This window comes from Sorex araneus, chromosome 10 (assembly GCF_027595985.1).
Source record: "Sorex araneus isolate mSorAra2 chromosome 10, mSorAra2.pri, whole genome shotgun sequence".
In the NCBI taxonomy this organism is placed as follows: Eukaryota; Metazoa; Chordata; class Mammalia; order Eulipotyphla; family Soricidae; genus Sorex; species Sorex araneus.
In genome coordinates, this window is record NC_073311.1 from 47,161,085 (window position 1) to 47,304,839 (window position 143,755).

At 51.4% G+C, this 143,755-nt stretch overlaps 1 protein-coding gene across 1 annotated transcript; it reads right to left on the bottom strand.

The window, feature by feature from the left end:
- Positions 1-23,091: 23,091 nt before the first annotated feature.
- NUAK1 (NUAK family kinase 1) lies at positions 23,092-90,786 on the bottom strand. Its single transcript, XM_012935272.2, has 7 exons — positions 90,473-90,786; positions 64,820-64,940; positions 48,270-48,421; positions 44,447-44,512; positions 33,299-33,418; positions 31,165-31,297; positions 23,092-27,461 (listed from the first exon to the last, which is right to left on the bottom strand). Exons 1-7 carry the CDS (start codon positions 90,746-90,748, stop codon positions 26,305-26,307), a joined length of 2,025 nt encoding a protein of 674 aa, XP_012790726.2. The 5' UTR covers positions 90,749-90,786; the 3' UTR covers positions 23,092-26,304.
- Positions 90,787-143,755: the final 52,969 nt, after the last annotated feature.

Below are 143,755 nucleotides of genomic sequence, written 5' to 3' on the forward strand. Positions count from 1 at the left end.
CTTCATCTGCTGTTCAATGAAAAGAAGTTTGGAATCCCATCACCTCATTGAATGCTAACTCTGTCACTCACTGCTGCTGTGGCAGCTTCTCTAAGCACCTCTGGCACATCATTCTCATTTCTGAGTGGGCATGATGATCATATTACCTACCTTGTAGGATTCTCAAGCTGGAACGTGCAAGATGCTAGAACAGAACCTGCACAAAGAATGTCCTTTATCATTATAAGCTATTACAGTCTGGAGCATCACTTACAGGTTTGTAACTTAGGGGCTAGAGAGATACTACAAGGGTTAGGCTGCTTGCCTTGCAGCCCATCAACCTCAGTTAAAATCCCTGGCACTATATATCATCCCCACCGACAGTCACCAGAGGCCGCTCCTGAGCATAGAGCCAAGAATAGCTCCTGAGCACCTCCAGGTGTGGCCCTTCCAAAAACCAAATGAATAAATAAATAAAACCACATTGCACATATTTATATCTACAGACATGTACCTGCAATATTTTTAATGCCTAAGTAAGTAATGATGGCTAGGTTTAGATGGTGGCATTGCAGAGAATTTCCACTTTCATTCTTTTTGTTTATATTTATTAACTGTTCCATAAGAGGCATGTGTTACAAACAAAACATTTTCACAGATGTTTTCGTTATTTTAGAAATGTTGTGTCTTTGATCTGCCTATTGCAACACAGTGATCTACGAGGAGCTGATGGACAGCCACTTAACAGACGAGTGTGCTGGGTCCCTGGAATCAGGACTTTGGTGTCAGGGAGAGAGAAAATCTGCTCTACGATTGGCAAGGTTGAGCATTTTCTTCTCTTTCAAATCTGTTTCTTAGTGGTCTAATGGGGTGTGGCAAAAAACAGGGGCCACTCAAAGGACCCAGCCAGGAAGAGAGGGAAATGCTAACCCTTGCCAAGGGGAGATCTGCTTTTGATGATGGCTCTTCCACGTAGGATTTGTATTTTCAGGCCAAACTCCCACTTAATTATTCTGTGCCTCATTCAAGAAACATTGATTCAGTATTTCCTAACATACCTGGCCATGGGAATAAACAAAGATAGTTCAGATGTTGCTCTGACCTCAAAAAGCTCACAGTTGAGCATCAGAGATGTGGTTCAAGTGGTAGAACTCTTGCCTTGCAGATGAGAGGTCCAGGGTTCCTTCTAGATAACCCCTCGCACCAGCACAACACCACCATACCAAGAACACCTCCAGGGCCCATGTTAAAGGCAGGTGACAGGCAGACCCTTGGGAAGGCTGAGCAAACAGTCTCTGATCAAGAACTCCTGAGACTGAGTGGTTGATTCTGAGCTTCTGAACCCCATGTCTCATCCCCCATATCTCAATCCCAGGGAGAGAGTGAAAATAGCTCTACACATTTTGTTCTTAGAAGATTATGCAAAAGCTGAGAGAGAGAAGCAATTTCAGTCTTCCCAAAATTCAAGCATTTGGCTTTGGGCACTAAGACCCACTTGCTAGGTCAATAATAGCTGAAAACATTTACATAGCACTCTGCAAATTTGATAATAGGCATTGTCACACATCCAGGCGGTCACTGATAGGTTCATCAAAGTTCCTTAAGAGGAACAATTGCTGGTTAGACTTTTACAAACTCATTCCCGAATCTCCAGCCTCCAGCCAAGAAAGCTCCATGCCATTGTCTCCCGTGGGCCTTGACTTCCCATCTCCTCGGAAAGTTGTATCCCCCATGATCCTCCAGATGCCTGCCAGACTCCGGAAGAGACTGGAAGAAGAGGAAGGGCCTCAAAGACAAGAATGCCTGATACCTGGCAAGGAGCACATTCATGAGTTCCATTCACACCAACGGAATTGCTCACATTACCATCTTCTTTCTCTTTTTCCAGAGTCAGGATAAAGAACCCACTTGCAGCTGAGCCATGCAAGAGGTTCCTGCTCTTGTGGAAAGTCCATCCTCGCGAAGGGGGACAACTACATAGAGCTAAGATGAGAAGAAGGCTTCTTGGGGATAAGCATGAAGCCCCGTGAAAGGCGTTATGCATCAAATGGGCTTTGTGTGTTGGAAGGACTGAAAGGAGATGATTGTGTTTACACCATGTGCAGTAGACTGGAAGAACCAGGAGAAGATAAGAAGGCATGGGACCAAATGGGAAAGATGTCATGCTTGTCAGCCATGAGAGTTTACCATGGAGATGCAGATTCAGTAGGGGGTGGTGAGCTCAGCAACATGGGTAAAAGACAGAAGACTTTCTAAGCGTATTGTCAACACCATCATCTTCATCATCATGATTAACTATCATTTATTATGTTTTGTGAGCACCTGTTATATTCCAGAAGGATCTCTTCGTGCAAGCTTCACATCTTTCGATACTCTTGGTAACCAAACAATTGAGGACATGCCCAGACCCCTTACCCCACACATGAACGAGGAGGGGGATGTCACGTAGCTAAGTTACACTGTTGGCTCTATAGGCCATGGTGAAAGGCCGAGATGGGGTTCCAACCCACTTTGTTTGGCCTCCAAGGCCAACATTCCCAGCCAGCATGTTATGCATGGTTGAAGGACAGGGAAGGTGCCTCTGGATCTCCCGTCTCTTCCCACCTCTTCTCACCCCCAACTGCCTGTCCCTCCTGCTTTCCCGGCCTTCCTTCAAGCATCTGTGAAATGTGAAGAATTTGAAGGGGAGACAAAAACAGTCGCTCTAGAATCTTCCACGAATCTCCTGGACTCCAGCAACAAGCAACCCTGAGTTGGGGAAACTGCCATCTTCCCCCCCCCCTCACTGTTTCTCTTTCAGGACAGCTTCCCAGGGTCATACTCAGCCCTCTCCTCACCTCCTCCAGGGACATGGGCGTGACTTAAGCTGATGTGTGAGTTTGAAAGGAAGTTGCTCCAGTCTGTCTCGTCTTCTTTCCTCCCCTTCCCTTTGCTTTTCTCCTGGGACCATGCTCCCCACCTGGAACCCCCCACTCAGTTTCCTGAGCTGGTATGACCTCGACTCACTGGTGCCAGTGTTCAGAATGACCCAAGCCTGGTGGGTCCATCATCTGTTTCAGAGTTTGTACTAGAATTCACCAAAGTCAGTCAATCTGATCCACAGTTATGCTAATTTCTGCCACTACTGATGATTATTAAGCAGTGGGGGGAACAACTAGAGTCCGAGGGTGTCTGGTCTGAGACACAGGTAACCAAATGTAAAACAGTTCAAATAGGTGGTGAAAACTAGATCAGATCTTCATCCAACCCTACCTGAAGATGTCAACTAAAAGATACAAATAAACTGCCTTTACCTTGCAAAACCCATTTCAAGACGTCACCTCTAACATAGATGTGCATAACAGAACATTTCATTTAACATGCTCCAAATGCTTAGCCTCACCTGGCACACAGTGTCTACTTGCAATCTGAGGCTCATTGCCCCCAAGTTCAGCCTTGGTGGTAAGGCTAAAGCAAAGGTCCTCAGAAGGCCTGTGTTGTGGAAAGCAAAGGTGTCATTTCCTCCTCTGAACTCCCTTACCTGCAAAATATCCGCGAGATGGGAGTCTCTAGGTGCTGGCCAATAACCTGGACCACCATAAAAGTCATGCCATCCTTAAAAAAAAAGGTCTCACCTCTTCTTGTGCCCCAAATCCAAAGACTGCCGTCCCCATGAACTCTAAGTCAGAGTTTCTTCATCCTGGCATATTGGACATTTTGAGCTAGGTCCATCTTCATAGTGGAGGCTTCCCTATGCATTGTGTAAGAGTTAGCATCATCTGCCAGATGCCAGTAGCATTCCCAGAATTATGGTGACCACAAAAATCTCCCAGCCTTGATGAGTGTCTCCTAGGGGAGACAAAAAATCATCCTCATCAAGAAATACTGATCTAGCTCAAAACCATGAATGCTCTGTATGTACTGGGTGAGCTGGGTGGTGAAATGTGCAACAGCCCTGACCACATGAACTGTGTCCATAGGTTATAATAGAAATGCAGGTTCGATGGGACTGGTGAGCTCAGCAATGTGGGTAAAAGACCGAAGATTTTCTAAGGGCATTGTCATTATCCTCATCATCATAATAAATAAGCTACCATTTATTGTGTGCTGCTCATGATATATAATACCCCTATTGTCTTTCTTAATCCTCACATATCCCCACAAGGGGGAAGGCAGAGACAGGTCCACATATGGGTAAACAGAGATGTTACATAGTCTTCTCAAGGATGCACAGCCAGCAAGGAATAAAGAACATGTCTGGTATTCAAACATAGGTAGTGAGGCTGTTAAGTCAAACGTTTTAGCAACACACCCATACTGTAATTTAGTCAGAGTCCATCAATTTACTGATAAATCCATCTGATAAATTTTATGTGATATCATGGGAATTCTTGAGATGAGTATACAGGCAGACAGCACTGTAACACTGTAGCACTGTCGTCCGTTGTTCATCGATTTGCTCAAGCAGGCACCAGTAACGTCTCCATCATGAGACTTGTTGTTACTGTTTTTGGCATATCGAATACGAGACGGGTAGCTTGCCAGGTTCTGCCGAGCGGGCTCGATACTCTCAGTAGCTTGCCGGGCTCTCTGAGAGGGGCAGAGGAATCGAACTCGGGTCCGCTGCATGAAAGGCGAACGCCCAACCGCTGTGCTATCGCTCCAGCCCCAGGTAGATAGGTAAATAGATAAATAAGGATAGAGAGACATATTGATAGATAAGTAAGTAGATAGATAGATAAGCACACGAATCAGAAGTGAGACCAAAAAAAGACTTTTAGTATTAATGAGGTCTGTGAGTTCGTCCAAGGTACCAAAAATGCTTCACTGCCTCCCAGATGCTGATCTGAATCCTTAATTGGCTTTCAGGACCATTATGAAAATACCTATAAAAATTCCTATAAAATCAAGCTGTGACCCACACCATCGCTTGGACTGTGGGCACAGAAGTGGATTGCACAATAGAAAGGGGGAAAAAGAGCTCCTGACATGTGAAATATTTGTGTATGTGAATCACAAGTAGCAGGAAAAGAAAGCTGGCTATTATTTAACAAATGACTTGTTTAAAAGACATCCTCTTTCAAAACCTGGGAAGACAACTGAGAAGGGTCCCAGGCATTGAAAAGTGTGAGACCTTCCCCTCCCACACTGGCTGCTTCTAAGGTGGGCGGGAAATTATGGACAAAACTGAAAGTGGAAAAATTCAATTTCCCCACTCTCCTAGTCCTGAGAGCAATGCCACAGGAAGATAAGCCTGTCCAACTGTATTTTTCTAGCTACACATGGACTGAACTTTCTAACCAAAGAACTTCTTCATATGACAGACTAGTTGGCCATCCTTCCTGGATATGGAACTTCTTAATATGAAGTGATCATATTAAGAAGTAATCAATCGAGGCATCTGAGACAGAAAAGAGTAAATCCATCAGCCTCTGTCATCCCACTCATATTGAGAAAGAATAGGAAGAGAGGCTGCCGTGGCCATTCATAGTTCCCCACCCTATGCCCCCACAAAACCTGCCATGTGACACAGGCACACCGGAAATGGAGGACCTGACTGTGGCCATTTGTTTCTGCCACCCCCTCCCCACCCAATCTCCCCTCCAAGACTCTTACTAGCCCCACTGCGTTGTCAGTGCCCAGTATCTTGCTTGCCATGCATCAACAGTCCATAAATAGTACTGATTTTTTTCCTAAAAATAAGCACTCGTCAACAACAAACGGAGATTAAAAGACCAAGATCCAGACCTGAGTCAATGACAACTTTTGTGACCACATCTAAGACCCCCATTGTCTCACCTGCCAAATGAGTACATTGGAACTCAAAGCTCCTGCCATGATGGTAGCAAGGCAAATGATTAGATGTTTTGAAAGACAGTCTGGCAGCCCTGAACAAAATTAAATGCATTCATGTATATGTGTGTGTGTGTCTGTGTGTGTGCATCTGTGTATCATTCTGGGGAATGTATAAGTATATTAATTCAGTTTTGTAATATTGGTTTGTGATGATGGTTAACACTGGAGGAAATGGCAAAGTTAAATATAATTAATGAGGTAAGTCAGGCAATGCAGGGGGAAAAAAGCGACAAACTATATCCTTACAACAAAGGGGACAGATTCCAAAGGAGTGTGCAAAAATACAGCAAGCAGTAGGAAGCAAATAAAATGACCTAGAAACACGGGAGAAAAATTAAGAAAATAACGCAATTAAATCGATGTTGAGATGCCATTTCTCACCTATAAACTTGCTTAAAATACAAAAGTATGGGCCAGCAAGATAGCACAGGGGTTAAGGGCTTCATGTGGCTGACCCTGATTCAGTCCCCAGAACCAGTTCAATTCCCAGTACCTCATCTGGTCCCCCAAATACCACCAGGAAGAAAGAAAGGAAGGAGGGAAAGAGGAGGGAAAGAAAGGAAGAAGTATGGAAAGAATGGAGGGAGGGAGGGAGGGAGGGAGGGAGGGAGGGAGGGAGGGAGAGAGGGAGGGAGGGAGGGAGGGAGGGAGGGAGGGAGGGAGGGAGGGAGGGAGGGAGGGGTAACTATCTTCTTATACATTGACACTGAAATCTGAAAAAATCTTATTGCATTTGTCCTTTGACCCTCAAAGTCCATTTCTAAGAATCTATACATAAACCGCGTCTCCACAATTTTAGCACATGCCCAGGGTTATTGTCTGTGTCATTGTCTTAGTAAAAAAATGGAAGTCATCAAAATTTCTAACAACAGGAAAATGGTTGAAATCTATTGTCTATTGTTACAGTGGCATGCTATGCAATTAAAAAATGGAAAAAAAAGTCTATGCTGATTTGGGGGCAACTCCAGGATATACTGCTCAATGAATGAAAAACATAGGTTAGAACACCCTTTATAAGTGGGCTAAATTTCATGTAATTTAGGAGAGAAAAATAGGAGTATATATGCCTAAGAGGATATAAAAGTGTTTATTTTTGCCAGAAAAAAATGACCACAAACAAACCCCAGAAACCAATACTAATAGCAATCTCTGGGTATGAGGGTCATGGGAGGTAGAGATGGAAAGGAAATATCTCTTAGTGGAATCCTTAATTCTTGGTTGTGTCTTTTGATCTGTATGTTTTACATATCCCCCCAATAAATTAAACCAAAAATATGAAAGAAAAGACAAATCCAAAATTGAAAACAAACTTTTGAACACAATATCCCAACTATTCAACCTTAGTTGGAAATATCCTAGAAACCACAACAAAAACAAAAGAATTTTTCAGAGAAATCTAAACTTCAATCAGTAGCTTTATAGTTAGCAATAATATTTGTTTTTATAAAAACCTAGTACTGAATGAAAAAATAAGGAAAGAATAAAGTTTATGGTACAATACCATATGTGAATATTGGAAACATGCATCCTGATTTTATTTCACAAGGGCATGCATATTTAAAGATGTATAGCCCACATTTAAATGAGTACCTACTGTAGGGCTAGAGAATGGATATGAGTATTGGGAAAGCAGGACAAATAAATAGCAGGGACTGATAATGACAAAGTGCTCAGAGATGAAAGGTATGACCTACAAAATTATCTCAGAGAGATAGGTAGAATCAATGGATTGAGTTCATCACTTGTTAATTTTCATAGCTCTAACCTAAGTGTTTTTATTTTTATTTGTGGGCCACACACCCAGTCGTGCTCAGGGGTCACTCACTCTGTGTGGTGCCCAGGGGACCATATGGGGTGCTGGAGATTGAACCCAGGTCAGCCGCATGCAAGGAAGGCGCCCTACCCACTGTAGTATTGCTCCAACTCCTCTGACCAAAACTTTAAATAAAGAGAATTCGGGGAGAACTTGAGCTACACGGTGGCATTCTTCTACCTCTAGAGCACAGTATAATGACTGACTTACTAAGCATTTATTGAGCAAATGCATGCCTAGATGTGTTCAGCATCATGAATTGCATTTGACTGTACTAACACTAAACACTGTAAGGAAGAAGCATATTTCTGTCAGCTTGCAAGCTGTCTCCAGTCAGGCAATCCACAAAAACATGGCCAAGCTATGGCCATTAGGACCAAGAGTATCTACCCTGCTGTGTCCACTGTATCCACTGACTTCGTCCTATGGCTTTGATCCTCAAGGTCACTCCATGTACTCAAGGTTCAAGACAGCTGTGAGAATGCCGATCATTTCAGTGACATGCCAGGTCAGATGAAGAGGGATGTGGAAAGGTCAGCTGAAAAGAAGACTGATTTGTGCTCTGCCTTTAAAAGAGACTTTCTAGAGGCACCAAACTCCCGCAAACACATTTCACTGGCCTAAAACAGACCCTTGATCACATCCAGTCAGAAGGGCACAGTGAGGGAGGCTGGAAAACATTATCCCCCGTTCTCAGAGAGCTGCCCAGCTGCCTGTGGGGCTTGGCACGGGAGAGAGAACCAACATAAGTTGTGTAGGCAGCTACTCATCTTCCCTAGGGAAAGAAAGTTCAACTTTTTGAGCATAACATACGTGCTAGGTGTCAAACAGAAATAGACTCCACATGTCACACAGGTCAGATGACGTGGAGCACATGCGAAATTATTTCATGTTTATCTGACATTTACAGTGTATTTTATTGGCAAAATCCATCCATTCTTCTTTCTCAAGACATGCTTAAGGCTAGCAGGGAGTTGGGAGGCATGTATGACCCTGTAGTTTCATGGCAAGTCCCAACCAAGCAGTTTCTCAGTCTCGTTCTATGCTGCAGTTCCTTCGATCACAAGACAAGACCAGCAGTAGCTCTGTTGGGATTTTCGATAGAGCAGAATGAGTTCTGGGGGCAAAGTGCTGAGGACAGAGGATCCGAGAGAAATACAAGAGAACAGGGGTTGGACAAAAGACTCTGGATATCCTCTTGCAACCCAACCTGACCCCACACCCCTACAGGCATGTCCCCCATCACATGGATTCTCGCTAACCCTCTCTATTCCACAGTCTTTGTGGTTATTAGTCGTGATGATCAATTTTTTAAAATTTTATTATTATTGAATCACCATGCAATACAGTTACAAGCTTTCATGTTTGAGTTTCAATCATACAATGATCGAACAACCATCCCTCCACCAGTGCATATCCTCCACTACCAATGTCCCCAGTATACCCCCCTTTTCCAACCCTCCCCCTGCCACCATGGAAGACAGTTTCCCCCATACTCTCTTTCTCTCTCTCTCTCTCTCTCTACTTTTGGGCATTATGGTCTGCAATACAGATACAGAGAGCTCATCATGTTTGGTCCTTTATCTACTTTCAGCACACATCTCTCATCCCGAACTATCCTTCCAACTATCATTGACTTAGTGATCCCTCCTTTATTCCAGCTGCCTTCTTTCCCAGCTCATGAGATAGGCTTCCAACTATGGGGCAATATTCCTGGCCCTTGTATCTACTGACCTTGGGTGTCCGTCTCATATTTATATTCCACAAATGAGTGCAGTCCTTCTATGTCTGTCCCTCTCTTCTTGACTCATTTCACTTAGCATGATACTCTCCATGTCCATCCATTTATAAGCAAATTTCATTACTTTCTCTCTCCTAACAGCTGCATAGTATTCCCCCCCCCAAAAAAAAGCATAGTAGAAATGACATCTGCAACTATATGTTCATTGCAGCACTATTCACAATAGCCAGAATTGGAAACAACCTGAGTGCCTGAGAACAGATGACTGGTTAAAAAGAAACTTTGGTACATCTACACAAGGATGATCAATTCTAGCAGCAGTCGCAGTGGTCCTCTGGCAAGGAGGTGTATGTAGTTCAAACTCTACACAGCACAGTGTATAGAAAAGTTCTCATCTGTGAAACAGCGGCGATGATCCCCAGGAAGTGTTGACAGGACCAGTGGGTGAGTTCAAACACGCTGAGTGCCTGGAACATTGGAGGTGTCAGACCATCCTTGGCCATCGAATGGACTTCATTCCTGGTTGTGCCACAAATGTCAAGCATTTTTATGTAATATCTGGTTTAGAAGCTTGAGTATTGACTTATATTTATATCTATAGTGAACACATCATACATAGTATGTGTATGTAAACATATGCATATATATTAATATTTATTGATGTTTATTATAAATAAATGCCCCGATGAACACATTCTCACCGCTGCAGCTTGTCACCATCATGTACTTATGGGGGCCACTTTAGTTCTATTGGGGGTTTTCTTATCCAAGGTCTACACTTGGCTTTTTTTCTATCTAGCCTGGCTCTTGGGTTTTATAATACGGCCAATGCCTCTTCCTCACTGTGCCTGGAGCTGCTCCAGAAACCCCAGGTCGGGAAGAGGCTCCATATGAGAAGTTCTGTGGTTCTTGCTGCTATTGGCCTGACTCTGTGCTGTGGGAAGATCGTGGGGCAAGAGGAGACAGTGCGGAACAAATTGCAGATGAGCGCTGATTCCGTAGATGGGCCCACGACCCACGGATGCTGTGAGCGGTGGCAGTCCTCCTGAGCTGGACTCCTAGATGCCATCCGAGTCCCCTTGCACGGCATCTGGTGTGGGTGGGCAGGCAGAGGGGAGCATTGCCTGGAGTGGGCCCCCGGAAGAACGTCCACAGTCCCTTCTTGACATTTGAGGTTGATGGGGGAGGCCATGTGTGCCACAGAAGAGTCAACCGAGGGGAACAAGTTCGAGCAGATGTTGGGAAGCGGGTTTCAGGCAGGGTGTGTGACCCACGTGATGGAGCAGATGTCCTGCATGTGTGAGGCACTGGCAGACTCCCCCGCAGCACCAGGCTTCCTGAGGACTGTCAGGCGGGGCACTGAGACACCCAAGGAGCACTCCGAGTAGCCCCCCTGGGCCGTGTCCAGGCCTCACAAGCAGAGGACTCTCCCAGCAGCCTCTCCGTCTCCCTGGAGTCCCCTAGCCTAAAGAGTGTCCACCTGCCCCTGTGTTCCTTGACTTTACTACAAAGGTCCATGTCCTGGGTCCAGTGTGAGCTCTCTCCTGGACACAAGTTCACACCCCCCAGAAAGTAGCTTCCTCTCCTGGCACCTGGGTCACCTCCTCTGTGGGGTTAATAGCAGCCTCCTTTCTGGGTTGTAAATTAACTGAGATGGTGTGGGATGATTTGTCATTCGGGGAATCAGAGCAATGAAATACCCGCCCCAGAATTTCACACCAGCAAGTGAAGGTTTGTAGACAGGGGGGGGGGGGGCGGGAGGAGGTGGAATTTGCAGGCTCGGTCGCGATGCTCGTTGCGGTGATCACTCGAGATGGCACGCGTGGCTCTGACTCCGAGGAGGAACTTCACGAGCAGAGCCACTGGCCTCGTGTGCAGCCTGGGAGGTGGGGCTGGGGGTCGAACTCACAGCCTTGCCGTCTTCACGCTTGCAAGTCTGAAACTCTGCCACCAACAGGCCTCCCGGTCCCTGTTCCACAGATTCGGGGGTTTCCAACAGCTACTTATTATCTCTGGTTCTGAGGCTCGGAAGGTTGGGCTTGCCGTGCTGCGTGACTGTGAAGGTACCCAGGGAACAGTCTCCCCCCAGGGAGCTCGTGGGGAGAACCCACGAGCAGACACTCTCAGGTGCTGCCAGAAGGCCATTCCCTGACGCGGTAGGATGGCATCGTCTTCTCCTCACCTCCGCGGGCCTCCCCATCCTCGCACCCCTCACCCGCTCCCGCCTCGGCTCCTGCCACCTTTCCCTCTGCCTTCCTCTGCCGCTGTGAAGGTGCCACGGCGTCACCCAGACCCTCTGGAGTAAGCCGGATCCTCTCCCAATCTCTAGTCACACCCACTACATCCCGTCAGTGCTGGAGTCTGGTGGTTAGTGTCGACCCCTCAGCCTCTATCCCGAATCTGTCCTCAGAGTCCCCTGCTTCTCTCCTTGCGGTGAGTGTTGCTGTCCCCCAGATGTGTTTTGGAGGCAAGTGTGGTGTGGGGAGAAGAATCTGGTGGCACTAGGGGGGCTGGGGACGAGGGGAATCAGCCGGGTAGGGGAAGTGGGTGACACCCAGGCACTGCTGAGGCTGATGACAGACCAGAGCCAGGTGACGGAGGAGTGACAAAGGAGCAGGAGCAGAGAGGAAGGTGGGCTCTTATCCTCTTCCCCCCCCATTCCATCCTGAGCCTCTGGGGCCTTGAAGCCAAGTGGGAAACCCACCAGGTAAGAGAAGGAAGTTTGCCCCCTTGGGGGAGAAACCCAAGTTCCCTTTGAACCTTGGATTGGAGAGTTGGGCAGAATATCAAAGGGAAAATGCACCCCAGGCCCGGGGAGGAGACTGAGGCCAGTGGGGGGGAAACCAGGAGAGCAAAGGAGGGTGGGGTTCAGGGGGGGCGGGGTGCAGACAAGGGAAGAAAGTCTCAGAAAGTCCCAGACAGGCTGCAAGCACTGTGCCAGGAGCCAGGCCACAACCACGCCCGGATGGCCCCTGGACCTTCGTGCCATCTGCCGCTTACCTTAATCCAACCCCACTTCCAAGTCAGCTGTTCTGCGTCCCTGACAAGTGACAGCCCCACAGAGCCTGCTCCCCCCGGCTGGGGGGGGCGCGGGGGGGATAGAGCCTGCTGTCGGGCCTCAGGGAGCGCCAGATGGCACCTGGGATTCCTGCCCACGTGTCTGGGCTCCCAGCTCAGGGGATCACTGCCAGCTGGCACTTCTCCACCCCTGCCTACCCTCTGCAAAGTCCTTCTCTGATGTTCCCCCCGCCCACATATGTGCTCCCTCCTCAGACCCCGGCCCGGGATGCTCCGGAGCTCTGGAATCCACAGACCGAGGGTGGCACCTGCACCCACTGTGTGACCCCGAGCAACTGGCTGAAGCTCCCTACGGCACAGCTGCGTCACTTAGACCACAGCACCCACCCTGCCTGTCTCCGCCTGTCTGTGGGCAGCTATTGCACAGCCTGGCATGAAGGAGAAGCCCGGGGGCAGGGCCGGAGTGATAGTACAGAGGGGGAAGGGGTTTGACTTGCATGAGGCCAAGCCCGGTTCAATCCCCGAATCCCATGGGGTCCACCAAGGCCCCGGGAGTGATTCCTGAGCACAGAGCCAGGCGTCACCCCTGAGCATCACTGAGTATGGCCCTCTGCCAAACTAACAGACAAAACTCCAAAGTGGCATGCTTTCTCTTTTTTTATTTTTTGGGGGTGGGTAGTGGGGCATTGAGGGTCACACAGGCCTGTGCTCAGGGCTTTCTCCTGGCCCTGCACTCCTGACAGTGCTCAGGAAGCCACAGGGGATGCTGGGGATCAAACTGGGTCGGCTGTGTGCAGCTAGTCCCCTACCTGCTGTTCTAGAGCTCCAGCCCCCATGCCCACCCGCAAATCCCCATGAATCTCTTGTCCTTGACAAGAAGGTGCAGCCATGGCAGTGAAGGACAAGGGCCAGCACAAGCGTGACACCAGGCATGACATCTGCGTCACTGTGTGGCTTGGCCTCCTGCCACTGAGTTCCTCTTGGGCTGAGCCTCAGTTTCCTACAAGACACCAACTGCAGCAGAACGTGTGTGCGTGGAGAGCTAACTTCCCTCCCCCCTCCCCCCCACCAACCACACCCATGGCAATCCCCGCCACGGAGAGGAGCCCAGCAAGGCCACGGCTGTCATCCCTATGTCCCCTGGCCTGCAAGGCTGCTCACCAGCCACCACCAATGCCCAGCGCCTCTCTACACCCTGCACCCGGGTATCCAAGCCACAAAGACGCAACAAGCACAAGTCAAGACAAAAATGACCCTGGACAGAGAAGGAACCAGGCAAGCCCACTGCAGGAGGGAGCCTGTTCCCCTTGCCCAGCCACGGCCACAGGGTCCTGTCCCCTCCCTGCAGAGGACAGATGTCGCACAAGCAGCTGCCACCCTCTGTGCCTGCTTTAGCCCATGCTCCTGAGCCAGGGGAAGGCCCAGGGGGAGACAGCCAAGCCCATGGCGGGGGTTCCAGATCTCTCATGAAAGAAGCCCCCAGAGTCCAGAAGGCCCCGGACATGCTTGGTGGCACCAAGTCACAGGCATGGCTCCTGGTGTACGTCATGCTCCTCATCATGCCAGAAGAAAGATGAGAGAGAAGAGCTCAAGGGCCAGGAGGCGACTCACTGCAAACTCAGGATGACAGGGGGGGGAAAAAGGAAAAGGCACATACCCTTTACACACCCCCCCCCCACACACACACACCTGATCCCCTACAAATGACAATGAAGCATCTGTTTGGGTTTAGAGGTAAACCTGGGATCAGCCATTCGATCTAGAAGTCAGAGCGATCCAGCCCCAGAGGGATAGGAGCTCCCTGCTGCAGTATAGAGACCAGGGCATGGTCACGGGGAATACGTGGCCCTGGAGGAAGAACAGGATGCAGGACCCACACTAGGGCAGGTCCCACGGCAGGCCTGGGACTGGTACAGTGAGTAATCAATGAGCTAAGAGGGAAACTGCAATTTCTCCCATTGTATTGTCTCTCTCTCCCTCCCTCTCTCCTTCCTCCCTCTCTTTTATCTCTCTCTTCCTCTCTCCCTCCCTCTCTCCCTCCCTTTCTCCTCTCTCCTCTCTTCCCTCCCTCTCTCTTCCCTCTCTCTCCCTCTCTCCCTCCCTCTCTCTCTCCCTTCCTTTCTCCTCCCTCCTTCTCTCTTCCCTCCCTCTCTCTTTCCCTCTCTCTCTCCTCCCCACCTGACATGTCCCACCCCATCTGACTTAGAACATAGAAATACACAATCCCTGGGACCCTAGCAGAAGCAAATGGCCAAGAGGATCAACCTTTCCCTCTCAGCATTACCCAAGGGACAGAGTTCAAGTCTCTGGTTTCATGTGGGGTACAGGGGGATGTAGCCCCATAAACTGGAGAATAGACTTGCTCATTCGTAAGGACCGCAATGGATGGTCAGTGGATACCTCATCCTTCTCAAACAGATCATCAGCTTCCAGAATCCACCAATAACGGCCTGGGAGACTGTCATCCATAGAGTTGGGAAGGGACAGGCTGTGAGGAGGCTGTGGAAGAATGAGAAAATAAAAGAGGCTCATGTCTAGTGTCCACCTGCATCTCACTCGCGTCTCACTCAGAACCACCAACATGAGCCAAGTATCAGATTCCCCCCCCCCAATCTGCCAGACATTCCTGTCATTTCATCTTTATTGAATTACTATGCCGCGGAGCCTTCGAAACATAAATCACGGAGAAGCAGGAAATGCGTTTATTTCATTAACCAACCCGTCTTCATTTGGAGCCTGCTGAGGTCTCCCTTGGGAGGAGTTTTGCTCCCTCGCCCTGCAAATACAGTCATGGGTTTTTGTGTGCTGGCAGCAGCCACCGTGTGGCAGGATGGCCCTTGAACGAGGACAGCTGAGCCTCGGAAGTCTTTCCTCTCCTGGTCAAAAAAATAAATAAATAAAACGTTTTGGTTTTTTTTCAACAGAATATTCTGCCTCCTCTCCCATGGTCCCTTACTCTGCTAACCATACTTGCTTCGCTCTCCCATTCCAGCCAGCCAGCCACAAAGAGGAAGCCGCTTGTTCCCAAGGTTGGTGACAAACATCTGGGTGACATCCAAGGACTGACCTTTGGCACAAAGCATGCAAAAAGCTTCAGGAATGGTTCAATGCACAGTTTAGGCTGCCCCAGTGAGCGTCTCTGATGCTTAAGCAACGGAGAAGCATTGGGGTAGAGAGGGGTAGAGGTAAAAGGCTTACGTTCAGATCCAGGTCGTATACTTAACAGCGGGATGGCTGAGGTCTATGGTCTTCCTTTAGTAAGGGGAAGTTCCCTGGACAGGATCAATCTTTCACTGGCTCATACGCTCCTCTTCAGGACTGCATCCCTCCCCCTCGGCCAATCTGGCTGTCCAGGATTTCACCCCTCCCTCCCTCCTTCTGTTTGGAACCACCCTCTTGAGATTCCTGACCAGCATTTGCTCCCAGGTGGATGCAAATATCGGGGTTACCATATACAAAGAAGCCTGATTCTATGCGACTTCTTGTCTAGTGCCTGAAAACAAGGACTCAATGTAGCGGTTTTCAGTCATTGGTCCATGGGCTAGAACAAATCTGCAAGCATAAAAATGGTTGAGCAATAACATTTTTTTCTATACTCCAGTCTGTTTTAACGGTGAAACAGGGGTATCCCATAGAAGTTTCTGCTTCATCAATAGAAGCAAAAGTTGAAATTAATTATTACAGAAGAATGAACCGTGGAACTGGAGCCCATTGTGAGAGTTTAAAGAAACAGTGGAACGGACATCCAATAAAATACACGAGGATGTAAAAGAAATGGTGGAATGGATAGCCAATAAAATAAGGAGGAACTGAGAACAGAAATAACAAAATTACCAAAAAAATGGCATTAATTGAAAACTTGGGACATGAAATGAAAATCTCAATGGGTGCCCTTAACAGTACAGTAATAACAGCTGAAGATAGAATCAGTGAGCTCAGGGATGAGGTGCAGAAGACCTCCAGGGAACAGCAAAAGATGGAGAAAATCCTCAAAATAATTCAAGACCAGACCAGAAAACCATGGGATGCATTCAAGAGGAACAATATGGGAATCACTGGAGTCCCAGAAGGACAGGGAAGAAACCCCCCAATGAGATAGTAATAGTTAGAGACATCATTGCTGAAAAGTTCCCAGAGCTGGAGAATGCAGGCATCCAGATCCAAGAAACCCAAAGGGTACCAGCTAAAACTAATCAGAATGACAAACACCATAGCTAGAGAGACAATACTGAAAGCAGCAAGATCAAAGAAAGAAATTACATACAAAGGAGCATCTCTTAGATTTACAGCAGACCTATCATATGAAACCTTCCAGGCCTGAGAACAATAGTGGGATATGGTTTTTTAAAAAATGTAATGGAGGCGTCACCAAGAATACTCTACCTGGCGAGACTCTCATTCAGATATGAAAGAATGACACACAAATCCTTGGATAAACAACAGCTCAGGAACTTCATAGGCTCAAAAACCAGTCTTTAAAAAAAAAACTCAAAAGGGTACCAGAAGGCAAGACAAACCACACTAACACAACAGTCCTCTAAAGAAAGATAGCACAAAACCCCATGAAAATAATGTCTCTCAATGTCAATGGTCTAAAAGCACCAATTAAAAGGCACAGGGTAGCAAAATGGTTTTAAAAATTGAATCCAATATTTCAACTGTTGGAGCAAACACAGACTCATAGTGAAAGGCTGGAAAACAATTCTTCCAGCAAACAACTCTCTCAAAAAATTTCAGGGTGGCCATATTAGTACCTTGCAACATAGATTTTAGGCCCAAAAAAAGTTACAATAGACAGTGAAGGGCATTTCTTAATAATCAAGGGATATAAAAATCAGGAAGAAATTACACTCTTAAATGTATATGCACCCGCAAAATACTTAAAACAACTGCTAATAGACTGCAAGAAGGAAGGACATTGGCAGCAGCACAATAGTAGTTGGAGACTTCAACACGACCTTGTCACCCCTTGACAGATCAATGAGACTAACACTCAGCAAGGAAATACTGGCTTTGAAGGATGAAATGGAGGCGAGAGGGCTAGTAGATATAGACAGGGCTTTTCATCCTCCAAAAGTCAAATGTACATTCCTCTCCAGTGCACGTGGGAGATCCTCCAAGAGAGACTACATGCTGGGCCACAAAACATACCTCCGTCAAATTAAGAGGATAGAAATTGTACTGACTATCTTTTCAGACCATAAGGCACTGATAATAGAAGTGAATCAAACACAGAAATGAAGAATGAAATCAAACACCTAGATATTAAACAGCTCGCTACTGAACAACCAGTGGGTTAGAGAGGAAATGAAAGAGGAAATCAAAAGATTCCTGAAACAAGTGAGAGTGAGAACATGAGCTACCAGAACTTGTGGAAGACAGCAAAGGCAGTATTATGAGAAATGTTTGTAGCTTTGCAAGCGTACCTCAGGAAGGAAGAAAGGGTCCACAAAAATATTTGACTTCACAGCTTAAGGTCTTAGGAAATGACCAACAAAAGGAGCCCAAACCAGGCAGGAGAAAGGAAATAATAAAATTTAGAGCAGAAATTAATGAGTTGGAATCCCAAGAAACAATACAAATGATTAATAAAACCAAGAGCTGATTCTTTGAAAAAAAAAAATAAGATCAATAAACCACTAGCAAGACTCACCAAAAAAAGAAAGGAGGGGCTGGATTGATAGCACAGTAGGTAGGGCATTTGCCTTGCACGCGGCCAACCCAGGTTCAATTCCCAGCATCTCATATGGTCCCCTGAGCACTGCCAGGAGTGATTCCTGAGTGCATGAGCCAGGAGTAACCCCTGTACATCACCAGGTGTGACCCAAAAAGCAAAAAAATAAAAATCCACAAAAGAAAGAGAGGAGAGAGACAGAGAGAGAGAGAGAGAGAAAGAGAGAGAGAGAGAGAGAGAGTATCTGCCACCAAGGCAGGCAGGGGGCAGGAGCAGGAGGAAAAATGGGGACATTGGTGGTAGGAAATGTAGACTGGTAGAAGGGATGGGTGTTGGAAAATAAATAAATAAAAAGAAAAGCAAAGGAAGAAACCAAGACAAGGGCTGGGGAGGACGGTACAGGCATCCTGGCTAGTACAAGATGCCTTACAGGCGGGCAAACCTGGTCACTCGAGAGCCAGGAATAGCCCTGAGTGTGGCCTCAACCCTCCCCCACCCCCCTAAATTAGGATAAGGCAGAAACAGGCAGAGAAGGTGGGGATGGGTACACAGCAATAAGGGTCGACTCCGATGAAAACAAATGTGCCACTAGTAACAGTGGCAGGATGGAAGAGCCGGAACAGAAGACATAGAGCAGGTCAAACTTTATCAAAGCAATGTGCAGCCACACTCGTGCCTTGGAGGTCCCTTGGCTCCAACTGTCCTTTGCTTTGGAATTCTCTTCTCCATCAAGCACATTCTCAGTGGTCCCAACTCTGACTCACGGTCAGCACGACCCTCCTTTCCTGAATCCCCAAAAGCACTGAGCATGAGTTTGAGTTGCTTCTGTCCAAGGAGAGGCCACTTTCTCCTGACCCCCCGTGTTCCTTCACTCCATCATCTCGGCTCCCAGTCCATGCCTAGCTGAGGAAGCAATCTGAGGCACACCCCTGGCCTGCGACCATCCGCACTCCGCAGGGGTTAAATCCACAACCCTGGCCTCTTTGGAGCTGACCAGCAGGCCGGGTTCTGAGGGCTCCAGCTGTCTCTCTGCTGTGCACAAAGCCTTTTGTCTGGGCTCCAGTGCCTCGCGGCTAGAGTTTTTGGAATGCCTTCGGCACTGCTGAATCAGATGTTTTTCAGCTTCAGTGATTCACAAATTCCGATTTGCAGAACTTCCTCAGGATAGCGCTGCTTTTGAAGCCCCCCCTCCCAGCTGCCTCCAAAATGATCCCTATGGTGGGAGAGGTGACTGGGGAGTACAAACCTGATTTGGGGCTACTTCAGGATGGCAAGACCCGGCAAAGGCTCTCTGCTTTTTGGAGTGAGTGTCGTCGCCGCTGCTCTCCTGACCCCCGGCTGGTCCCTGCCCCACAGCCTGGCATCTGCTTTCCCATATGGCGCCAAGCAGCTGCTTTGAGCTCCGCAGCCGTCTGGAAGCAAGGTCCTCTGAGGCACTCAGCAGAGGAAAATGCTCCTGGAGCCTTACTGGGTCTGTGTATTTTTTTATAAATTACACAGCTTCAGAAGGCACCCAACTACCGAAGGCCAACTGACCCCTCAACTGAGTCTGAGCTGGAGCTCAGGGCATTATTCAGGATGCAGCTCTACCTCCCCTTCCACTTCCGTGGTGCTAAGAACCCCAAATCTACTCTATTCATTCCATCTGTGCAGACTGAGTCTTCTAGAACCTACCATCAAGGAGGCACGGGAGAACAGACATTCTTTTCTCCGTATTTGGAAAGTGTGTTGACTGGGGTTCATGTCTTCCTTCCTGATGTACCTGTGTAGTTTCTATAGGAAAATGTCATTTACATGAACAGGAAGGGGGTAGCAGGATGGGACTTACTATTATAAGGAGTCTGAATTGGAAAAGGATCATCCTAAGGGTACAGCCAAACCATTAAGACACTGGGTCCAGACACTGGTGGACCACCCGGCCACTTAATCCTGCTCCACATCTAATAGCATTGTAAATAGCACTGTCGTTCCATTGTTCATCCATTTGCTCAAGCCGGCACCAGTAATATCTCATTGTGAGACTTGGTGTTACTGTTTTTAGCATATCAAATACGCTACGGTAGCTTGCCAGGCTCTGCTGTGCAGGCGGGATATTCTTGGTAGCTTGCCAGGCTCTCCGAGAGGGACGGAGGAATTGAACCTGGGTCTACCACATGCAAGGCCACCGCCCTACCCATTGCGCTATCATTCCAGCTCCACATCTAACAGCTGATAAATAACCTGGGCAAGTTACTGCACCTATTTAATATTCCATGCCCTCCACAGAGCTTGGAGCACAAGGAGCAGAAAACAGACGATACATGCGAAAGGTAGGTGCACTGTTGGCCACTCTGTCAACAGTTGATCAATATTCATGATTATGATCCTTAATGCTGGGACCTTCCTGTGAAATTCAGACATAAAATGAGACAGTAGAATCATTATGACTTAAACTGATTCCATTTTTAAGTACTTCAGACTTGAGGACTACAAAGGAAGTAGGGTGAAGGTCAGGTGCTCACTAATGAGATACAGGTAAAATAATGTTGACATCCAGGTCTTTTTTATTTGGCTTTGGGGGCCACACTTGATGGTGCTCAGGGATAACTCCTTATTGCAAGGGCCCTATCTGCTCTATCACTCCAGGCTCTACATCCAGGTCTTTAAAAGTCTCTCTCCCTCTCTCTCCTTCTCCCTCTCTCTCTCTCCCTCTCTCTCTCTCTTTCTCTCTCTCTCTTATTCCATCTCTCTTTGTGCCTGTTTGCCTCTCTCATCTGCACAGCTAGAAACAAATGCCCCCAGGATGACAAAAATCACAGAAAGAAGCTCATACTTCAGTGCTGCATTCAGACATAAAGAATAATAGACCTGCCAACCTGATGAGATCATGAAATAATTGTTTATTTTCTTGAGTCACTGACATTGCAGGCTTTGTTACTTTAACATAGCATAGCCTATCCAGACTAATTCATGAAAACGAGTCTGATGGATGGGAGAACCAGATGGCCAGGACATGAAGGTTATTCACAGTCAGATAGAGATGGGCAAAGTAAATTTTTCATCAGTGGGAAAATCATGGTCACAATTTTTTTAATTGCTCTTAAAAAGTGATTGCGAATTTTTCACATGAGCACCTATTGGAACCAGGCAGATGTATGCGTGGGGAAGGGCTTGAAAACATAAACATGCATCCGCCTTTGCTGTTCCTCAGAGTCACCGCTTGCTCCACTTCTGGGCCCCAAACTTTGCATGACTCTGTGAACTAAAACATCCCCTCTCCATAAATTGAAATCCATTGGCAGTGGATTTCTAGGGTGGAAACATATTCTTATTCCAAATTTCACAGGATGGGATGTATCTCGTCTGGGGACCACCTTTCAAAGGAAGCGGCCATTTCTAATTATGGGGGGGGGCGAAAGTCATAAATAATCATAGTCAGTTCACTTTAGAATGTTGCCACACATGTTCAGCAAAACACCATGCACCCAGAACCATTATTGTCCTAGGTCAACAAATCTGAAATTTTTAACCCCGCAAATCTCCTTTGAAAACCACCGGTCCTTTGCAAATGCTCTTTCATCTGTCTGGACTCCTCACTCTTTATACAGATCTTCAGACACAAACTCAAAAACTCAGTCTCACTGGCAAGGCTCTCTTTAACCAGACTCTATCATAGGACTCTCCCCTCCCTGGAATTCTCTCTCTCTCTCTCTCTCTCTCTCTCTCTCTCTCTCTCTCTCTCTCTCTCTCTCTCTCTCTCTCTCTCTCTCTCTCTCTCTCTCTCTCTCTCTCTGTATCGGATCCATTTCCTTTATAGCACTTACTACAATCTGGGCTTCGGGGAAGGGAGAATTATTTACTTGTTTCATATCCATTTCTCCCACAAGACCCAGTAACCATGAAACCTGCTCTATCTGTAAAATTCCACATATGTGAGCTAATAAGGCCCTGCAGTGTTTAAACAAGTTTCAGCTGGATTTTCTGATATTATGGCTGATTTTATAGCTAAAATCTTCCTAACAAACATTATCTCCTCTCTATATAGTATTACATTGTGGTCTTCCCTGATATGATCTGTATAAATTAAAAATCTTCTAAGGCCCCGTACTAGGCACTTTATTTCATCTAATCTTCCCAATAATTTGGAAAGTCCAGGATTATTTAATACTGTTTTGTAGATGAAGAAATTGCATGCCCTCCAAATGTAACTAACACCGTTCACTATTTGTGGACTCTGCATGCCTGCGTGCCTTCCTCTGGAGCCAGCCAGCTCTCTGACTCTCCAATACTGAAGGAACTGCCATTCAAGTATACTGCAAGGATGGGCACACAATCCAGCCTGGTCAATCAGAGCATCTCTCCACCTGGACTCTTCGATTGGTTCAAAAAGAGAAGACACATGACCTCCATTAAACCAATCACAGTTCTTCCTCCACATTATAGCACTGAGACACTAAGGATCACCTACTTCCTCTCGGATCCTACACTAAAAGGACCTCATACACTCACTACCACTGGAAGCGACCTTCTCATCTCACTGCTACCCCTGGAAACCACCTTCCTGCCATGCAGTGACAGCATGCCCAAGAATGAGGCTCAGAGAGAGGGTAAAAAGGACATCAGTGACCTCACTGGATCCTGCCGTATCTGAAATCCTCCACTCCGTTACATGACGCTCTCATTTATCCTGTGGCCACAGACACTGGCAGGTGGCTTCAGACACTTGGCAGTGAATAAAGGGCTCCTGAGCTCCACTGTTCCATTCTCTCCAGTTCCTCCTAAAAGGGATCTCCGACCTCCATCTGCTTCCACCTATCAGTAGACAGCATGGCAAGGGGTCTGCCCCAGGACACTGACACATCCCACGGGGTGTGTGTCGCTTCTCTGCATCCTTGTGCCAGCTGCACCACCAGCTGCATCTCCACTTCTGAGAATTTCTAATAAATCCCCTGTGTGCTTCAGCTGGCGTGGGTGGGTTTTTGTGACTTCTACCCTTTCCGCCACTTGGTTAACGAAGAGAAAAACAACCAAATAAAGAAGCAAGATCCTGAGTCGGGTTCAGTTCATTTTCATTTATTTAACTTAAAATAAAAACAGAAACAAAAAAAATAACCAAAAACAACAGAACACAAATTAGAAATCAGTTTCCAATGAAAACACAAACATTTTGGGTGGCTATCCAGCCTTTTTTTTTTTTCCCTTCTTGTGAGCTTTTCAGCGCTCAAACCAATCAAATGAGTGAAAACCAATTTTGACTGGAGCCATAAAGCATGTTGCACCAATTAAATTACACCAATATATTATTATAATACCTTTGAAATGCCTTTCAGACCAATAAATTAAAAAAAGACAGATTCAAATAAAAAAGTCAACTTTTTATTACCAAAAAAATAGAAATTAAATAAAAGTCACAACATGGATTTTTTTAATGTGCAGTCAAGTTTCTCTCTCTCTCTCGCTCGCTCGCTCGCTCTCACTCTCTCTCTCTCACTTTTTTTTTTTCCTCTAGGAATGATACCGTGCCAGTAAATCCCTACAGAATATTTCCAGTTTGGCAACAAGCAGTCAGTCAATCATTCACATTTGTACTCAAGACAGCAGGCGTGGGCAACACTCACCTGAATTTCACCCTGAAAAGTGCTCCCCTCACCTGAAGAAGCAGCACCTTAGAACAGGGCTGGGGATTCAGAGAGTCCAAAGCATTTTTCATTTCACCTGGGCTCTTGAAGCACTTCCTGAAAACTGATCATGCTGTGAAATTTACCTGTAAAAAGAAGTATGATCCTACTCCTTTGGCGAATGTGTAAACTAAGACACCAAACGGCCCACAGAGGCAGAGGTGAGCTGACAGGGCATCTCCTGTTTGGTCCACCAGCTCACACACACAAAGAAAAAAGTGTCTCTCGCTCTTGTGATTCCCTGGAAATGAACTGAGCACGACTTCCTGGGCTGGGGGTTGGCCGGTAGGGATGAAAGGGCTGTGGCAGAAAGCAGCGACGTTGCTTTTCCCTCTCTCCCAAGTATTTCTCTGAGTGGACACAGTCAAAAGTCTTGAATAAGCGCGTGGGAGCAGAAGTTTTCAGACCTAGCAGGACCGGGAGACGCAGGCATCCACCCTGCCAGTTCTCACAAAGAAACATGCCGTCCCCCCGAAGATGGCCCACCCTCCTGCCACCTGCTGTTTACAAGCAAACCAGGACTCACTCAGAATCTCCGCCTCTGAAGGGGGAACTTTCTTTGTCATAATCCGCCATCTGGGTTTATTGATGACAGACAGAATGTGCATGTGTTTGGGGGGAAAGGTGGGGGGAGGGTGGAGGAAGTAGAATTGATTGGACTCAATAGTGTCCTTTTTTAACTGACAGATTAGATGGACAGAAAATATTAAACAGATGCCATAATTTGGCAGAAGGAAAAGACACATCACCGGGAGGTAGGTGTTTTCCCTAAGTGTATTCACAGATACCAAGGAGGCCAACTGCCAGGCTGAGTGGTTGGCAGGGCGGCAAGATAGGTTATCCAGGAAGGGATGCATAAAATGAGAGAAGGAAGAGAAAGCTGAGAGGTAGCAGAACGTCCTCCTTGGACCCCTACGCCCCCAAACACAGTTTACTATCTGTAGATATTTTTCCCTTTGAACCTATATTGAAGTTGAGAAAGAAATGATATCAGATAGAAGAAAACTGGGAAAATTCCTGTAATACACTGTTCAGCAACCCTGAATGATTTCTCATCTCCCTGTGAACTACTGTCTGTTGGTTTCCCGCCCCCCCCAAAAAAAACCCTCAAAACTAAGTCCTTATATTTCTAGCTTCACCATCCTGAAACAAGGGTTTGTCTATAAACCCAGGGAGCAGAAACTAGTCATGCCAAATTCCCATATTAATCCAAATTCAGTTTCTAAAGATGTCCCATGGAGAGAGTGATGTCTTGTCTCCTGTAACAAGGGTGCTTAGAAGATAGAGACTCAGTTTTGTTCATTTTGAAGGTAAGAGTCTTCCCAAACTTCTTGGTCACCTCCTGAACTTCTAAGGAAAAAAAAAATGCTCTCTCTCTTTCTCGTGTTTCCTCCCAACCCGTTCTGTTCTTTCAACACCAGCCATTGTATGCATGAAACTTCCTTTGCCCCCAAAATTCTAGACACTCAAAAGACATCAAATCCCTTTGTCTGGGGAAAAGGCACCTTCTGCCTGACTTTCCTTTCCTCGTTCAAATCTTCCACCTACCTACTAACTCCCTAGAAGCAAACTCACCTACCTGGGAGGATTCTACCCTTGAAAGACAGGGAAACCTTCTGGTATAGTCAACAGGGCAAACGGTTGAGCCGGTTACTCCTTCAGAGTCTAGGGACCGATGACCGCATCCACTTCAAGGCATTAATGCAGGCGATAAGCCAAGAGGCAGCATTCCAGTTAATGTTGAGACTTAAAGAAAATGACAAACTGCCCCCTTGCTGCTGTGGATCTACTTCCGTCCCTCTCTGTAAATACCAGAGCCCTGTTAGCTACCCCATCGTTTTGATCTGTGCCACACCATCTTTTTTCTGGTCCACCCATGGGAGGTACTGAAGATCAACCTAGACATGAGGAAAGCAAACGGCTAAGGAGCCAAAAGACCCCCAAGTGGGCTGACTCTTAGCCCTTACCAATGCCTACTGACCTTCCCACTCCCTGCAGATGTGACGACTCAATCCCACCCCTCCTTCCCAGGCCCTGGGCTCCCCAAAGCAGCACACACACAGCAGCCACTCTCCCCGGCCCACTGATCCAGGGTCAAGCTACTGGTCGACCTCAACTGGCCAGCCACAAACAGTCAGACCAAGTTTGTTCAGTGACCACGCGGGGGGCTCGCTCTCTGCACGAGGCCCACAGAGCACCCCCATCGCTCTTGACCCCCTTGCAGAAGCACTTGGGATTACTTGAAGAGGATGCGCCCTTCGCCCTTCTGCATCCTTCCCCACACCGATCCACGCCACCTCCAGTAGGCAGCCGGTCCTCTGGGAGGTGCGGAAAGCCAACGCCAATTAAGACCCCCTCCCCGCAATTCTGAGTGACAGCCGACGAGACTGGCAGAGAGCCCACTTCTCCCTTGGAGGTACCAGCTCCAGACTGCAAACTTGGCCAAGCCAGATGGCACAAATCCTTTTTTCAGTCTCCAGTGCTGGCCAGCAATGAGGCAACCAACTCGTTCGCTCCGGTCACCGCTCCCCCTTCCTCCTGCTCCCCGCCCCCATCCCCACCTGCCCCTGCGCGCGAGGAGGGGGAGCTAGTTGAGCTTGCTGCAGATCTCCAGGGCTTTCTTATAGACCTGAGTCACGTCATCCATGTCCGTCAGGAGGGAGAAGCTGCTGTCTGCCAGCCGGTTCCGGTACCGCTTCAGGTACTGGGGTCGCGGCCGGTTCTGGAGCCCCTCAAAGTCCTGGATCTGGAGGAAGTTTTCGGCCGAGACGCAGCTGCGAATGCGCTGGTGGACCGGGCGGTTCTCCTGCAAGTCCAGTGGGTCGAGGGAGTCGCCGGACAGGACGCTGTCGTCGCTGATGATGCTGGAAGGCCGGCTGTAGCTGCGAGACAGGCCCTCGGCGGGGACGCCGGGCTCCAGCAAGGACCCCAGGGCAGGCACGTCAGGGCTGGCGAGGGCCGGGTCCCTGGTGCCCGCCGAGTACTTGCTGCTGTGTTTCAAGATGCCCTTCCGGCGGCAAGAAAGACTGTGAGGTGTGAGCCTGGCTGGGTCGGGGGGGCTGGGCGATGGGAGGCTGCCCCCCCGGCCCTCGTGGCTGTCCAACAGCTCCGAAGACTCGCTGCGCTCGGGGGAGGAGTAATACCCTGATTCTCTCTGCTGCGTCTTTTTCAAGATGCCTTTCTTGGGCAAGGTGGCCGACTGTTTGGGGCTCAGTTTCCCCGGCACCTCTGCCTCGGGGGAGCCGGGCGGGGGCCCCCCTGTCCGGCACGAGTCCTGCTCCATCGTGAAGGTGGAGGGCAGGGCCGGGCTGAGCGCCCCGTCGAGGAGGCCGGCGCTGTGGGAGCGATGCTCGCTGCTGCTCCTCGTCTTCAGGATCCCCTTGGGCCGCGTGGAGCTCAGCTTGGCGGGGCTTTCGGGCACCACCGCGTCCTGGCCCGACTGGGCAACGTCGTTCTCCTTCTTGGACTTCTTCAGCGACCGCTGCCTCTCCAGCCCGGCCTCGGAGGCTCCAGGCTTGGCCAGGCCCTTGGTTTTGGCCTCCGACTCCGCCTGCAGCCCCGTGGAGCGGTGGTGCCAGTCTATGAAACGGGCCAGGAGCGGGGACTCGGAGTTGTGCAGGGCGTCACAGTCACACACGCTGCTCTTGTAGCCCCAGTTCACCCACCAGTGGTTGGCGATGTCCTCGATGGTGGCCCGGCGGTCGGGGTTGACCATCAGCATCCACCGGATGAGGCCTCGAGCGTCTGCAGGAGGAGAGAAGGCAAACGAGAGATGTGTCACAGGGAGCTGGGACCCTCGGCCGTGGGGGTGCTAGGAGACACACACACACACACGCCCCTCCACCCCCCAGGGTCGGGTGCAGCTGCTGGTCACATGGGCGTGGGGGAGGAGGATTGGAGGCAGGAAACCAAAGGCTTCCAGAATGTAATCAGAAATACCATCCGGAGCTTGCCCCAAGAGTTTGGAGGGAGGGGGTAAAGGACACAGGAAAAGGGGTTGGAGCGATAACACTCCAGGTAGGGCGGTTGCCTTATATGCGGCGGACCCGGGTTCGATTCCCATATGGTCCCCTGAGCACCACCAGGGGTAGGTAATACCTGAGTGCATAGCCAGGAGTGATCCCTGTGCATCGCCAGGTGTGACCACAAATAAAAATTTAAAAAAAAATTTTTTAAAAAAAGGACACAGGAAAAGAGAGATACCTGATAACCTTTTATTATCTGTATTGCAAACTATAAGGCCCAAAGGAAGAGAGAGAGAGAGGGAGGGAGAGAGAAAGACAGAGAGAGAGAGGAGAGAGGAGAGGGAAGGAGAGAGAGTGTGAAGGGGAGAGAGAGAGAGAGAGAAGTAAAGTGCCTGCCATAGTGGCAGGTGGTGGGATGGAAGGAGGGGCCAGGGGAGGGGGGCGGGAGGGAAACTGAGACCACTGGTGCTGGTGAAGGGATGGGCGTTAGAACATTATATGATTGAAATCCAATCATGAACAACTCTGTAAACACGTATATCACTGTGATTCAATGAAAATAAATAAAAGGGGGGAAATTAAAAAGAATTTTTTTTTTTAAAAAGAGATGAAATCATGAAATTTGCATATAAGCGGATGGACATAGAGAGTATCATCCTAAGTGAAATGAGTCAGAAAGAGAGGGACAGACAGAATTATAGAGATAAGGGCCAGGAGGATCACACCATGGTTTGGAAGCCAGCCCCGCGTGCTGGGGGAAAAGGCAGTTGGGATGGAGAAGGAACAACTAAGTCAATGATGATTGGGGGGATCGCCTGGGATGGGAGATGTGCGCTGAAAGTAGACCAAGGACCAAACACGATGACCTCTCAGTATCTGTGCTGGAAGTCATAATGCTCAAAATCAGAGAGAGAGAGAGGAAGAAGGACTGTACCTGCCACAAGGGCAGGGAGTGGGGTGGGGTAGGGATGGCGGGTGGGACACTGGGAACAATGGTGGTGGAAAATGTGCACTGGTGGAGGGATGGGTGCTCGAGCATGGTCTGACTGAAACATAATCATGCAAGTTTGTAACTGTATCTCACGGTGATCCAAAAAAACTTCTTAAAAAAAAAAAGAAACAGAAAGAAAAAGAAATATCATCCAGGGCCATGGACGCGGCTCCAGTGGTAGAGTGCAAGCCTGATACGTGCCAGGCCACGCCACACACAGTACTGTACAGTCGAGTCGGGCACGGCGCCTATTTAAAAAATTAAAATGAAAACCTCCACCGACACTCAAGCACGGAACCCCGCATACAGCACGTGCTAACAGGACTTGGCCGGAACCAGACTCTCCCCGGCCCAGAGCAGGGCGGGGAGGCCGTGGACTCCAGAGCTTTCCATCAACCCTTGGAAAGTGGGAGGGCAGGTAGCCAGCAGGGTTCCAGACCCGGCCCCAGTGGGGCCCCACCGTGCAGCGGAGATCATGGGAAGACGGGTGTGGATGGCCCTGCTTCCTCCAGCCCTCCCCAGCCTGGTTGGGAGAAACCGTCCTCATGGCCATATCGGTATCTGACAGAAAACGGAAATGAGGGTTGAGAGAGTGAGGAGAGCCTCCTCCACGGAGAGGGAAGGATGGAGAGAGAGGGAGCGGGACTCGTGCCTGACACCCCTGGACACTGCCCTGGGTCCCAGCAGGTCCTGAGATGCACCCAGTGAGTAGGCTTCCCCTCCCCACCACACCCCTGCTCCCTCTCCTTCCTCAGCCACAACCTCTGCACGTCCTCAGAGCCCATCCATGGTCGCTCTCCCTTTACGTGGCCTCTGAGAAATTCCATGTGCAAATTTCAGCTGCCAGAGAATTCCGTGAAGGCTCCCCAGGGAAGGCGAGGCTGCCACAGGAACCAAAGAACTCTCACTCCGCTAATAAAGGGGCTTTCAGAACAAAATGTGCTCCCACCTGGGGACTGAGTTGTATCCTGAGGAGGCACCACCTCCCCTCCACCACTTAGGGAGCAAAGGGGCAGCTGGCCAGGAAGCCTGGAGGAAGCAGCAGGACAGTGGCTCATTCCAGTCAGTGAGTAAATCCCAGCAGTGTGCCAGGCACCGGGCTAAGACCCCCCCCACACACACAGAGCTCACCCCGGGCCATTGCTCATCTCTAATCCATTATCTATCCTTCCATCCTCCACCCCTATCCATCTAGCTTCATCTAGTCTCTACTTCTAACTATAATCTATCTACCCTCATCTACCCATCCATCACCTATCTAACTCTCTATCCATAACCCGCCATCTATCAATCAATCGATCACCTACCCATCTATGATCAGTGCATCAGCAATCCATCCATCCATTGTCTATCCATCCATCATCGATCCATCCATCCATCATGGCTCCATCCATCATGGATCCATTCTTGTCTATCCATTCATCATCTCTCTCCCCTTCCATCCATCCACTCTCTATCCATTTATCATTCACCCATCATGCAGCATCTATCCATGTGCCTATATTCAATCCCTCTATCCAGCCATCATCTAACCATCTCCCTAGAATCTAGTCCTGCATTCCCCTAGGAACGAAGCTTTAGTATTCCAAAACACATTGACTGGTCTTGGACTCGACAACTTAGCCGAGCACAGAACATAACTTCCTAGAGTAATGAGAGTCCATGATGATGCATGAGCATGCACATATTCACAGACCCTGTATGTTTATCTGAAAAGTCTGTACTAAGCACACTTCACAGGTGGCCTCCTGCACACATCCTATCCCTATTCGCATGATACTCTCCCATCAAGTGATGGAGCCATGGTCTCGGCTGCAACGACCAACATGATGGAAGGTAATCCAAGCTTACCCATGAAGAAGGCCTGGCAGCCCTACTTCCTACAACTCCACACCCTGAACAGCATGTGAAAAAAAATCTAGGCTCCCTTCTGGAGAGAAAAGGCCCGGGCAAGTGTCTCCCAGACGGACAAACCACACAGAGGTGCTGCAAGGTGTCCCCCACTCAGCTTGGCCATTTGGGGTGCAACAGGAGGAGAAACTAGGCAGCAAAGGAAATCCAGAGCTACGGTTACATGGATGTTGCACTGGGAGCTTTGGGACGGAAAGAGCAGCAGGTGATGAGTCAGAGCCTAGGTACCATAGGTAGGGTGGGGGAGGGGGGAGGGAAAAGAATAGTTGTCACTCATCGGGCTCTTGCAGACTACAGCAGAGGGCTGACAGGTCTACACGGACTGGAAACAGAAGCCAACCAGGGTGTAAGCTCACACCGCAAGCAAATGCAGGACTCCTTGTCTGGCCTTCGAGCAGAAGACCAGTTCTAAAACTTACATTTACAGAGGGGTCTCCCTATACAAGCCCCCGCCCAATCGCCGTGCCCCAGATGCAATGTTCCTTTTCCCAACAAGGTGTGGAGAGAAGAAAGAAGAGAGGAAACGCCTGCTTATGGAAACCAAGGCTGCAACTGTGAGCTCAGTTGGGTGAGCACGCACCTGATGGCTGCGTGGGCTCCCGGTACTCTCCGCTGCTGATCTGCCGAATGAGGTTTTTGTGATCGAAACCGTCGAAGGGCATCGTTCCATACACCAGCGTGTAAAGCAGCACGCCCAGGGCCCAGCTGTCCACCTGGAGCAGAGACACAGGACACATGTGGGAGCGGGGAAAGAGAGTCCAGGGCACTTTCCAAACCATCAGCATCACGCCTGGCCTTTGAGCAGCCATCCCCCAGGAGGCCAGGAAATACATTTAGCACCTAAAAGACAGGGTCCCAGGGGAGCTTTATTCCAAACTGCTGGGACCTGCTTTAAAGACTGACTGTGCTCACAGTGCCCAGTGATAGGGTGCTCATCAACAGACAGGTGACCCAACGGGGGACTTCACTATAATTGGGTTAAAAGGGTGGGGACTGGATTAATGCCAGCCCCATTTGACAGGTGAGAATATGGAGGCACAAGGAAGCCAGTTGGTTTCTCCAGAGGTCTCATCATCACAGAAGCAAGGTCTTAACGTCTAATCCAGAAATCAATTCTTTCTGGCACTTTCTTCAAATGGACCAGGAGCTGCACGCCCAGATGCTTACAAGGGCTGGGAAGACAACCAGCCAAAGCAAAGGGAGAGAGATCTAGGTTTGTCCCCCCAGGAACAGAGGTCGGGGGACACCTAGAAAACTTCCCTTGCAAGTGGCCACTGGGTCCAACACTTTGAGGTCCTTCGGTCTCTCCAGAAAAATCAGAAATCAGACTTTGCTGTGAATTGCTCCCAATCCATAAATATTTGCTCAAAAAAAAAAATTTTTTTTTTTAGAAAGACGAATAGCACAGACGGGCTGGCCAGATCACAGGCAGCCAGCTGGTAACCTCTAAAGCAGATCATCAGAGATCAAAGCGCATTCATTATTAATTATCTATGATCAATGGAGAGCGTCAGGTTCCTGCAACTTTGTAAACCGAAGCCCAAGCTCCTCCCTTGCGCTCTTATTTTAGAAAGACTTTCTCTTCGTTACGATTGGGAGAGGTTCTCGGCCTCCTCTCATCACCCTCCAGCCACACCCCTAAACACTCTCAAACGGATAAATATTTGGAAAGAAACATTTCAACCCACAAGCAGCTGCTATTTAAAGATACTGACGGAGCGGCTGGATCCCTCTATAAAGAGAGGCATCTTGAGGGAAGAGACAAATCACTCACAAGGCACCTACTCTCCCAAAAACATTTCCACATACACAGCAGCTCTTCCAGAGCCCTAGAAAGCTCTCTGGCCAGGGGGAGGGGGGCATTTCTCATGCATTGGAAGATGCAATGAAAAGGCATTTCCATAACCCAGAATGTACGCGGTCAAAAATAGACGCTAAAGGATATTCACCCACTGAGTCAGGGTGCTCTGGGTTTGTTTGGTTGTTTTGTTTGTTTATTCTGTTTTTCTCTAATGGGAAGAAGATGAAAACAATCTGTGTAAATCAGGGAAGTGATTAAAAAATGATGGTGCTTTCATACCATAAAACATGGTGCTGTCATTCAAAGCCATGTGCTTAATAATGAATTCAGAAAATGTCACATGTAATGTTAAATTAGTAAATGACAAGCTAAACATATGTGTACACACATACTTATATATGTACAATGCCCTCAATCATTTGTCTAAGTGCAGAGAGCTACACTGGAAAAAAAATCCAAAAGAAAATTCACCGGTATAGATTTCTTGGTTATCACTTCAAGAGAGAGTATAGGTCATTTTATTTTCTCTTTTAGATGTCACTGAAATTTTCCAATTCTCTTTCAGCTGTGTTCTGGCTTTAATAACCAGAGAAGGAAAAGTTGTTTGCATCTGCTGATTCTGGGATTAAGAACCATTTCCAGGGGCTGGAGCAATAGCACAGCGGGTAGGGCATTTGCCTTGCATGCGGCCGACCCGGGTTTGATTCCCAGCATCCCATATGGTCCCCTGAGCATCTCCAGGGGTAATACCTGAGTGCAGAGCCAGGAGTAACCCCTGTGCATCGCCGGGTGTGAACCAAAAAGCAAAAAAAAAAAAAAGAAAAAGAAAAAGAAAAAAAAAGAACCTTTTCCAGTCTCAAATTCCTTCCCTTCCCAACTATCCTCCCCCGTATACCCCAAACAACCTGCTCACCTCGGGCCCGTGGTACGGTCTGCCATTGACAATCTCGGGCGACGCATAGAGGGGGCTCCCACAGAACGTCTGCAAGAACTTGTCCTTCTGGTACAGGTTGGAGAGGCCAAAGTCAGCTATCTGCGGAGAGAAGGCAGGCGCAGGGCAGTCTGTTAGGGTCCAGTCAGCATCTGCATGACCTCCACACACCCCATACAGCACAGGAACACCTGAGACCCCCCCCCCAGAAGGTGGCCCACGGGTGGCCCTTTGCTCCCCAGCCCTGAGTCTTCATAAAAAGGGTTCGAAGCTGGAAATTCCCAGATGCAGTTCTGAGTTCCCATCTCGAGCCAGGCCTGCTGTGCTCCTTGAGCCCTCGGGGACTAAGAGTACTCCCTATGTGGAACTCTGTTTCCATTTCACTTGGCAATCGTCAACCAGGGCCACCTACTAACGTGGCACACAGTGGACAGCTTCAACCTGGGCGACCAAGCTGACTGGGCCTGCCCAGTGGCTCAGGAAAAAATGGGCACTGGGTTCTGAGTCTCTGCATTGAGGCTCAATTCAGCCACTAAGTTGTCTGTGTGACATGGAGCAGGTCACGGAGCCTCGGTTTACCCATCAGAAAATGGGAACCCAGGATCCCTCGCCTGATCTAGCGGACGGGGCTATTGTGATAATTGTAAGGGGGGAGGGCGGGGAAATAAGCAATTCCAAGGAAACCATGAGTAAAGGTGCATGATTCCATACACTGGAGTGTCAAGACTGATCTCATGCACACGGGTCATCCAACCTGGCTTCTCTTGCATGGCTTTTCAATGCTCCTGTGAACCAATCTCTTCTTTGTTTTTTGCAGTGTATTGTTTATTACACTGCAATTACCTAAAGATGCTTTAGGGCAGCATCTTCCTTGTGTGCATGTTACATGAGCGCATCACACACGTATGCCTGTGCCTACATTACATATATATGTATTTATGTCAATTTGACCATATAAATGTATCTATACATTCCCCTTGCCTACTAGACTGTATCCCTGAAGGCAGGTGGCGGATCCCACATCTTCCCCTTCTATCACCCACTGGTTCTGACCTGCCCCACCTAGAAACACTTGTTACTAGAATAGACAATATATCTCAACACAAGATAATAGACAATTCAAAGATAACAAACAACTAAGTTACAACTCACTAAACAGCCTCCAATGGTCCAGCACTGTTCTAAGTATTTTACACTCTACTTCTACCTAAATTCACACAACAAAACAATGCTAAAACCACTGAGCCGTACACCTAAAAGGGGTTGAACTGGCAATTATTTCTGTCCTGTGCATCTTATCACAATTTTTAAAAGCTCACTGAACACCTAGGGAAACTGAGGCTGAGGAGATGAGATCTTTCATCTCAGGAGAGTTAACAGTCACACAACCACAGTGCAAATTTCCCTCCTGTCTAAACCAGCTTCAAGGACCTGAATCCTTCCCCACATTGAGTTCCAGGAAGGTTTGTTCGAAATAAGCTGAGTGATTCACAGGAAAGCCAGCACGCCTCCCAGACCCAGCTGAGACCCTGTTTGGAACACGGCCACCAGAACAAGCCTGTTTGGTCAAGTCATCCCTGAACGAACGAAGTGTCGTGGACAGCAGCGGGGGGTATGACCCTGCCCCCCTCGCAAAATACATCGTTGGGGCTCTCACTGCACTTCACTGCCTCCTAGTCCACTTTTTTTCTCAGCAACGCCCCCACCCTGCCCTACTGACTTGCAGGGAGTTGGTGGGGAGGTCTCTGAAGAGTGGCCTGTCCATCACAGAGGACACCGGGCTTCCATCCTCTCCCGCTGCAGCCAACGTCAGAACCACCAACGTGGCCCAGGGACCTTCCAAAGCAAGACCATGCCCTCCCTGCCTGCCCACTGTGTCCATGGCCTCTGGACCCTCGGCGCCCCCAACACGTGCATTCAGGAGACCAAGCCCCACACAAGCCAAGGCTCACGTGCACCCCGAGTCCCGCCACCTCCGCTGCCTTTGTGGCCGCTCTGAGGAGGGTGTTTATGTTATGACCCACTCCCATCCTCACAGACTGATGTTTATCAGCCGCCCCCATAAAACTGTCATTGCCCCTGACAGAAGATGAATAGAAATTGAGATTAGTCCATGCTCTTGGCACTTCACGGAAAAGCAATATTAATCAACACACATACACAGAGTTCTCAAGACGGGAGCCACGTATGCTCGGGCTTCAACACCAAGAGGCAATGCCCTCTGGGCCTCGGATCAACGATGAGGGGTGGGCCACTGGCCCGGAGGGCTCTCAGAAGCCTGTTTTGTCCCCTGCAAACTGGAAGCAAAAACAGGGGACAAACACTCCTTCCTTGGCAAAGGCTTTTTCAGTCCATCCACCGAAGAGCTCTGGTGGGTCTTCCTGTTATTACGTAAGTACTAAGAGGGACAGCTCTCCTGACTGGGCAAGGATTAGAGCAGGCTTCCTGCAGGGAAAGGGACTCAAATTGAGACACATACCAGGGGGCAAGCTAAGAGCAAGGGGAAGCGTGTTCCGGGCACAGAAACCCCACCCGACAGTGTCCCTGAAGTGACTGCAAGGCACCTCATAGATGAAACAGGCACAGATTTGGAGCCCAATAACTAAAGTTGTGGCGAAATTTTACTCATTTCTTGAAACTCAAGCCAGGGTTGAAGGCAACACATCAAGGAAATATTCCAATACCGGGGCTGGTGGGACACTCGTGTGTAGTCGTGTAGGAACAGGTGGCTGACTTCATCAGTTCCAATCCACCCAGGCATCCCCTGGGTGCCTAGGGGGTATCGAGCAGAGAGGCCGTGGGACTCTTTTCTTGAGGCTCTCTCCCTCATGCCCTCACTTCACCTAACGCATGTGGCAAGATCATCAAGAGGTAAATAATCTACAATGTAATTGGTGAGTCAGGACGAATAAAGAGCTGCTGCAACAGTAACAAAAATATGTAAATAAATAACAACAAAGAAAAAGAGCAACTAAGAAATGATGGTTCCCATCTCAAAAGAACTGAACTCGGGGTCATCTGCCTGCAGAATGTCTGGGTTCAATCCCCAGCACCACGTGGTCCTCTGAGCACCGCAAGGAACAAATCCTGAGCACTGAGCTGGAGGTATTTCCCCCAGGCATTGCCCAAGGTGGCCAAAAATTAAAATAAAAGCCACTGACTTCTTCACCACAGGGATGAGACTTGAAGATGTCAGGCTAAGAGAAACCAGCCTGACCCATAAAAGGACACAGTTCTTTGGGAACTCCCTTGCATGGACACAGAGAAGAGGAAGATTCACAGAGACAGTGTAGGGTAGTAGTTGCTGGAGGCAGGACGGGCTGAGGATTCAAGGAGTAGCTTTTAAATGAGACAGAGTTTCAGCTGGAGAAAAAGCAGAAGTTCTGTATCTGGATGGTAACGATGGTTCCAGACTACGTGACTGCTTCAGGTCACAGAAACATACATCTAGAGACGGCGACTTGAACGTGACCTTGTTTTACTATCAAAGACTCTGCCTGACGCATCATAGCCATCAGTGAGCACTGAACCCCAAGGGAAGTATCGGCTGGCTGATGATTAAACCTGGGTCAGGAAGTCGGTGACAATGACAGATGCTTGTCGGGTCTAAGGAGGCAGGGAGGACTGAAGAGATCAGCCGCCAGGAGCCAAGAGAACCTGGGGCTAACTTGGGATTTGGCACCCCCTGGTAACTGGTGGCACCTGCCCTGTCGCCCAAATTCCCCTGCTGTGACCTCACTCCTGTGAGGAACTCAGAACAGTTGGCCCGTCCCTCATCAACTGAGCCTCTCTGTGCTCAGGCTGCTGGCGAGGGTGACTTCATAATTTGCTAAGCTGGGCCCCTGTCCAGCAAGGCTAGAACTGGAAGGAGGAAGAGCCGCCGGCCAGCAGAGGCAGAGGAATGATGGCCTGTGTCTGAAATGAAGGGGTGCAGCCTGGAAGAGCAGGACACGTGAAAGAGGGAGGGAGGGTCTGAGGGCCTGAAATCAAAGGTGGTCACGCCTTGGCCGGCAACACACCTTAGGTGCATGAGCACACACCCCAGCTCCCCAGCTCCCCATCAGGAAGCCCCGTAAATGGCCGTGATTCTCAGATGCCACCCTGGGTCTTGTGGACGGGGGCGTGGGGCGAGGGGGATCCAAATATTTAACAGGTCCCCCTAGGGCTCACTCCACAGCAGCCACTCTGAACCTGGATTCTCCCTCTCTAAATGGAGGTGATGATAGTGATGAAACCGATCTCGAAGGGTTGGTACCAAATCCAGTGGGTTGAGAGCCCAAAAGGGCTGACACCTTGCCTGCCCCCCTGCACCAGGTCTTCAAACCCCCTGGGAACAAAGACCTCCTCCTCTCTGGGTACGATTGGTGACTGGAAAATAGGACTGCACGCACAGTTGCATGGACGGGAGTCGGGTGAAAGGCCATCACGAAAAATTAAAATGACATCATCCTTTCTAACAGCTGCATAGTATTCCATTGTATAGATGTACCAAAGTTTCTTTAACCGGTCATAGCTTGGAAGCTGGCCTCACACGCTGGGGGAAAGTCATCCCAGATAGAGAGGGGAACACCAAGTAATATGTGATTGGTGATCCTGTGCGGGAAGGGAGATGCGTTCTGAAAGTAGACTAGAGACTGAACAGGATGACCACTCAATACCCCTATTTGGAACCACAACACCCAAAAGGAAAGAGAGATATCAAATTGGAATGCCCCGCTACAGAGGCGGGGTGGGGTGGGGGGATGGGACTGGGGTGGGTGGGAGGGATACTGGGTTCATGGGTGGTGGAGAATGGACACTGGTGGAGGGATGGGCTCTTAAACATTGCATGAGGGAAAAACAAGCACAAAAATGTGTGAATCTGTAACTGTATCCTCACTGTGACTAATTAAAAAATAAATTAATTAAAAAAAATAAAATGACAATACTCACTGTGGCACTGTCATAGGCCAGCTGCCGCTCTGTCAGCAGGATGAACACTCCACACCCTCCCCTCAACCCCTGGGGGGGTGAGATGTCCTGGTCCTCCTTCTTTTATAGAAAGGAAACTGAGGCACAGGGTGGCCTGAGACCAGGGTGAAGAGCATTCTCTACCATTTAAGCTCTGCAGAGGGGGGCTCCCTGCTTCAGGTCATGATGGAGGAAATGAACTGTGGCATAACTCTTCAGCACTCAAAGACAGGGGCACGCTCCAAACTCCTTTCCAGCCGGGGGTTAATGGCTGTGGTGTCACCCATGACGGCCACACGCCTGGGCTGCCAGGAAGAGACGGCCAGATAAAAGCCCGGGCAGAAGGGAGGGGACCAGCTTTCCTCTTCACAGGACATCACCTGGGGGTGCTCTCGGGGGAGAGGCTTGCCCCTGCTGACGCTGTCCTGGCCACCAGCAGCCCTTTGGACAGGCGTGTGTGAGCCGCCTAGTGGGGAGGTGTGGCCCACCAAAGCTAGGACGCCGGGCGCTGGAGCTAATGAGGAGAGGGAAAAGGTCGAGTGGCTCAAGTGCCCCCCTCGCCCCCACCCCAATAACATTGTATATGTATAAAGGCCTGGCTTGGCTCTGGCTTCTGACGAGTTCAGGAACGGTCACCTTTCTAGCCTCCAGCTTCCTACTTGTTCAGACCATCACTCTGCGTCTTCTATTGAATTCCCGCACATCCCTCAAAACCTGGCTCAAACACTCCTTCCTTGGCAAAGGCTTTTTCAGTCCATCCACCGAAGGGCTCTGGTGGGTCTTCCTGTTATTACGTAAGTACTAAGAGGGACAGCACTCCTGACGGGGCAAGGATTAGAGCAGGCTTCCTGCAGGCAAGGGACCCAAGTTGAGACACATACGAGGGGGCAAGGTAAGAGCAAGGGGAAGCGTGTTCCGGGCACAGAGAACTGTGCAAAAAGCCAGGAGCCAGAGAAAGCTCGGCGGAGTGAACTCTGGTGCAAAATTCTGGTCTTCTGGGACTGCTCGACCTCCAAAAGCCTTTGCCATTCTCCAGCCTTCCCCTGCATGCGCTGCCTTCAGCAGCCGACAGTGACACATCCATCTGTTCCTTGCTCATCACCCCAGCTGGAACTGTAAGTCCCTTACTGTCCTGTGTGTCTCCGTCCCCTTCTCCTGGCGCCTTAGTCCTGCTGCTTAAACAGCAGCAAGATCCTGAGCTCTGAGCGGACAGGGACCTGAGGCCATTAGCTCCACTCTCCATCCCAGCAGCCGCACGGGTCCGGGTACCCAGGCAGAGCAACTACCCGTGCCCGAGAGTAAACACGTCCCACGGGCGAGAGGCACCTGCCGGAGGCTCACAGGTGCGAGAGTGAATGAATGGGAGAACAGAAGCAAGCACGGACAGAAAGACCCCGAGATGAAAAGAGACACTCCCCAGTGGCTCAATGAGCAAGCACATGAATGGGGGAATTAAGGCACCAGCGCTGAGAGCTCTCCCGTCCTCCCTCGCATTCACAGCATCAAAGCCTGGGAGGCTCATATCCTGAGCTGCCGCTCAGGGGCTTGTTAAGCCCCCGAGGTTTCCATCTCGGGAGCCTGGCCATTCAAAGCGGCTTTTCTTATCCGCAGCAGCTCTGCTGCCATTGTCATTGGGGCCAGCGGGCCACTTCCCTTCTGCCCTGCTCCCTCGAGTCGGGGGGGGGGTGGGGGGGGGCGGAATGCTCCCCCCTTCCCCTCCCCCCAGCCCGCCTGCTTCCCAGCCCTTCTGGAGGAGGTGCACTGACCCTGGTGCCCCACCCTCCGCTCATTGTCAGGCGTTCTGGCAGGAGCCGGCGCTGGGAATTGTCGCCATTCCATTCTCCCAGAGAGTAGGATGTGAATCTGGCTTTTTTTTTTTTTTTTTTTTTATTGATTGCGAATTAGCGCCATGCCTGGTGTCTATTTTGGGAGCTGGGCTTGCTCAGCAGGCGACAGCGTGCCACCCCAAGGCGCGCATTGCTCTCGTGCTTCCTCCCCGACGGACTCACTCAGGGTATTCTGGGACGCCACACCCTCCGGCAGCAGCCAGATCCACGATCCACAGCGCCAGATGTGATCTTGGCGAAGCGAAGGGGAGAGGCACAAGTCACATCATGGCTCACGCCAAAACCACAGCCCGTGAGGAGCACAGGTCAAGTCTACAGGCCCTCTGGGGAGAGCAAAACCTGCACCCTTGGGGTATGCCTGATGGGCTGACGTGGTGGGGGCACCCCAGGGGGCAGACTGAGGAGGCCCCGAGGCCCCGAGGTGGTGCCAGAGCATGAGCAGCGAGGCTTCCTGCTGGTCCCGACACTGTTGCATCCACGCGCTCCCTGCAACATGGAGGCCAGCTTGGGGCCATGTGTCTGCCTGTCTTGGTCACAAGAGCCCTTCCTAAGTGGATTTTCAGAAAAAATGCTGAGTCGGGCAGAACGGAAGCATGCAGCGCCGGAAGACAGACCGGCTCCAGCTGCGGCACATTTGGGAGTGCCTTGGAAACGGGTGTGTGGGACAAAGGAAAGATAAAGTGCCCGGAAGTCAGACCTGGGAGTTGGCATCCCAGACGGTGTCCTTTCGAAAAAGCCGCCTCGTGTCATCTATCCCAAGCCCCCGGGTACTCGAGTACTTGGCCCGACTTCCTGCACCCTGACCATGGACCTGGGGGCTTGGGAAATAGCCCTTCAAGGCTCGCAGACTCCCGGAGTCTCAGGGCCCTGGAGTCTACACTGCAGAGGCAGAAGGACGGACGTCAGAGAGTGAGAAGGCTTTGTGTCTGTTCGGAATATGTCTGGGCGTTACGTGTGTGTGTTGCCTTGGAATATGCCGGGAGTGGGGATTTTCAGGGCAAAGGCAAGGAAGAAACAACAACAACAACAACAAAAAGAGATAGGGCCCAAATCTTCATTTTCATAAGGTTCTGTGTCTCTGGAATCCTGAAGGCAGCCCCAGGCCGCCGCTGGGCTCTCGGACTTACGCAAACACAATCATTCTTCTGGGCTCTCTCCACTGTTCCAGGCACAGCTGCCTAACTGCCTTCAGAATTCTGGCCATGGAAACCATAATGCCCAAAAGCAGAGTGAGAGCATGGGGGAAATTGCCATAGAGGCAGGGGGAGGGTTGGGATGGGGGCGGGGCGGGATGCTGGGGACACGGGTGGAAAATGCACTGGTGGAGGGATGGGTGTTCAATCATTGTAGCACTGAAACTCAAACATGAAAGCTTTGTGACTATATCTCACAGTGATTTAATCACTGTCACAGTCACTGTCATCCTGTTGCTCATGATTTATTGGAGCGGGCACCAGTAACGTCTCCATTGTGAGACTTATTGTTACTATTTTTGGCATATCCAATACACCACAGGTAGCTTGCCAGACTCTGCCGTGCGGGCGGGATACTCTCGGTAGCTTGCCGGGCTCTCCGAGAGAGGCGGAGGAATCGAACACGGGTCAGCCACGTGAAAGGCAAAATGCCTTATCGCTGTGCTATCACTCCAGCCCAGGTGATTTAATAAAAAATAAAATAAAATAAAATTCTGGCCATTTTTCTCCTCCATTGCTGGAAGCTCTGTGCCTCATTATTTCTGGGACGACATCACGGGACCAAGAGGTCGCCCTGTGCCACAGAACCCAATTCCCCAGCTCACGTTCCAGGCCCTGGAACACCTGCTCTTTACTGGGGAGCTCTGGAAGCAGGTGTCGGGGGGACTCCGGAGAAGGGGAGAAAGTCACTTGAGGATGCATGACACAAACCACGAGAATGTGCCCCCAGCCCAGAAGCACGTTCTCCTGACCCCCCGCCCCGTCCTCCTCAATGCCCAGACGCTGCCTCCCAGCTTCCAAACAGCCCACCTGGCCTTCAGCTGCCTTCGAGCAGGTGCAGTGGGAATTAGGAGTCACGTGCCCCGGGCTTTGGAGATGATCTAAAATCCTGCTTTTGTCATGAGTGCTCAGGACTGGGCGGGGCCGGGGTAGGACTCACAACTGGACAGAAGAGGGAAACGGAGGCCCTGCCGGGTGACTCTGACCCAGAACACTCTAATACCTCAGCGAGAAGCAGCAGCTCTTCAAACCCAGCCTGCCCGCAGGGCTCCGAGGGCTTCACCCAGACGGGCGGCACAGGTGGCCACAGAGAAGAAACGTTACAGAAAGGTGGAACATCTTGTCGGTGCCCAGCAGACACCTTCGGGGCTGGCTGGCTGGTACCCTATCAGACAGGTGAGGAGGGGCTGGAGCAATAGCACAGTGGGTAGGGCATTTGCCTTGCATGTGGCTCGACCTGGGTTCGATTCCCAGCATCCCATATGGTCCCCTGAGCACTGCCAGGAGTCATTCCTGAGTGCAAAGCCAGGAGTGACCCCTGTGCATAGCCAGGTGTGACCCAAAAAGCAAAAAAAAAAAAAAAAAAACAGACAGGTGAGGAAACAGGAGAGAATGGCCGCCCCCCTGCCAGGCAGGCAGGCAGCCCCACAGGAGAGAATGTTCTAGCTCTGTAGCTCGAGATGGAATGGCCCTTCTAGAATAACCCAGCCACTGGGCCGGAGAGGAAAGCAGCGTTCCTGAGAAGGTGCTTCCCGTCCCTGCAGAGAGGGGCTCTAACCAACTGCTGCCTCCTCTCTCCGTAGCTCACACTCCCTGCGGGAGAATAAAAAGACCCGAAACAGCTTTCCAGAGGGGCTGCTGGGGGCTGACAGGGACCGGCTCCATCTGCAACCTCCAACCTAGCAAGCAAGCAAATGGTCTCCCCCATCTCCACCAGCAGCGCGAGAAAAAGTCCAGGAAGCAAAAGGTCATTCCCAGGCTTAGCCAGGGACCCCCAACGAGGCTCTGACGTCACCGGCGACCAATCCCAGGGCTCCCCGGGTGCCGTTCTGCAGCGAAGCCGAGCAGTGAGCTCCGTTTATTTTGAAACCGTCTTTGCTTATTTTGCAGCCGTGATCAAAAGGAGGCGGGGAGGGCTCTCCAGGAGGCTCTTGAACCCTGTGCGCCAGCAGAGCTCTCTCTCCGCTTCTCTGGCTTCATCGGCAGCCGACAACGGCTCCCTCCACAAATAAACCCCACGGGCAGCCAGGAGCGCTTCCCGGCAGCGCCCCTCATTCCAGTCTGCTTCCCACGTCCCTGGCTGAGTTGGCGCATCAGCAGGGGGAGGGCGAGGTCCAGGAGAAATGGCAGAGGTGGGTAGCCGGGACAGAGAGTGACCAGAGGAAAGCCTTCTAACCCGAATTCGAGGCCCTGCTGGCCCGGAGGTTCTTGGTTCTAACTGGGGCGCGGAGGTCAGGCCCACATGAGCTCAAATTCCAGCATCACCACTGCCTCCCCTGTACGACCTCAGAAAACAGAGGTGCCAAACCGCTCAGGGCCTCAGCCTCCCCCTCTGTGAAATGATGCAAACAATCGACCTTTAAAGGCTCTGATGCAGGGGCCGGAGTGATAGCACAGTGGGTAGGGCGTTTGCCTTGCACGCGGCCGACCCGGGTTCGCTCCCCGGCATCCCATATGGTCCCCCAAGCACTGCCAGGAGTAATTCCTGAGTGCAAAGCCAGGAGTAACCCCTGAGCATCGCTGGGTGTGACCCAAAAAAAGGCTCTGATGCAAACAACCCGACTTTCAGGTCTGCAGCCTACGAGGGGGCCGGCCAGAGGCTTCCGTTCAGAGCCTCTCACGGTGACAACCACAGACCACCGTGCGCTTCCTAAAGCCAAGGACGGGAGCCCCATTCTCTTCCCAAGTTGTTTTCAAATCCATTCTCCTTCCCTCTCCTTCGCTGCCATGGTTCCAATGAGCACTGGTCACGAAGTGGGTTATGGTGCTGGCACACTTAAGTTAAGGTGTCCGCCAAAGACCCCCACCCTTTGTTGTGATGCCAGAGACCCTCAAAGCTGCTCCTTCGATCACGCTCAGTGGAGCGCGGGGGACAGAGCCGGGAATCAAACTCGAGGCCTTTGGCTGCAAGGTCCCACTCTACCCCCGAGCCATGTTCCTGAGCCCTTCACGGGTCTTTGTAGATGCCTGTCAAAGGAAGATCTGGCGTGGAATTGGAGCAGCTCAGGCCAGCGGTGGTCCGCGCCCACCTGCCAGAGTGGGGAACAGCCCCCCTTCTTTCTGGGCTTCAGCTGGATGGTGGGTAGGCCCCAGCGGGCTACCAACGCCCCACAGGTCAATGCAAGAGGCCGGAGCGTTACCTTAATGTTGCAGTTGTCATCAAGCAGGATGTTTTCCAGCTTCAAGTCTCGGTGGACCACACCGTTCTGGAATGAGAAGACAGGCAGGGAAGTGAATGGGAGCAGCAGCGGGGAGGAGGAGGGGGGAGGAGGACGAGCAGCGGGAAGGGGTTGACAGATGAGGGAAGCGCAAGGGCTGGTGGTCCTGCCTCCATCCTCCAGGGCTGCTCGCTGCTCCCAAGCTCCCCGGCAGGGACCCGGCAGAGGAGCACATTAGTCACTTGCTGTGTGGTTAAGGGAAAAATGACTGGAATCCGTTCTCCCCCGGAGCCTGTAAAGCAGCAGGGGCACTCTTTGTGGGAATGTCATTGCTGAGTGAAAGCAATCTCATCCGGGCCGCAGCAGCGGCAGCAAACAAAGTCCGTCTGCCCTGGGAGTCCCGGGGAAGCAGCCATTTCTCCGCTTAGGGACTCAGAAGTCGGGCTGGGAGGGATGGCTCCCGCCTTCCCTGCACTGTCTGCCTGCTCCCCCTCCCCTCCCCGCCACTCCGCTCTGCTGGAAGGGGCCTGGCTCCATCTCTGCGGGCCCCGGGAAAGCAATCCAGATGTGTCCTCAGGAGACCGAGACTGGGCCATGTTCTCAGCAGCTGGGAGGGCAGATGCTACAAGCTGCTGGCTGCAGGGCAGCATTCACTACCGGGTGAAAGGTCAAGGAGGGGAAAGGAGACGACTGAGCTCCAGGCCCCCAGGCTGGCCCCAGAAGACCGCTGCCAAACTGGGAGTGTGTTCCGTTCAGGCCAACTCTGCAAGGCTGGCGAGGCAGGGGCCAGCCCCAAGGTGCCAAGCAGCCTGACCCCTCAGACGGGGTTCTGGAGAGAAGGGCAATTCATTTCCCACCCCAGTGAGCAAGGGGTGGAGAGACTTGGCAAGCGAGCAGAGCTGAAAGAACTGGCTCTCTGGGGCTAGGCAGAGAGAACGCAGGGAGTCCACTTTTAACGCCCCGGTCAGCAGAAAAAGGCCATTGGCGAATGATGCTCCTTTCAGCAAAGCAACGGGCAGCTGGGACTGGTCTTTCCTACAGAATCTGCAATGTTTACAGTCGGTGCTTTTTTATTTTCATTCCCCTCTGACCATTCCTACGATCTCCAAAAGCACGAACTGAAGAGATGAAAACATGAACTTCTGCTCCTCCTGTTCTAAGCCAAGGCTGCAAGAATGGGTTTTGAAGTCAGACATGCATCAACCGGGGCTCCCGGAGGAAGGGCACAGAAGACAGCTACCTGACCTCGTCTAGTTTTAAATACTGGGAGCAGCTTGTCATTCTCTTTGGAATCAGCGGAGATGCCAAATAATGTTTGCCTGGGTTCAGGGATTTCAATTTGAGGGATCATTTTCTAACTACTTCCAAACCCTCTCCCCACTACCCAGGCTACCTAAACTATGGGCTGGAGCGATAGCACAGTAGGTAGGACATTTGCCTTGCATGCAGCCAACCCGGGTTCGATTCCTCCGTCTCTCTCGGAGAGCCCGGCAAGCTACTGAGAGTATCCCGCCCTCGTGGTAGAGCCTGACAAGCTACCCGTGGCGTATTCAGTATGCCAGAAATAGTAACAAGTCTCACAATGGAGACGTTACTGGTGCCCGCTCAAGCAAATCGATGAACAATGGGACGACAGTGCTATAGTGCTACTTAAACTATGAGGCTACAGTTTGCAAGCACTTGTGAGAAGTTGACACCCAGATGAGATTTAAACCACTGTTGACCCCCAAAAGAACTGACAGCTCCAGGCATGATATTTCTGGGACAACGTATGAACAGGGATAGAAATTGTGCTAAAATGATCAAGAACAATCAGGGTTGAGACTCAGTTTAGAATTATTTATGTATATCATTTCCTTGTCTAGAGACCAAGAGCCACTTAACCTAGCTGTCATTAACCCAACTCAAGTCATTAGACACCCCCTAATAAAAGGTATTGTATGTGTACAACAAAAGGTTTGTGTTTGCAGATTCAAGGAAAGGTACCATGAAGAGAGAAAGGTTCAGAACCTATAACCCAGGAATTTATTCAAACAAAGGGAAAAGGGGACTCTCTGAGGAGGTCAATCACCATTTATGATTACCAGAAATTAGAGCCCACTAAAATATCCCACAATTATAAAAATTACAGAGAATTTTTGTGGAGCCAAGGAAGAGCCTGGGGTAGAACACATACCTTGCCCATGTGAGGTCCTGTGTTCAAGCCCCAGCACCCCCCCCCATACACACACATACACTGGGATGGTGGGGGAGGGGGAGAGAGAGAGAGAAAGAGAGAGAGAGAGAGAGAGAGAGAGAGAGAGAGAGAGAAATTTTAATAACATAGGAAAATGTCTAAGTTAATATACTCTGGAAAAAAAGAAGCAAAATTAGGTCTGGAGCAATTCTACAGCATGTAGGGTGCCTGACTTGCATGCAGCTGACCTGGATTCAATCCCTAGCATCCCACATGATACCCACTGCATTGCCAGGGGTGACTCCTGAGTGCAGAGAGCCAAGAGTAATCCTGGAGCATTGCCGGGTGTGGCTCAAACACCAAAAAAAAAAAACATGTAACATGGTATGCTTGCATTGCATCCAATCTCTACATTGGATACTGGTTCCAAGAAAGTTGCTGGAAAAACTAGTCAAGTCCAAATAAAATCATGACAAGTTCTGTCCAAACCTCGCTCTCTGTTTTGATAAATGTGCTGTGAAAACGGGACCTTCCAGTCAACTGCGTGTGGGCACACGGGAGAGCTCCATAACCAACCTGACACTCTGTCATAACTGAAATTATTCCAAATAAAGAACGCGGCCGGGATGGCTTCGGCCAAGAAGTAGCAGGACTCGGACGCCCAGAAGCTGAAAGTGGGCAGCTCGGACGCCGAGGACGACGACTGAGTACAACCGGCCCCTGGACCCCAACTCGGTGGACAAGAAGATCACGTGGCTCCTGAAAAAGCACAAACCTCGAAGTTGGCCGTGTGGCCGTGGCACGGGGAACTCATGAACCGAGTGTGGGGCGTGGTGGAGCAACGGCCAGTGGAGGTGGGGGGGGCCTCGGTGCCTCGGTGGAGACACTTTGTACCATCAATAACTTATTGAACTCGTTAAAAAAAAAAGGACTGGAAGACTAATGACAGGATAAAGAAGCTAGGGCACACAGCACAATGGAATACAACACGGCCATACGGAATGATGAAGTTGTGCAATTTGCTGCTAAGGGGACAGATCTAGGAAGTATCATGCTGAGTGAATGGAGTCGAGGCACAGGGACAGTCACGGAATGATTCACTCCTATGTGGGATACAGAGAAACAGTAGGGGAGTAAGGAACACACAGAAGGGACGGTAGCAAAGAACAAAACTGGTCCTTCGTAGGAAGTCTGCCACTTGGGGGGTGGGGGGGGGTAAGAAGTGGGATAGGACAGGGAGGGATCACCACGACAGTAGAAGGACGTAGTAATTCTGGACCAGGACTAGGTGCTGAAATGAAGTAAAGTGACTTGCATAATAATAATAATGAGTAACAGTATATTAAACCACAGTGCCTAAAAGGGAAACCAAAAAAAACATAGAGAGGAAAAAAGAAGAAAATAGTGCCTGCTTCAAGACTTAATCATAAATAATTTTGTGAACTCTGTAAAATAAAATAAAATTTTGTTTTAAAACTCAATAATAAATATATGTATATATATATATTTTTTTTAATTGGGAGACTGGAAGGGAACAGACCAAGCCGTCCATCGTGGGTCATCCCTGTCTGGGCGATCGTGGTCACTGTTGTTCCCTAAGCCCCCGGGCCCGCACCCTGGGCCGCGTACCTTGTGGCAGTGATGCACGGCGGACACGATCTGCCGGAAGAAGTGTCGGGTCTCGCGCTCGCTGAGCCGGCGCCGCTCGCTGATGTAATCGTACAGCTCCCCTTTGCTGGCGTACTCCATGATGATCACAATCTTATCTTTGTTCTCGAACACTGCGGGGAACAGACACACAGATACCCTGCTGATCCCACCCGCTCCCTCAGGCCCACAGAGCGCGGGGCGAGAGGACGGAGATGTCACCGAGAGGGCTGTGACCAGTTCCCCGGAGCCAGGCCACCCTGGGTCACCAGGACGAGGAGGCGAGGGGGGCAGGGCAGGGAGGAGCCTGGCAGGCAGAGAGATGGCAGCAGTGACCACCCCTCCCCCCCCACCCCCGTTCTCTATGTCCTTTATGTGCTTTCTCTTTTGTTAACATCAGTGAGGCACTGTGATGCGCAAGATTGCTGAATGACGGCGTTGTGCATACAATGTTCCAACACCATCAGCTGCCCACCCACCCCCCACGCTCAGATTATTTCTTAACAAGTCTCTCCCCAGCCCAACCTCAAACACTTCCCCTATAAAAGCGACAGTGGTCTGGAACAGTCATGACTGGTCAGGGAGAAAGACCCAGTCACACCAACCTAGCCAACCTGATAAGCTCCCATGACCCCAACAGGGCCTGTGATCTTATATCCTCTTAGCTCGGAAGCTTCCAGACTTCCTATTTCACTCACAGCAAAACCCAAAGGCGCTAGGTAATCCTGGGGACCTTTCTTAGCCTCTGACACGTCACCCAGCATCTGCATTCCCGGGACGTACACGAACACTCCTGCTCTGTTTTTATTCCCTGGTGCACCTTCTACACTCAATACTACTCAGCACATGGGACGGGCTCAACTAACAGTCACTGGGTGAATCCAAAACTTCCTCCCTGCTGGGGCTGGAGAGATAGTATGGGTGGGTAAGGCACTTGTCTTGCATATAGCCAACTCGGGTTTGTTCCCCAGCAACACACATGGTCCCCAAATCCCTGCCAGGATTGGCTGGGCACAGAGCCAGCAGGAAGCCCTGAGAATCACTGCGTGTGGCCCCCAAACAAAACAACTAACTTCACCCATACATCCTGGATAATCACATTAAAGAGAGGCAGGACAGGGGTTCAGGCACTTGCCCTGCATGCAGGGTTTGCTCCCTGGCACCATTTATGGACCCCCCCCCCGCAAGCACCACCAGGAGTGATCCCTAAGCACAGCCAAGTAGGGGCCCCACATCCAAAACGTAAAAGAAAAAAGAAAAAGATATATCACCGAGCTTATTCCACATGCCTGAGACGGCCACAGCAGAGACTCAAATTCTGCTCAGCTGAGCAGCAGGGTGAGGGGAGGCGCTGGGCAAAGGTCTCAGGCCGCCCACCCCCTCCCCCACGACCACCTGTTTCCTACATCAGCCCCGCACAGACGCACTCCTGTAATGGATCCGAAACCCATCACTCCCAGAGCATGTGACAGAAAACCCTCTATACGCTACTCACCACCATTCCTGAGAGACTCTCATCCCAGCCTCTGCCACGCCCCAGCGTGCCCCTTACCCACCGATGCAGGACTGAATCCTCTCCTCTCTCTCTCTCTCTCCGATCCACCCCCCAACCCCTGGCACGGGGTCCCTGCCGTCCACACCGCATTGCTGGCTGCTAGAAGGCCCCTCCAGTTCCTCCGTGGCTCCTCCAAGCCCAGCCAAACGTCTGTGATAACAGGCAGGGCGCAGCCAGGAGGGCAGGGAGGAGGTGGCGAGAGCAGAGCCTGATGAAAAGGCTGTTCCCCTGCCTGCTGACCCCGGGCAGAGCCCCCCAGCCTCAGCCTCGGCTCCTGCCAGGGTGCACCGTCTGCTGTGAGCTTTGCCCTGCAACAGCCTTTGGGAACTGGGAAAGCTGACGAGGGGGCGGGGGGTCGCTCTCCAACCCCCCTCCTCCTCCAAAGACAGAGAGCTTCACCCCGAAGGGGAGAGAGCAGCAAAAAACTAGAGGGAAAGTCATTTAACAGGGTGAGAAGCTAGGAGCCTCATACCTCACTCCATACCCCAAAACGTCTGAGATGCTCAAAGGAGGGTCCCAGTTTCTCTGGGCAACTGCCAGGTGTGGCCACTGCTGGATGCTGAGAAAGGACCGTGTCCACGCTGGGCGGGGACTCTTCCCTTGCAAGAGGATGACTCCGATCCAGGCCAACCTTCAGTGCACCATACGCAGCTTCCTTCCACCAGTCCCGCCAGGGTCCCCTTTAAAATACACCGTGTGAGGGGCCGGAGCGATAGCACAGCGGGTAGGGCGTTTGCCTTGCACGCGGCTGACCCGGTTCGATCCCCAGCATCCCATATGGTCCCCCAAGCACTGCCAGGAGCAATTCCTGAGTGCAAAGCCAGGAGTAACCCCTGAGCATCGCTGGGTGTGACCCAAAAAGCAAAAAAATTAAAAATTTAAAAATTTAAAAATAAAATAAAATACACCCTGGTTCCAGCCCTCCCTGGCTTCAGAGCCCCGGCCTAGCGGCTCCCCCCTTTCCCTCTGATCCCAGTGCTACCCGTCTTCCTGGGGAGGGCTGAGGGGGCACCTCCAAAGGCACATTCCATGGGGCACTAGATTGCGAGACAGACAGGAGTTGGGGTGAAGCACAGGAAGAAAAGTTTATGAGGTGCTTCTCGGGTACCATGGAGGAGCCGGTGCCTCTGGCTGAGCTGGCCGGCCCCGCCACGCCAACGTTGCTCCTGACATCCAGCGCCATGGACCTGGGTCCAGCACACTGGGCAGGAGAGTCCGCCCACGCCTTGCACAGGGCAGCCCTGAGCGAGAACTGTCCAATATATATATGATTATATTTTCTTGTTTATCCAAGAGGGAAAAAAATAGGAGAATGAGAAAAATACTCAAACTAAGATATGGCTCAACTCATTTTGCAACTCTCTCTAAAAACAGAAATAAGCTTATTTTCTACCTATTATTTACAGGGCTCAGACGTTCATGTCAAAAAAAAAAGAGCCTTAAGCCCTAAAAAGAAGACAGAGAAGAACCTCAAAACTGTGCTTTAAAGTGACTTAGAGGGGCTGGAGCAATAGCATAGCGGGTAGGGCGTTTGCCTTGCACTCGGCCAACCCGGGTTCGAATGCCAGCATCCCATGTGGTCCCCTGAGCACCGCCAGGAGTAATTCCTGAGTGCAAAGCCAGAAGTAACCCCTGTGCATCGCCGGGTGTGACCCAAAAAGCAAAAAAGAAAAAAAAAAGAAAGAAAATTAATGTGACTTAGAACTGTGTATCTGGTCACCTTATGGCCACTCAGAGCCACTCCCACCAGCCCACAAGGAAGAAGCAGCATCTCTGCATGAAGGCTGCAGCTGGAACCCCAGAGGGGCTCTGGGCATCTCACGTGAGTGCCAGGAGACACGACCCTCTTGCGTCCTTCCTAATGGTAACAGGTGTATTAAAAAAAAAAGGAGAAGAAAAAGGAAAAAAAAAAACCAAGGCAGAGCAGGTCATGTGGGAAAAAGCAACATGCAAGGATTAACTCTAATTAACTCTAACCCGGGAGGATCCTCCCTCTGGCGCTGAGAGTCGGGGTCCAGCAGGGGGAATGTGCCTCGCCTCTCGACCACTGCATGTGGCACCTTTGCCACCGTGGTGTCTCCCGCAGCCCAGAGAGGCGGGTGACACTGCAGGCTCCAGGGTCTAGGACCCTCCGCAAGCGCCTCTCCTGCTCCTCCTCCTCCCTCCTTACACGGCGTCCGCAAAGACCGAACCCGAAGTCTCCCCGTCTTTCCCAACGCCTGTAGCCTGTGCAGACTCACGGACGCTGCAAGCAGAAAGACACTTACACCCTAAGTCTTGTCTCCGGGCTAGCTCAGGAGGGAGCGTCTACAGGAGGGAGGTCTCGGGAAGGAGGCCCCGGAGAACAAGCAGCTTCCACAGGCAGGCTCCTGGCCCCACCAGCGGGGTCACGCTCAGCGAGGTGACAGGGACGCTCTTGGCCATTCTTTCTGGCAGAGAGAAAAGGGCTGCTTCCCTGGGGCGCGTTTACAACTGGTTATTTATAAGCCCAGAAATCTTGTCTGTGTTTATGTTATTAGTCACTAAGCAAAAGCTTATTTTCCACCACTTGGGAAGGGTTTCCTTTCTGAAAAAAAAATGAAAGCCTGTGTCTCTTGGCCAGACGGTTTTACCCAGAAGCCTGGTGGCTCCGGAATGGTCAGGAAAACTATGGCCCTCGCATGCCAACCCTACCGGGAAGGCCCTGAATAGAAGCTGAGCTCAGCCGGCGTCGGCCCACAGGCGGGGGCCGCGTCCGTGGGGCAAGGGCTGGAAGGGCTGGTTCTTAGGGGAGCAACACTCAGGGTTAAGGCTCCCCGCTAGGTGAGTGACACTGGGCTGCTGCTGGGTGACGGAGGAAAGGGGAGCCTGGGAGCAGGTGGGGCGGGAGACAGGCAGAGCCCAGCAATGGGCTGGCACCAGAGGCCGATGGGGATGGTGGCAAAGAATGAGGCGCGGGGGCCTTGAACACCCATAAGGAGCTCTAGCTGGGAGGAGCCAGACATAGCCCAGCCACCACTGCCAAGGGCAGTAAGGAGATGGAACCAAGGACGCTTCCTGGATCTTGGATCCAAGAAACAGTCCAAGACTCACTTGTTCCCAAGAACCTTCCCAGACTATCTCTCCCGCCCCGGAAGTCTTAGGGAGAATAAGTCACAGTTAGCACTTCTTAACACAGCAACTGTACCGTGGCACCTAATCCTTGCCAGCCACTAAGATCACCCTTACACCATGAATAAAGACACAACACAGCCAACACACCCCATCAGCTTCCTGTTGCTAACCACCTCCCCAGGGTATATAAAAGCCAAAGTTATGAACGTGACAAAGACAAGGTGATATCCTAGGTTCATTTGCTTTTTTTTTTTTTTTTTGCTTTTTGGGTCACACCCGGTGATGCTCAGGGGTTACTCCTGGCTCTGCACTCAGGAATTATTCCTGGCAGTGATCAGGGGACCATATGGGATGCTGGGAATCGAACCCGGGTCGGCCGGCCGTGTGCAAGGCAAATGCCCTACCCGCTGTGCTATTGCTCCAGCCCCCCCCCTTTTTTTTTTCTTGAAAATAGAATTGCAAATTTATGCATGCTTCTGGACTTGGCTTCAAATCATTACATTTGAAAGCACCATCCATGCTGTTCCTTGTGGTTTCTGTGTTTTCTCTCCCTGAAGGAATAGTCGTTGAGTTACCCACGTTGCCTTTCACAGAAACTTGCATGGTGAGGCTCATCCTGAAGGGGGTTGCTATGAAATCCTTTGGGCGTGTTCTTTAACACCCATCTCTCCGAACTTCTCTTGGGCAGTTCTAAGGACTCGAGTGCAAATGTGTGTGGGCTTTTCCTTCATTAAGGAGAACAAACCTCTCTGCCTTTCGAGTGTTCGATTTTTTTTTTTTTTTTGATTTGGGGTTTTTTGGAGTTTGGGTTTTTTTTTCCTGTTTTTGCTTTTTGGGTCAGGCCCGGCGATGCACAGGGATCACTCCTGGCTCTGCACTCAGGAATTACCCACTAGCGGTGCTCAGGGAACCATATGGGATGCTGGGAATCGAACCTGGATCGGCCGCATGCAAGGTAAACGTCCTACCCGCTGTGCTATTTCTCCAGCCCCTCCTGTTTGTTTTGGGACCACACCCAGCAGTGCTCAGAGGCTCCTCTTGGCTCTGTGCTCAGGGGTCACTACTCATAGCACTGCTTAGAGGACCATATGCAGTGCCAGGGATCAAACTGGGATCAGCCACATGTAAGGCCTTAATCCCTCTAAATCTTAATCTCGATCTCTCCAGTCCCCTGAAAATGTTTCTTAATGGGCCAATGTGAAGCATTACCTGGAGCATTTTGCTATGTTTTCGCATGAAAATATAGCAAAATGCTTCATATATAAGCATGAGTAAGTCATGTACTTGAGAAGATGCATACGAGGTGAACTCAACTAGGACCTATGAAAGAAAAATCAAGTCCTCATATGCAAATCATTGTGCTTTAAGGAAAAAGGAAAAAGAAATCATGTGCTAACCAGAATTGAAGTACTCAAATCACTTTCCAAAGTGGGCTACCCACGGGGGGGGGGGGGGGCGGGGAAGGAGGGGGGACATTGGGATAATGGGGGGAGGGACAGCATAGCCTTGGATGTAAGGGCAGGGAGGCTTTCTCTTCACTTAAAGACCATAGACTGCGGGGAGGGAGTGGGGGTGAGTAATTTCTTTCTGAAAAGAGGGAGGAAGGCCAAATATTTTTGAGAACCTCTGCCCTAGAAGATAGAGAACTATCAGTGAGATCACTGGAATGCATCTGAAACAATTCCTCGAGAAAATCGGTGTGGAACTGAACCATCAAAAATAATGACCTGGGTTTTTGTTCACATGAGGTGATTCAACCATTGTCTCGGCCTGTCCTAAAAACATCCCCCCCTCTCTCCTGCTTTCTTCTAGGCCTTCCCCCCAGACACTAACTTGAATTATTGTTCTTGTTTTCTGTTTATTTTCCATTTCGAGGGAGAGTGGAGATGGGTTGCTATAGCAACCGTGACTTCTCCAAATTAATCCTGAATTTCATCAGACGGTTCAGTTTGACAGTCCAGCTCTGCCTTCTGATTGTCTGGCTCTAACAAGCATGCTAATTACCCAATTCCTAACGATTCCCTCCGCCTGCCCTCAGGGTTAATAGCACAACTTGTATAACTCGAGAAAATGCGTGCTATAAAAAAAAAGAAAAAAAAAAGCCATGCTCTGGCCTGGGAGAAATGCTCAAGAGTGAAAAATGCTCAGACCTTGGGATTTTTAACCATCCACCATCCAGCATCTCAGAGCCAAATACATGAGGCCACTGAAGCAGAAAAGGGGCTTGGGAAATGGGAGCCTGGGAATCAATCTATGGGACGCTCTGTGAAAAGCCAGCTATGGAAAACGGAAGCAGTCTTTCTGGTTCTGTGTAATCGCAAGAGAGGATGATATGTGTGCTGGTTTAATGCAAAAAGAGAGAGAGAGAGACACAGGCCTAGAGTGGCCCAGTCAGAATCCACTCTGCCTTAGCGGTCCATCAACTCCATCTCCTAAATCAGTTCCCAGATCGACCATCCCTTCCTCCCTCATGGCAGCATTTTTATTACTTTCCTGAAACCTCAGTCCATTATTCAAGAGGTCTCTTTCAGAGAAAGTCAGGAGAAGCCTCCAACAGTCACTTATTTTTCATTTCCGAAGTGCAGCAGACATTCACTCCTCTGCAGGAATTGTCGGCAACCTAATTAGGTCATTTAATGAATGCAAGATTTATCCTTCAAGACTTTCCTCCCCAGTACTAAGTTGCCAACACCTCCGTGGGCACGCGATTCACAAAAGGGTGCTCTGATCCCTTAAATCCGGGTGCCCAGGGTAATGAGAAGGAGCCAAGGAACGGGGGCTGGCAGGTGGCCCACCGTCCATGGGCCGGTCTAGGCTGAGTCCATGTGTTTCCTGGCGTGGACAATGAAAGGCTTTTTAGTTCACTAATTGTCTTCTCTTAAACCCAAACTCTTGCTGAATGTTGGCCGGGATGCCCAAGGAGAACCACAGCCAAGACGGGCCACCCCACTGCCCACAGTGGACACCGCAAGAAGGCAGGATAAATAGTAGGAAAGTGAAAGGAGAGGCTACTGGGGAATAGGAGACGGGGAAGGGGGAGCAAGAGCCCCTCGTTGCTGCAAAGCTCTAGGTTAGTGCTAGTAGGGGTCCGACGTAAATTCCTAGCAGGCATAGGGTCTTCGCTGGAGAGAAGAATAGTTGCATGGGAGCGCCAGTGAAAGACCCCTTCCCTTGTTGGACAGGCCACTTGTCTCCCACCCTCCCTCTAAGACCATCCCTGAGGAGTGGGGGAAGGTCTTGGGAACTTTGCCAATGGTGGGGTGTGGTTTACTTTGTACAACAATACCATAAATGTCAGCACGATTGAAACCACGTTACCTAAACTGTAATAAATAATAAGAATAAAAGACTGGACTTGGATATGGGGCACAATGGTTACTAAAATAACACAAATAAGTAAAACTGTAGAAGAACATTCCCATGGGAACCATTGGGGTTCTTCCACACATAAGGATCAACATGTCTGGATGACTGCTTCCACTACTCTCTCTCTCTCTCTCTCTCTCTCTCTCTCTCACACACACACACACACAGACAACTCTCAGTCTGAGTACATCAATAGAAGAAGATCTCTGAATCACACACTCATGCACACACACACACACACACACACACACACACACTGACAACTCTCAGTCTGAGAACATCAATAGAAGAAGAGCTCTGAATCAGTCCATGCTAAAGTCAGGTTTCTCTTGGGGCCAGACACCTAGTACAGGACTCCGGCCTTCACCTTGCACACAGCCAACGGGGTATTATCCCCAGCACCATACCCAGTCTCCCAAGCACCACCAGGTTTGGCTCAAAGACCAAAACAAACAAAATAAACATACAAAGCAAAAGTCAAGTCTCTCACCTGACTCGGTGACCATCTGTAGAAAGTGTTCCCCATCCCCCCCAACCCCTGCCAATCAGGGCAAGGAAAGAGTAGAAATCCCACCCTCTGTGAAGTCAGCCTTCGCCTCTAAGGCCGAGACCTGGAGGCTTCACTGATAGGCTTTATTTTTTTTTGTTTTGTTTTGTTTTTTGGGTCACACCTGGCGATGCACAGGGGTCACTCCTGGCTCTGCACTCAGGAATTACTCTTGACCGTGCTCGGGGGACCATATGGGATGCTGGGATTTGAACCTGGGTCGGCCGCGTGCAAGGCAAACGCCCTCCCCACTGTGCTATCGCTCCAGCCCCATTCACTGATAGGCTTTAGCCCCACCTGAGAACCAGGTAGGGTGGAAACGCCAGTCCTGAGGCCATCACACAGCTGCCCTGCTGCTGCTTCTGCCCTCTCACCCCACCCCGCACCCCCACAATGTTCCCCAAGATCTTATCCACTCTAAATTCCAACCCGCCTTGCCGTGTGTGGCTAAGCACTTGCCCCGAGAGCTCGAGGGTTCGAATGCAGGCCCTGAGAGGCTGTGGCGTTCGAGCCTTCCTGTGCTTGAATGTCTGTTCAAACACCATGTCCCCACGGGTCACTGCTGGAAGGCCCGTGGCTGCCAGCAGGCTGACAGAGGAGTCAGCAGTCAAACCCCACTTCTCCGGGGAGGCTCTGCACTAGAGCCCTCGGGCTGGCAGGGGAAGATGGGAAAACGGAGGAGAGACCAACTACCACTAGATCATCTCTGCGCCCTACGAACCGAACCAGAGAGATCCACTATGCACAAGCCCGGAGGGGCAGCACCCACTTCCAAAGCCCAAGTCCCAGACCCTACAGCTAGACAACAGAGTTCCTCTGATCCAGAAAGCTTTCTAATAGCCCTGTGCAGCAGGATCGCTTGCTGATAACACCCTAATTAAGAGTCATCCAGGTTCACTTCCAAAGACCTTCCTTGACACAAGATGGATCCATACTTTCTTTGCTTCAGAATTAGCATCAGGGCTGGAGCGATAGCACAGCGGGTAGGGTGTTTGCCTTGCACGCGGCTGACCCAGGTTCGATTCCCAGCATCCCATATGGTCCCCTGAGTACCTCCAGGGGTAATTCCTGAGTGCAGAGCCAGGAGTGACCCCTGTGCCTTACCGGGTGTGACCCAAAAAGAAAAAAAAAAAAACAGAATTAGCATCAAGCACAAGAGTGGTATTATTTGAAGCACTAACAACCGCTGAATTCCAGGAAACCCAAGAAGGCAAGGCAGGACAGCCAGGGAGTAGCACTCATTTCAGTTGTTTTATTTCTAATCTCCAGTCTCTAAGAAAAAAAAATGACTTGGGTGTAATCAAATGAAAACAATGAAAATAATACACTGGAAGGTCAAACAGCTAACTTAATAGGAAACTCATTAGAAACAGGGCTGGGCAGAGTCACATCCCCAATGCCTGTTCACAAGACTACAATGGAGCAAACGCAGCATTGGGGTCACCAGGGTGGGTCCTGCATCTCCACCCCAGTGTCTGCAGAGACTCAGTCAGGAACTTGCGAATCTGGCAGCAGAGGGAGCACGGTCAGAGGCTCAGCAATGCGCCCTGGGTTCCAAAGAGTAAACACGGGCAGAAGACGCCCTTGTGCCAAGTTCAACAAACTGTTTCATGGGGTGCTGAGTCCTTGATGAGGGCAGCAAGTGAAGGGCTCAGGCAGGAAACCCCAGCCTCAAGGTATCCCTCGCAGCTTGCTGGTGGGGGACACACACACACACACACACACACACACATTCTTTCTTGGAAGTCACTGATGACAAATGAATCAAGACAAGATCCTACCCAGAGATGGGGGCTCATTTCCTCTTGGTTGCAGAATGAAGCCTGCATTTCTCAGGCTGCTCAATTAAATCAAACACTGTGAGGAGAGTCTTATGTGCATGAGCCCAGTGTTCAAAAGCACTTATCTGGGCAATCTGGCCTCAATTTTCTCTTCTAGAGCCTTCCAACAGAAGGTGATGCTCCCACCAAAAGGACCTCTCCGTTCCCTCCCGGCACGTGAGGGAGAATCTGTTTGGTGAGGTACACCTGGTGTACTGGTTGACCTCCCCTGCAGACCCCATCTTTTGGTTCTCCCTGCATCTCCAGCTCAATCTTTATTTATAACAGTCATTTTCCCAGCAGGTTAGTCTGCTATCCCTCTTCAGAAAGATACAGCAGAACCTCAGGAGGAGTCCAGAGGTTGAAAAAGCCGAAGTTGATGGATACTTAATAGGAAGATGGGAGAAGACACTTCTGAATTGAGAGTAAATCCATCTGATGTCTCGTTCCCAGACTGAATGGTAGAAAGATAGAGAACTTTCTAGACTACTTAACATCTCCTGGACAGCAGTTTTAAGACACATAAGGCAAAAACATGAGTCTTTCATGCTTATCAAAGGAGACGCATTTGTCTACGTTGTCCATTATTTGTACTGCTTTGCCTGGTTGTTTAATGCCTACCTGGGATTTGTTTTGTTTCATTGAAGTTCCAAGAAATTCGTCCAAAGACCAGAAATCACAGCTGACAAATGTCCAGTAGACTTGCCCCTTTATCCCAGTGAGCTGGGCTCATCCTTACCTATGCCAATTCTAGCAGGTCACATTGCAAAGGGCCCATAAAGAGATGTAATCTTTGCTGGCCAGGAAGAGAGATTTCCAGGAACAAAGGAACAAATCCATAAAAAGGAAGGCACAAGTCAAACTTCCCCATCTCCCTCCAGGACACACGCGCGCGCACACACACACACACACACACACACACACACACACAACACCTTTTCATTCTTATATTCAGACTGCTACCAGATGGGGTGTCAATGTTCCCTAAAGTATTGTGTAGCAAGATGTTCATTCCCGTGGTTTGAAGACTGGGTCTCCTAGACTTTCAAAGGGAAAATGGGGATGGGAACAAGCCTTTGATGTCTGAACTTGGTCCTGAAATCAGAAACTCCGTCAAACGCTGTTTTTATCTCTTCCCTCCAAAGCGCCCACGTGGAAAGAACTGGCAGGCATTTCCTCTTCAGCTGTTCTTCCCAGACTGTCAATTACTTCCCGCCGAGAGGATGGAATTCCTTTGACTGGAACCAGGGGACCATCTCCAACGAGACGGGGCCAGGGATGTCCCTCTTCCTTTTCTCTCATGATTAGGTTACCCTTCTTATCCGAACCGTAGGTGGCATCTTTCTCCCCTCTGTTACTGATTGAGCTTCAGAAGCTGGTGATGGTTTGTGTTTCCAAGGAGTTGGGAAATTTAACGGCTAATCACTCTTTATCCATAGGTCAATGGGAGATCAACCCTGGCGTCTGGTTGGAGAAGGAAATATCTGAAAGGAATCGTATGTGAGATGGACTGAGGAACAGTGGGGGAGCACAGATTTTATAAGCCTGCAGATAGTTGGGAATAACATATAAACACCTGACATGCTCACGACCTGCTATTTCGAGGGTTCTAGAACTCTAAGTTCTGTAAGAACCGGGTTCCACACAGCTTCCTGAGAAGCGTTGAGAAATATTTTCAAGAACACCCACAATGCTGGGCTGTAGTGTCCCTGCCTAGTTCATTAAGAGATGGAGCTCTGTGTAGACCAGGGGTTCCCTAGGTGCCAGGGTCTAGGTAAGGATCACCACAGGAGCGCCAGAGGGCCTGGTTTTAGTGTCAGGAGCACAGGGTCCCCCGACCCCCATTCGAGCGACTCTCAGTGCCACCACTAATTCGTTGGTGTGACCTTGAAAAATGTACCTTAGCTTCCAAGCTTGAATTCTCCTTGCCGTAGACTAGTGTACCCCGAGTGAACGACGCCTCTGTCGGAAGTGTGACTCCGAGCACAGACACAGCAGCGCCTCCCTCTTCTTAGCGCTACTGTGAAGTGGAAACTGTGAAATGCCACTTCCTTGCTCAAAGTCACCGGCTTCCCCCATGCGCTGCAAAAAATCCAAAAGCCTCTCCATTCGCCAAAGACAAGGAGAGCTGGCCCTCTCCAAACGCCTCTCTCCTGCCGTCCTCCTGCTCACCTGGCCCCCTCAGCCTCACAGAGCCTCGGTCACATCTACCCACACATCAGCGTCCCCCCTCCGAGCACCCGCACAGGCTCTTCCCTCAGCCTGGAATGCCCTGCACCGAGGCCTCAGCTCCAAAGCCACTTTCCTAGAACCTGTCTTCAGTCTCAGGACGCACAGAGGTGATAAATGATTGACCTTCTTTTCTGGAACTGACACTCACACATCACCTGTGAGTCAGGCAGAGTGTCCCCTCAAGAGAACCGGAAGTTGTGGATCAGACAGGGTTTGGCACCGCAGAGCTTAGAATGGTTGTTGCCGTTACGGTTACTGCTACGCTGCAGCTGCAGAGCAGGGTATGTGCCTCTCGGACTGTGTGTGTGTGTGTGTGTGTGTGTACACGTATGTGTGTGCATGTATGTCTGGTATAGAGTGTACATGCATATTATACAGTGTACCTGTATGTTATGTATGTATGTATGTATGTATGTATATATATATATTTCTTGTGCATACCGATGTGTGTATTGGGCACGCACATACGCACATATTGTGTTATATGCATACATGCTCATGTGCCTATGTATATACTATGTATCATATGTGTACTGGATGTGTTTGGTATGTCTACCTGTGTGTGCACAGGCATAGTTGAGTGTATGTAGGTATAGGTGAGTGTGTATATTTTAAGTCAGAAAAGGCTTTGTCCGAAAGTTATGTATAAAGTTCTACATCTCAATTCACTCAGCTACTGTCAAACTACCTTCCTGATTCCCTCATGATAAGCTCATAAGTACATTTCTGCCCTCAGAAACGGCTCTGGATTGGCGTGTCACAATGCCAGTCAACTTCCCAGAGAAGGTTCCCTTCACTCCCGTGGGCAGCAGGGAGACTGGGTCCGGGCTAACAGATGTGAATCCCACGTCCAGGACAGAGAGCCATGGAGGAGGCTGGGGGCAGGGGGAGGCCTGAGGCACAGAGATGTCCTGCAGAGCCAGCCACGCAGAGGCAAGACCAGAAATGCCGAATCCAGGTCTGGCTGAGATCCGGGTTACCAGAGTTATCGGCCGAACTGTCGGGCCACAGCCTCTGTGTTAAAGGCCCAGGGCCCCCCTGCACTGCTGTGACTGGTGACTATCTTTAGAGATGTAGCCTGAAAGTGGCAATTTAGTTAAAATGAGGTCATTAGGAAGGGCCCTATTCCAAAGGGGAAACTTGCACCTGACTCACAGAGAGGCGAGAAGGTGTGAAGACGCGGGAGAAGGTGGCCATGGACAAGTCCAGGAGAGAGAGAGAGCTTGGAGGAAAGCAATTCAGGCATCACCTTGACCTTGGACTTGTAACCTCCAGCCCTGAGACAAGACAGTGGTGGTGACCTAAGCAAACCAATCCAGCCAGTGACTAGCCTTCCAGAGCCTCCACTTCCAAAACTTCCCATGAGGTGTTTCCCACCTGCCCACCCCCAAGACGTGTCAGGGGAAGCCAATGGAACAAGAAGTACGGGCACTTTGTCCAGACCCCCAAGTCCTTGACACCCTCAAGATACCCTCCCTCATCTTAAGAGTGGGCTCTGAGGGTCACATCCGAGGGTTGGTGGGGTCACAGGGAGAGGGGGCAGAACTGGAGCCATGCCTAGGTGCTCTGTTGCCCCTCCCCCTTGCCAGGGAGGGGACTGCCTACCTCCACGGTGACAGAGTGGCCGTGGGAGAGAGAGAATTTCCTTGGGAGAAAGGAAAGAGAACAGAACAGAAACTGAAGATCGCCGAGGATTCCCAAAGAAAAGGGGGCTTCTGTGGAGTCCCCAGGGATTTTCTGGCTAAAAACAATAGCTGTCCTACACGGCTCACAAAATAGTTGATGTGTGTGCACACTGTCTTGTTTTTTCAATGCATCTGAGGTCGGGGATCTCCTGCGTAGAGGAGAAGGTTCTGTTTCTCCACTGTCCGTTACAGCAGTGAATGGGTGCTTGAAACGTGGCTGGTCACGGAGGCAGCAAATATTTCGATTTAACTGGCTCCTGTTTGGAGGCAGTAGAGCTCCAGACTCTTCCGGGCTTATGGACTACCACCCCGGCCCCCCAAAACAGCTCATTTTGAGAAGTCTTGCAAGAGATGTCCGTGGGACAAGAGGAGAGAAAATTTCCCTGAAATTCCTACCCTGAAGGGGTTCCAAAAATGAGCTTTAGAAAAAAAAAATCAAGATCAAAGATAAGATATTACCAACATTTACTCCTAGATGAGAAGCAAAAATAGAACCAGCAGGAGGGGAAATGGCAAAAATCAGCAGGAACTCAGAAGGAGGAAAATTGCAAGTATCAGAAAAACTTTAGGGTTAACATCTGGTTTCTCCCGGGCCCTTACTATATAACTTACTGTGATCATACCAGAAATTAAAAATAGCTCATTTTTCTGGTCTGTCCAGATATTACAAAACATTCTGGAGAAATCACTTTATCCAGTTCAGTCCAAGACTAAGTCCTTTTCGTAAGAAAATGTCAGAAATGACCATAAAATTGATGTATACCGAGAGTCACTAAAGCCCTATTTATAATAACCAGAAATTATTGTTTGACGCAATAATTAGATTTAATAAATGATTGTATGCCTATAAATGGAATACTACAAAGTCTTTTAAAATGTCCTGCCCAGGGGTCATTTATGACATAGGAATAGATGAATGACATGAAAGGCCTGGGGGGTGGTGGAATCAAGGTAAAAAAAATAACATAAGCAGTATGATCTAACTTACGATTAAAAAAAAAAAAAACAGGAGCACGCCCCTCTGGGGTCACCTGGATCTCAACATGAAGTGTGTAAATCCTTTCTTTTTCCTGGACAGTAGACTTTTTGGCACAGCCCGCATACCCTCCTTTGTCTGAGTAGGTAAAAAAAAAGATTGCCTTTCCTCTCTGCTGTTCTCTCCTCTCTTCTATCATATGTCCCAAATGAAAATAGTTTTTCAAAAGCTACCTTCGTTTCTAAAGAAGTAGATGCAAAAAAATAGCTTTGAAAAGAAAGCAGTGTCATTAGACAAGGAGCTAGCAGCACAATTATTTATTTTACTTTACCTTTGAATTGTAATCATTTCTGCCATTACATAATCACATCATTATGTAATGTTTATGTGATTTTTTTTTCCAGGACAGACAGACAGGTAGACAGGCTGTGGGAAGTTTACAGACCCCGTGACTTCCCATAAAAGACCAAAGAGTTGAACCAGGAGGATTTTCATTAAGTTTTCCCCCACCCTGCGTGGCTGCACACACCAGTTATACTCGAATCGGATCCCATTTGCAAAGCATCTGCCACACTATGGAGTCCTCTATTTTTTCCACCTCTCCTAGAATGCTGAAAGTGGATTTCTAACTCAAAGAGTCTAACTCATTTTTGCCAGTTTCTTTGGTTTGGGAGCCACACCCAATGGCGATCAAGGACTATCCCTGGCTCTGCTCTCAGGGATCATGCCTGGCAGTGCTCAGGGGACCATAAGGGTAGCCAGGGTTGGAACCGGGGTCCGCTGCGTTTGAGGCAATCGCCCTCCCCACTGGACCATCACTCCAGCCCTGAGAGAGCCGAACTTTTAATAATTCATGCAATCACCATGGAGCATGGGCTTTGGGAAGGGACATCGACAACATACCCACTGTCACCTGGTGACCCAGCCAGTCTGCCCGTGTTTCGGAAACCACACACTGGCTTCTGGTGAGGCAGGCTGCCCAGCAACCACCCAGGTAAGGGGACCTTTTGCCTCCCCTGCCACCACCAGAGCTATTTCCTGACCTGAGCGTGCCCCTACGTGTGTCTAGTTGCATTCAAGGTAACCGAATAAGCGATAACAGTGGCTATTTTTATATCATGAAGAAACATATTTGGCTCCTATCCAGAAGGGCTATTACCTAAAAACCTTGGCAGGGTAGTATCCCATAGTATCAGAATGGTAACTGATATGGGGGGTGGGGGTGGGGAGGGAGGGAAAACAGGGAGGAATCACTGACCTTCGTAAATACTGATGATATGAGGATGGTTGAGGGATGACATGATCTCAATCTCTCGTCTGATGTGAACCATGTCTTGTTCATCCTTAATTTTGTCCTTACGAATGGATTTTATAGCAACCTATAAAGTCAGGAAATGAAATGTTACTCGGGGAATGGAGCAGATGCAAATCAGCCATTGAGGGAGTTTGGAAAATAAATACAGATGTTACTTGTTGGCAGAACCGACAATAACCAAAACAAAGATTTGAAATAACCCCATCACGTCTCTCATTTATAGCAAAAACACCCTTCTCCCAGCAACAGAACACATCGGGTTTGAAGAGCCTGGGGTTGGAGGGGGTGGGGTGTTGGGGTTGATTTTTCTGCGGGGGGCGGGGAGGGGAGTGGGGGGAGGTTGGTTTGTTTTTCATAAAGTGGAGGCTGCTTAACACGACCAGATTGATTTACCCAAAGAATTCTGATCCTCTGGAAAAAAGAAAAGAGAGGAGCTCAACTTACAGGGTATCGATGATTAAACATGAGTAAGTGATATTAGCATCTCTACCAGGCAGCTGCTGCGCGGAGCAGCTCGGAAAGGCCTGATTGCAAAGCTCGAAGCCAGAGCGGCCTCCGGCCTCTCCTGTGTTTACATGACGGCTCCGACGCCAAATCCTTCCCGAATCTCCCCTCTGCACCAAGGCACCTTCCGCAGCATGTGATGCGAGCGGAAAAAGACTCCTCTGGAGATGACTCCGGGGGGTGGGGGCGGGGGGGTGAACAAAGGCCGTGACAGCGAGCCCAGGTTGATTGCAGAGCGCTACGCCCAGATCCTCTGCAAATCCAAACTGCCGAGAGTTGCCAGGGCCCCCCCGGCACAGAGCAATTACCCAAAGGTGCCCATCAGCAAAGGGGCATCAGACGACAGCAGGCACCCACTAAGGAAAACGACTTGCACACCAACAGGTCAGTGGGGATCTAATCGGCCTCCACCCTGGGAGGGGGACACGGAACAGTTTCCAAGGTAACAAGGAAGCCTAAGGGCTAATTTGCTGCCCACTCTAAAACCTGCTTGGGGGCGCGGGGGGAAGCGACAGTCCAGTGGGTAGGACACCTGCCTTGCACATGGCTGACCTGGGTTTGACAAGCATCCCTTAGGTTTCCCCAAGCACTGCCAAGAGTGGTCCCTGGGTGCAGAGCCAGGAGGAAGCCCTGAGCATCGCCACGTGTGGCCCCCCCAAACCATAAAGAAATCCGTTTAAAGCCTGTTTAGTTCCCTCCAAACTGGTTCCCCAAGGATCTCGTGTCTCACCTGCTCCCCCACCCCCTCCTTCCTAGATGAAACGCCACCAGACCACCCCTCTGAGTTAGAAAGCCCCCACTGGGTCCAGAGACACCCCCCTCCCAGTTATCAGCCGCCCTAACCGGGGACAGCGCCACACCTGTGAGCGTTCACCACTTCCGCCCCTCGGGGTCCCGAGAAACCCCATCCAGGTCTCTGATCATGCCAGGAGCTGGGACCTCGGAGGGGCTCCCGCTACAGGGGGTTCCAGGTCCCAGCATCTCCCCGTGGCAGGGCCCAACCCGATGGCCAGGAGGTGGGTCAGGTGCCGCCCTATGACACTCCTGGGGAGTCCACTCGCGGCTGCCTTGATTCGCACCGTGCCTGGCACCTGGCAGGCCTGAGAAAGCACGTGGGCCCCAGGCAGGCAGGTCTCTAGAAAGGGAAAGAGGGAAAGAGGGAGCGGAATAAGGGAGGCGGGGGCCGGGGAGGGAAGGGGGGCCGGGGAGGCAGATATTCTTAGTTGATGAGAGGCCAGACCTGGGAATCAGGCGCCTGCAACAGTGCACTGGAGCAAAATATAAAATGACGAAGACTCATCGCTGTCCAGTACCACGGCCAAGAGTGAGAGAAAGTGGGCTCCGGGTTTGACTTCTGACATCCACCCACCAGTGTGGGCCATCGAGGCACACGGAAAACGCCGGACGCCCAGAAGCACACCCCCGCTCCCTCTGGTCTGTGCTGGAGCTCACGGCTGCAGAGATGAACGAGTTCCCAGCTTCTCGCTCCCCCTTTCGCCCCGGTGCCAGGCTCAGAGCGACCCCGGGCCCTCGGGAGAGCCCCATTCAGGCTTCCCGCTGACGTCACGGGCGGAGATAGGACTGGAAGGCTTTATTTAATCTGCGCGGGGCCTGGGAGCCGAGAGCTGGGGAGGGGCGGGAGCAGACAGTGATTATGCACGGGGGCCCTGGAGGATGTGGGTGGCAGCTGGACCGAGTCCTACATTCCTCCCTGAACTAGAGATGGGCCCAGGCTGGAAACCACCCCTTCAATTAGGCTGCACTCGCCACCCCCCCCAACCCCGAGAGGTTGTAGCAATGTCAAATGACAATAGGGCTGAATTCTTCACCCAGGTCAGGGCAGAGGGGCCCCATTGTGGGGGTGGCGGCAGAGAAAGGAAGTTCACTTGTTCACCACCCCAAACACGGAGCAAAGGGCCCAGGGCCCCGTGGTGCCCGGCCAACACCCCCAGCCCGGGGCGAACATTCTAATAAAACCCCAGTGGGTACCAAGGAGACAAGGACCCCACCATGCCCCCCGCCACGGAGGCTGCGCCCCACAAAACACTTCCTCCCATGAATCTTCTGTTGGGAATGCCAGCCAGCACATCCTGGGGCCCCTCTTCCAAAGGCGGGGTGGGAATCACGAGGCAAATGCTAGAAATCACTTGGAACTCAGCAGCCACCCAGGCGACAGAGGAAACACAGTTTGATTCGCAAAGGTCGAGACGGGCCTCACCCTACGTGATGGCACTGGCCGTGGGCCACTGATCAACACAAACCATGGGAAGACAGGAGCACTTGTCCCTGGAGCACTTCCTGTTTGGGAGGGGGGCCCTCAGGCCCCACCAGCCCCTCCGTCAGCCTCCCTGACCCTGAAGGCTGAAAAGGCCACTTCTCCACCTCCTTCTCGTCTCTGTCTTCCCTCGCCATGGCTGGGTGCCCATACCCCACTCCTGGCCCAGACGGCCCTGCATGGCTGTCTCGTGTTGAAAGGCTTGCTTAGGGAGAGGAGGGCCAGCTCTCCAGGGCGCCTCTGTCTCCTATCAAGGAGCGGCTGCTTCAAGAACGTGGAAAGATAAACCAGGCCCCAGGTCCTGTGGAATGGCATCACGGTTCGGCATGTGTCTGACCCGAAACTCCCTCGATAGCTGTGTGACCTGGGGCAGGTTGCTTAACCGCCCTGTGCTCTGCCTTCTGTCAAGCTGGGAAGTAACTGCCTCCGGGTGCCCAGGAGGATTCAATGTTGAAGAGCTTTGGACACATCCTGGCCCAGGGTAAGTGCTCGGCAAGGGTCCATCCAGGAGAGGACTTCCTGCCTTGGGCCCTTCCTCCGAGCACAGCCGAGCTTCCCCCGGGCAGAGCGAGAAAAGGTTCTGCATTTGTTCCCAAGGACGCGGTGAGCGGGAGCCTCTCCCGGGTCCCTCAGCCCCACCCTCCCCCGAAAGCTCAGCCCAGGTGGAGCAGCCTCGGCCCACCAAGACCACCACACACCGCGTGAGGCCAGACAGAAGGACTCCGGGCAGACGCCAGCCAAGCTGGCTCCCTCTTCCCTCCGAGGCTACCTGTCCCGGAAGGCCCTTCACTGACGTGGACGTGAGCACCAAAGCCTCAGAGTCTGCCTGTAAGGAGGCTCCCCTCACTGATGCTGGGGGGGAGGTCCCTTAGGTTCGGCCAATCCCCCCCTACCCCGGGCCCCTCACTGAAAAGACGGGGGGCACGGGGGGCCACAGCACAGCCGGACCCAGCACTGAGCAAGAATGAAACGCAAAGCTGACCCATCAGTCAGGACCCGGGCAGCCGGGCAGCTGCGGATCTGGGGACTTTCCTGCTTCTGAACGTGAATCCCAACACCCCCACCCCCACCCCCTCACCCCAGAACCCTGAAGTGCCACTAAACGATCTGCAGGAAGGGCTGAGACTTCAGACCCATCTCTAAGCAGTGAGCAGCGTCCACGACCTGTGACGGGGCTGTGTGCAGCTGGCCGTGGAGGAGCTGAGCGCCATGCACCTTGGATGTCTCTGCCTCCCAGCCCAGCCGGGAGACCGCCGGTATCAGCACTCTGGGCTGGTCATCAGGCCAGGCATCCTCCGTGCCCAGCCTTGCTGAGGCAAGTGCCACAGGCCGAGCGTCCTGGTCTGCCAAGGAGGAAGGCGTGACTCCCTCCTGCAAGGTGGAAGTGGGGTCATGGCGGTGAGTGACCTTTCGGGGGCAGGGGTCACCAAGGGGAAGGCACGCAACCTTGCGTGGGGCTGGGGAAAGAGTGGCAGGTGTGAGCTCGGTATCACATGGTCCACGGGGCGCCACTAGACGGTCCACGTAATCCCCGCACGGCATGGCCAGCCCTAGCATTGCACCACCATACTGACAGGCCCAGAGTAAAGGCATCAGAGACCCGAACAGGGGCAGCCGGGCCCTCGCTCCAGGCCCCGAATTCCAGCGAGAGTGCAGGTCACGTTCATGCAGCCAACTGCAGCAGTGCTCTGTGGGAGGGAGCCCCGAGTCTCTCTCCTGGGCCCAGGATTCTGATTCTGAGCCCTGAACCTGGAACCGGGTCCAATCAACAAAGATGGGAGTCGAATCAGCTGCCCGAGGCGCTGAGTTGATGCGATGCGGGAGAATCCCCCCTCCCCCCGACACTGCAGGGGTGCGTTATTAATGACACGGAGACGGGGAGCAGTAGACACTCAGCAGGGAGCAGCCCCCCGGAAGGAGGCGTTTCACGGTGGGGCGAAGTGGGGGTGACGGGGGAGTTGTCCTCACCCCGCCATGCCAGGGACCCCGCTTTCAGCTTTCAGTTCGAATCTTGATCCCGTTTCTGAAGCCCGCCTGGAGAGCACACACGAAGGGGTTGCCCGGGAGGTTTTTAATCCCAGATTTCTTTACGCGCTGAAAACACGGCTTTCAGCTCCTGACTTCGGCCCGCTACTGAGCCACTGACCTCAGGAACAATGACCCAGGAAGACAAAAGACCCAGCACACGGACTGTGTTTCCCGAGAGGAAAGGAAATGCATTCACAGAGTCTGCGCTGACCCAGAGCAACAGAACCAGGGGGCCAGCGAGGTGGGGTCAGGACGGTAAGAGACACGGCGGTCCGTTTTCTTTTCTGCTTTAGCCCCGGATGATTTTACAGATGAAGTGCAAAGAAAGAGGCTTGGGAGGTATGGGTGGGCTGCTAGCATCTTCCTCTCAGAAAACTGATTTTGGGCCATTAGAATGTGTGGCGAGGAGCAGACAGGGGAGAAACCGTAGCCGGGCTGCAAGCGGTCCCCCTGGGCAGCTCATTCATCATGCGGCAGCTCCTGTGCTGCAAGGCAGACCCTCATTGTCTCTCGCCCAGAGCGGGACAGACAGGGCCCCGCTCCCCAGCCCCGCTGCAGAATCCATCTGCAGGCTTGTCAGCCGGCTAATTACCGCCGCCACCGCGCCAGGGGGGCTTGTCACACCTGCACCTCCAGCGACAGAGAAGGAGGACCCTGAGCCAGACAGCCTGCCTAGGCCAGCCCCTCCCCCCCGCAGCCCACCCCCCTACCCCGCGGCAGACTGCTTCCAGCCTCCAGAATCACCAGCACGCTCAACCGTGTGCAAGGTACGTGTCCTACCCACTATACTAACCTCTCCAGCCCCAGGGAAAATGATTTCCAGACTCTGTGATCAGAGCTGGAGCGATAGCCCAGTGGGTAGGGCATTTGCCTTGCACGCGGCCGACCTGAGTTCGATCCCCAGCATCCCATATGGACCCCTGAGCACCACCAGGAGTCATTCCTGAGTGCAGAGCCAGGAGTAATCCCTGTGCATCGCCGGGTGTGACTCAAAAGGAAATAAAAATAAAAGACTCTATGATGGTGGAGTATAACCATCAGCTCTGTGTTATCGACTCAAGAGGGAGGCATCTCCAGGGTAAAGGAGGGGACTGACTAACCACACAGAGTTGGGTATGGGGGGTGCTGACCACAGTTTGGGAGCTCAGCAGAGGTTTAGGAGGATCATTTTGACTCACCTGGTCAAAGGTACATCAAGACTGGGCAGCTGCCCTGCCAAGGCAGGTCCACGCCGTGCGATCAGATGAGGGTTATTATTATTTTCATGGAACATGTTGTTATTGATAAATCGTGACCACACCCCAGTTCATCTGGTGAAGCTCTGGCCACCATTGTCACCCTCTGCCCCCATCCTCCCTATGGCTCCGCTGGGAGAGAGGGTCTATCAGGAGGTGACAGGTGAAACGAGGTCATGCGGCTTGGGCTAGGGCGGTTAAGGGAAGAGGAAGCAGCACGGGAGCATGTGCGGACATGAGGGGAGGCCCGTCGGGGGACACAGAGAGCAGGTGGCCGCCTGTGATCCCGGGAGAGACACCGTCTCTGCTCGCGCCTCCACTGGGCATCTGTCGTCCAGAGCGGAAAGGAAATGAATGTGGACTGCCCTGCCTCTGCAGGCCACCGTCCGTGCCGCCTACTTCACAGTCAGCCCCGAATCTCACAAGAGCGAGAGCCGTGCAAGGCGGCAAAGAGACCAGAGCAGGAACCACGACGGCCCTTGTACACCTGCCACCCGGGCCAAGAGAGACTCTGGCCCCACAGCACGTGTTTCCGGGACAGCGGAGTTGAACTGGGGAGTGTGGGAATGTTTTTATAAGAATGATTCCTTTTAGAGGGACAGACATAGAAGGACTGCACTCATTTGTTGAGTATAGAGTAACATCACATGAGGCTGACACCCAAGGACAGTAGATACAAGGGCCAGGAGGACTGCCCCATAGCTGGAAGCCTGCTTCATGAGCAGAGGGGAGAAGGCAGATGGAATAGAGAAGGGATCACTAAGAGAATGATGGCTGGAGGAACCAGTTGGGATGGGAGATGTGTGCCGAAAGTAGATAATGGACCAAACATGATGACCTCTTCGTGTCTATGTTGCAAGCCATGATGCCCCAAAGTAGAGAGAGAGTATGGGGAATATTACCTGCCATGGAGTCAGGGGGAGAGTGAGAAAGGGGGGTGTATACTGGGGATATTGTTGGTGGGGAACGTGCACTGATGGAGGGATGGGTGTTTGATCAGGTGGTGGGGAACGTGCACTGGTAGAGGGATAGGTGTTTGGTCATTGTGTGATTGTAACCCAAATATGAAAGCTTGTAACTGTCTCACAGTGATTCAATAAAATAAAGTAAAAAAGAATGATTCCTTTTGGCACCAGGGAGCTAGTCCAGGGGGTTAAGTGCTTGCTTTACAGGTGGCCAACCCCATTCGATTCCTGGCACTGTCTGGTTCCCCCTAGCACCACTAAGAATGACCCCTAAGCACAGAGACAGAAGTAGCCAAGTGGTCCGAGAGGGCTGCCAACTGTAGCCCAACATCCCCCCCACCATCAAAATAAGAAAGATTCCTGTCTCGCCCATCCACCCACTGCCATCAACCTAGTCCAGCACCACAGCTACTAAACCCAACAACTTACCCAGATGCAACAACAGATTCTAAGCTCCTCCCCTAGACACAATGCAGCCCCCTTTCATTTACTCTCCCTGGTTCTGCAGGAGAGGGAAAAGTGACACTTAGAAAAGGAACCCTACACACACACACACACACACACACACACACACACACACACACACACACACCCGTGGTTCCTAAAGACCTCATTCAAGCTGCGACCCAAGTAGGAGGATTCTTGGGGCAACCCTGCTTTCACCCGTTTTTATGTAGCAACCAATCTATGGGACCCTCGAGGCGACACAGAAACTCTCTAAGGATCCCTGGCAGGGGCACACTTCCTTACCCCCCAGCACTATGCCCCGAGGAAAGCAGCTTAGACACAGGACGTTTGAATAGTCCTGGACGATCTGGCCGCGGTGCTAATCAGAACAACTTGAGTCTGCAGCTAAACAAGGACACCCCTTCCTGGATCGACAAGCGTTTTATGGCAACACTTCATAAGAACCATTCCCTTACAACCAAACTGTCAAATCCAGCGACCACAGGCCCGAAACATCCCAGCTGAACCCAGCCAAGCTGCTCTCTGATGTACCGTACACACAAATACCAATATTCCCCAGATGTTCTCCATGTAAAACATTTGGGCCGAGACACCGCCCTCCTTCCCCCACCCTGCTCTCCCCACCCCAAGTTCTCCCATTTGTTTAATGGACTCCGAGAGTTCAACTCAAATATCCTGGAGTAGACATCTGAAGCCAGCCGGGCTGGGAGGCAGGCATCCCATCTGCAGAAGAGACACACGAGTGAATAAGACTCTCCGCCCTGAGATTTATGCTCCCGGCATCTTTAAGCAGGTCATAAAATGTAAGCTATGTACGGATAATAAGGCAAGCTTGCTTTCAAGTGTGTTTCGGAGCCCATCCCGGGGCTAATCTAAGACGGATGTTGCAGCAGGAGTCAGGGGCTGGTGGCAGGCTGCGGAGACAGACCCAGCCCTCGCTCCTGACCGTCCTCCTTGGGAAAAGCAACTTAAAAATCTGCCACTTCAGCAACAACCAAAAGGACGGCGGTCAAGGTCAGGTTTTTCTGCTGGAGTGAATGGAACAGGGTCTTCGTGCCTTGGCTCCAAAGTCACTCATCTCTCAGCTCCCCGAGCAAGGACTCAGGAAGGAGGAGGTGAAACGGGAGGCCAGGCTGGGCCAAGGACTGAGTGAGTGGGACCACCTGTCCCCGAAGGTATACCCGCTGAGCTTTCCTTCCAGAGTCATTCTAGCGCACTCCACGGCAGCCCATCTGCGGAAGCTGGAAAAAAACAATTAAGGCGAAAGGGTCCAGAGACAGCCCCAAGTGCAAGACCCACCCAGCCCGAGCCCGCCGGCGTCCTGGACGCCTTCACTCATGCGTACTTTTTGCTGTAGGGAAAAGAAGAATTTTATCTTTGACAAAGGTCACCCAAACAAATCAAACTTGATGACAGAAATGATAGACAAACTATAAATAGCAGACTTAAGGAAAACACAGTTCGGGGCACCACTCAGAAGTTTGTGGAGAAAACCTGGAGAAAAGGTTTAGTTCCCCTCCGAGGGACTTGAAGAGGATAAGACAGCATGATGGGGGGGGGGGCATGGGGGGTTGCACCTGAGAGATCCGGCTACGTTTTGGGGGGGGACAATGAACTCAAGCACAGGGCGTTTTCATGACCTAGACAAGCACAGTCAAACACGGCTCTGGAATTAACCCACTGGTGTCTGCCCTCCCCACGGCTTCACCGCTGCTTCCCTGACTGAGGCTCATGGTAGATGGAATCCTTGCAGGTGGAATGTACGGGACTACTCTCTGTTTTTCCCACCCATTTGTGTTCGTGTGTGTGTGTGTGTGTGTGTGTGTGTGTGTGTATGTGAGAGAGTGTGAGAGAGAGAGAGAGAGAGAGAGAGAGAGAGAGAGATGCAAGGTCATCTCTCTTGAACAAAACTTGTTTAGAAAGATGGGGGGGAGGGGCAACGGGGGGGGGGAGGGTGTTCAAGAGAGGACACGGGCTTCTCCAGAATAGGAATAAATAAGTACAGAAACACAGAGACAAACCAGCAAGAATCCTGTTCTAAGGAGAACACAGGCTTGAGGAGTAAGCCCGTTTCTCTTCCGTTAAGCCAATTACTCACCCAGACCCCAGTCGGGCCAACTGTTCCAATATGGCAGCCACTGTGGCCCCTGGAGCACCACAAAAGTGGTGCCACAAGCCACACTCCATCCGAGGGCCACAAGCACCCCACTGGCAGAGCTGTGCTCACTCAGCCAAGCAGAGGCAAAAAGAATGAGAAGACAGAAAATGTCCCCAGCTCCCCGACACACACACACACACACACACACACACACACACACACACACACAGTACATGCCCGGAAACACTTTCCTAGTTCTGATGGTCACACGGACACGCCACAGACCCGGGTGGGAGTCAGAATCAGAAAACCACAAGGAAACCTTGAAACATGGGCGTGAAAGGACAAGGTCAGAGGACAAAGCGAGGGCGGGGGTGGGGTGGGTGGCGAGCCAGGGAACAGCTGGGCGGCTTTTAAGAGGCCATTTCGGGTCACTCCCTAGAAGAAGTCCCTCTGAGTGTCTCTCTGTCGCCCCCAGGGAACTCGGCAGGCCGGAAGGAAATGAGGGGGCACACAAAGGTCACTGCCACTGGGGCCCAGAGAGAAAACAAATGGGCCGCCAGCTTACGACTTAAGGGCAGTTTCTGAGGCAAGAGAGCAAAAAGGTCGCGGCCAGGCCCTGCGGGATGGCCCCGGACACACCAGTGCCCCCTAGAGGAGGCCCACAGGGAGTGGGGGGGTCAGGGGGTGCAGGGGTACAGGGCCTGCGTCCCCGTGGGTAAGGTTCCAGCTAGACCAGACGGGAGGAGATCTGCAGGAATGCAGCCCCTGGGTGGGGGAGCGAAGGAGGTACAGCCAGTGCCCCCGCAAAGGTCCACATGTCCCCACACACTTAACAACCACTCAGTGGAACGTTCCGGTATGTCTGCGAGCCTGGGTTCTCCGACAGCACATGCGCCAGGAGGCAGAAGCGGCTCACTGCCCACGGGCTGCTACACCCAGAGAACGGGATGAATGCGGGTGGACAGAGAGAACGACAGAGAGAGGTAAGTGTGACCCCCGTCCCTTCTCCCAACAACAACAACAACAACACAAGCAAGATCCGGGCTGGAGAGGTAGCTCAGTGAGCTGAACACATTCTTTGCCTGCAGAAGACCCACATTCCAGCTCCTTCGCCACACTGTCCCCTGAGCGCCATCAGGGGCAGGGAGTGGGGAAGGGAAGAAACAGAAACAGCCTGGGCCAGAGAAGTAACTCACTGGGTGAGTTATGTGGGTGAGTGGGGTCGGTGCACCCGGGCACACAGGCTCCATCCCTGGCACTGCAGATGGTTCCCTGAGCACGGCCAGGAGCACTGCTGGGTGGGAGCCCCCCGCCCCCCCGCAAAGCAAACAAGTGGTTCTGCACTAAAACAGATCAATCAGCCACTCAATTCCGGAATTCTGTCCTTGCCGTTTCTTGGAGCCCCCGGCTTTGTTTCCCCCAATTCCTCCCCCTCCTCCATCATTCCAGGAGACCGGCACCTGTTGAACCGTTACTTTTATTTACTCCTGTCTCATTCCCCTGACCCTGAAAAGAGCCTCCAATCGTTGGGAAAGACGAGTAAGGAGAGGCTCCTAAAAAAATCTCAGGGCTGGGACAAATGGAGACGTCACTGGCGCCCGCTCAAGTAAATCGATGAACAACGGGGATAACAGCAACAGTGATACAGTGATTTATTTACTGTTAAGATTTGCCTCAGTCTCTCCAAATTTCCTCCCAGACGTGGCCCGCACCACACGCCCCTCCAAAGGAAAGCAAGGTCACCGCGGCACTACCAGTGAGCTCGGCACCCACGGCAGTCAGAGGTGATGACATGTATGACACCAGCCACTCGGGGTGATCTGGCTCTGAGGCTGTGACCGCCTGAGCCAGGGAGCTAATCTCTATTTCACGGGGATCCGCGATGGTGCTTTTCAGCGCCACGTGCGTCCACATTAGCTAGCGGACAGTTGGGGCCCGGGAGAGATTCTCAGGGGCCCAGGGGAGAGGTGGGCTCTCGGAAGGCCCGACTGAGCTGCTCTCCCCAGCACCAGGCGCCTGGCTCTGGACGTTGAAAGCATGAGGTCAGGGACAAGGCGGTGGCAGGGTGACGCAGCCCGGCTGAATCCCAGGGACAATGGTTCAAGCGTAGCCAACAGTGGCCAAAGTCTGTCCAGGGACTGTGGTTCAAGCGTAGCCAGCAGTCACCGAGGGCTGTCCTCGGCTGCCAGCGGGCCGTCTGCGTCCCCACCCGCTGTCACTCGGCTGCCGGTCACTCTCTGTCCTTGGCAAGAACACCCACCACCACCACCACCACCCCCCACCTCCCCGGGGCTCGAGACAGGCTGCCTGGAGCTGATGAGATTTCTTCGCTTTGGGCCTCCGGACACCCAGGCAAGCCGCCTAAATTCCACCGGAAAATTGGTGGCTAATCCAAACATTTCATAAAATTAGAGCGCCTGGTGGGGCAGAAAGGAATCCAGACTGTGCCGCCACCCGAGAAATGCAAAATATTTGTTGTACGTTTTTTTTTTCTTCTCCACGAGCTGTTTTAAGCAAGTGTGTTTTGTGCCTGCCTGGAGGAGGAGAGAGGGTGGCAGCAGGGGTGGGGGGGAGAGGGAGGCTTTTGTTTCTTGTTTTGTTTTCTGTGTGGCTTGCAAAACAGCAAATAATAATAATAATTTTTTTAAAAAATAAAGCCTCAGCAGAGGAATCTGCCGGGCGAGGATGATGCCAAACCCTCCCCTCTGCACGGCGGCCCCTGGCCCTTGTGAAGATTCGGTTTCCCTGGAAAGTGGCACCTTCGCAACTTCATTTTCTTTTGGGCTCCGGCCCCAGAACGCTGATCTCAGGAAGTTTCATCAGCAGGAGCGACCGGCGCTCATTCCTGCCAGTAGGCAGCCATGCCTCCTGCACCAGTAGATTTCCTGGGCGCTGGCAGAGGCCATCGGAGGCATTGGTGCTGCCCACTGCTGACACGTGTCTTCCAGGGGAGATGGAGCCGGAAGGCTCCAGGGGGGGCCTCTCCGAGGCAGCGTCCCCGCACTGGGGAGGAAGAGCCCGCCTCTCGCAGCCAGAGTCTGCTACAACAGGCAAAAGGCTGGGGGGATGAATAAAGAACCTCAGAATAAAAAGGCCCGCCCAGACCTCACGTCTCACACAACTCAGGGCAGCCTCTGCCTCCTGACCACATGCCCGGGCTCCTGGTCAGTGCCCAGGTCTGACCTTCCCACTGTGGGGCCAGGCCCCGTGCTGGCCGGGAGAATCCAATGAGGCGGACATAGAACATAGGTGTGGTGGGACCAAGGAGGTTCCCCCGTTGCTATTTTCCCATTCCTGGTCAGTGTCCCTGCCCTGTGCACCAGGGGTCCAATGGGGGGGGGGGGTGGCTAGTGTCCACTGTGTGGCTAGGAAGCAAGGCAGGAAGCCAACCAAAGAAGCTTCCGGGTGCACAGGCATGAGAGGTCAGGGGGTCCAGCGCCCCTGGGATGCTGGCCCACACTGCCCATTCTGTGATCCAGGCACGAGGGACCCCCTGGAAACTCTCCCTCCTGGTCTCTGCGATGATGCACGGCGGGATGCCAAGGCTGCGTGGAGAAGCTGAGAAGGGCCGGGTGCAGCCCGCACGCACCCATGCTCAGAGCACTCAGAGTGAAAGGGCTCGCCTTCCCTCCCGGAGAAGGTGGAGCCGGCTCCGTGGAGATTTCCACTGGATTCCTCCCCTCCCCACGCACTCTGCTGCCAGCTGCCTGCACGCCCACTCGTCCCCCCCCCACCTCGATCCCTCCCTCCCTGCGCATTCCAGCTGATCCCGCCTGGGAAACAGACACCCAAGAAGCCCGCAGGAAAGATGCAAAGTGCATCCATCATCCCTGGAGAGAGTGTCTGGGCCAGCCGGACCCTCCCGTCCACACCCCTCCATCCACGTGCTGAGCTCGCCAGATGGAAGGCGCGGCAGCCTCCTCCCTCCCAGGCTTCCTGGGCGGGGACCAACCGAGCTCCTTCAGGCACAGGCGAGGCAGCCAAGCCCCGGGGAGGTGCCCCATCTCTGCCTGCATCCATCTCTTCTCAAGGATGCGGACGCGGCGAGCCAGGCCGCCTCGAGATGTCGAGAGAGGAAATTCGGAGAGACGGAAGCAAATAATAATAGTAAATAAAAGTCACAGTTAAACAGGTACCGGCTCCTTAAATGATGATGATGAGGAGGAGGAGGAGAAGGAGGAGGAGGAGGAGGAGGAGGAGGAGGAGGAGGAGGAGGAGGAGGAGGAAGAGGAGGAGGAGGGAAATGGGGAAAACAAAGCTGGGGGTCCAAGAAATAACAAGGACAGGCTCACAATCCAGAACCAGAACCAAGGAGAGGCTGACTGATCTGCTTGTCCACTTTGGGGGGCTCCCACCCAGCAGTGCTCCTGGCTGTGCTCCGGGAACCATCTGCAGCGCCAGGGATGGAACCTGTGTGCCGGGTGCACCCACCCAGTGAGTTGCTTCTCTGGCCCAGGGCTGTTTCTATTTTAATGGTTTCCACCCGTCCCCCATCTCTCTTTGGCTGTGCCATTCTGGGCGACAGCTGGGGGCTCACACGTCAGCCCTGACATGCCCCTGGGAGCCGTGCACCAGGACGGGACCACTCAGTGGCGAGGGCCGAGGACCCCAAACGGCAGGGCTGCTGATGGCCTTAAGTCCACATGAGGCGGAGCCGGGGATCGAACTCGAGGTCTCACGCTTGGGGCCCCGGAATGAGGACTTTGAGACCTGGGCGAGGCAAGCTGACAGGGGCGTCTCTTCTCCTGCCGGCAGAGCTGACTGACAGCTGAGAGGGACACCACGAGGGCCCTGTCCTGCTGACGTCACACAAAGGGGCCCCGGTGGGTCTCCACTGCCTCTGCAATCCGGGGGGCTCGATGAGCAACACGCCCAGGAGACGGAACTCGGTGAGACGGGCGAGGGGATGCACCTGCCCGGCCCACCCACCAGGCTCCTGAGAGGTGGACGGACTGACTGGTCCATCTCCACCCCTGGCCTCGCGCCCGCACTCGGCCTCACTCGGCAGGGAGGCGCTGAGCTGCCCCCGGTGCCCAGGCAAAGTGCTCAGGAAATCAACCCCAAGGAAGGCACCTCCATCCCTGCCAGTAGCACCGCCCCAGCGCCCAGCCCCGTACCCAGGCACAGGTCCCACTGACCGGGAGTGCTCCCCCTGGGGAGCGGGCACTGCGCTCTGTACCTGAGTCCTCCTGATGAGGAGGATGAGCAGCACGGACCCATTTTACAGACAAGCATGCTGAGAGCTTCTCTGAAAATGAATTTCCCCGGTGGGAATGTGGGGGAGGGGCGGGCAGGGGCCAGGAAAGGACAAGGGTGTGCCTGAAGCAGATGGACCCTCCAAGCAGGGCGACTGGCCTCCCGCTCCACAGAGCTCAACGTCCTGGAAAAGGCTGTTGCGGGATGGAGGGGGCGTCGCCCGGGCCAGGGAGACCCCATTCTACCTTCCCCAGGAGGGGGAACGTTCTCTGCGAGAGCCACGCTTCTCCCGGAACCCCGCCCTCGACTCCCGCAGCCTCGCAGATGGGGACACTGAGTCAGGCTGACCCTCTCCACATCCCCCCCACTCCACTCACAGCAGGCCCTGGGTCCACGTTCACACCCCCCATGCCCCATAATCCGCCCCACTGCCAGAAAGGAAGGGCTGGGGCTAGAGCGATAGCACAGCAGGTAGGACGTTTGCCTTGCATGTGGCCAACCCGGGTTCGATTCCCAGCAACCCATAGGGTCCCCTGAGCACCGCCAGGAGTAATTCCTGAGTACAGAGCCAGGAGTAACCCCTGTGCATCACCGGGAGTGAGCCCCACCCCCCCCCAAAAAAGAAGGGCCGCCCCTCCCACCAAACTCAGGAAGATGGAGACAGAACTGCTCTTCAGGGTTGTTCGGGCAGGGCGGCATTTTAGGGGTGGGGAGTGGACCGCCCACCCCCAGCAGTGCTCAGGGGTCCCTGGGATGCTGGGGAAGCAACTGGGGGCTCCTGCACACAAAGCCTGAGCTCGGCACCCTAAACTCTCCCCAGTTCTGACAGAAGCACCAACAAGTTGACAAGCTTCCTGCTCAGGGTGGCGGGGCGGGGTGGGGCATCGCACAGCAGGGAGGGGCTTGTGTGACCCAGGTTCCATCCTCGGCATCCCAAGTGGCCCCTTGAGAGCCGCCAGGAGTGCAGAGCCAGGAGGAACCCCTGGGTGCTGCTGAGTATGGCCCAAAATCCGAAAGTGAAAAATAAATAAATAAATAAATAGATAGATAGATAAATACCCCGGCAGGTCCCTGCTGGCCCGTACCGCTCTCCTCTCCACACCGTGTCCGGGGCCCGGAGCACAGCGCACCCCTGCTTCATTCCCGAGGAACAGCCCTGGGGCCAAAACCATCCGAGTAGCACCCCTCCCCTCCCCACTCCCCTGCGACCCCTTCCTAGGTTGTGGGGGGGACCCTGACACAGCTTCCTCTTAGCACCTTCCCTCTGCAAGCCTGGCGCTGGCCCTCCGCTGCCCAGTGCTGCCTGAGCTAAAGGCGGATCTCGGGGGGCGGGGGTCTCTCTTCCCAGACACACATTAGCTCCACCCTCCAGCCGGTTACAGCGCTTTAAGGGCTTGATTTACGCCCCCCACCCTGACATGTTTGGAAACCCTCACCCAGAGCGGGTGTGTGCACCTCTCCCTTCCCTCCCTCCAGGGCCAGTTCCTCACCTAGGGCCAGAGTCTCGGGGTAGGCTGGAGGCGGGGGTGTGCGAGCCCCTCAAAGACCTCCGAGACCCCGCCTGTCCCCCACTTCTGCGGCTGGGGGCCACAGAGAGGCATCATCTAACGAGGCCGGGTTCACCCCTGCTGGCCACCCCCTGGGGTGAGGAGTGACCCCCCCAGGAAGGGTGGGGGGGCTCGTCCCCCTTCTCATGATGGCCCTCACACGCTTCATACCTGGTTCCAGAATGAGCCCATTCCACTCTAATGGGGATACACACAGCCAGCTGACCCCCCCCCCCCGCCCCAGGAGAGGGACCTCAAGGGAGACCGAGGAAAAAGCGAGTCTGGGCCTCGCGGCAGAGGGCGGCTCAGAGCTGTGGTCCCTGGCATCCCACGGGAGGGTGTTGAAAGCAGAGGGTGCCCTGCCCCAGGACAGGGCTCCCCGTGCCCCCACCCCCGGCCCCCATCTGGACACTGGTCAGTTGTCGGCCTGGCAGGCTGGAAGCGGCCCAAGCCTCCCCCCACCCTCAGCGCGCTCGAAGGCCGTCGAGGCCAGAACCAGAAGGGTCTGGGGCTGAGCAAACAGAAGCGCGGGGAGATGTCACTGGCCCGGGGCCACCCAGCTGCCAAGCGTGTGAACCCCAGTCTGTCTCCGGCTCCCGCCGGGAGCTCTTCCTGCGCTGGCACTGCTCTCGGGATGCTCCAGACCCGAGATTCCGGCACCACCACCACCCCCACCCCCCACCCCCTCACCCTGCCAGCAAGACTGAGAAACTCCGAGGGCTGCCGGCACCCAGCCCAGCGCCAGCAGAAGGCCCACCCGCCCCCGCGCTTGCCAGAGCGCCAGTCTGCTTTCTGCTTTTGACACAGAGAAGCCTGGAACCTCAGGGGTCCGACAGAGATGGGCGTCCGCCCGACCCTCTCCCCAAATGCCACACAGGGCTGGGGGAGGCAGTTCACTGAGACACGATTCACAGCTGGACCAATGAGCACCCACAAGTCAAGAGCTGTTGGGCCAACAGTCCATCTTTCTTAAAAAAAATTGTTTCTGTGTGTTTTGTTTGTTTGTTTGTTTGTGGGCTATACCAGCAGTGCTCAGGGATCACTCCTGGAAGGGTTCAGGGGATCCTCTGGGATACTAGACTCGAACCCGGGTCAACCACATGCAAGGCAACTGCTCTCTGCGCTGCACTATGACTCCAACGCCTATTTTAGTTATTTTTGATTTGGGGCCACACCTGAGGGTGTTCAGAGACTCCCACTGGTTTGGTGCTCGTGGGAGTCGATCCTCGTGGCCCTTGGGAGACCAGGAGGTGCCTGGGTTCAAATCAGGGCTCCCACATGCGAAGCCTGCACCTCAGCCTCTTAGTGTGTTCACTCTCTCTCTCTCTCTCTCTCTCTCTCTCTCTCTCTCTCTCTCTCTCTCTCTCTCTCTCCCCCTCCTCCCTCTCCTCTCTGTCATTCCCTCTCTCCCCTCCCCCTTTCTCTCCCTCCTTCTTTCCTCTCCCTCTCTCTCCCTCCCTCCTTCCATCTCTTCCTCTCTCCCTGCCCCCCCTGGTCTAATTTTTATCCACCTGTTCAAACCCAACAGCAACCATCCCCCCCTTACGTCCGACCCCCCCAGGCACAGGCTAGGTTCTGGGATCCCACTGACGAGCATCTGTCCCAGCACTCTGGCTCCTGGGATCACCCCGCGGTCACCCGTGCCTGCTTCTGTCCCCGCATGTTTCCGAGGCCCCTCCGCATTGGCATCCATGTCCCTGCTCCTCTTTATCACCGAGTCCTGTCCCAGAAGTAGCCAAAGACGGGCGAGTGCCTCCACATACTCCCAGCCTGAAGCGGACACACACTACCACGCGCACACAATCACAGTGGACACACACTTGGGCGGACACACACCACCTCGCACACGCAATCACAGTGGACACGCACTTGGGCGGACACACGCCACCTCGCACACACAATCACAGTGGACACGCACTTGGGCGGACACACACCACCTCGCACACATGAGCCGCAGTGGACACGCACCCAGGGGGACATATGCCACCTCACGCACACAAGCTGCAGTGGACACACACTCAGGGGCTCCCATCTGGGCCCCCTGGTGGGGCCAGTGTCCCTGTGGACAGGTGCTGGCATTTCTCCCGGGGGGCGGGGGAGGCCTGGAGGAGGGGCCTTCTCTCCATGCTCTCCCCAAAGAGCCTCAACACCTGGCCACCAGGGCACTTCCTCAGGACTGTTACCAACACGGAGGGGCCTAGGCTGCACCCCTGCGCCCTATAGCTGCCTGGGACGGCTCCATGATAAATGCACCATAAAAGCAGAGACTTCAACAATCCTAACTCGCAGATGCCCCGGGACACTCACACGGGCAGGCCAAGGAGCCGGGGTTGGGGGGGGGGGGGGGGCTCTGTCTGATTCCAGGGCCATGGAGTGCAGCCAGCTGGCCGGCCCCTGAGCACTTAGCGGGAGCCAGAGCAAGACAAAGGGGCTCAGAGGCGGCAGGGGTTAGTCCTGGCCTGCGCCCCCCCAGCTGGCCTCTCACTGCCAGCCCCAGGCTGTCCCTTCCAGAATCACAGTGCTCCTTGAGGACCACCCGCTGGGCCCCCTGCAGTATTCCCGGACCGAGTCCCTCTCCAGGCGCAGAGCCGGGGCGGGCAGGTGGTCAAGGCAGCTAGACGGGGCTAACCAGAAGCCCAGACTCCTCGACTGACTCACCCCCACCTCCAGTGCAGCCCTGGGGTGCACTGGGGTGCATGTGTCTGCGGGCAGGGGAGCAAACCCAGGTCCCCCCAGGTTCCAGGGGCTGAGGCTGCTGGAGGAACTAGGGGCCCCGTGAGCATCCAGCGAGGGACGAAGCCCCTCCTGACTTGCTTCCTTGCCCCCTCCAGGCCCTGCCTCCCGGGCCCTGACCCCAGGGCGGTGCCTCTCCTCTATCCCGGGGGAAACCTCCAGGCGGGGCCTCCCCTGCCCCAGAGCAATGGCCTCGGGGCCAGCGCAGCCCCCCAGAATGAGGCGGGGTGGGGGGCTCCCATGCACAAAGGCCCCGCGGCCACCCAGCCTGGCCCCAGACTCTCTCAGGACCGCAGCCCAGGGCCCTGAGCAGGCTCGCGGTGGCTGCGTCTCTGCAGGATTCCGTGAGGGTCGGGGCTGTGGGAGACCAGCCGGGCACGGGGCAGGGGGCGGCACTCCAGAAGCAGGGGGAGCCGCTGTGAAGACTATTCCATTATCAAGCAGCATCACCCTCACCCCTCCCCCACCTAGCAAACCCGCCTCCTGCTCCAGGGCGCCTAGTGTCCAGCCCAAATCCCGCCGGCCCCCCAACGCCTCCCTCCCTGCAAGATGCCACCCCTGTTACTTTTAGGATCATGACAGAATTTGGCCATGACCGTGCTCTTAACTTATAGGTGAGCATTATGGCACTCTGGCCTGGCCCATTTCGACGTCAGGGTAGCTCACAGGTTGCCCTGGGTCCATCCAGTCCCTCGTCGGGGCCCTGCTTCTGGGGTGCCAGGAACTAAGGGCAACTGAGGCTTAAGTGGAGAGAACAGATGCCCAGGGGAGGAATATCATTCAGAGTCAGTTAACTCCCAAGTTACAAAAGCATAGCATTAACTGTCTGCCTGTGTCCATACAAAAAGGACTTGGCTCTGAATTCACTATGTGAAGGACCTAAGGAGAAGAGAAAAGCAAGATTTACAAGTGAACAGAGTCTGATTAGGAGATAAAGGTGACTGGCTGGTTGGGGAAGCAGAGCACAAAGAAAGAAGTTACAAGTGAACACAGAGGGATGGGAGCACTGTCATGGGAGTAACCCAATAAACCTAAGCTCCCTGAGGCAAGGCAGAAAGGACAAACCACCGTTATCCTACAGTTTCTCACTTATTTCCTCTGGGTCCGAGCCACAGGTCGCCTGTCACAGCCTCTCAGAGTCCGCGCCCTCCCTCATCCCACCCCTTCCCTGTGTCTCCTGCTGGACAGTGACAAGAGCTGGCACCGTCACACAAACACCCCCCCCTCCCGCCATGTTCCATCTTTGGCCGTCAAGAGCCAGAACTGAGCTCTGACTCAGTGTCACCGGAAGCTTCTCTCTCTAGCAGCCAGTCAGAAAAAACTCACTGGACACCGAGGAGCTGAGCGACCCTCCCTAAGTGCGGTCACCCTGCCTGTCACACGGCTGTCCCTCAGGTGCCCAGGGCCCATGCTGGGAGGCTTCAATAACAGGAAGTGTCTGCCAGGCACTTGGCACCCCAAGACACCACGCTCTCAAGCCCCCCCAACTGGCAGCCATCAGGTCAGCAGGGGCTTTGCTGTTCCCGGTCAAACTCGATGAAGCAACCTTCCAAGATGAAGGGCCCCACGAACCCCAGACCCACTGTCCCATCGACCTCCCGGTCTCCACCCTACGGGCACCCATGGCAGAGGGTCGGAAATCTTGGTGGAACTGAACGGGATGGAATGGGTTCAATACTTGTAAGCAGACCGCTTCTTTGCGGACAGATTACACGTCCTTGGGGAGTGGACTCCTGTCTTGCTCCGGTCAAGCTTCATTCGACAGGGGTGAGGAAAGGGGATGGGGAAATGCCAAAGCCAGACCGAGGCGGCCGGGGCCAGTTCCTCCACTCAGCAGCCCGGCTGGCTCCGAGGCACCCCCGCCCGCCTGGGGGAGATGCTGGGATCCTGTGTGCCAGGGGCCCCTTTACTCCTTCAGAGTGGATCGGGGGTCTGGCCTCAGCCACTGAGGGTCTGTGACCCTCACCATGCCCTGACTCCGCAGACCAGCCCATCCGCACCTCCTGACCCGCGCTCAGCAGCTCTCTGGCACCCAAACTTTGAGCACCGTTTCATTTTTTTCATCAAATCTGATGGAGCGGCCAGGTGAACCCACTCCATCGCTCCAACAGCAGCTCTGGCACCTGGGGACACAACTGCTGGCATAGCGGTGGGACCTCCTGCCCCACCTGCCCCCACCCCCCATCCCTGCTACAGCAGATTCGGCCTTTCCCGCTCGAGCCTCTCGGAACCCTGAGCTCACAGGAGCGCGAGGGCACGGAGGGGCAGCACACTTGGCCTTGCCCAAGAGGTGCTGACGTGATGCCTTCCCCAGCCCCATTCGTTTGTTTCCAATGTGGAGGTTTGTGGGGTGTCTTGTTGTTCTGGGTTTTGGCACTCATCCGTGCAGCCTGCAGGCCCGGGGAGTTTGGCTCAGAGCAGACGTTTGTGTGCTGGGGTGTGATGCGGGCCTCCTCGCTTGCTCGCTCTCGAGTCCTGCCCAGAAGTGCAGCAGAAACAGCGGTGGGGCGATCAACAAGGCACAGGGTCAAGGGCTTCGCAGAGACACCCCGCCGGGCATCAGGGAAGCGGCCTGCACGCCCGCTCTCACTGCACTGGCATTCCCTCGTCCACCTGAAAGACGGAGGCTTTCCTGCCTCCGCGTCTTACAAGACAAGCTGTCTCGAGGGCCCTGCCTCTAAGGGGCTGGAACAATAGCACAGCGGGTAGGGCGTTTGCCAACCCGGGTTCGAATCCCAGCATCCCATATGGTCCCCCAAGTACCGCCAGGAGTAATTCCTGAGTGCATGAGCCAGGAGTGACCCGTGTGCATCGCCGGGTGTGACCCAAAAACAAACAAACAAACAAAAAAAAAAAATCAAGGGCCCTGCCTCTAAAATGGTCTTAAAACCCAAATGAGGTCCAGAGAGATAGCACAGTGGGTAGGGCTCTTGCTTTGCATGCGGCCAACTCCAGTTTGCTCCCTGGCACCTCCCGGGGTCCCCTGAGCCTGGCCGAGAGTGATCCCTGAGCACAGAGCCAGTTGTAAGCCCTGAGCACAGCCGGGTGAGGCCCCCAAACAAAACAAATAAAACCTGCATGATTTGGGGCTGGAGCGATAGTACAGCGGGTAGGGCGTTTGTCTTGCACGCGGCCATTCCAGCATCCTATATGGTCCCCTGAGCACCTCCAGGAGTGATTTCTAAGTACATGAGCCAGGAGTAACCCCTGTGCAACGCCAGGTGTGACCCAAAAACAAACAAACAAACAAACAAAAAAAAACCTGCATGAAAACATAAAGGCAGTGAGGCCCAGATACCGAGGAGATGGGTTCCTTTTCCCCCTTTCTAAAGACCACCAAATTCCATTCTCCCATCATGCCACGCCCATGAAGGACCTGGCCCAGCCAGCCCAAGCCACAGATGAGGAAGTCGAGGTGGCCATGGTACCTGGCTGGCGCCCCAGGTCACAGAACTGCTGAGGGATGATGGGTCTGGACTTGAGAGGGAGCCAGGGCCCGAGCTCTTGTGCGAGACAGCCTGCCTGCTTCCTGGGCCCTGTTTCAGCCATGGCTCCAAAACAAGCTTGGAATGAGGGAGAAAGGGGTGCCGGGAGCGGGCAGGAGGGCAGGAGCCCGGCCCCCAAGAACTGCCTCGGCCACTCTCTTCACAGGGACCAGCGATCGCTTTGGTGGCAGACCCATGCTCACATGACCCCTCGCTCTCATTAGTAAACTCCAGGTCTGGGAAGAGAGCCCCCCCCCACTCCTTAGCATCTTGGGGGGCTCCTGGTGGCACCCAGCACCCGGCTGCAGCCACTCACCCCAGCAACGCAGCTCACAGCATCATCAGCTGCTCTGATCTACAGCGAAAAGCAGAAGCGGTTTGAGATTCTGCCGGCAGGTGACAAAGGCTGAGCCCAGACAGAGTTCTCTCCACCCCCTCCCCCCAAAGCCCACTCCCTCCGAAGCAAGCCTGGATTGTTTAACCGCATCTCTGGGTTCACACTTTAGCCATCCCCCCCCAGCCCCACCCCCCAAAGAAGCGGCAGCTCCTGACAGCTTCTGAGTCACCGAGCACTGCATGGGCTCGAAGGACTTGCTGAGCAATTTCTGGTGTTTGTTTTATTTTCTCTACAGTCAGGCCCCGAGATTTTTCCACCTGACAATCCCTGTTTCTCGCTGACGTCCCCGACACCATCTGTGCTCAATGTGCGCGGCGGGAGGAGGGATCCCAAGCCCCGGGAGGCTTCCCTTCCCCAGCCTCAGTCTTGCCCCGGTTCTGCAGAACGAACCCGGGTTGGGGCGAACCAACCAGGCAAGGGTTTTCTCACCCGCGGGCAAACGGGGCTGGAAAAATGAAGCGGCTGGAAGCTGCCGGGTTGTGGTTTTTTTGGTTTTTTTTTTTGCGGGGCCTGGCGCTGCCACCAGAATGAAACCTTTACATAACTTTTTCGCAAACGGGAGGTTTAAGTGAAATGAATAGCACAATGGGAACCCGGAGGCAGGCTGAACAATAACAGAGCAGCGCGCCTGCTGCCCGCGCCCGCGGCCTCCGCCGTGCTCAGGGCGCCCCCTGGTGGGCGCGCGGCCGAACTCCCCGCGGAATGTCCCGAGCGGCGGCGAAGAATGGGGAAGGCACCCACCCTTGCACGGGAAGACTGGCTCTCCCGCGCGCGGGGTGGGGGGTCCCTTTCACGCCCACCTGGTGCGTGCATCAGAGAGCACGAGGAGGTGAGGGGGTCCCGGGGAAGCTCAGGAGGCTGTCTGTTCAAAGGCCGGGTTCCCCTCCTTCCTTCCCTTCGCTGCAGGACTGTCCTAACGTATCCCAGACACACAGACACCCACCACCACCACCATCAACCCATCCTCACCTGCTCACACCCTCAACCTACACCCCCCTCCAATCGCCGGCTGTTTGTCCTTTCGCACTTTTCAACTTCCCAGCGCAATTCTTTGGACAACCTGAGGCAGGAGCTAGGCTTGGCTTTCGCTCATTCGACACCCAGCCCGCGGAACTGCGCCTCGGGTGGAAAGCATGAATGAAGGGCATGTCTGACAGCCCCTTCTTCCACCAACATGACAAAGCGGGCTAGGCAAAGGGCATCTTTGCAGCCGTCGCCTCCTTCAGACGTTCAGGCTGCACAATGGCACCAGCCCCCAGTGGATTCTCAGTGACTTGCTTGTTCCAGAATGTGTTTATTGCCGAGACCGCTTAAAATACAATAGACAAAGTCCCAATTTTTCAATTAAGCCATAACTGACTTTTTTTTTTCTTTTAAAGCTGGGCGGGGGGGGGGGGGGGGGAGGAGATTGGATCCTTCCCAATGGGGACTTGGAAATTTGAGACTCGGGTATCCAGATATTTGAGAAGTGACGCCCCAACCATCACACACACACACACACACACACACACACACACACCACAACACACACCATACACAACACACACAACATACACACACAACTATCTCTGCAAAGATGCAAAAAAGAAATAGCCACATCAATCGCCCACTTCATTCACAGTTCATTCTGTTTTTTCTGCTGTGGTCATTCCCCAGGTTCATTTGCAAGCCTGGGGCTCCCAAACTTCCCCTAAAATAGACAGGAGAAGTCCACTAACGACTTACTGACCTGGCCCTAAATTGATATAAATACATCGGACATGCTTCCAGCCAAAGGGCCACGTTCGCATCCTGCTACATCTTTCTGCAGAAGTCCGTGGCTTTGGACCCAAGCGGACTCTAGCCACACGAGCGTGGATTTCAAGGGCCTTTTCGGAAGGGAAAATGACAACAACTGAGGGTGGGACGATCCCAGGGCACAGAGGTGGCCCCTGGGAACTGGGTGACTCATGGGGGAGCCCTGGCAGGGTTTCAGCTGTCACCCAAGGGGTCAGCGGGGCCAGCACCTTAAGTAATTTGGCTGTCCAGCAACCCCAGCTCTGACACCTTGGATGGGGTCCTGGTGGCTACCACGGTCTGGGCAGTTCAGTCTTCCCAGAAGCCGGACACAGCCAGGCAGGACCCTCGCGCTTGCTGCAGCCTTTACTTCTGCTCGGGAACCTTCTCTCAAGAGCAGACAGGAACCCACCCTGCCGGGCAGCTGACAGCAACATCAGGGGCGATGGGCGGTGGGGTGGGGAGAGGAGAGGAGAGAGTTGGGTCACTTTCACCTACAGGACAGCGGGCTTGGGGTCAGAGGGGTGCAGCTGGCAGCTGAGGCTAGATCTCTGCTTGGAGCTGGGGAAATCAGGTCATTCCGAGGTAGGGTCTGCGCGCGCGCGTGCCCGCCAGGGCGACCCGAGGGTCCCAAAGCAGCGAAGTGTTTGCAAATCATAAACACCACTTTGCTGTGGGATCACACCCCCCCCCCCAAATATGCGCAGGCAGGATGTAACAAGTGCTTCCAGAGAGAGACGTCTGAGTCACGGGGCACGACCTGCCGGGAGCGCGGGGCGAGGGTCCGGGGCATGCCCGACCTGAGAGTCGCGGCGCACAGTGCCCGGCGCCCCCCAGCCCAGCCCAGCCCAGCCCAGCCGCGCGCGCCCGGGGGGTGCCCACTCACCACTCGGCCCGAAAACCTCTCGGTGGCCCTCTTGACTTTGCCGTAGGTGCCTTTGCCCAGGGTCTCCTGCAGCTCGTAGCGGTGCTTCAAGTTGTGCTTGTGGTGATGCCGCTTCACCCCGTGCGGCTTCCTGGGCTCGGGGGCGGCTGCCGCGGGCGCTGCCGCCGCTGCCGCCGCTCCAGCCATCGCCGCCGCCGCCGCCTCGGGCGGAGACCCCCGCGCCCCGGGCCTGGAGTCCGGGCCGTTCCCGGCCGCGGGCGCCGCGGCCACGTCCATGTCCACCAGGCGCGGGGCGCAGCGGGGTGCGAGCGGGCTGGCGGGCGCGGGTGCGGCGCGCGCGCGCGCGGGGGGCGTCGGGGGTCCGGGCGGGCCGCGGCGCTCGGGAGGGTGGTCCCCGCCGCCTGGGGGGCGCGCTCGGGCTCTCGGGCGGCGGCGGGCAGCGCGCAGCGGGCGCCCCCGGCGCGCACGGGCCGAGGTGGCGGCGGCGGCGGCGGCCGGGGAGGCGGCGGTGTGTGCCGGAGGGAGGGGAGAGGGGTGGCCACCGGCGCCGAGGGGGAGTGTTTTGTGGGGCGCCGCGCCCCCCGGCCCCTCCCACTGCGGGGGGAGGGCGGGGCGGGGCGGGGGGCGGCGCGATCGCGCGGCCGGGCGGGAGCGGGAGCCCGGGGCTCGGTGGCCGCGGCGGCCCGCACCTCCCCGGGGTCCCCCGGGGGCCACTCCGAGCCGGGGCGGGGGAGAGGGGAGGGGCTGCGTGTCGCGACTCGCCCTTTGTACTGCGCGGGGTAGGCCGCCGCGGGCCGCGCGGAGGAGGGGTGCGGGGAGGGGGGGGCAGGGCGAGGGTTGATCCTGGCTCGGGAAGGGGGTTCCGGGCCCCGCGCCCCCTCCCCGGGCGCGCGCTCCGAGCCGGGGGGGCGCCGGGTCCCGGGGGCTGCGCGCGGGGGAGGGGCGGCGCGCCGGGTGTTGGGTTTCAGGCGGTGAGTCACGCTCCCTCCCCCGGCCCGGCCCGGCCCCGCCGCAGTGCGCACCCCCCTCCCGCGCCGCGCCGGCGGGCACCCCCGGGCCTGGCCCCGCGGGAAGGGCAGCTGCGAGCGGGGCGCGTCCCCACCCCCACCCTTACCCCCAGAGCTGGACCTGCGGCGCCCACTCCAGAGTGGCAGGGGTCGAGGGAGAGGGGGATGGAAGAGTCCGGGTTGCCGCGGGCCGCCGCGGCACGGAGCTGGGCACGCACCCAGCTGCCCCTGGAGGGGGATGGGAGATGGGGATTGTCCAGAGACCCCGTCGGAGCAGGCCCCGGGGTCTGCGGAGCCGGGGGCGCCCTGCAGAGGTCAGTTCCTGCAGACAGTAACGGGCCCGCTTGGACCCCACCCGCTCAGGGTGCCCCCCCCCCACCTTGGTGCCTACTGGCTACTGCCCCCGGTTCACCTAAGCGGCAGCGAGGAAACGGAGAGAGGAAGAGAGAGAGAGGCCTTGGGGGTGAGGGGGAGAGGGGGGCGTCTTTTCTGTCTAAATCTCCCGGACTGCCAAAGGGATGAGCGCGCGCCGTTGGGGAGAAGCGCAGGTGTCGTCTGCTAATCGCGGGTGGGTTTGGATCTCTTTTCTTAGACGCCGGGGGAGCCCGGACTCCCTCTGCCGCGCCCGGCGTGGATCCCGCTGCATTCCTGCTGGCCCCTCCCGCTGCCCCTCATCACCTTCCCCACCCCGGGGCCCCGCTGCAGCCCAGAGGCCTGAAACGCTGCATCATCCCGGCCTGCCCGTGGCCGCGGCCGCCTGGCTTATCTGGCCAGACGCTCTCCTGCTAGAGTCTGACATCGATCCCCTGCCCCTTCCTGCCTTCCCAGAGGGAGCACAGCGCCTGCTGGCCCTGGTCTGATACAAACACCCAGGCCCTGCCCCGTCCTCTGCCCGCATCCCCAAACCAGCCGCTGCCTCTCTGTGCTGGCAGATGAAAGCGTCCACCCCAAGGGACGGGCGGGTTGAAGGCGGCTCGCGCTGGACAGTCCCTCCGCGTGCGCTTGGACCCGATGAGTTCGCTTCGAGGTTTCCTCTTCTCAAAACGAAGCTTGGCAGACTAGTGTTACCGGGAAGCAGGCTGGGCCTGTAGCGATGGTTAGCGCTGTTGCCCTAATGTTTTCTGGTTCTCTCTCACCCCGGCGGGAGGTGATAGTGGGTCCTACCCAGCATCCTCTTGCAGATGGATGTGGTCCTCTGACTTGCTTAGGCCCGTGGATTAGGACGCATGTCTTGCTTTCAAGGTGGAGGTATCTGAGCCCATTGCCAAATCTAACGCAGAAAGGACAGAGCCATGGGATTGCAGAGAAAAGCGTGTGCACAAACACTACACTTGTTCTGTGTCGGGTGGATAAATGACTTGTGACCGTCGCATCATGCACTCGTTGTGCATGACTGACAGTGCTGCAGCCAAGAGCCTGGGTCTTCGGTGCTATTTGTTGAATGACTACGGGGAGCTAATACTACTCTATAACAATAAACCATCCTCTGTAAGATAGTTGTTATAATCCCTATTTTCAATGGAGGAAACCCATCTCAGAAAGGTAAAGTAATTTGCCTGCGATTATACAGGCTGTAATTAGCAGCAGCAGCCTCTAAGCCCTACCTGCCCGGGTCTGCCTCCTCCTCCTCCTCCTCCTCCTCCTCCTCCTCCTCCTCCTCCTCCTCCTCCTCCTCCTCCTCCTCCTCCTCCTCCTCCTCCTCCTCCTCCTCCTCATACGCTCTCCTTAAATGGCAAAGATGTAAACACCACAAACTCTCAGCTCTCCGTCCTGCCCCAGCACTGGGAGTTCCTGTCCAGCCTAAATTCCTCTAGCATTTCTAATCAGAACCACACTTCAGCACAATGTTATCGTGCATTGTGTTGGAGTGTTTTCACGCAGATAATAAAGCATTTCCTCCGACAAGATCCCAGGCTCTTTGATTAAGAAAGAACTGGAGTTCTGGAATCCAGCTGCCTGAGTTCAAATCCCAGGCCCGCCGCTAGTAACTGATTATCTTAAAAAGGCTTTTGCCTCTACTTGCCTTGGTTCTCTTCTCTGTAAAAATGACAATGATAATGACATGTGGCATTGGTGCTGGTAATAATAATAATAATATGTCCCCACGGGGTTGATGTGAGGATTAAAGGATTAGAGCATATACACTCAATAAATCCTAGCTACCAATATTATATTTGTTTTTCCTCTTTCATGGCCTCTGTAGAATTCAGGCAATTGTAAGCAGCTTAATCATAATTCTTGATTAGACTCTGAGTTCTGGCTTCATTCTTGATACATGACAGATGTTGAGACATCTGCAGCCGGAACCATAACATCCACACTCTCCTGCAACTTGGGTTTACATTGCTCTCCACTACTCTTTTTATTTCCAGAGCAACTGAAAAGAATGAAGGTCTGTTTGCTTTCTTGAGACATCTCTGTTCCAGAAAGCATAGTAACGCTAGTTACCATTTATCTGCTCTCTGCTATCTGCCAGGACCTTTCTATGGATTAGCTCCATATTGGCTGTCATCCTGAAACTTCCACCCACATTGGGCCTCGAAGAACACTGACTCTCAACAAGGATAATTGTGTTCAGGGAGTCATCGCTTGAGTCTGGATTTGAACCCACGTCTCGGGCTCTCTGACTCTGCTCTCCCCAGGCCAATTTTCCTGACATAAGGGCTAAAGAGACAAGTACAAGAGACAAGTGAGCTGCGTTGTGTGTACCTGACCAGGGTTTGATCCTCGGCACCCCATATGGTCCCTGAGCCCCACCAGGCGTGATCCCTGAGGCAGAGATGGGAGTTAAGCCAAAACCAACTCTCCTTGACATCGGTGAGAGCCTCTGCCTCACCCTGGTCCTAGCTTTTTTAGATGAGGTTTTAGAAATTCGCCAAAGATCAGGGCATTTCAAACTTGAGTACGTTGCCTAGTGGACAAGCCTTGATCACTTCCGGGTGTGGCCCTCCCAAAAAGAGGCCTTGTTCTTCATTGCCTGCCCACCAAAACCTCAGATACTTCTCCCACAGGTTACCCACATCAGGGTGTTTTTTTTAATGGATGTGCGCATGCGCGCGCGCGCACACACACACACACACACACACACACACACACACACCTTGCCAAGCTGGAAGCGCAGGACTCCAGGGTCCAGAAGATGGGGAAACCCCTTTAGTGACACAGCCATCGTGCCGTTGAGAAGGAACACTGACATCTGAGCAGACGCCGGGCTCACACACGATTGAGAAATAGACTATTGTGTGGAGCCTCCGAAATGAGAGGGTTGGTTTATTACTGCTGTGAGTCCAGCCCTTGGACATACACTTTAGACCGCCTGTATTTATCCAAAGAAATGGAGGATTCCAACACGTCTCTGAATCGTTGGAACCAAACATGCTCCCCTTGTATTCGTCTACTTGTTAATTGAAGGAGCGAGCAGATGATTGAGGGCCAGAGTTTTCCCTTTAATTTCTCCTTTAACTACACGTTCTGCAGAGCAGATGAGAGGAGTGTGCAGCCATCAGAAAGCTCAAGAAACGGATTTGTTCATTCGGCCCCAAACCGCAGAACGGCCAGGACCAGACTTGGAGCTTGTGGGTGGCGTTTGGGGATCAAACTCTCGGCCCTGAGCTTGCAAGCAGGCACCTTGGCCACTGAACCAAGTTCCTCCACGACGTTTCCTATTTATTCCCATGATCTGTCAAGCCCATTATGGAGCTGGGGATGATCTAGAACACGACAGGCTGAGCATCAATCCTTGTCATTCCGGTCTGAATAATAAGCATAACCTGTCGTATTCAATTCTTGAGAGGACCCAGGTTCCAAGATGGAGAAATAAGATAACTAGGGGCCAGAGCGATAGTGGAGCAGGAGAGGGGCTTGCCTTGCACACAGCCCAGCCAGGTCCAATCCCCAGCATGATGTGTCGTCCCCCCAAGCCCCACCAGGAGTGATTCCTGAGCACAGAGCCAGGAGTCAGCACTAAGCACAGCCAGAGTGGCCTCCAAACCAAATAAACTGAGATGAAATAAAATGAAAACAACTTGACTCCCAAATCAAAGCAGAAAGTGCTCTTGTTACCCCCGATAAGTGGCTCAAAACCCAGTTAGAGGGGTAGTAAGGAGCATGGATTCCTTTTGGTTGGGTTTGGTTTGGGGTTTGGGGGTCACATCCAGCAGTGCTCAGGGCTTATTCCTGACGCTATGCTCAGGGATCATTCTCATCAGGGCTCAGGGGACCATCTAGGGTGCTGGGGATTGAAGCCAGCCCAGCTGTTGTGTACAAGGCAAGCACCCTAACCACTGTACTATCTCTCTGGGCCCAAAGCACAGTTTCTGGGCTCAAACCAACAACCGTCAAACCACAGCCCCACCATTTTCGAAGTGTGTGTAGTCTCAGGCAACTTCCTCCTTTTTTCCATTTTTTCATCTTTAAAATGGGGCTATGATTGATAATATCTAGCTCCAAGGGGTCCGGCTGACGCATCAGCTCAAGCCCAGACCGTAAAGTCCTACCTGTGCTGAAAAATAACGCAGTCTATGACTGGCATGATCTGTCACCTTCCCATTGCTATTGTTCTGTGGCTAAAAGGACTCAAGAGAAAGACTTTTCAGGGAGGTTAAGCAATGACATCAAGCAATGGAATTCAATGCAGTCAGTACAAGGATTCACGGGAATGGGAAGATTGAGATCTTTTCTCTTAAAAAGTTTTTCTCACCCCATCAAAAAATGGGGCGAAGAAATGAACAGAAACTTTACCAAGGAAGAAATACGAATGGCCAAAAGGCACATGAAAAAGTGCTCTGCATCACTAATCATCAGAGAGATGCAGATCAAAACAACCATGAGATACCACCTCACACCACAGAGACTGGCACACATCCAAAAGAACAAAAGCAACCGCTGTTGGAGAGGATGTGGGGAGAAAGGGACCCTTCTACACTGCTGGTGGGAATGCCGGCTAGTTCAGCCCTTTTGGAAAACAGTATGGACGATTCTCAGAAAACTAGAGGTTGAGCTCCCATTTGACCCAGCAATACCACTGCTGGGAATATATCCCAGAGAGGCAAAAAAGTACAATCGAAACAACATCTGCACATGTATGTTCATCGCAGCACTGTTTACAATAGCCAGAATCTGGAAAAAACCCGAATGCCCCAAAACGGATGACTGGTTGAGGAAACTTTGGTACATCTATACAATGGAATACTATGCAGCTGTTAGAAAAAAGGAAGTCAAGAATTTTGTAGTTAAGTGGATGGGCATGAAAAGTTTCATGCTGAGTGAAATGAGTCAGAAAGAGAGAGACAGACATAGAAAGACTGCACTCATCTATGGTATATAGAATATCAGAGTGGGAGACTAATACCCAAGAACCGTAGAAATAAGTACCAGGAGGTTGACCCCATGGCTTCGAGGCTGGCCTCACGTTCCGGGGAAAGGGCAACTCAGAGAAGCGATCACCAACTACATTGTAGTTGAAGGCCATGTGGGGGAAGGGAGTTGCGGGCTGAATGAGGGCTAAAGACTGAGCACAGCGGCCACTCAACACCTTTATTGCAAACCACAACAGCTAATTAGAGAGAGAGAACAGAAGGGAATGCCCTGCCACAGTGGCAGGGTGGGGTGGGGGGGAGATGGGAGTGGGGAGGGTGGGAGGGACGCCGGGTTTACGGGTGGTGGAGAATGGGCACTGGTGAAGGGATGGGTTCCCGAACTTTGTATGAGGGAAGTATAAGCACAAAAGTGTATAAATCTGTAACTGTACCCTCACGGTGATTCTCTAATTAAAAATAAATAAATTTAAAAATAAATAAATAAATAAATAAATTATAAAAAAAAAAAAGTTTTTCTCGGGGCTGGAGCGATAGCACAGCGGGTAGGGCATTTGCCTTGCACGCGGCTGACCCAGGTTCGATTCCCAGCATCCCATATGGTCCCCTGAGCACCGCCAGGAGTAATTCCTGAGTGCAGAGCCAGGAGGAACCCCTGGGCATCGCCGGGTGTGACCCAAAAAGAAAAAAAAAAGTTTTCTCATTAAGACCATGATTTCCAAAGTGTGTCATGGTTGAGTTTTAAGCATGCTCTGTTACAGCACCAATCCCACCACCAGTGTCAGCTTCCCCCCCATCTCCATGTCCCCAGGTCCCCTCCCACCCCCTAGCACCCTCCCGAGAAGGCACATTTGTAAGTTTGGTGGCTGTGGCTTGGATCTCCCACTCTCCCCCAGTGCTGTTGACTTGGCGGTTTGCACAGATCCAGCCCCCAGGTTGAGACCTTATGATTTTCCTTTTCCGCTGCCTAACTGCAGTGGTCCCCGGCCTGGGAGTAATATTTGTTGAACATCCCTGAAGCATGGGGGGGAAGAGAAGCCTTAGAATAAGAGACAGGGCTTTCTGTTCCTCCCACTTTCTTTCCCTCTGGCAGCCCGTGGTGCCAGCCCAGACAGACGTCTTTCCCCTCTTGGGTTGCAGTCACAGGGTCGATGGTCAGGAGCCATGGGCACTGACCACTCAGTTTTCACCCCTTAACGATATCCCCGTCCTATTTTCCTGCACTGTGACGAGAAGAGGGTGGGGCAGGGACAGCTGGAGACGTCTGTTCTGTTTGCTCCATTTCCTCCATCCCTAATTTCTTCTTTTGGGGGGGGGGGCGGTTGGGGCGCTAGTGAGCGGGGGGAGATTCAGTCAGGAAGATGGTTCAATGACTACAGCACACAGTTTTGTCTGGGAGCCCCAGATTCAATCCCGGAGGTTCTCCCCAAACTCCACCAGGAGCGACGCTGGAGCAACCAAACTTACAGTAAATCCAAATTCTTGGGCCTGGCAGGGCAACACGGCAGGGGAAAAGTGAGCGTCAGTTCAGTGCCGGCATCAGACTCCCAGCCGTGCCCTTCCCAAGCTCTGGGACTTGCTAAGGTCAGTCGAACCTTTGTGACCTGTTCTCTTCCCTCCCCGCCCTGCGTGTCAGCTCCATGAGGCCAGGCATTTAGCCTTGTCCCCTGCTGGGTTTCCGGCTCCTGGAACAAGGCCTGGCACAACGGAGGCACTGGAGAAACGTGCAGAGTTATGGAGCAAGCGGACGGAGGAGTCAGCAAGCCAGAGAGTGGCCGGCATGCAGGCACCCAGCCGACGCTCCTGTCACTGGCTGCCTACTTCTCATCTCTGCTGAATAGGGTCCTCCTCTCCCCACCACCTCCATCTGCCAAACTGCCCAGAAACTGCTCATGTCTTGGGACCAGGCCCACGGTGCCAGGCCTCAGATTACAGCCAGCATCCTTCTCTGTCCTCTCTCCAGATGACAATCCCTCACTCAGCTTGGAGACCTCACTCACTTCAGGCATCATTGTTCTCCGATACCAGGCTTGGCAGAACCGAAGGTTCTGGGCAAACCCCTGTCCCAGGCCCACAGTGCCTGCGTCTGTTATAATGCTCACCTCAGAGACCTCGAGTGATTCCATTAGATGCCCAGCCTCACCCCACGGCCTGGGAGCGCCAGGATGGTGAGGGCTAGGACAGGGCTGGCCCAGAGAAATATAATGTGAGCTCCATGGAGAAACTTAACTCCTAGCAGCCACATTTAGAACACGTGATTTGAAGCTAGACAATTCTTTTCATGATGTATTTTCTTTCATTTAATAGGCGGGAAGTAGTATTGTTTCAAGAGGCCATCGAGATACAAGTAGCCTTCAAACCAGGAGGAGGCATTTGTGATTTTTTTCTATATAAAGTTCACATCTGTGAAATAGTTTATGCTCACAGTAAATCTCAGCTCAAAATGACATGGAAATGTAAGCCTGGCAAAATAAGGTGTATTGAATAGGAAAATATTGTATGTTGCTCCAGGAATTTTGTTAATGGAAATACTGGTTTAAGCTAATTGTATAAAATTAAAATTGTATCCCTATATAGCCACATCTCAAGTGTTCAGTGGCTATAGCTGCATGAGTTAGTGGCTACTGTATACAACAGCATAGATTAACAGTAAAGAATAAGACTTAGATCTTGGGGTTGGAGCAATAGCACAGTGGGTAGGGCATTTGCCTTGCACGCAGCCAACCTAGGTTCGATTCCCAGCATCCCATATGGTCCCCTGAGCACCACCAGGAGTAATTCCTGAGTGCAGAGCCAGGAGTAACCCCTGTGCACAGCCAGGTGTGACCCAAAAAGCAAAATAATAATAATAATAAAAGACTTAGATCGTATTCTTCTTTCTAATATAAGTATAGAACTGACTTGTCAAACACTGGATGGGTGGGTGATTGGCTGGCTGGCTGGATGGATGGGTGGATGGATGGATGGATGATGGATAAACGTGTATGGGTGGGCGAATATGGACGGATGATGGAAGGTTAACCATGGACAGAAGATGGGTGAGTGGATATGAATGAATATGGGTGGATACAAACAATATGAATATTGGATGGCTGGCTGAATTAATATCTCTTGCTACCTTTACTTCCTAGTTTACATTCCTACTTTATTCTTTGTCATTATATTTACCACCACAACTATGTTTTTGTGCTTCTTGAATAAAGCAGAGAATTTTTTGGGTGGGGAGGACACCCAGAGTCTACTCCTGGCTCTTGGCACAGGGATCACTCCTGGTGGGGCTCAGAAGACCATATATGGTGCTGGGGCTTCAAACCAGGGCTGACCACATGAAGGCAAGTACCTTAACCTCTGTTTTATCTCTCCATCCCAAAGTAGAGATTCTTTTTGTCAGTGTCATTCCTTTCTGAATCCTAGTATCTGCTAGATAACCAGTACACAATAATTACTAGGGGAATGAGTGAATCAGTGAATTAATGGGTTTTTCATCGGTTAGCCCAAGCAAGTAAACTAAATCATGGTCCATATCTGGAAAATGGACATCATAGTCATAATTCACTGTATCACTGTCATCCCGTTGATCATCGATTTTCTCAAGCAGGCACCAGTAACATCTCCATTTGTCCTAGCCCTGAGATTTTAGCAGCCTCTCTTTACTTGTTCTTCCCAGTGGTGCCGCATTGGAGACTCTTTCAGGGTAAGGGGAGTGAGACCCATCATTGTTACTGTATTTGACATATCAAATACACCACTGAGAGTTTGCCAGGCTCTGCCATGCAGGCAGGATGTTCTCGGTACCTTGCCATGTCCTCTAAGAGGGAGAACTAGGCTATAAGAGGCTGTAGCCATTTGCTTCCGGGAGCATTGTTTTATAGTCTCTGGATCTTGGCCATTGATGGGATTACACGGCACCAGGGCAGTTTGTGGGTGTGACTGCCAAGCTACTGGAAAATGGGGGGTCTGGGTGGAGGAGGCCCAGTCCTGATCCAAGCAGACTTGGAGATCTCAGCCCGGGGCCTCGCACACCTGAGTTTCTCTGCTGGTTCCTTCTTGCATGACGCTCGTCCGAACGTGTGGAGAGGGGCCCTGGACATAGCTGTGGTTGGGTTCTGGAGGTCTTTGGCTGCAGGGCTCTGCTCAGGGTGGGGAGGGAAACTCAACCTGCCCCACTCCAAGGGGCCCCAGTGAAGACAGCCAGGCATGGGGTCAAGAGACTCTGCCATAGTTATACTTGTCACTTGTATCACTTGTCATCCCGTTGATCTTCGATTTGCTCAAGTGAGCACCAATAGCATCTCCATTCATTCCTGTCGCGTGCTAGTGTAGCCCAAAGGTGCTTGCTCCAGGAACACGAAGAGCCTCAAACCGTTCGTTCAGGGTTTTGACAAAGAAGTCTGACCATCTCATAGGTGGGCAGCCACACGGTCTTTTGACGTCCCGTGGAATCCAATTGGTAACAGCTCTACTTCAGCGGTTTTTTCTGAATCGCATTACATGTCCAGCCCATCTGATTTTTGACACCTTGGCAAACAAAGCAGCGTCCCTGATTCTTGATGGTCAGCGGAGGTCGGAACTCCGGATTCCTTTTCTCACTTGAATGAAATGTGATATTCCAAGCATAGCTCTTTTGATTCCTTTTTGGGATACCCGAATAGCGTTCTCATCCTGTTTTCGTAGGACTCAGGCCTCTGAGAAGTATGTTAGTGCAGGAAGAACAGCGGAGTCAAAAATATGTGCCCAGAGCCGGAGGTTCTTCATCCTCTTAACCACTTCTTCGATGCTCTTGAAGGCATTCCACACTGCTCTCTTTCTCCTGCGCAGTTCTGGTGCCATGTTGTTCCTCATATTGAGTTCTCGACCCAGGTACACATAGCTGCTGCATTCAGAGATGTTCATTCTGTTGAGAGCAAATGGAGCATTAGGGACTAGTTCATTTTTCATGAACATTGTCTTGGTGAGATTCAGCTGCAGTCTGACCTTTCCACACTTATGGTCGAAGTCGGCCAGCATTTGTGCCACTTGGCTAATGTTTGGTGTTATTAGAACGATGTCATCAGCAAAGAGGAGGTGGTGTAGTTGCCGACTGTCTATCTTCACTCCCATTCCTTCCCATTGCAGTCATTGCATGATGTTCTCAAGGGTGGCACTGAAGAGTTTCAGTGAAATGGTATCACCCTCCCGAACCCCTCTCTTTATGTCAATGATCACTTCCTTGTAGAATGGTGAGATCTACATTGGTGAATCCGTAATACAGCTCGCAGAGGATCTTGATGTACTGAGTTTGAACGCCCTGCTTGCCTAGGGCTTCGATGACTGCTTCAGTCTCAACAGAATCAAAGGCCTTCTTTAAATCAATGAACGTTAGACAGAGCGGCATCTTGAAGTCTTGCGAAACTTCAATGAGCTTCGTCATTGTGTGGATGTGGTCGATCATGCTGAATCCTTTTCAGAACGTGGCTTGCTCACATGGTTGTCCTTCGTCTAGTGTTCTGCCTATTCTATGCAGGATGACTCAAGTGAACACTTGTAGATGACAGATAATAGGCAGATTGGGCGATAGTTGCTGATGTCATGGATGTCTCCCTTCTTATACAACAGAACGGTCCTGCTGGTTTTCCACTGGAATGGAACCAATGGAAAGTCATACCTACCTTATAGAAATGTATAAGGTGCTCCTGTGAGATTCACACTGATCTTTGGGGGAAGCATTTACCATAGTTTCTACATGTGGCAAGCATGGACATAGTGACAGCTGCTCTTATGACAGCCTAAATTAATATTATTAGACTTATTCTATGGGATTGATAACAATCACATAAAGCAAATACAATTTCCAAAGTTATTCTGTTGCAGGGGCATACACGTGCGTGTGAGCATGCACACGCGCGTGCGTGCACACACACACACAGAGAAAGAAAAGAGGCTCGGAGCCCCATTTTTCCACATTGCCTGTATTGACTGCCTTGTTCTTATTTGTTTTTCTAACCATGGGAAACCGCCCGTCAGCCCCGCCGGGCAGCAGGCCCTGCACCCGTTATGTTTACCATCACCAAGGATGAGCTGGCCCCAGATGGTGGCCATTCCAGATGCGTCACCCGCCTGCTTATGACGGCAGACATTCTGGGCCACCTGCTCTGGCCACCCTTAGATGGGCCGGGGCCTGGCAGCTGGGCCCCGTGAAGAGTCAGGCGGCCAGCTGGCGTGGCCTGTGCTCACTGCACCGGGCAGACACTCCCCTCCAGGGCCTGCTCCTCTGCTCCCTCCCGGCCTCGGCCTTTGGAACTGCTCAGGTAGCAGACATGTTCCAACCTGTCCTTCACGCCTGCATCCTCACAGCCATCCACATCCTCACCCAACCCGTGTCGCTTGAGTGTCTGTGACGGGGCTGTCACCAGACCAGTGCTGGAGAGAAAGTATAAGCTGAGAAGCAAGATAGTCTCTTGCCTTCTGGGAGGATCTAACGCCTCCCCTAGTCCCATGCTTGCAAATGGAGGCCCCATCAGGGTGCATTGAGGGGACAACCTGGATATCTGGAGAACAGCTTCCCAGATAGAAGGTCTGGGAGGTGCAAAAGCCCTGAGGCAGGACTGCCCTATGTGTGTCCATGGAACAGTGAGGAAGCCCCTCCTCTCTGCGGGGAGGACAGCCCCTGGAGAGACAACCCTGTCAGGCAGCAATTTGAGGTTCAGTCTGAGGCAGGCGGAAAGACTATTGACCTGGATACTGACGACACCTGGCTTGGGTTTGGACAGCATCCCTGGAGCCACTGCATTGAAAATCCCAAGAAGAGTTACACACCACCAGACAGTCATCTTTTCCCACACTGTGTAAGGAAACTGAGGGCCTCCCCAGAGGGAATCCCACTGTCACCTGGAGACTCAGTGGATTACACCCCCCAACTGGTGTGAGCGCATGGGGGCACATATCACGGGCAGCAGTTGTGAGGTTGCTCATTGCATTTTTGTTGGCCCCAAAAAGAAACAGTGCATGGGACACCCTTGCCTGACCCTCTCCCCTACGCATGACAGAAGAGGACATGTGGGAAGTGCCCAGATCTTTGGATGCCTTGGGGACCTTGCCAGGTGTGTCTGGCCCTGACCCCTTCAACACAAACTCCCCACTCCTGGGATCTTCCCTGAGAATAGGATACACATGAATGAATGCTGCCAGTGTGACCCCCAAAACATGGGACCCGCCGTGATTCCTCTTTATTTTTAACTAAATCACCGTGAGATAGCTACAAAGCTTTCATGACTGAGTTTCAGCCATACAATGATCAAACACCCATCCCTCCACCAGTACACATTCTCCACCACCAATGTCCCCAGTGTCCCTGCCGCCACCCCCATCCCACCCCCAGCCTCTGTGGCAGACAATTTCCTTCTTCCTCTCTCTCTGCTTTGGGGCGTGCGTCATGGTTTGCTATACAGATCCGAGAGGCCATCCTGTTTGGTCCTTTATCTACATTCCGCACACATCTCCCAAATGATTCCTCCTTAAATATGGTGCGCCCAGGTGAGCCCAGGTGTGTGGAGGTCTGCACCACACCCCATTCGCCCACAGCACCCAAGTCATCTGGAAGCTCCAGTACTCGAAATCTCCAAGTGGCTTTTAAAAGAAACGTCTTCCCACAGCGCCACCTAGTGACTGAGTCTCGGCCACGAAACAGGCACTAGAAACCAGTCGGCTATAGCAGAGCCCACAGTCACAGTACCTGAGCATCAGGTCTGAGAGGAGGAGCTTGGCATCCTGGAGGGGAAATTCGAGGGTGGCTGGAGATGTGTGGATGTTCTCAGGACAGGGAGCTACGGGCAGTCAAAGCGCTTGATCCAGAATCTTCTGGGAGGAGATTCCACTGATTAGGGTTGCAGGAGCTCAGCCCTATTTTTTTTTTAAGAGGGAACAGCAAAATGCATTTTTTTTTACATTTTTCTCCCACTTTATTTGAACACCATGGTTTACAAAGTCGATCGTGATGGTTTGTTGCAGACATTCAATACTCCAACCCCAATCCCACCACCCGTGTCACCTTCCCTCCACTTTCGTCTCCATTTTCCCAACCACCCATAAGCCCGCCGCTGTAGCCAGCCCACAGTAATTTATTTAATATTGCTTGTTACCATTAGAGAGCTAATGGAATAATTTTTTTTTCTCTTTAGGTCACACCTAGCGATGCACAAGGGTTACTCCTGGCTCATGCACTCAGGAATTACCCCTGGCGGTGCTCAGGGGACCATATGGGATGCTGGGAATTGAACCCGGGTTGGCCGCGTGCAAGGCAAACGCCCTACCCACTGTGCTATCACTCCAGCCCCATGGAATAATTTTTAAAAACTGAATACTTAAAAATAATTTTAAAATAGGAGGAAAATTGTGAAAATTGTTGTATCTCACCATAAGGACGTTAAGTCCTTGTCTGAGGGTTTGCTAAACTGTCCTTGCACATACAGCCTTCTGTGCTAATGCTTTTGCTAGTCGGGATTGATTGACTTCTGTGTTATAGCCCATCCAACCCGGTGTGCTCCTCCCCGGATGTCAGTGTTGTAGAGTTTGGAGATGTTGCGAATAGGAAATCCCTTACCTTTTTTTAGATGGGAATCCCGGAAGAGGGGACAGCGCATGCGCGGGTGATGCTTGAGTGTGGTGTGCTCTGTGCCCGGCGTGCCACCCCCTCTGGTCTCACTGCGCCCTGCGGGGCTGAGAGAGAGGTGCTCCGCCCTAGTTTTACACAGAAACATCAAACTGGAGCCAACACTCTCGCCCACTGCCTGCTTGCATTGTTTCCACCCCGTTTCTGCATGTGTGAGTGGTTGGAAAAATCAAATCAGAACGATCTGTGAGGAGACCCTGGAAATCATGTGGCCTGGAAACACTGCCAGGTTAGATGCACAAACCACAGCCACAGCCACGGATGCGATGGCAGCGGCTCACCTCCCCACTCCTCGCTCTGCGCTTCCTACCCCAGCATGCAGACTCTCTGAGCCTCAGTCTGCCATGCATGCAGAGCTGCCCTTCATCATCATCATCATCATCATCATCATCATCATCATCATCATCATCATCATTATCATCATCATCAAGAGAGAGAGGGGGGGGGGGGAAGGAGGGAGTCTGCTAAGGACAGCCACTTGGAAAATCCCAATTTCTTGTAAGTCCTGGTGGGTGGTGCTCCGGGAACCATGCGGCGGGTGCAACCCAGGGTTTTTTTGTACAAAACCTGCACGCAGCCCACCGGCCCCAGGAAAAGACTCAGGATGTGCTTTGTGGAAGAGCCTTGACCTTCTTTTCGAAATGAAGGTTTCCAGCCTCTCGCGCAGGTCTTGTGACCCAAGAGTAATGGCCAGAGAAAGGGCAGGGCAGAGGCCCCCGGCCTGGCTCCAGCAATGCCTCCAGCTCCCTGCTAAAGAGCTTCCGAGTGCCCCTCCAGGACGGCTCTGTGCCTGAGGGAGGTGGGGATCCGTGCAGCCCTGGGCTCTTTCTGCCCCACAGACCCTGCAGCCTTGCAACCCTGCCTGTCTCCACTCATCCCCTGCCCTCCTCCTGGCTCACCAGCCGACCTCCCTTCAAATCCACTCTTGCCTCTCAGCATCCACGTGGTGAGAGCCACCCTCTAAGACCCCCCAACCCGGAGGTAGGACTTTCTTTAGTGACATAGCCTGTAAGTGGTCCTGGGAGGGGGGGCATTACCGGCACGCCTTCCGCCCAGATATGATCTGGAGCTGCGGCACGAGAAATGGACCCTCCGCTCCTAAAGACTGTGATCCTGAGGTCTCCTAACCCATTTTGGCACCAGAGCGGCTTCTTGCAGCCATGCATTTTGACTGTGAACTGAGCTAAAATATTAGAAACCCAAAGCCGCGCAGCTGCTATTGCGGCCACGTGGACTCAGAGTCTTCACTCTCAGCAATGAAGAGAAATTATTAGATGATGCCTATTCAGCAGGCCTGATTGTTGGGGAAAATTTCCAAACAATAATAGTGAGTTCTGTATGGAAATATGGAATGTATTCAAAGTATATAGAGAATAAAGGGAGTATCATTAGCTACTTAGGTGGGGGGGTGGGAGGGAGGTGTATTGGGGTTCTTGGTGGTGGAACATGTGCACTGGTGAAGGGATGGGGGTTTAATCAGTATATGACTGTGACTTAAACCTGAAAGCTTTGTAATTTTTTTTTCACTGTGATTCAATAAAATATTTTTTATAAATAAAAAAAAGAGTTTAAAAAAAAACAAATCCACTCTTGCCTCTCAGCTGGCAAGTGATGAGGGGTTCCCTCTGGAGGGGCCCTTGACAAAAGTGGGCAGCTGGTGAGGAGAGGCATGGGCAGGAGGTGGTCAGCAGCAAGACGCAGCAATCACCCAGAGGGTCAGGCTGCCAGCGCCTCTGCTAAAATGGCCCCGCATCTCTCTTTAAAGCCCCGGTCCTTTATTTCATCCTAGTTCAGATTTAAAAATCCCTTGTCTCGACTCCATTCCCTTTAGAATGTACGTGAGTGTAGATTCTAAGAGGCACGTAATGAGATGTGTCATTTCCTCCTCCGACTCTGTCTTATGTTCATTGGGTCGCTCAACCAGCCCGAGACACACCTGGAGGACCCACCTGATGAATGACCTTCATCCCACCTGGCCCAGATGATAATGACACCCATCACACAGTCTTGAGCTAAATCAATGGCTGTTGCATGAAGTCACAAAGTTCGGGGGTCGTTTTTTACATGGCCAATGCTATTGTCACCGACAATGCTGGGAGACACAGGATGAGAGTGAAATCAACAGCAGCTTCGCACAGACCCACTTAGAGATGACGGCTGGGCACCAACAGTCCACGGGCTGTCCGAGGGCCTAGTCCCACCACCTCTCCTTTTGCACTCACTCCAGACCCTTGTCACACACCTTCCAAATGAGAAAGGAGCACAAAGCCCACCTTGCTCCAAATACTCTGTGAAAATGAGCCCGACAGCTCTCTGCGTTCCCACCTCCAAGAGTCTTAACGCATAGGCTCCCAACCCCAGAGATAAATCTTGCCCTACCAAGAAAGGATTCTTGTGTATCCCAGAATTAGCACATTTCAGAGGAATGTTCAATGACTAAAACAAAGTGTCAGGAAAGTCTGATGCAATTCAGAGGCAGGAAGCCAGTCCCTTTGGAAGTGACTTGGATCTGGGTGGCTTGTCTGGTTTTCGGGTTAGTGGCTAAGGACGGGGCATTTCTAGGAAGGGGTGAGATCCTTGCTGTCCTCCACCAAGCCCTGGCTCCTCTGCCCCAGCGCTTTGGAGTCTCCCCTGAAGCCCGCTTCCAGTGCTCTTGGCTGGCTCAGGGGCATGGCTCAATGCAAAGCACCTGCCTTGCTAGTGCATGTTCAATCCCCCACTGACACCCACAGGTGCCAAACACAGGCCATCAGCTTGGCTCTTCGAAACCCCAGGAGGCCCCCTAGCACCACCAGAATGTGAGATCTCCAGAATACCACAACTTGTGTGTGTGTGTGCCTGCGCCCCCACCCCACCATGGCCGTAAAAGCAATCTACCTCATGAACACAACCACGCTTATGCATGACCCCTGTTCATCTCAATACCTGCAAAGAGAAGAAAAAATAACAATAAACTTAAACTGAAATAACGGCAGATGTACCCTCTCAAGGAGAGAGGAACTGATGCTTTCCCGGGTGCTTTGGTTGCATTTACAGAATCCAAGGCAATCGCCTCAAGATGCTCCCTGGGGAATGCAGTCCTCCAAAGCCATCCCCCACTCTCCTGGCACCCGTCAGAAAGGAAGTCTTCCCAGCTGTCGAATTGTTCAGTGCCACGCCATTGCTGGATTGTTCTTCATTCACATCTGTCGTCCCTCCAGACTCTCAGAGGGGTCAGCCAGCAGATGGGGAACAGGGCTGTCTGTGTCTGCCCTACACTGCATACACAGGCATGTGCACACACATAGACATGTGCATTCATACATGCATGCACACACGCATATCATGTTCACAGGTGCATTCATGTGTGTGAACACATGAGCCTATGAATGCCTGTCACTGTATGCACATGCATAAGCAAGTATACATGTATGTTGTGTGCATATCCACACATGCACCAACACAGACAGCATGTTTCTTTGTATGTGCATGCACAGCACTCATGTCTGTATGCACGCATATAGACACACACATATGTGTAAGCATACACACAGCACATGAGTCAAACATTTAGGGATTTTTATTTTATTTTATTTTTTTATTGAATCACCATGTGGAAAGTTACAAAGCTTTCAGGCTTAAGTCTCAGTTATACAATGCTCGAACACCCAGCCCTTCACCAGTGCACATATTCCACCACCAAGAATCACAGTATACCCCCCACCCCCCAGCCCCCAGTCCCCCACCCTGCCTATGTAGCTGATAAATTCCACTTTACTTTCTCTTTACTTTGATTACATTTAATATTTCAACAAAAACTCATTATTATTGTTTCGAGTTTCCCCCCCACAAGTCGGACCGGCTGAAAATTTGTTAAATAATTTGTTTAATTTATTTGTTAGATAATTTGTTTTCCATTGCTAAGAATGAAGAGATATGAGGTTGAGCGGCCGCAATAGCGGCTGCACCATTTTGGATTTCTGTATTTTAGTAACTAAGTCCAGAGAAATTTCTGCCGAAAGTTGCATCATTGCAAGCTCATACCTCTCTGCTACTTTATATTCCACATATGAGTGCAATCTTTCTATGTCTGTCTCTTTCTTTCTGACTCATTTCACTCAACATGATACTTTCCATGTTGATCCACTTATATGCAAATTTCATGACTTCATGTTTTCTGACAGCTGCATAGTATTCCATTGTGTAGATGTACCAAAGTTTCTTTAACCAGTCATCTGTTCTTGGGCACTCTGGTTTTTTCCATATTGTGGCTATTGTAAACAGTGCTGCAATGAACATACAAATGCAGATGTCATTTCTACTATACCTTTTTGCCTCTCCAGGATATATTCCCAGGAGTGGTATTGCTGGGTCAAATGGAAGCTCAATTTCTAACTTTTTGAGAATCTTCCATACTGTTTTCCAAAAGGGCTGAATCAGTCGGCATTCCCACCAGCAGTGAAGGAGAGTCCCTTTCTCCCCACATCCACGCCAATATCAGTTGCTTTTAAACATTTAGGGATTTGAGGGTGCAAAATAACTATATTGTGAGAGTTTTTTATGTCTTTTTTAACTAAAAATTTTAAGTCATAAATTGCATTATCATGTTAAAAGTCATGACACTGAAGCTAAAAATCATCCATATTCTTTTGCGGGAGGCAGTGGGGGGTTCCTCTAAGGTACTCAGGAAGGCGCGGGTCTTCACTAAAGATTCTCAGCCAAGCAGTCCATGGGTCAGCACTAGGGCTTGAGGGGCTTCTCAGGCCACAACCAATGGTGCTGGGGACCTCTGGGGTTGCACTTGGTGGTACTTAGGGAAGCTTGTGGCACTGGAAATCAAACTCTGTCAGGGGCATGTCATACCAGTCCTCGCCCTGACCACTATGCTATCTCCCAACCCAACAGTCTTGCAAAGGAAGTGCTACCTTGACACTAGCGGGCATGTGGGTAGATCTTGGGGTCAGAAGGTCCTTCCCAGATCCCAGGAAACACTGAGAAGGTTCTGGACAAACAACAGCCCCCAATATGGGTCATAGAGCCCTGCCCTCCCACCCCCTCAGTCCAAGGCTACCTGGGGATCTTGAGCTAATGCAAGGCCCATTTGAAATGTCCTTCAGACAGAAGGTTCAGCTCCCTCTGCAGGAGCCCCTGACCCTCGTGTATCTGCTCACTCAGAGAGCACCTGCCCCCTGCACCCACCCAGGGAAGGAACTCAAGGTGGGTGCTGTTGTCAAGCCTGCCTGGGTGAGAGTGAAGGAGTGATAGTCATGGGCCAGATGGCCAACCATGCCACAGGCTTCGCCACTGTGAGGAAAACGTGTTTCCCCTCAACCCAGGTTGTCATCCCTGTTCTCCCCGTCACCCCACCTCACCCCGAATGTACTCATTTCTCTTCTCTGCAGGACGTGCTCAACACCCCAACACTCTCAGCAGCAAATGAGCTGCAGAGGGGCTCACTTCCATACCAGTGCGTTCCCATAAGAATACCCGTGACATTGTTCAAAGAAATAAACCAAAAACTCCTGAATTCCATACAAAATACTAACGCCCATCCCGGCCAAATGGCCAAAGCAATCCTTGGGGAAAAGAAGATGGGGGGGTATCATTTTCCCCAACTTGAAACTGTAGTATAAAGCAATAGTATTTAAAACAGCATGGTACTAAGACAAGGACAGACTGTCAGATTAATGGACTAGGACTTAAAATCCAGAGGCAGATCTGCAGAGATATAGTCTGTTAATCTTTGATAAAGGAGCAAAATATATGAAGAGGATCAAGGAAAGCCTCTTCAACAAGTGGTGCTGGGAAAACTGATCCGTCACATGTTAAAAATAAAATGAAGTCAGGCCTCTTTCTAATGCCATGCATTTTGATACATCAAATCAAAATGGAATAAAGACCTAGATATCAAACCATAATCCATTAGGTGCATAGAATATTGGCAGAACTCTCCTGACATTGACGCTAAAGGCATCTTTAAGGATGAAATGCCACTGACAAAGCAAGTGGGAGCAATGATAAACAAATGACACTACATTAAATGAAGAAGCATCTACACGTCAAAGGAAATAATGACCAGGGTACAAAAAAGAGCCCACAGACTGGGAAAATTTTTTCGTCCACCATTCATCTGATAAAGAGTTAATAACCATGCTCTCCGCCCAGATGTGACTCGAAGCTTCTGCACACAAACGGCTCCTCCATTCCTGAATGCCCATGATCTCGGAGGCCAACTAACTACTTTCGGCTCCCAGCGGCTTCTTGCAGAAATGCCTCTAGACTGTGAACTAAGCTACGGCCCCATGCCTCCCCGGGAGGGGAAAGGTTGTTCTCTCTCGGCCTTTCCTTTCTCCAGTGATGTGGCGACCGCCATCTTATAAGGCCCACTAAACAGAGATACAAGCTTGTAATGATGCGACTTCTGGCAGAAATTTCTCTGGACTTAATTACTAAAATACCAGAAATCCAAAACCGCACGACCTCATATGCTCTTCATTGTCAGCAATGAAAAACAAATTATCAGCAATGAAAAACAAAATTCCAAATAATAATAGTGAGTTTTCTGTTGAAATATTGAATCTAATCAAAGTAAAGAAAAAGTAAAGTGAAAATCATCAGCCACATGGGGGGTGGGGTGGAATGGGAGGTATACTGGGGTTCTTGGGGGGCGGGGAGTTGAGATGGGAGGTATACTGGGGTTCTTGGTGGTGGAACAAGAGCACTGGAGAAGGGATGGGTGTTTGATCATTGTATGACTGAGATTTAAGCCTGAAAGCTTTGTAACTTTTCACATGGTGATTCAATTAAAAATAATAAAATAATTTTAAAAAGAGTTAATAACCAAAATATATAAAGCACTGGTAGAACTCTATAAGAAAAAAGCACTAACCCCATAAGAAAAATGAAAAGAGATGAACAGAAACTTCCTCAGAGAAGAAATACTAGTGGCAAAAAGCATATGAAAAAAATGCTCCATATTACCAATCATCAGGGAAAGGCAAGTCAAAACAACAATGGGATATCTCCAACCTCAGAGACTGGCAGTCACCAAAAAGAACAATCACCAGTGTTGGCATGGACGTAGGGAGAGGGTCCTCTCACTCACTGTAGTTGAGAAAGTTGACTAATTCAGCCTTTTTGAAAGTTAATATGGTGATTACTCAAAAAAACTAGCAATTGAGCTTCCATACGACCCAGGAATCCTACTCTTCAGAATATAACCCAATATAATCCAAAAGCACAATCCAGAAAAGATATCTGCACTCCTATGTTCATTGCAGAATTATTCACAATAGCCAAATTTAGAAATAACCCAAATGCCCAAAAATAAATGACTAGATTTAAAAAAAGCTATGGTACATATATACAATGGAATACTACTTGGCAGCAAAAAAAAAGCCATGTAATTTGCATGATGGATAGATGGATGGATGGATGGATGGATGGATGGATGGATGGATGGATGGATGGATGGATATCACATTGAGTGAAGTTAGTCAGAGGGAGAGGGACAAACACAGAATGATATTTCCCATATGTGAAATATAAAGAAACTTCATAAGGCAGAAAAGGCAATAGAAAAGAAGAGCAGGAAGACTTCAGTAGGAAGTCTGACACTGGATTGGAGGCAGGGGCAGTAATTAGGGAAGGGAACACATGCATTTGGAGGGGACAAATGTATGCTCCGGAGGGGGAGGGAGGAGCGAGTAGGGAAGGAGGAAAGCTGGGAACGTGAGTAGAGTGAAGAAGACACTGGGGAACGGTTTGGTGTTGGAACATTGTACGCCTGAAACTTAATAATGAATAGCTGTAATTCACAGTGATTAAAAATTTTTAATTGTTTTTAAAAATAGTAGGGATCAAAGAGAGAGTACAGGAAGAAAGAGAAAGAGGGGGAAAAAGGAGGGAGGGAGGGAGGGAGGGAGGGAGGGAGGGAGGGAGGGAGGGAGGAAGAGAGGAAGGAAGGAAGGAAGGAAGGAAGGAAGGAAGGAAGGAAGGAAGGAAGGAAGGAAGGAAGGAAGGAAGGAAGGAAGGAAGGAGGAAGGAAGGAAGGAAGGAAGGAAGGAAGGAAGGAAGGAAGGAAGGAAGGAAGGAAGGAAGGAAGGAAGGAAGGAAGGAAGGAAGGAAGGAAGGAAGGAAGGAAGGAAGGAAGGAAGGAAGGAGGAAAGAGGGAGGGAGGGAGGGAGGGAGGGAGAGAAGGAGGGAGTGAGGGAGAGAAGAAAGAAAGAAAGAAAGAAAGAAAGAAAGAAAGAAAGAAAGAAAGAAAGAAAGAAAGAAAGAAAGAAAGAAAGAAAGAAAGAAAGAAAGAAAGAAAGAAAGAAAGAAAGAAAGAAAGAAAGAAAGAAAGAAAGAAAGAAAGAAAGAAAGAAAGAAAGAAAGAAAGAAAGAAAGAAAGACGCCTGGCCCTTGCTCAGCTTGCCCCGAGGATTTACTGCGTCTCCTCACCAGCTCTTGGGTTTCAAAACAAAACTCTGAAAAAGAAGCACATCCCCAGCATCAATCTGCCCACCTGTGACCAGAACAGCCTCTCTGCATCCCTGTCCTGAGTCTCGAGTCTTGGAGTTAGGACCTCGGTGCTCCCACCCCACACAGCCAATGACCTGGGCTCCATTTGGACTTCTCAGTCATCGGGTGCTGGTGAGAGGTGAGGAACCAGAAGCCCAGGAAAGGAAGGGTAGGAGGAGAGAGTCAGAGCTGGGACCAAGTCCCCTAAACCAAACAGAGCAAGTACCACACCTCCGTGTCCCCAGAGCCATCACAGAATGTCTGTGCAGCTGGACACACAACATTCCCCAGGGCCCCTAGCACAAAGACACCGCAAAGGCCTTGGAAGCCACCCCCCAAGGTATGCTTTTTCTTTCCCCCCAATTTGGCATTTTTTTTAAAAAAAATTGATCAAGATACTGTCATTGTTGATATGTTGATGATGGCTTTCCAGGTACAAATTCAACATCACACCCATCACCAGTCCAGCTCTAGAAAGGAACAAAATCATGCAACTGGCCTTGACGTGGATGGAACTCGAAGATATAATTTTTAGATTGCCTGGTGAGGTCTAGATCTGGGGGTCTTCGCTCACTTTGCTGCATTCACAGAACCGGGGAACCCTGGAGAGGCTGGGCAAGCAAGCCTGTGGTAAGTCAGGACTACAGTCACCTGCTCTGGGCAAATCCCCTTCCTCGGGGCCTGCCAGACTGGGCTGGGGTCCAGGCCCTGCTGCAGAGACAGAGCTTCGAGAGCTTGGGTGAAGGGTGGTGATGCCCTCCCCTCCACGGGGCTGGGAGGCCTCTCCTGGGTGTCAGGACTTGCGTCTGCTTTGAGCTCTTTGTGGGGGCCTTGCGGTGTGGGGAGCCCCAGCCTAGCAAGCAGGAGGGGCACGTGGAGATGCACACAGGCAGGGTTGAGCAGAAGGGATGGAAACCTCTCTCCCACCCTATTTCATGCTCAGAGCACTGTGCAAAGCAGCCGTTGGAATCACATTCCCACATGGAAAGTCTCTAAAAGGCTACTCAAGGAGGTTAGGGTACCCCACAGGTTTAGTGTCAAAGGTCACCCAGGTAGGAAGAGACAAAAGGATGTTCAGACTCAGAGTTCTAATTCCAGCAAAGGCTCCTTTTAGTTACCGAAGTATAAATGCAACCCCCAGCCTCTGATAGATAGCACTGCTTTTAGGGGGCGGGGGGGTGACTCCTAAATAGAACGCTATGTCTGTGCAAAAGAAGCTCCAGGGGACATGCTATTCACGAGGGTCCCTATCTCTGTTCTGTTCTGGGCCTGCAGGAGTCACCTCAGCTTCTGACATCACATGGGCTGTAAAGCCCTCATTGGCTTCCTAAATAAATACAACGTTTGCTGATGAGAGTGGTCGTGAGGGTTCATCTCTCTTACGTAATTACCTCCTGATTCTCCAGCCCACCTTGTGGTTCTCTCCACTGTGCTCCTCACCCCACTCTCCTTCAAGTTCCACCCCATCCATCTTCTGAAGTCCTGGTGATCCAGGACCCCCCGACCACTGGCCTTGCAGCTACTGTCCTAAGCTCTGTTTAGTACCCCTGGAGCCAGGTCTCTGCAAACTACGTTTCCCAGACGCCCTTGCTTGCTGGCTTCCTGCAGAGCTGCACCCAAGGGAGGCAGAGGTGGGAGATGAGGAGGGGGCCAAGAAACATCTGCCTCCGGTGCTCTCAGCGGTACAGTCCTGGGGCTGGCTGTGCTGGTTGCGGTGTGTGTGATGGGGGTTCCTGTAGGATGAGCAGAAGAAGCAGCACTGCTGGCAGCCACAGTTCGGAGGCATCTCTGAAAATGGTTCATCCCCATTGCAACCTCCCAGACAGCCCTGCCGGCTGGACGCCTGGGTGTCTTCCTTCCTGTCTCTCTTCCTACCTTCTCATTTTCATTTCTCCAGCTCTTCAATGTCGTTAATCCAATACCCTATGGAGGGAGATGACCCAAAGGGCCGGTGCTGTGCTCTGCATACAGAAACTCCAACTTCAATCCCCAGTACCAAAAGGGTGTAGAGCATCAGTCAGATGTAACCAAAACAAGTCTTGGGCTGGAGCATTAGTGTAGTGGGTACAGAGCCTTGCCATGCGTGGGGACTGACCCAGGTTTGAAACCCAGCATCACACATGGTCACTGATCCCAAAGGAAAAAAAAAATCTGTGAAATTCCTTCTATTAGAAACTCCTTCTACTGTAAAGGCATACATATAACAACCTTTCTGTGTCTATATTGCAAAGTACAATGCCCAAAAGGAGAGAGAGAGAGAGAGAGAGAGAGAGAGAGAGAGAGAGAGAGTTGCTGCCATAGAGGCAAGCTAGAGTGGGGTGGGGGTGATGGGAAGGAAATTGGGGACACTGCTGCTGGGAAATGTAGACTAGTGAAGGGACAGGTGTTGGAACACTGTATGACTGAAATCTCATGATGAGCTTTATAAGGGTCTTTCTCATAGTGATTCTGTAGCACTGTGGCACTGTCGTCCCGTTGTTCATTGATTTGCTCGAGCGGGCACCAGTAATGTCTCCATTGTGAGACTTGTTGTTACTGATTTTGGCATATCTGAATACACCACGGGGAGCTTGCCAGGCTCTGCTGTGCAGGCGGGATACTCTCGGTAGCTTGCCAGGCTCTCCGAGAGGGATGGAGGAATTGAACCCGGGTTGGCCGCATGCAAGGCAAAGGCCCTACTCGATGTGCTATCGCTCCAGCCATAGTGATTCAATTTTTAAAAGTTAATAAAAATTAATAAAATAAAAAATTAATAAGAAATAGGAGTGTTTGCTCATGGGAGTGTGCACTCACAGGAGTGTGCACTCAGGGGAGTGTGCGCTTATGGAAGTGTTTGCTCACGGGAGTGTGCACTCACAGGAGTGCTTGCTCACGGGAGTGTGCACTCACGGGAGTGTGCACTCACAGGAGTGCTTGCTCACGGGAGTGTGCACTCACGGGAGTGTTTGCTCACGGGAGTGTGCACTCACGGGAGTGCTTGCTCACGGGAGTGTGCACTCACGGGAGTGCTTGCTCACGGGAGTGTGCGCTCACGGGAGTGCTTGCTCACGGGAGTGTGCGCTCACGGGAGTGTTTGCTCACGGGAGTGCGCGCTCACGGGAGTGTGCACTCACGGGAGTGCTTGCTCACGGGAGTGTGCACTCACAGGAGTGTGCACTCACGGGAGTGCTTGCTCACGGGAGTGTGCACTCACTGCCGAGCTCCTGCCCGGCTCCTGCTCCTCTGAGCAGGCCCTGCTGACCCCCAGCTCTCTCCCACTATCTTCCCTTTGCTTTAGACCTTCCGCTAAGAGGCTCAGGACTCAGCCGCAGCAGTTAACCATTTCTGAGGCCCGTCTGGGTCTCCCGCAGAGGGGTGACCTTAGAGACCCTCTTTCTGAGGGTCCCACTGAGGGCTGAGCTGTGACCACACACGGCCTGGGAAACAGCCCAGGAGTGATCACTTGCCTTGCCTGTGTGGGGCCCCCTGGGTTCAATTCCTGGTCGTCTCCATCCAGAGAGAGACTTAAAAGCAAGCTCTCAGAAGAGAGTGATGCAGAGAGTCTCTTGCCCCCATGCCTGGCTATCTTCCCCAGGGCCCCTCGGAGGGGATGGGCTCCAGCTTCCCTCCCCGCCCCGAGCAGAGCTCCTGGCGGCCGAAGACCACCGGAACCTAGCTACAGCCATGCTGGAGGCCCCTCTCCACACGTTCGGACAGGCTCATGCATGAAGGTACCGGCAGAGGAACCCAGGTGTGTGTAATCCCATCAACGGCCAACATCCAGAGACTTAAAATCGAGCTCCCAGAAGCGATATCTTTAGCCTACTTCTCCCTCTGGGAGAAACTGGCAGGCTTCTGGGAATTTCCTGCCCACATGGGACAGCCTTGCAAGCTTCCCATGGTGTATTCATATGCAAAATCCAGTAACAAGCTGGATCTCATTCCCCTGACCCTGAAAGAGCCTTCAGTGCGACATCGACATCGTTGGGAGGGCCGAGTCGAGATGGACTTCTAAGATCTCAGGGACAGGATGAAATGAGAGGTTACTGAGCCCTCCCGAGAAATCGGTGATTAACGGGATTTCGTGATTCGTGTGATTCGTGAATAAAAAATAAAAAAGAAATTCTTTCTACTTTTTTTAAAAATGTGTTTTGGTTTGCAGAACTCCTCTCAGAGGTACTCAAGGCTCACTCCTGAGGTGCGGGGCGGCCACATGGGGTGCTGGGATCAAATCCAGGTCTCGGCTTGCAAGGCGAGCACCTCTCCCCTGTACAGCCTCTCCAGCCACCTTCATGTTTAGTTTCCAGACTGAATCTCTTCACAGTGACCATATATTACAAGACCTTTTTGTTTCTTGGTCACTAGCTTTTGGGAAAATGATGAAAATATTGTTTACTCTTTTCCCTTTGCCAGTGCCGTAGCTGTGTGCATCTGTCTCAGAAAACTAAATTTTGCATTTAGCTAAAATAAATGAAACATAGGATGCCTGGAACAATCCTATAAGTAATGACCATTCAATAACTGGGCCATTCTTATTTAGTATTTTTGTTCGGTTGGTTTTGGTTTTGGGGTCATACCCGGCAGTGTTCAGGGATCACTCCCTGATTCTACACTCTGGAATTACTCCTGGCAGTGCTCAGAGGACTATATGGGATGCCGGGGATCAAATAAATCCCAGTCAGCCACATGCAAAGCAAATGCCCTAACCACTGTACTATCTCTCCAGCTTTCTTATTTAGTTTTTTGGGGTTTTGTTTTTTTAGATAGAAGGATCTTAGAGGGGCTGGGAGGTGTGACTCAAGTGCTAGACCCTTGCAGGTGTGAGGTTTTGGGTTCAGACCCCAGCACTGTGTCCCCTCAACCTCTAGCATCAAGTATGACCCCAAACTTATTAAGAAAGTTCTCTCAATTCCCATTTTGTTGAGAGGGTTTTTTTTTTAATCATGAATGGGTGCTAGACCTTGTCAAATGCTTTCTCTGCATCTATTTGATATGATAATATGATTTTTATTTTTTCTTGGTATGGGGTATCATGTTGATTGACTTGCATATATCACACCATCCATGAATCCCCAGAATGAATTCTACTTGGCCATGAGCAGCTCTTCTCTTGTGGCTTATACTAAAAGACCAAAAAGTTGCATCCAGCCCAGAAAAGTGATCCCCCATTTCTTCATTCAAATGACTCCAATATGCATGTGATATATTGCAGGGTTCTTATCATAACTACTTTAATTTTCACAAATAAACAGCATTTCCTCAAAGAAAGTGTAGCACCATCCACCACTAAGGCAATAGTTTTCTTCAGACTATTAGTACTGCCTTAGTCAGGTCATCTGCACTGTTCTGAATAAACTCTGTCAAGGGACCTGGGGAAGATCCAGTGGCTGAAATCAGCAAAAGTCAAGACCTATTTAGAACCCCCTTGATTTTCACCCCACCCCCACCTTCACCCAATACTTCCTGTCTCAGGGGTCTGGAAATAAAGACAGTTTTGTTCAGATCAAGTCCTTTGTGCCGTATAAGTTGTGCTGGGAGGCACAAAGACACATGAAGTTCGAGCTGGAGAGTAGGGTACCTTTTAACCTGGTTTGTGTTGGAGGAGGCTGCAAGTAACTCGCCCTGACTATCACCTATGTGGAGCAGAGATGGAAGAAAAGAGTCGAGAAACAAGAGAAGAAATCCCAAGACAAAACTACTAGGAGTGGCCTTGGTGAAATCAGAGTGGACGAGCCCGCAGTGAGATAGGACAGAGACACGGTCCTGTGTCCACACATCTCAAAAGATGGGGATTAAGACCTGGCTCTGTTGTGCAGCCTTTGACTTTCAAGGAAGGAGTGAGTGACTTGCAGGAGATACTCAGACTCTGGCATCACACAGACCTGTGTTTGTATCCTGCCTCTGGTCTGGTTATCACTGTATCTCTGTATCTTGGGCGAAGTTCACCTCTCTCTGAGCCTCCGTTTCCTCCAGGTTAAAATAGAAAAGAATGTTCTCTCAAAGTGTGCTGTGAGGATGAAATGGAGTCAGGCACAGTCCTGATTTTCAAACACACTCAATTCATAGTAACATTCAAAGTCCAATCCACTCACAGCTATAGGTACACTGCCTAGCATTTAAGGTCTTATTAAAGACTTGTCAACCATTTAATCCCTGCTCCCTTGGTCCCTCTCCAAGAACTCTAACCCAAGATGAGCCAACAGGATTTTGATTTTCTACATCTGTACTCGGTGCTCTGAAGTCCTGGCTCTGATGAAGCTTGAACCAAGATGACAGATCAGAGACAGAGAGGCAATTTTGATATATCCCATGTCCAGAGAAGCAGAGAAAGCCAATGACAGGAAAGGAAGAAGCAAGAAGCAGAGATGAGAATGATGATGGGGAGAAGAGGAGAGAGAGAGAAAGAGAGAGAGAGAGAGAGAGAGAGAGAGAGAGAGAGGGAGGGAGGAAGGGAGGGAGGGAGGGGGGGAGGGAGGGAGGGAGGGAGGGTGGGAGGGAGGGAGGGAGGGAGGGAGAGCTTGCACTTGGTTTTCATGAGACTCCTGAGATCTTGCCATTGAATCTGTGTTTAAATTAAACACTATCCTGAGGCTTGTTAATAAACTGGCCCTTTCAGTTCTCCTGTTTCCCTCCTGTTCTCTGCATCTTAGTCCCTACCTTGACATTTGAAGATGGGAGCCTTAGAGAGGCTGAGTGTCTTATCAAGAATCTGCATCTAGGGGCTGGAGCAATAGTACAGCGGGTAGGGCGTTTGCCTTGCACGCGGCCGACCCAGGTTCGATTCCCAGCATCCCATATGGTCCCCCAGAACTGCCAGGAGTAATTCCTGAATGGAGAGCCAGGAGTAACCCCTGTGCATCGCCGGGTGTGACCCAGAAAGCAAAAAAAAAAAAAAAAAGAATCTGCATGTAGTCAACCCCAAAGGTAGGTCTAGATTGATCTCTGACCCTGGGCAATGAGCAGAGACCCAGCAGAGACTCTAGTGGGAGGGAAGGCTGACCTCTCATCAACCACGTGGCCTAACCCAGCTGCTTCCGGAACATCTCCCTGCCTGTCCTGCACAGTGGGAATTGTGTCTCCTTCACGCTCCACCAAAGTCATCAATGGAATCTCCATGAGAGATTACATGTACTATTAGACGAAAGGGACCCAGTTTTTATACCACAAAGCGCTGTCCAAATACTGGCCATTATTCGTTCACATAACTTTGCCTGTGTCATGCGCTTTATGTTGAAAATCCCATAGACAGGAACTGGGTCTACTTGAATCTCTACCCCACCCCCAAGCACCTGGAAGTCTGCTGGTCCTTGAGATATGTCAAATAATGAGAAGCTGAGAAATCAAGATCACGTTAAATTTTCTAATGCAGAGAAACCCATTTCACAAGGAAAGGCAGTATGTGGAGCCATTACTCAATTCTGAACTCATGTCCCCAGTCATTCTTTAGAAACACAGGATGGCATTTGGGATGATTAACAAAGAAGAAATAATTTATGTGAGTGTCTGTGTGCTGTTTCCTGAAGTAGCTACTCAAAGCACAACGGGATAGCGCGTGTTTTTCCATTCTCTGCAAAGCAAGAAAATACAGAGCTGTTTTTACGCAAACTTTTCCAAAACAAACTACCTTTTGTGATGAAAACTGCTGCCCTAAAGAGGGATATTTTCAGAAAAAAATTATGAGCGAACAAAAAAAAAATTGAGTACCAAACAGAATCCCTTGTTCTTGTTCAATAAGCACAAGAACCTCAGCCTCCAGATTGTAAGATCTCTTTGTTGCTGATTCTTAGCCACATGGGCAGGGTAGCTAGATGGACCCACCTGCCAATCCAACTGAGCTTGTGGTTAGCTGAGGCCTCTGAAATGCCCCCCTTGCCCTCTCTGCCTCAGCATCCTCATCTGTAAAACAGGAATGATATGCCTTTCTGACGGGCTTCTAGAAAGACTGAAATCCATTGGTTATATGAAATAGAGACCACTTAGTAAACATTGGTGGGAGAGGAACTTCCCTTCCAGGGGAAACTGGAAAAATCAATTCCATGCACAGCATGAACACTAGCCCTTTGAGCTATCTCTCTTTTTCTTCATGGAAAAATGTCCTACTACTCTTAAAGCATATGAACAAAAACATTTACATGCTTTTTTTTTTTTGCTTTCATCAAGAGTGTATTGAATTACCGTTGGTTTACAACACAGACAAGTCTCGGGGGTATAGCCCCACATACCCCTAACCAGGTAAACTTTGACCCTGCAGCTCTTTCTCTTGTTTCTCCCCGTGGGCCTGGCTATTTGGCAGAGGATAGTGTCTGATCCGTTTTCACTTGGGACAGGCAAGTAAGGGGTGTGGGTGGCACCCACTGGCATGTGTTGTGGTGGTGTGAGGAATCTGCATAAAGGGGCACCAACTGGCTTGTTCGCATGCTGTCTGCCACCTCTCAGCTCAGCAGACATAGGGGATTTCTGCACCTGGTTTTGCCAGGCTGAATGCGCAAGTGGCATGAATTAACATAACATCTTCCTGCTCGAACTCTCATCAGGCCCTGAGTCACCACCAGCTCCAGGACATACCTGTGGGGCTGTTCTCTGTTCTCTGCACCCAGCCCGCAGCAGGGCCGGCAGGAAGGAGCGGGCAGCCAGGACATGCCCTCAGCTAGGAACAGCGTGGGCGGCGGAAGGGAAACAGCCCGGGACAGGCGATGCCAGCTGATAGGGGCGCTGACGGAGAGGAGCAGAGGGTGGGGACAGCCCCCAGGAGACCGGGAGAGGCCCGGGTTGACTCCCCAGCAGAGAAAGACAGCGGGAAGAGGCCTCTTGGGGAAAGTAAGAGTTTGTTCACATTTAAGGCCCGGAGATTGTTTTTATGTCTTAAATTCAGATGTTGAAAGCTTTATTTTTTTTATTAAAATGACAAAAGAAAGATGATGTGGCAAGATGGGGGAAGAGGCCCCTGCGGTGGGAATTAGCAGGTGGAGCAGAAGTGAGTGTGAGGGTTCCGAGCCCAGGGACCAGACTCCCTCGGCTACAACGAACGCCACAAGACAGGCCCGAAGCTCAGCTTCCCACAGCTCCTCCTCGAGGGAGGAGATGGGGGGCTGGTGTGTGTGTTTGGTAGTGGGGGGGGAATCCCCAGAATCTTCCTGATTTCAGACCAGTTCTGAGAGTCAGTCACGAGTTCTCTTTGAGTCCCTGCAAGAGTGAAGATGCTGGACTTCAAGGAGACCACCCAGAAGGTGGCATGAGGTGGACAGACAAACGGATTCTCTCTCTCTCTCTCTCTCTCTCTCATGCACTCTCTCTCACATGCACTCTCTCTCACTCTATCTCTCTATCTCTCTCTCTCACGCACTCTCTCTTGCTCTCTCTCTCTCTCTCTCTCTCTCTCTCTCTCTCTCTCTCTCTCTCTCTCTCTCTCTCTCTCTCTCTCTCTCTCTGTTCTCCCTTAATATTCTACCCCCTTCCCCAGGGCCTCACTGTTTTGGTTTAGGGAACACATAGAGACAGAAGATGCCAAATAAGATGGTGCAGGCGTAGGTGCCAGAGGGAAACAGCTCAAAGAACTAAGTACCTGCTGGCATGCTTGAGGACCCCAGCTCAACCCCTGTCACCACATGTCCCCCATACAACAGCAATGCCTGTGTGGAGCCAATGGCCCTGAGTACCCCAAGAACCCAGAGCAGCCCTGCATCCTTGGGCAGGAACCCTGAACTGCCAGGTCCCCCCAGCTGGGCTGGGTATCTCCAGGAGTGGCCCCCATATTCCTGAGCACCACTGTCCCCCAAAACATGCTGTCAGGCCCATTGGAAGTAGATACAACTGAGAAGGGTATGCAAGCACTGTCTGGCTGCCTACTATAAAGTCTGTAGAATGTCTGAAGTGTTCATGCACTTGAGGTCAGTGGGCCCCCATGAGCGGCTTAGGTGAGACTGTCACTTACTCCCAATCCCCCTCTGTCACTTTGGGGCCAGCTGGGAAAGCTAGGACTCATCAAGTCTGCGGATGAGCCCCTGCATGGGGCGGGTCAGAGCCCCACCAGCTCCACCCGGTGACCTTCAAGCCACACCTGACAGCCGCTTGGTCTTCTCAGCATGGGAGTTGCTCCTCACCACCCGATCTCCCAGGCTGAAGCGAGGAATTGCTCTCTGTAGGAAAGGAAAGCCAGACCTGGGCCTTACCCCGGGTTTCCAGGTCCTTGTCCTAGTTCACAGAAGGGAATTTCAGGAGTAGATGAGCAGTGAAGAAAAAACAGATTTTATCTGGAGAGTTTGAGGAAGGGAAAGGAAGGTAAAGTGGGAGTAACATGCTCAAGAGAGAACGCAGGCATCTTCAAAGATGAAGAGAGTCCCAGCACACATAGCAAGCGAGGAGATGCAGCCGCTACATGTGCTCGGCCATGTGGACACAGGCAGCACATGGGCTCAGGCAGTATGTGCCTGTATGTCCTTTGTTCAAGGTGGCTTTTATAGGGTTTTTCCCAAGTTGCCCCACATGGGGCTTTCTAGCTAAGTAAGAGTTCGTTACTAGGGTAGTTGCCAAGCGGTTAGAGTTGGGAGTGGTCCATGGCCTTCTGTGAATTTCCTTTCCTGGTCTTTGTTGTGCTTCTCTCTGAGGGGCGTCCACCCTGCTCTGGGTCTGTTGAAAGTCTTATCCTCAGGCCTGAGCTGACAGGCGGGCTCTTTGCAGCCCTGGGCTAAGTGGTTTTATTACTTCCTAGGAATTCCATTGCCATGGGGGGCCCTTTCCTGTCTACCTGCCTCCACCACGATCACCAGTACGTGCTGCATTCATGCTCTCACCAGGACAGACTGTGTTCACTGACTCATCAGGATATTCTGTGGTCATTCTCTCACCAGGACATGCTGTGTTCATTCTCTCACCAGGATAGACTGTGTTCATGTGTTTATTTTTCAGTACTCTGTACCACACTATATTTAAGCACTTGCCACTGATTTCTTAGTCATCTTGGACGGAAGGCTTTCTGGCCAGCATTTCAGAGGTGCCGAATCCAAGGTTCTGAATAGTTATGTGAGCGAGCGGAGTCTGTCAACTTCGGGGCAAGGGTTCAGGTTCTCCTTGTCTGCCCCAAGACCACTGATGTTTCCACCTCCAGAGTCAACTGCCTCAGGGTTCCAGGAACCAAACCTCAAATTGGAAAAAACCTTATTATGTTCAGAATTGTTCACCCCAGGATTATGCATCCCATTAGATAAAACCTCGCACGACTAAAGTGTCTAACAGTTGATGCAGTGTCTAGCACACCAAGGTCCACAGTCAACACATCTCTGATGGGTGAAAAGGAAATCGTTCAAGGAAGGTGACCCTCCTGTCTTGCTGGCATCTTGGACCCCTTTACAAAACCCACCTAGGAAGAGACATGAATTAACATGTCTAGGCCAGATCAACAGGACAGTGGATAGGGCATTTGCCTTGCACATGACTGACCCAGGTTCAACCCCCGACATCCCATATGGTCCCAGAACCTCTAGGAGTAATTTCTGAACACAGAGCCAGGAGTAACCCCTAAGAACAAATGGGTGTGGTCCAAAAACCAAAAACCAAACCAAAACAAAGAAAATAACATCAGAAGTGCTTGTTATAATGTTAAAGAGTCAGAATACAGATGTATAGATTTATACGATATGATCCCAGCTGTGTTTGAGTACACAAAAGAAGGCAGGAGGATGTGTCCCTGGAGTTTATGGCCCCTGCACTTTGCTGTTTATTTTAGACCAGACAGTCCCAAACTTATTTGGTCAAGGGCCCCCTTTTTAGGGAAAAAATAATTACCCAGCACTCTCACTTCAAAAATATCTCTCTTGAAAGAAAGAAGAGAGAGAGAGAGAGAGAGAGAGAGAGAGAGAGAGAGAGAGAGAGAGAGAGAAGAAAAGCACCTGCTATAGAGACAGGAATCTGGGTGGGGGTGATGGGAGGGAACCCAGGGACTGGTGCTGGGAAATGTACACTGGTGGAGGGATGGGTGTCGGAACACTGAAATCCAATCATGAACAGCTTTGTAAGGGTCTATATCACACAGTGATTCAATACAAAAGTTAAAAAAAAAAAAAACTCTTCTCTAAAGAACAAACAGAAAGTCCCTGTGGACCCTCCCTTGCTTCAGCGCTGGGGATGTCCCCTCAGGGTGGTTCCATCCACTCTCTGCTCATGAAGATTTAAATCTCTCTTGTTTTCCTATTTTCCAGATTTCTGGTTCCGAGAACGGATCACTTTGTAAAAAGAGGATGCACCTTGTTTTATTTCAGAGAAGAACTGTCCCAGAATTCCAGCCTTGGGCAGGGAGCACGTGGGAGGGGCCAGGGCCTGGGCAGGGGATCCGGGAGAAGCAGGGGGACAGCAAGGGGCACTGCCGGCAAAAGACTGGAGTTAGCCCCAAGTAGGCAGAGACAGGGCTCCTGGGCTGAAGCAGCCCTCCCTGGGTGCAGGACACCTCACAGAGAGCCTCGTCCCAGCCCCTGCCTTCTGCACTCTCAACTTCCCAGGGCAAGAAAGCAACCCTTGATAGGGCTGGAGAGAATGCAGCGGACAGCGTGCCTGCCGTGCACATGGCTGACCAGGTCAACTCCCAGCATCCCATGTGGCCTCCCCAGCCCCCTGAGGTAATTCCTGAATTACCCCAGGGTAATTCCTGAATTCAGAGTCATGCCTGGGAATTGCCAGGTGCGGCCCCAAAACAAAAACAAACAAACAACAACAACGAAAATAAAAACCTAAGAAAGCCACCTTTTCTAGAAATTGCTTTAGAAGCAGAAAAACCCTAGAAAACCCCAGAAAGAAAAGCTGGTGGGTTCCAGGGCTCCCAGACCTAGCTGTGGGTCACACACTCTGGGACATTTAGTTTAAGTCTGGTGACATTTGTGCTGCTCTGTCACAAGGGGCCCGTTGATAGCTTCAACATTCTTACAAACTCTGTCCTCTCAGTCTCGAAGGCCAGCAAGAGTTCGGGGAAAGCGTTTTATTTTTATTTTTTCTTTTTAAGTTTATGGCTCTCAGGGTTTACTCCTGGCTCTCTGAACCTACAATTCACTCCTGGTGATGCTCAGGGGAACCATAAGAGGTGGCGGGCATCAAACCAGGGTCACTCATACACAAGGCAAGTACCTGACCCACTGTACAATCCCTCATGGCCTGGGGAAAACCCTCTTATCCATCAAGGTTGAGGTCATCTAAGAGACCCTCCTTCCTACAACCCTCTCCCCAGATCTCCCCAGATCTGCCCCGGCTGGTCTGACCAATAGCCAATCACCTGAATATTTTTTAACCTGGGGTCCTGCTTATAGGACATTAGACAGAACTCATCTTGCTTACATAAGTGCCGCTGTGAGTCTCTCTCTTGGCACCTCAGGCATCTTGCAGCCAGAGAAGTCAGATTTGTTCAAGGCCACACTTCTGTGGATGCCTCCAGTTCTAACTCTGCTCAAACTAGACCCGGAGGCCTCAGCTCCGAGCCCCCGCGCCTCTGCCTTTCTCCCTCTCTGCCTTGAGCTCTCCCCACTTCCATTTCAATCTTCCAAACAGAATCATTCGCCCCCAGTCGGAAACAAGGCACACTTTTGGGTTCTCTCTGGATTTTATTTCCAATAGTCAAGGGATCATTGCATAAGACGATAATATGAAGTTATTAAAAGCAACCCCGTGTACGCTGAAAAAGTCACTTCTCAGAAACTGGCCCCAAAGGGGGCGACGAAATACAGCCTAGAAACGGCAGAAAATTCACAGTGCATCCAAAGTGAGTACATGGAAGGCCCAGAACTCAGCCAAAGGAGGCAAAAAATAGCCAATTTCTCTCAATTACCCCCATTTTCCATCCCCTAATCTAAATGAAGGCTGTCATTTTGTTGGCTTGTCAACCTTTAGGAAACTTGACCCTGTTTTTCATTTATTCAATTTTTTCCCCAGACCTGGCCCTCCTGCCAGAGAAAAGCCTGAGACCCGGCTAGCCCTCTACTCCGAGGCCTCCTCTGCTGCCCCAGCCCCGCCTAAGGGCTGCCTCTCCCCTGCTTGCTCGTTCCTGACAATCCAACACCCCTCAAAGCCAGGCTCTCCCCCCTACACCAAGACTGGGAGCTTCAAAATCGGCCCCAAGCTAAGTCTTCAGTCCAGTGGGGTCACGGGCTTCTTGGGGGATCCTGAGGGGTTGGTTGGGGTTCTGGAAGGGGAACATGACTCTTTGATGACCCTGCCTCAGTCTCCCAGGCCCTCAACCAGGAGCAAGGAAATGACATCCAACTTCAGTGATCCATGAGGAAAACTCGAGGTGCTGGAAAGTGAACACTGTCGGGCATTTGCCTTGCAGGCGGCTGACCCCAACTGTACCCTCAGTACTGCATAGGGGAGCCAGGAGTAAGCCCTGAGCACCATCAGGTATGCCCCCCATCCCCCAAAGAAGACTATTTGTGTCAAGTCGCATCCACGTCCTGTATCTGTCAAGCTGGTCCCCTGACACCTTTGAGACACACATCAACATCTTTCTCTCTGAACACCTCACTAGGTAACAGTCGAAGTGTCGTGGGGACTCTGGGCACTTTCGAAGGACCCAGAGAGAAACTACATTGTTATCCAAAAATGAGTGAAGACGTTTTCCCTTGAGGAAATAGAATTAGTAATCCTAAAATCCTTAACTCGGGAGAACGGGAGAGGCCTTGGGGGTAGTCCCAGCACTCCATGGACCCCGCCACCATTGTCAGGATACCCCCTAAATGGGAGTGACATCCCCCAAAAAAGGAGTGAAGGCTTGAGTGAAGGTTCCAACCTCTTCCTTACCCTCCCCCACCTAGACTTCAGGGGTGCCAGCTCAGAAAGGAAGGGAGCACGCTAGGGATGACAAACTTAAAAGAAAACAATATATATACATATATATTATTTTTATTTAGGGTTTGTCAGATTTAACTGTCAGATTTCATATGTATAGAAAGAATATTGTTTCATATCCTCATAGCTATGGAAGTCTGGAGGGTCTCAAACCTGGGGGATGGAGGGTGTTTAGCAATGGAGAGTTACAGCCCATCAAAAGATGGTAGGTGTCACCCCCAATACCAACCAGGAAGGGGACAATGAACCCCGTGTTTTCAGGCCTTCCAATTTTTCAAAAGAGTCTAGAAATCCATAATTTTAATGGAATTTCTCCCTACCTTTTAAAAGCAACCTCTCGTCCACAAATGAGTGAATAACTTCGATGACCAGCCAATCATCAGGAAGGAATGGATGTTGGAACATCATACGTCTGAAACCCAATCATGAACAATGGGGTAACTGAGTTTCTCACTGTAATCCAGTAAAACACACACACACACATCACACACACACACACACACACACACACACACACACACCTGCCAGGGCTTCTGATCTATCCCACAAGGTCCCCTAACCTCAATAAACCAAAGCTACAGCACATCACCTGGGGAGCCAGGTAATAGGTGAAAAGGACCCAACAGACAAAGTTGTGTAGATCCGATGTGGCACATCCAAGAGTGGGCAAGTTAAACCTGAACATAGCTCTACACCTGGGCTGGGAAGCCCCAGTGTGTGAGGAAAATGACACGGACATACACACAAACTGCACAACCTTCTTTTATTTTTGCCCTCTTGGTGATAAAAAGGAAACCAATGAAATGGGCATTTTTTCAATTGTAAGTCACTAAATAAATATGTTCTCAAGCCTTCCATAAAGTCTGTCAGGCCCTTCACCCCCAAACTACTCCCACACCGAAACTACTGGGTGGGAGGCAGGAAAGACATAAGCCAGGAAGACTGGTCTGAGTGAAAATCCTGGAACGGAAGTTCTTGGCTTCAGATACTATTTAGATTCTTTTTCCTGAGATCTTAACTTCTGCTGACCATTGCTTTTTTCCATTGGAGCTGACTTCCAAAATTAATTAATATCTAACGTATGCTTGAAACTGGGATATTGGTGTGTAGGCCTGTCCTCGGGTAATGTTTAGTCACCCTAAGTAGAACCAGCAAGTCAACATGGCAGTGATTACTTTTCCTCCAGATTAAGGGGGACACCTAGCTAGGCGCTTGTTCTGGGTGGAAAAATACTTGTAACAAAGAAAAATCTGCCTGGTTTTATATTTTTTACTGCATGCTCCTCCAGCTCACATCCCCCAGGTGGTGGGGAAAAGCGGGCTCTGGGTTCCTTAGGGACGATTCTCTGAAAACCTAGAAAGTGGAAGCTGCCTGTTATGAAAGAAATTTCTCGGGGCCAGAACCTACTACAATGGGTAGTGTATTTGCCTTGCACACAGCCTACCCGTTTCAATCCCCGCAATCCCATATGGTCCCCTAGCACCACCAGGAATTATTCCTGAGCACAGAGCCAGGAGTAACCCCTAAGCATTGCCAGATGTGGCCCAAAAGCAAACAAACATAAAACAGTTTCTATCACTTCCTCCGGTACTGTTTTTTTTTTTTTAAATCAAGCTCAGGAAACATAGTTTAGAAACAGTAGCTTTCCAAATTATTACATTCTGCTTTGGGGGCAGGCTTTGGGGGGTCAGAGTGGAATAATTCAAAATATGGTGGCGGGAAGGTATAATGGTGGTGGGATTGGTGTTGGAATATGGAATGTAATCAATTGTTGTGAACATCTTTATGAAACTAAAATAAAATTTTTAAAAAAGAAAAAGAAACAGTAGCTTTCTCACTAACAAGAGTTAGGATTTACAGGGTGTCACCTACTGCTTCGGACTTGCCTAGGGATGCAACTGGAGTCCAGGACGGAGGCAGAGAGCTGCTAGCGGGTATTCAAACTCCTGTCCATCCCTCCATCACCCCCATTCCCTCCAGCATGATGATGGAAGGGCAGGTGTTGGGTTGACGCAGGGTAATCAGATGCCTGAGTCTGCTTTTGAGAGCACAAGAGGTGGAAAGGGATAAGGCAGAGACAAGCAGCAAACGGTCCCCGCACTTAAGTCACAGCTAGCTACACGAGACTGGGGGGAGTTAGGAATCATTTGTGTCTCTAGTGTAGGGGCTCCTTGAATTTGAACGAGAAACTAAACTATCTGACTTTTCGCTGTGTCCTAACTGAAATAAAGTAGGCCCTTCTGTGACCAGATCACAAAGCAGTCACAGTACCTGTGAAGTGGCCAAAAGCTATAATCACAGACATTCACGCCTCACATTTCACTGGTGGTCAAAATCTGGAGTGAACATTAATGGGCACCGTGTCATCAAAACCACAGCAGTAGTGGACTTACTCCTGGATATTATCATCTAATGTGTTCATGAAGAAGTGCATATATTATGATACCACACAGTCATTTCTTTTTCCAGCGGGGCTCAAGGCATGAAAAGGTAATGGCCCAAGAGCTAGAGTTCAGGCACCACCTCTTTTTTCTTTCTCTTTTATATTTTTTAATTTTTTAAATATAATCACGGTGAGAACACAGTTACAAAGTTGTTCATGATTGAATTTCAGCCATGTAATGTTCCAACACCCATCCTTTCACCAGTGTACATTTTCCATCACCAATGTCCCCAGTTTCTCTCCTATCCCCCACCACCTCTAAGGCAAGCAGGCACTTTTCTCTGTCTCTCTCTCTCTGTCTCTCTCTGTCTCTCTCCTTTAGGGCACTATGGTTTGCAATACAGATACTGAAAGGTTATCACATATATCCCTTCACCTACTTTCAACACTCAGTTCTTGTCCAGAGTGATCATTTCCAAATATGATTGTCATACTGGTCCCTTCTCTATCCTAACCAGGCACCGCCTTTTGAAGCGGGGTAACTTGAATTGAAAGGGTGTGTGTCAAAGCAGACAGAGGGCAGGAGCAGGAGAGAGACGTTTCAGGCGACGGACAGCATTTGGGGAAAGTGCATGTTTTTCAGGCACTGTCACTATTTGGGGAAGCTGCCGAGGGCCTCTCAAGCTGCGGAAAACCAAAGGGGCCAAGAGGGTGAGTGGCTGGATGCCCACTCAGCTGGACCTCACCATCCCATGGAGCCCAAGTGTGACGTTCTTTGCCTCATCAGCCAGTGAGACTGGGAGCAGGGAGCTTCTCATGCACGTGCTGAGTTAGTCTGCCAAAACCCTCCGAATATATCCCAGTTTCCTAGCCCTATTCTGGCTCATCTTCATTTTTCTTCAAGGAACCTCTCTTGACCTCCAAGGGAGTGAAGTTGGCCAAGAGGAAAGAATTTACTGGAGGTGGGGAAGATGAGGTCAGCCCAGTGAATAAGGCCAGATCAAAGAGTGGGGATTTGATCCTAAATATAATGGTTTTTTTTTTTAACTGACATAATCAGTCCAATATTCATTTGTTTTGATTTCCCTGCCAACATTCATGTTGCTCCTGGCCACGGTAGCTCAGATTTCTTTTGGAGAGCTGTAAATCTTAGGGGGAGGGGGAGAGTGCTCTGATTATCTGGCCAATCAGAGCACACTATTTCTCAAGTCACAGTGATTGACTTCTAGGGAAGCCTATCAAGATAATTCTATCCCTCTAATTTTCTGGGAATTGCTTCAAGGATGGATATTCACTGTAGTTAGTCCAGAGTGAATTTGGGGATTTGTATAAGTGGTTTTGGTGAGAGTGCCCTTTTGGATCAAGTGCACTATTTGGACCAAGAAGGGTTTAGTCCGAGAAGATAGCTAAGAAAGCTGTCTTGCTAGCATGTGAAAGCAAACCTTAGAAGAAGCCAAGGGATGAAGAAAGATGGAATCCTGGCGCCAATGCCATAGACCCCCACTCTAGATGAAATGAAGCCCAATCTACCCTAGGCTTTTCAGCTAACTAAACCAATAAACTGTTTTTATTAATATGTCACAGCGGGTAGGGCATTTGCCTTGCACGCGGCCGACCGGGGTTCAATTCCTCCGTCCCTCTCAGAGAGCCCAGCAAGCTACCGAGAGTATCCCGCCTGCACGGCAGAGCCTGGCATGCTTCCCGTGGCGTATTTGATATGCCAAAACCAGTAACAAGTCTCACAATGGAGACATTACTGGTGCCCGCTCAAGCAAATCTATGAACAACGGGACGACAGGGCTACAGTGCTATGTCTTAATCAATATTTATTCATTACTATTTTTGTACTTATTGATAAATGCATATTTATGAGTAGCATGTTTCAGGTGCATGACATTAAAAAGCCAACATATGATATACTTCATTGAAGTCCCCACTAAAAGTCGAATTCTCTCTTCACCACACAACTGACCCCTTCAAACCTCTCTTCAGCCTTGAGCCTATTTGAGCTGGGTTTTCCAGAACGCCGCAGCCCTAAGGGATAGAAGTAGATCTGGTTTGGGAGGGGACAGCCATCTGCAGAAGAGGCGCGGTCAAACGTATCGCGAACGGGATGCAGGGAGGTCCAGAACTCTCACGCTGGGAACTGCCCTCCCCTTCCCTGGGAAAGGCTCCGCCTCAGACGGCCCCTCTTTCCCAGTGGCCTCTCACTTTGCAGGCGTGCTGTGGCCTCTCCGCCTTGGTGGCTCCACTCCAGATAATATCCTCTCTCTGGAAGCCCGGGCGGGGAGGAGTTCCTGTCTTCATCTCAGGGCAGAGAGGAAGCAAACAGAAGCTGAATCACACAGGGCCCTTCCCGCCGCTTTTCAGCACTGACTCAGTCACACCTGCCCACGTTCCGCTGGCCACAGCCGACCCAAGGCCCAGCCAGCCTTGGCGGGGCAGAAGCACTGAGAAGCGTGGCCCTGGGCAGGAGCACATGCACCTCTGGGCAGGAAGGCAGTGACCAGCGTGAACCAATGGAAGAACCCTCTCTCAGGAGAGGAAGTGACTCCATTCAAACGCCTCTGACGAAAGAGGAAACCGGAGGCCCAGAGAAGTGACTTACCCACAGTCACTCCGGGTACCACTGGCAAAGCAAGGTGGGGGTCTGCGGCTGTTGTTCTAGGGGCCCGTGGCCATACGTGGCGACTTTCGGGAGCTCCAGAATTGGTGCTTGGACTGAGCTTCAGGGAAGAGATACGACAGCATTCCCACCCACCCCCACCACTGCCAAGGCCCCAGATGTGGCTCCTTCCAGATGACCCCAGGTGCAGGGCAAGTGTCCAGGCAAAGGAGGAGGTGGCAGGGGAGACAGCCCTGGGCAGGTGCCCACCCGCAGAAGCCCCTCTGCCAGGCACTTGGGGCAAACCCTTCCCAACAGGGTGAGGCCCTTGTTGCCTGGCATTCCTGTCCTGCGGGTGGGGAGATGCTTTCTTTCTTTCTTTTTTTTTTTTTTTTTGTTTTTTGGGTCACACCCAGCAATGCACAGGGGTCACTCCTGGCTCATGCACTCAGGAATCACCCCTGGCGGTGCTCAGGGGACCATATGGGATGCTGGGATTTGAACCCGGGTCGGCCGTGTGCAAGGCAAACGCCCTACCCGCTGTGCTATCACTCCAGCCCCCGGGGGGGCAGGGAGATGCTTCCTGAAGGCCCATTTTAGCAAGTGAGATGAGACTGCCCACATCTGTCCCCTTCCTGTTGACTGAGCTTGTTTCTCCCCAGCGTAGTTTGGGGCAATCTAACAAAGCTTTTGAAAACTGTCACACTGTCACTGTCATCCCGTTGCTCATCGATTTGCTTGACTGGGCACCAGTAACATCTCCATTGTGAGACTGGTTGTTACTGTTTTTGGCGTATCGAATACACCACGGGTAGCTTGCCAGGCTCTGCCGTGTGAATGGGATACTCTCAGAAGCTTGCCAGGCTCTCTGAGAGGGGTGGAGGAACTAAACCCAGGTCGGCTGCGTGCAAGGCAAACACCTTACCATACACTGTGCTATATTTCCAGCCCCTTTTGAAAACAAGAATGAGAAATTACAGTCCTAGGGGTCTGGGCAATAGGACAGCAGGAAAGGAAGCTTGTCTTGCTCGTGACCAACCAAATTTCCATCCCTGACACCATATATGGTCCCCTGAGCCTGCCAGGAGTGATTCCCCAAGTAAGGGGTATTCCCTGAACACCATCCCTGAACACCATCACCCCCAAATCAAAACAAAAATCTCAGTTCTAAAAAAATGTACTTCAGGATCTAAACTTGGAATTAGGAGTATAGAACATCTTCCTGCTGTTCTGATCAGTTTTTGCTGGGGTTGGGCTTGTGGGGTTTTTATAAACCAGTTTTGAGTCCCGCAAAAGAGTGGGGGGGGAATGACAAAGGATTGAATTCTCTAATGTGTTCGATGCTGATAGATCTGACCTTCTTTAGGTGAGTTTTCCTGGATAATTAAGAATTTTTAAGACTATCTCTCAAGGGACATGTTCCTCTCTACTCTCCAGCCTCTTTTCCTAGCTAAGAATACCACGTATATATCATATATACATTGCCATATATTCTAAATTTGACATCAGCCAAGTCTATACAGGAAATATTTCCAAAATTAAGTGTATTTAGCTATTAGACACGAAAAATTTTGGAGACATCAATTTTTGAACTCACTTCTCTGGAAGCCACCAGAACTGCCCTCCTACACCCAGGAGGGACGTTTGGGTTTGGGCTCAGACCCCTGCGGTCCTGAGATTCCACCAGACTCAGAACCTGCATCCCACCCCATAACCACAGAAGCTAGCCCTCAGGAGAGCTGGGGCCCCAGGGCACCCCTGGATCAAACTGGACCCCACAGGGGTCTTTCCAGGCCCCGAACTGGACTTTGAAACTGATCCAGTTCAGGGTGAGCAAGGCAGCCTCATGGTTACAGGGAAGTAGAGGCATTCTGGAGTTTTCCATGGCCTTCCTGGAACTTCTGCCTTTCTTCCTCCCTTCGCCTCTGTGACTCTCTTTTCCTTTTTCCTGGAGCTGCCATTATCCTTCCAGAGCCTCTCATCACTAACTAGTAGAGCAGCTCACCTGGCCCTTGAGCTCTCCACGACATTCTCTGATCTCCAGGAGTGGACAGTGCAAAAGGGAACTGAGCCCTGGGGAGGCAGCCTCGAGGCCACCGCTGTCCAACGCGGGGCGGTGAAGCATGCTCTCGCAACTCCCCAAGAGAAGAGCGGCTTCCCTCTCCAGACTCCGTGTGGAAAAAGGAAGAAGGGGCAGACAAGAGCTGGTTCTCACGTAGCTTGTTCCAGTTACTTGACCGACTTTATCTGAGCACCCACCGTGTGTTGTGGCCACAGCGATTCATAACTTACTGATACACATGGGCATTTCTAGGTGAACGGCCAGTGCCATTGGTTCAATGGTCCCAAGGTGGTGAATAGAAGGGAGATGAACTTTGGTTAGTCACAACTGCTGGCCCAGCACAAAAGGTTTGGCTTTGGCCAAGTTAGGACGCAATGAAAACAGAGGGAAGGAGGGAGAGTAGGAGGGAAGAGGGGGAGGAAGGAGAGAAGGAGGGAGGGAAGGGAAGAGGGAAGGAAGGAGGAAGAGCCACATTTTCTAGCGCTCACTTTGCACTGGGCTTAAAAACCATAGGCATCTGCCTCTCTAAGCCCCCTCCTGCCCATCTTAATCATCCTCTTATTTAACACGCTCACCGAAGCACTCACCAGCAGGAAGTGAGCATACACTAGCCCCGACCTGTTCTTCACCCCCGAAAAGACAAGGCAGGCACTGGAGCAATGCCTTAGGCCGGATCAGTCTCCCCCTCCCAGAGGCCAGGAAGCAAGTGGATTTGCTCAGTCCTGGGAGGGTGCAGGGAGGAAGGCCACGCGCCGAGCCTTCAGGAGGAGATGCTTCTGCAGCCCGTTCCAGATGGCTGATGTAGAATGAGGTCAGCTCCCTGATAGCCAGGCTGGGAGAGGCAGCGAAATACCACAGAACCCCCATTCTGTGACTCCAAGGACACGGGCGCCTAAAAATAGCTACACAATACCACTGGATCTGGGTGCATTTCACAACTGCTGGCCCAGCACAAAAGGTTTGGCTTTGGCCAAGTTAGGACGCAATGAAAACCAGCCGGGAGGCTGAGAATGACTGAGATCAGCATTGACCAGGACAATCTCTGTCAGCTCTGACAGTTCCTCTCTCTGTCCATCAGGCTCTGAGCATGAGATTAACTTACCCATGGCCCCACATCCTTGTTCCATGTCACCCGGACTTGCAGAAAACTTGCCTTGCTCAGCAGGGGCTTTCTATGGCATTTCATTTCATGAACACTGTGGGACGAGGGGGGAACTGTGGAATTTTGCCCTGAGAACTAGAAAAGAAGTGCGAAATGGTCATGATTTTCGTGCAAGGGGAAACACAACTTGCAAGCGGGGGGGTAGTGTGGGAGGGATGGAGTAAGAAAACATTTTAAAGAGAAAATAATTACAAACACATGAAAGAAGAAAGGGCATGGCCCTGGCGAGAAATGTGGGGGGAAAAAAAAAACTGAAACAAAAACAAGAAAAGATTTGGCATTCTATGTGTGGATTTAAAACCAATTTTAACACTGACGATCCTACACGACTGGCAAATATCTATTTTAATAATGTATGAGATATCCTTTACCAAGTAGGCGATCCGTGCCAGAAGCTGCCGTCAGCCCTTTGCATGTTTTATTTCATCTCATCCTCACATCAACCTTCTGGGACAGATACAAAGATTATTCTGTTTTCCAGATAAGGAAAGTGACTTGAACCCTCTCAGACGTGAATAGACTGGGGGCTGGAGCAATAGTACAGCAGGTGGGGCGTTTGCCTTGCATGTGGCCGACCCAGGTTCGATTCCCAGCATCCCATATGGTCCCCTGAGCAGCACCAGGTGTAATTTTCTGAGTGAAAAGCCAGGACTAACCCCTGTGCATCACCAGGTATGACCCAAAAAGCAAAAACAAAAAAGAAATCAAACTTGAATAGACCTTAGCAACCATCTCAGCCAGTGATTCCTCCACTGACTATACATCAGAATTATCTAGGACACCTCAGAGAATGTGGGGCCCTATCTTAGACATAACCACCTGCCCCATATCAGCACAGGACACAGGAATAGGAAAGGGACCTATAAGGAATTTCTGTACATGATCTTCCTGTACAGCCCTGCTTAGAATCCATTTACCTGCCCCACTGACCTCTTGATTTTCCAGATCGGATCAACGAAGCCCAAAGAGTCCTAGTGACATAGGCAAGTTCTAGAGACAGCCAGTGGGCAGCAAGTTCCAGTGACATAGCCCAGTTAACCTGCCTTTGGGCAGCCAGACTTGGATTAGAACCTAGAACTTTCTATAGGGTGCTCTAGTCATCCACTCTTACATTCTTCATGGGAATCCTAAATGGGGGTACAGTGGTTAATGTTCTTCCACTAAATCACTAGCCTATCATTGTGCTTACCCAACCTTTGTCCATACACATCAACTCATCTCAGTGTCATTGAACAAAGTTTTATTGAGCACTTATTATAAGCTACACTCTGAATTGGAATCTGGGAATTCCATGGTCAAGAAGACCAACACGGAATCATGTTTTAACAGACCCTATCATGCTGATGAGAACATCTTGAAGATGTAACTACTGCTGGAGCCAGAATGATAGTAGTGCATAGGGTGTTTGCCTGATTGACCTGGGTTTGATGCCCAACATTCCAGATGGTACCCAAGCACTGCCAGGAGTGATTCCTGACTGCCAGAGCATACTCCAGAGCCAGGAGTAACCCCTGAGCATTGAATGGTGTGGCCAAAAGACAGTAACAAAAATAAATAACTATTGCTGAATGCAAGGGGTTCAGCAATAGATAGATCAAGGAGTTGTTGAAAGCAAAGATTTATTACTTGTAACAAATAAGGAGGTAAGGCAATAACTCTTCAAGTATGAGTTAAGGGAGATGTTTATATTCTATTGAAAGTTGGAAGCTGGAGGTTGGATAATTGCATCAGATGGGGTTGGGGAGAATTTCTCTGCACATGCACTGTGGTTAGTCATGCTTCTTCCAACGCCTCATACTCAGAAAATGACATTCAGTGATTTCCAGGGGAAGTTTTCACAGGGGACCGGTCACAAGGACAGCCCAGAGTCTCTACTGCACAGTTTATTTCTCATGAAACCATAAATCTGGCTAGAATCAGTTCTGTTTTGAGCAAGCGTTGTCAAGAAGACCTTGCTCAACTTTTTGATCAATGAGAAACTGAAAAGCAATGAAGCATTTCAAAAACATTTACTATTTTTTCCATACCCTTGGGACACCCCATTCTTTTAAGCTAATATTTGTTTCCAGCTTATTGGACAAACGAGAATCGGTCCAAAATAATTTTATTTTTTTATGACTGCCCCCATAAAGCCAATTCTATCTTCCTATTCCCTGGAAATCTTAAATATCTTAATAGATGAATTCTCTATTGATGTTGCCATAATTGGATACTAAGGAATAGTCTCATGTTTTAGATCATTTCCCCCTTCTCTTCTCTTTTTGGGTCACACCTGGCGATGCACAGGGGCCACTCCTGGCTCTGCACTCAGGAATTACCCCTGCAATGCTCAAGGGACCATACGGGATGCTGGGAATCAAACCTGGTCGACCGAGTGCAAGGCAAACGCCCTCCCCGCTGTGCTACCACTCCAGCCCCTTCTCTTCCCTTTTGTTGTGGTTTTTGTTGTGATGATCAGTGGTCACATACTTTGACTGAAGTGCTTGTACACACTTGATTGAGCTGTACCCACGATCACACACTAACTGTGGCACTGAGGATCCCAAAGAGCAATGCCACTGGGGTCACACTTGGCTCTAGGGATCAAACTCATGGCCTCTTGCCTACAAGGCAGGTGCTTTATCACCGAGCTACTTCCTGTGCCTCCATATTAGATAATGTTTTTGTTTGTGTTTGGTTTTGTTGTTGGCTTCTTGGGCCACACCCGGTGGTGCTCAGGGATTCCTCCTTGCTCTGCGCTTGGGAATCACAAGTTTGGGGGATGATATGGGGTGCCAAGGATGGAACCCAGGTCAGCTACACGCAAGGGAAATGACCTACCCAATGTCCTATCACTCCAGCCCCTATTAGACCAATTTTTAAGTCCCCTTTGGTTTACTCGCCCAGCTCCAGCCACACGTTCAGCTTGTAAATCCTTCCCCTCCTCAGACTAAGAAGTTACAGGGGGCGGGGGGGGGGGGGGGTGGCTGGAGCGATAGCACAGCAGGTAGGGCATTTGCCTTGCACGCGGCCAACCCGGGTTCGATTCCCAGAATCCCATATGGTCCCCGGAGCACGACCAAGAGTAATTCCTGAGTGCAGAGCCAGGAGTAACCCCTGTGCATCGCCGGGTGTGACCCTCCCCCAAAAAAATGTTGCAGTGGGGAAGGGGAGTAAGTGAGCGCCTGTGCTGGTTCTTGCCCTTCTCCCCTGCCCACTGCTCCTTACAGTCTCCTCCAGAGTCCGAGCCAGGGCCCTGAGAAGAAAGTGATGGGAGGACACAGAAGGTGAGATGGTCTTACGGATCCCGGATCATCTACACCAGTTGAATGTCCTCATTAGTGCAGACATGCACACATCGGTTCTCATCCTCCTTGAGAGCACTTCTTCACTCTATTCTGCAATTCCCTGAGATGAAGCCACGCCTCCCCCCTCCCCCACGCCCCCCCCCCACACCGATGATCTTTCAAACCCTATTCTATTCTATTCAAATGCTCTCTGTTGGGGTCATCTGTAACTCACAAAGGATCTTTTGGATGGGGACCGGGACCACTCTCAAAATGATTCAAGTTCTGCCCCCACTTTGTGGAATCCTATCCAGGTCCCCATTGGCATCGTGAGGACTGTGCATTTGGACAGACTCCTTCCTCCTCTCCTCTTCATCCTCAAGGAAGCTGCACTCAGTCCCTCTCACCAGACCCCCCAGGCAAGAGCCAAGCATTGCCACTATGTGGAGCCCTGGGGCGGGAGCAACAGTACCAAGGATAATGCACTTGCCCCGCACCTGGCAGAAGTGGGTTCTATTCCCAGCATCCCATATGGTCTCTCAAGCACTGCCAAGAGTGATCTGTGAGCACAGAGCCAGGAATAAGCCCTAAAAACTGCCAGGTGTGGCCCAAAAAACAAACCCAAGAAATAGCACGGTCACTAAGGTCTCTGCAGTGCAAGGGACTTTTCCAAGTGGTTCCCCGAAGTCCTCCTCATCCTCCTTGGAGGACAGTGAGGGAGGCACGCCCTTCCCCTAGCCCCCCGGGACTCCGCACTTCTCCGTGTCTCTCTGTGGCTTCTCCCCACCCCACTGTGTGTCCTCCAGGAGTGGGGAAGAGTCGTGAATTCTCTGAAAGCTGATTTCACAATCTGTGAGCATGTACTGCACAGATGGTATCCACCTTTGGGTTCTTTCTTTGCCAAAACACCACGAGTCAAATCTTACATCCTATTACACAAGAAATTACAGATTCGGAGTGCCAAGGGCATAGAGAGCTGGGTTATTTGGGGCCAGCCCTCCTCGGGTCTCCGATGTCTTCCCTCACATCCGCAGGTAAGGTGCCGCACCCCTCTCTGTACAGCCTCGTCAGAGACTGGCCTCCCAGATGGCAAATGAATCACTCTTCTCGGTACCTCGTGATTCCCTCAACCCACCCCACTGAAGCAACTGCTGCCTGGCATTATACTGTCGATAGTTTAACTCCATAGCTGGGTAGAGTCTACTGACTTCTGCCTTTAAGATGCTTTAAGATGCTAGATCGTAAACTCCTGGGAAGGTAGGCTGGGCATCTCTAAAGTGATGATGATGACAATGGTGACATGGTGGACGGTAATGTCAGTGACTGGGGGTGTGGAAGCAAAAAGAAGTAATCGAGAGGGCTGGAGTGGTAGTGCAGGGCACTTGCCTTGCATGCAGCCAACTCGGGTTCCATCCCCTGGGTTTGGCCCCAAAGCAACACCCCCAAAAAGTTATTGACTCAAAAGTTATTTTCCAACTATGATTAGAGTCTAGCTTTCTAGCACCAACTGAATAATCTGTCATCTCCCTCAAGGCCATTCCACAGACATGAAATATTTTATTGAGTGCTTTCTTAGTGCAGAAGGGAAGTCAACCGTCTCTGAGAGAGTCCTCAGAGGCCATCACCCCCTTACCCCGGGGCTCACTTTTGGGTCTTCGTGCAACCCTCTGGTCACAGTGAATAGGGCGGAGCTGTGTTCCCAAAAGAACAGTGTGGAGTTATGACAGTGTGCATTTCCCGAGGAGAGGCTGTTTTCTGAAAAGGAAATTTCTGCCTTGCTAACCTCTCTCTGAGCCGAGACTCCGACAACAGCCCAGCTACCACCACGTGGGGAGGGGACTTGAGCTAATCCTCGTCGTGAGGGGCAGAGACCAGACGGAGTCACCTGAGAACTGGATCCTCCAGCACGGTGAAACTTTCAGAGGCTATAGTCAGTCCCCATGAGGAACCCACCAGCCCAGAATCAGCAGCTCCCCAGTTCCTTACTTAGAGAAACTGTGTGAAATAATCCATGTTTGTTGCTCAGGGCCAAGGAGAGACTTGTGGTAGAGCAGCAGAGAACCAATAGAGGATATTGATGCCTGAGTCTGTCATAACGCTTCTCTACCACTCGTGACTGGGACTTTAGGCCAGGTCTAGTTTTGATCAGCTGAGCCTCTGTTTTGATACCTATGAAACAAAGGAACTGCAGTATTTGATCTCTAGGCTTGTGAGGAGATGAATCATCTGTGCCCCACTTAAGCACGAGGTCTGAAATAAAGACGGCACCGGAAAAGAATATTAGTGACTGTAGAGAGAGAACAGAAGGGAATGCCCTGCCACAATGGCAGGGTGGGGTGGGAGGAGATGGGATTGGGGAGGGTGGGAGGGATGCTGGGTTTACTGGTGGTGGAGAATGGGCACTGGTGAAGGGATGGGTTCTCGAACTTTGTATGAGGGAAACATGAGCACAAAAATGTATAAATCTGTAACTGTACCCTCACGGTGATTCACTAATTAAAAATAAATAATTTTTTTTAAAAAAAGAATCACTGAGATCTTAGGGGTTAAGGAACTTGCCTTATATGCTGCTCACCCACGTTTTATCCGTGACCACCATAAAAGAAACTTTGCTTAGATCTGGGATAGGATCCCCAGAACCTCTGGGCATGGTCTACAAATAAACAATAAGCAAGCAGCAAGCAAATAAACAAAACATCTAGAATCTCTATGACCTCAGACTGTAACCTTTGTCCTCTATTGTTTTCAGAGCCTGTTTTTTGAATTAAAAGATCACATTCTAAAAAAAAAAGAAAAAAGAATATTAGTGGTTGTGGTTAAGCTCTTGGGATGTCCCCTGATGTCCCTCATATAATGAACCTTTCCTCCTTTGAATTCTGGTGGCATTGGCTATTGTTTTGTGAACACGGGGAGGGAATGAGAATGGAGTTGACGTTTTTTGAGCGCTGGCGACTTGGCATGGTTCATCATCACGGCGGATCTTCACACAGTCCTATATGCGTAAGGACACAAAGTAATTGCAACCAAGATGCATAAGTCATGTTCAATCTAATATTTTGATGCGTGCAGCTTGTTCTGCTGACCAACGGGGCTAGTCTTCCAGAAGACCATTTGCATGAGGGAGCAGGAAATAGGTTGCCCTAAGGGACAGAAGTTCTTAACCTGGTGAGACAGGTCAAAGATGAGCACAGTTCTCTGACACTTCACCCCAAAAGAGATGAGCTTTGTGTCACCCCCACAGAGTCTGTCCCGGCCTGTGGCCACTTTGACAAAAATGTGTGATGAACTAATGCTTGGTCAATTCTGGGTCTGGCCTTTGAAAAGAACTCAGAGTTTCTTCCTTAGTCTCTTTGGTGCGTCCGGCTTGGACCAGCCCTCAGAGGAATGCCGTCAATCCATTCTACTTGGCACCACACAGAGCGGCAGAATCACCCAGCAGAGGCCTGCCCAAAGGCCTATGCACAAATTTGTAAAGGGCAATAAAATATTTTTGCATTAAGCCACAGAGCTTTGAGGTAGTTTATTGTGCAGCAAAAGATATATTTGGGGTCCA

What these genes read in the sequence shown, in the direction of transcription:
- NUAK1 (XM_012935272.2), bottom strand. Translation starts at nt 90,748, where the DNA reads ATGGACGTGGCCGCGGCGCCCGCGGCCGGGAACGGCCCGGACTCCAGG. An exon ending in ATGACAACTGCAACATTAAG is followed by an intron (nt 33,419 to 44,446) that starts GTAACGCTCCGG and finishes TTCTCTCCGCAG; the next exon opens with ATAGCTGACTTTGGCCTCTC. An exon ending in GGAGCCCACGCAGCCATCAG is followed by an intron (nt 27,462 to 31,164) that starts GTGCGTGCTCAC and finishes CTCCTCCTGCAG; the next exon opens with ACGCTCGAGGCCTCATCCGG.